This window comes from Salvia splendens, chromosome 15 (assembly GCF_004379255.2).
Source record: "Salvia splendens isolate huo1 chromosome 15, SspV2, whole genome shotgun sequence".
Taxonomy (NCBI): Eukaryota; Viridiplantae; Streptophyta; class Magnoliopsida; order Lamiales; family Lamiaceae; genus Salvia; species Salvia splendens.
In genome coordinates this window covers 555,812-693,993 of record NC_056046.1, presented here as the reverse complement: position 1 = coordinate 693,993, position 138,182 = coordinate 555,812, and the positions used below count along the sequence as shown (strand labels likewise).

General features: G+C 38.6%; 20 protein-coding genes and 2 pseudogenes across 27 annotated transcripts in view; 12 read left to right on the top strand and 10 right to left on the bottom strand.

Annotated features, from left to right (window-relative positions):
- The first annotated feature begins 3,246 nt into the window (after nt 1–3,246).
- On the top strand, nt 3,247–4,570 carry LOC121767879 (cytochrome P450 71D10-like). Its single transcript, XM_042164212.1, is given in 2 exon segments — nt 3,247–3,825; nt 3,828–4,570. Coding segments are annotated over 2 exon segments (1,158 nt in total). The 5' UTR covers nt 3,247–3,255; the 3' UTR covers nt 4,416–4,570.
- Nucleotides 4,571–11,585: 7,015 nt separating this feature from the next.
- LOC121768570 lies at nt 11,586–12,915 on the top strand (annotated as a pseudogene).
- A 1,596-nt stretch (nt 12,916–14,511) lies between these two features.
- LOC121766408 (telomerase reverse transcriptase-like) lies at nt 14,512–16,689 on the bottom strand. The gene is made up of 5 exons (XM_042162700.1): nt 16,313–16,689; nt 16,042–16,122; nt 15,114–15,179; nt 14,864–15,023; nt 14,512–14,743 (listed from the first exon to the last, which is right to left on the bottom strand). The coding sequence occupies exons 1-5, from the start codon at nt 16,577–16,579 to the stop codon at nt 14,712–14,714; spliced, it is 606 nt and encodes a 201-aa protein (XP_042018634.1). The 5' UTR covers nt 16,580–16,689; the 3' UTR covers nt 14,512–14,711.
- A 9,011-nt stretch (nt 16,690–25,700) lies between these two features.
- Nucleotides 25,701–29,387, bottom strand: LOC121768807 (tyrosine-sulfated glycopeptide receptor 1-like). Its single transcript, XM_042165363.1, has one exon. It carries the CDS (start codon nt 29,088–29,090, stop codon nt 25,944–25,946), a length of 3,147 nt encoding a protein of 1,048 aa, XP_042021297.1. The 5' UTR covers nt 29,091–29,387; the 3' UTR covers nt 25,701–25,943.
- Nucleotides 29,388–32,435: 3,048 nt separating this feature from the next.
- Nucleotides 32,436–36,148, bottom strand: LOC121768863 (vacuolar cation/proton exchanger 3-like). Of its 2 annotated transcripts, XM_042165452.1 has the most exons (12): nt 35,840–36,146; nt 35,061–35,358; nt 34,891–34,958; nt 34,759–34,787; nt 34,266–34,462; nt 33,951–34,163; nt 33,733–33,861; nt 33,544–33,660; nt 33,410–33,463; nt 33,201–33,317; nt 33,024–33,117; nt 32,436–32,808 (listed from the first exon to the last, which is right to left on the bottom strand). In XM_042165452.1, exons 2-12 carry the CDS (start codon nt 35,331–35,333, stop codon nt 32,798–32,800), a joined length of 1,302 nt encoding a protein of 433 aa, XP_042021386.1. In that variant the 5' UTR covers nt 35,334–35,358; nt 35,840–36,146; the 3' UTR covers nt 32,436–32,797. The 2 variants fall into 2 exon arrangements, 1 of the variants encoding a protein (XP_042021386.1); XR_006043434.1 differs by lacking the exon at nt 32,436–32,808 and having other exon boundaries at nt 33,417–33,463; nt 35,840–36,148.
- Nucleotides 36,149–40,128: 3,980 nt separating this feature from the next.
- On the bottom strand, nt 40,129–41,601 carry LOC121768864 (mitogen-activated protein kinase kinase 5-like). The gene has a single exon (XM_042165453.1). It carries the CDS (start codon nt 41,342–41,344, stop codon nt 40,316–40,318), a length of 1,029 nt encoding a protein of 342 aa, XP_042021387.1. The 5' UTR covers nt 41,345–41,601; the 3' UTR covers nt 40,129–40,315.
- Nucleotides 41,602–43,643: 2,042 nt separating this feature from the next.
- LOC121768569 (NDR1/HIN1-like protein 13) lies at nt 43,644–44,435 on the top strand. Its single transcript, XM_042165103.1, has one exon. It carries the CDS (start codon nt 43,644–43,646, stop codon nt 44,433–44,435), a length of 792 nt encoding a protein of 263 aa, XP_042021037.1.
- Nucleotides 44,436–48,370: 3,935 nt separating this feature from the next.
- On the top strand, nt 48,371–51,922 carry LOC121769264 (D-3-phosphoglycerate dehydrogenase 1, chloroplastic-like). The gene is made up of 5 exons (XM_042166013.1): nt 48,371–49,163; nt 50,109–50,485; nt 50,606–50,716; nt 50,823–50,918; nt 50,997–51,922. The coding sequence occupies exons 1-5, from the start codon at nt 48,527–48,529 to the stop codon at nt 51,666–51,668; spliced, it is 1,893 nt and encodes a 630-aa protein (XP_042021947.1). The 5' UTR covers nt 48,371–48,526; the 3' UTR covers nt 51,669–51,922.
- Nucleotides 51,923–52,646: 724 nt separating this feature from the next.
- On the top strand, nt 52,647–56,307 carry LOC121768977 (RNA-binding protein, mRNA-processing factor 2a-like). The gene is made up of 9 exons (XM_042165616.1): nt 52,647–53,009; nt 53,160–53,339; nt 53,421–53,496; nt 54,157–54,283; nt 54,421–54,535; nt 54,864–54,955; nt 55,059–55,128; nt 55,241–55,323; nt 55,440–56,307. The coding sequence occupies exons 1-9, from the start codon at nt 52,845–52,847 to the stop codon at nt 55,534–55,536; spliced, it is 1,005 nt and encodes a 334-aa protein (XP_042021550.1). The 5' UTR covers nt 52,647–52,844; the 3' UTR covers nt 55,537–56,307.
- Nucleotides 56,308–56,582: 275 nt separating this feature from the next.
- On the top strand, nt 56,583–61,050 carry LOC121767898 (receptor-like protein kinase). The gene is made up of 2 exons (XM_042164231.1): nt 56,583–60,499; nt 60,584–61,050. Exons 1-2 carry the CDS (start codon nt 57,532–57,534, stop codon nt 60,931–60,933), a joined length of 3,318 nt encoding a protein of 1,105 aa, XP_042020165.1. The 5' UTR covers nt 56,583–57,531; the 3' UTR covers nt 60,934–61,050.
- Nucleotides 61,051–62,911: 1,861 nt separating this feature from the next.
- LOC121767686 (glutamate receptor 2.7-like) lies at nt 62,912–67,951 on the top strand. The gene is made up of 5 exons (XM_042164014.1): nt 62,912–63,231; nt 64,198–65,513; nt 65,615–65,921; nt 66,286–66,680; nt 67,460–67,951. The coding sequence occupies exons 1-5, from the start codon at nt 62,958–62,960 to the stop codon at nt 67,901–67,903; spliced, it is 2,736 nt and encodes a 911-aa protein (XP_042019948.1). The 5' UTR covers nt 62,912–62,957; the 3' UTR covers nt 67,904–67,951.
- Nucleotides 67,952–69,258: 1,307 nt separating this feature from the next.
- LOC121767735 (glutamate receptor 2.7-like) lies at nt 69,259–73,466 on the top strand. The gene is made up of 5 exons (XM_042164063.1): nt 69,259–69,557; nt 69,786–71,056; nt 71,416–71,728; nt 72,067–72,461; nt 72,954–73,466. The coding sequence occupies exons 1-5, from the start codon at nt 69,299–69,301 to the stop codon at nt 73,374–73,376; spliced, it is 2,661 nt and encodes an 886-aa protein (XP_042019997.1). The 5' UTR covers nt 69,259–69,298; the 3' UTR covers nt 73,377–73,466.
- A 3,690-nt stretch (nt 73,467–77,156) lies between these two features.
- LOC121767886 (glutamate receptor 2.7-like) lies at nt 77,157–80,253 on the bottom strand. Its single transcript, XM_042164218.1, has 6 exons — nt 80,178–80,253; nt 79,942–80,081; nt 79,442–79,688; nt 77,983–79,309; nt 77,521–77,833; nt 77,157–77,430 (listed from the first exon to the last, which is right to left on the bottom strand). The coding sequence occupies exons 3-4, from the start codon at nt 79,497–79,499 to the stop codon at nt 77,997–77,999; spliced, it is 1,371 nt and encodes a 456-aa protein (XP_042020152.1). The 5' UTR covers nt 79,500–79,688; nt 79,942–80,081; nt 80,178–80,253; the 3' UTR covers nt 77,157–77,430; nt 77,521–77,833; nt 77,983–77,996.
- An 894-nt stretch (nt 80,254–81,147) lies between these two features.
- LOC121767541 (glutamate receptor 2.8-like) lies at nt 81,148–85,091 on the bottom strand. Its single transcript, XM_042163829.1, has 7 exons — nt 85,057–85,091; nt 84,808–84,911; nt 84,380–84,631; nt 82,732–84,056; nt 82,344–82,656; nt 81,862–82,271; nt 81,148–81,790 (listed from the first exon to the last, which is right to left on the bottom strand). The coding sequence occupies exons 3-7, from the start codon at nt 84,495–84,497 to the stop codon at nt 81,305–81,307; spliced, it is 2,652 nt and encodes an 883-aa protein (XP_042019763.1). The 5' UTR covers nt 84,498–84,631; nt 84,808–84,911; nt 85,057–85,091; the 3' UTR covers nt 81,148–81,304.
- Nucleotides 85,092–85,979: 888 nt separating this feature from the next.
- LOC121767655 (glutamate receptor 2.8-like) lies at nt 85,980–89,757 on the bottom strand. Of its 3 annotated transcripts, XM_042163985.1 has the most exons (7): nt 89,722–89,757; nt 89,557–89,635; nt 89,002–89,254; nt 87,545–88,869; nt 87,157–87,469; nt 86,675–87,084; nt 85,980–86,607 (listed from the first exon to the last, which is right to left on the bottom strand). In XM_042163985.1, exons 3-7 carry the CDS (start codon nt 89,228–89,230, stop codon nt 86,119–86,121), a joined length of 2,766 nt encoding a protein of 921 aa, XP_042019919.1. In that variant the 5' UTR covers nt 89,231–89,254; nt 89,557–89,635; nt 89,722–89,757; the 3' UTR covers nt 85,980–86,118. The 3 variants fall into 3 exon arrangements, with proteins under 3 accessions (XP_042019919.1, XP_042019920.1, XP_042019918.1); XM_042163986.1 differs by lacking the exon at nt 89,722–89,757 and having other exon boundaries at nt 89,557–89,679; XM_042163984.1 differs by lacking the exons at nt 89,557–89,635; nt 89,722–89,757 and having other exon boundaries at nt 89,002–89,330.
- A 1,201-nt stretch (nt 89,758–90,958) lies between these two features.
- LOC121767421 (glutamate receptor 2.8-like) lies at nt 90,959–94,827 on the bottom strand. Of its 2 annotated transcripts, none has more exons than XM_042163685.1 (7): nt 94,637–94,827; nt 94,432–94,481; nt 94,105–94,357; nt 92,520–93,844; nt 92,132–92,444; nt 91,650–92,059; nt 90,959–91,582 (listed from the first exon to the last, which is right to left on the bottom strand). In XM_042163685.1, the coding sequence occupies exons 1-7, from the start codon at nt 94,707–94,709 to the stop codon at nt 91,136–91,138; spliced, it is 2,871 nt and encodes a 956-aa protein (XP_042019619.1). In that variant the 5' UTR covers nt 94,710–94,827; the 3' UTR covers nt 90,959–91,135. The 2 variants fall into 2 exon arrangements, with proteins under 2 accessions (XP_042019619.1, XP_042019620.1); XM_042163686.1 differs by having other exon boundaries at nt 94,105–94,270.
- A 761-nt stretch (nt 94,828–95,588) lies between these two features.
- LOC121769297 (glutamate receptor 2.8-like) lies at nt 95,589–100,611 on the bottom strand. Of its 2 annotated transcripts, none has more exons than XM_042166056.1 (6): nt 100,070–100,611; nt 98,742–99,443; nt 97,309–98,621; nt 96,904–97,216; nt 96,409–96,818; nt 95,589–96,310 (listed from the first exon to the last, which is right to left on the bottom strand). In XM_042166056.1, the coding sequence occupies exons 2-6, from the start codon at nt 98,998–99,000 to the stop codon at nt 95,804–95,806; spliced, it is 2,802 nt and encodes a 933-aa protein (XP_042021990.1). In that variant the 5' UTR covers nt 99,001–99,443; nt 100,070–100,611; the 3' UTR covers nt 95,589–95,803. The 2 variants fall into 2 exon arrangements, with proteins under 2 accessions (XP_042021990.1, XP_042021991.1); XM_042166057.1 differs by having other exon boundaries at nt 100,090–100,611.
- A 2,057-nt stretch (nt 100,612–102,668) lies between these two features.
- Nucleotides 102,669–107,476, bottom strand: LOC121766341 (exocyst complex component EXO84B-like). The gene is made up of 7 exons (XM_042162606.1): nt 107,027–107,476; nt 106,109–106,206; nt 104,595–105,651; nt 103,838–104,344; nt 103,530–103,718; nt 103,311–103,447; nt 102,669–103,005 (listed from the first exon to the last, which is right to left on the bottom strand). Exons 1-7 carry the CDS (start codon nt 107,195–107,197, stop codon nt 102,843–102,845), a joined length of 2,322 nt encoding a protein of 773 aa, XP_042018540.1. The 5' UTR covers nt 107,198–107,476; the 3' UTR covers nt 102,669–102,842.
- Nucleotides 107,477–117,701: 10,225 nt separating this feature from the next.
- LOC121767360 lies at nt 117,702–124,040 on the top strand. Of its 2 annotated transcripts, XM_042163617.1 has the most exons (8): nt 117,702–118,145; nt 118,291–118,353; nt 118,545–118,681; nt 118,757–118,794; nt 118,947–118,992; nt 119,263–119,427; nt 119,583–119,771; nt 123,952–124,040. In XM_042163617.1, exons 1-7 carry the CDS (start codon nt 117,811–117,813, stop codon nt 119,738–119,740), a joined length of 942 nt encoding a protein of 313 aa, XP_042019551.1. In that variant the 5' UTR covers nt 117,702–117,810; the 3' UTR covers nt 119,741–119,771; nt 123,952–124,040. The 2 variants fall into 2 exon arrangements, with proteins under 2 accessions (XP_042019551.1, XP_042019550.1); XM_042163616.1 differs by lacking the exon at nt 123,952–124,040 and having other exon boundaries at nt 117,703–118,145; nt 119,583–119,853.
- A 1,157-nt stretch (nt 124,041–125,197) lies between these two features.
- LOC121768567 lies at nt 125,198–127,581 on the top strand (annotated as a pseudogene).
- A 6,615-nt stretch (nt 127,582–134,196) lies between these two features.
- Nucleotides 134,197–137,007, top strand: LOC121769157 (protein MANNAN SYNTHESIS-RELATED 2-like). Its single transcript, XM_042165868.1, has 6 exons — nt 134,197–134,492; nt 134,965–135,088; nt 135,160–135,230; nt 135,594–135,679; nt 135,795–136,371; nt 136,471–137,007. The coding sequence occupies exons 1-6, from the start codon at nt 134,391–134,393 to the stop codon at nt 136,747–136,749; spliced, it is 1,239 nt and encodes a 412-aa protein (XP_042021802.1). The 5' UTR covers nt 134,197–134,390; the 3' UTR covers nt 136,750–137,007.
- A 785-nt stretch (nt 137,008–137,792) lies between these two features.
- LOC121769437 (60S ribosomal protein L7-4-like) overlaps nt 137,793–138,182 on the top strand; it is a 2,075-nt gene continuing 1,685 nt past the window's right edge. Inside the window, exon 1 of one of the 2 annotated variants that reach the window (XM_042166238.1) lies at nt 137,793–137,909. The gene's annotated coding sequence lies outside the window, so the exon portion shown is untranslated. Of the gene's footprint in view, nt 137,934–138,182 lie in introns of both variants that reach the window. The other variant, XM_042166239.1, reaches the window with a different exon arrangement.

Genomic DNA, 138,182 nt, shown 5'->3' with positions numbered 1-138,182 from the left:
TGCGCGGGGGTCATAGTTGACCGATCGACCATATTGAGTTGGGCCAAAATCGCCCACAACGAGTTGGTAGGGGGTGGAGGTGGCGCATAGGGAACGGGAGCGGGAGCGGGTTCGGGAGCATCGCCAGATGGAGTCACGGCGCGACGACGATTGGCCGTCGCCTTCTTCCTTCCTTGCGGTCGGCGTTGGGAACCGCTCGGGCCGGCGTCGGGGCTACCCAAGTTAGCTCCAGCAAGTTGGCTAACCACGTCTTCGGAGCCGGCTTCGGATAGGGATACCGACCTTGACCGTTTGGAGGAGCCGCTAGAGGAGGATGTAACTTACGCCTCCCCTATACTTCGGATGCGACCGCGTCTCCTGCCAAACGTTGAGGTACTTGAACGGCTTGTAGTTCATGGATTGGTAGGTCGACAAGGCGGAACTGATGATGTCGACCTCGCTCCGGCCGCTCCCCGCCGACCGCTCTTTCTGCAGGTAATACCCCTGAAACTTTTGGATTTCTTCGTTGGCTCTGTAGATGGCGTTGTGCACCATACTCTCGTTGCGCTCGATTGTTCCCGCCGGCCGGTTTTTATTGTATCGGCGACAGATGCGCCACCAATAGTGATTGCCGGATTGGTTCGTGCCAACTTACTGATCTTCGGAGATTGACAAGAACGCCTTGAACAATTGCTCCATCTCCGCCGGAGTGTACGGTGTGCGGACACCGCGAGTAGGAGGAGTCGGAGTTTGGGAGGGGCCGGTCGACCTCGCTCTAAGCTCGGGTGTCCACCCGTATAGCCCTTTAGGGGTATCTTGATCGTCGATCGGGTAAGGCTGGTAGCCACCCGGGACGCCCGAACTTTGGGTTTGAGGAGGGGCCGAATATTCCGTTTCCGAACTAGGAAATGGTTTTGAACTGAACCAATCGGGATTCCAACCGTGGGAGCCCGGGGGTTGATCGCCGTGGCCGGACATTGTTATGTTGTATGAGTGGAAGAAAGATTGAGAATGGAGATGAGAGAATGTAGATGAGAATGGAAATGAAAGAATGTAGATGAGAATTGTGTAGTGTAGTGTGAATTTTTTGGTGTGAAAGTGGGGGTATTTATAGATGAAAATGTGTATTTTTGGGGGAAAAATGAAAAAAAAAATTGAAAGTGGGCAGAAAACGGATATAATTTTTTTGGGAAGTGGGAAAAAATATATTTTTTAATCATTTTTAATTAAAAATTGATTTTTTTAAAAAATATTCAAATGCAACGGCTATGTCGTTGCCCAATCAGCGTCTGCCACGTCACCTGCTCGCTGGCACGGCGCTGCTCGATGCATCGAGCAGCGCCGTGCCAGCGGCGCGAGCGGAGCGGCGGACAGCGTCTCCATGCCGCTAAAACGGACGGACGGACGCAGTCCTACTCACCATTGTGTATGCTCTTAAAAATCATAAACAATAAGCATGCAGTCTAACATAAGGTTTATAAAATATTACCACTCTCTGTTCAGATTTAAATATTATAGGATAAAATAAATAAAAATTACAGTCTGACTTCAACAATGTTAGTGTCAGATATAGGAATTGACTGTTTTTCTGCCCATATATGAAAAAATGATACTCCCTCCGTCCATGAAAAATAAGATACTTTGTGAATGACACATGTTTTAATGTAGAATTGGTAAAGTAAGAGAGAAGGGAAAAAAGTAAAAGAGAAGTAGTGCTAGTGGAATGTGTGGTCTATATTATTAGTAAGAGAGAAGGAAAAAAAAGTAAGAGATAAGTTGTTGAAAATTTTCCTTTTTTAAATGTGCTCTATTTTTTGTGGATAACCAAAAATGACAAATGTGCTCTATTTTTCGTGGCCGGAGGGAATAATAAAGTAGTGACTGAATTTTGAGTTGGCTAGCAGTATATTTGAAATTTTATATGAAAGAAGACCATTGAATTTGAAAAAAAAAAGTTAAGTTTGTTTTGGGCCAAATTATGAAATAAATTATAGTAGGTTTTTATATATTATGTGATTCTCCCATTGGGCTTTTGGAATTAGGAGTGGGCTTATATTTTTGAAGCCCAAGTTTTTCCTATATTTCAAGAGACAGGTTTTAAGACATTTTATCGAACATCTTCGGTCCAACCTCAACATTCACAATTGGATCGGTTATTATATCGAGCACCTTGACTTCTGACCATTCTTTCCCTTCGCATTTGATCACTCCTTTATGTCACTAATATTTATTTTTAAAAAAAGTTATATACATCTCACGTAATATTTATTTGAAAATATTGAAATTATAATGATCAAATTTAAAATAATTATAATGATCAATATTAATTTCCATCTCTGACTACATAAACACTTTGAATGATGATGCGTAGCTCTAGAGACGTTGAAGAAAGTGTGATTAATTTATATATAACTTTAAAATTATTTGTTCTTTACATTATTTTCTAAGTGTTGTACATTACATAATATTTTTCGGTTGCCAAATCAGATATGATATTTTCTAAATCTGAATTCATGGGATAATTGCAAAAAATGTCAAAATCATAATATTAATAATTTATAGGATTAATCATAATTTAACCACATAGTATAGATTTTTCATCAATTTACCTATTAACAAATTTCCACAACTAATAAAATAGCAAGTGTGGTCGTATCCGCTGCATCATTATATAGTGTTTTCTTGCCGTGATATATTGCGTGTCTAATTATATTACTATGATATAGACGAAACTCAAATAATTGCGTTGAATTATTGCTATTGTTCAAACCATGTGATACTTAAGTTGATATATAAAAAAGTGACAAAGTCAACAAAATAAAGGAAAAACAACTAACGTGACGGGACACGTCACACTATCACATATATTATAATATTGAAAATTTGAAACAATTTATGTAAATAATAATCATGAATTTCAATTTTCATTAAACATAAATTGTTATCTTTTTTATTATGTTCTACGTTGTTTTACTAAAATAAATATTTTTTCTTTTTATTTTCTTTTATATTCTTACTTTTCTATTCTATCAAAACAACATCATTTTATAACATCACCAAAAAACATTGCTTTATATACGAATGAGATAAATAAAAAAAAATTGAAACTCCTCAATTTCAAAGATTATAAAATTGATCAGAAATTGACCAACTTTTATGATTTTAAATGACTATTATCCCTTCATTTATCTATTACTAAGTTGACAACTGAAAGTTTATATAAGGAGATTCATAACAACATGAAACAACAACTTCACATAGCAAAAACAAGAAACTATGGAGTTTGACATCCCTTCAACACTCATACCTCTAATTCCCTTTCTCCTCTTCCTCTACATGTTTATCAAATCTCTCACAATCTCAAAATCAGCAAAGAGTTACTCACACATCCCCGGCCCCACACCCCTCCCTCTCATCGGCAACCTCCACCTCATGCTCCGCGCCTCCTCCGCCCCCCACCGCCTCTTCCGTTCCCTCGCCGCCAAACACGGCACCCTGACGCACCTCCAGCTCGGCGAGATCCACCTCCTCATCGTCTCGTCCACCGAATTCGCGAAGCAGGTGATGAAAACTCACGACACCGTCTTCGCGAACCGCCCCGTGATGCTGGCTCCGAAGGAGCTGACCTACGACGCCACCGGCGTCGTCTTCTCCCCCTACGGCGACTACTGGCGCCACCTGCGGAAGATCTGCACCGTCGAGGTCCTCAGCGCTCGGCGCGTGCGATCCTTCCGCAGCATAAGGGTGGAGGAAGTCACGATCATGTGCAAATGGATCGCTTCGCGCCAAGGCTCGACGGTTAATCTGACGGAGAGGCTCTACATGTCGTCGTACGATATTATTTCCTAGAATGGGCAATAGCAGAGCTGATAAGAAACCCTAGCAAACTTAACAAAGCCCAACTAGAAGTGAGAAAGGTTTTTGACAAAGAGGGATCATGTGTAGACGAAGACAAGTTGGATGAGCTGAAATACCTCAAATTAATTATCAAAGAGACTTTGAGGTTGCATCCACCGACCCCATTTTTATTCCCTAGAGTGAACTCCCAAAGATGTGAAATTAATGGGTACGAAATCCCAGCAAAGACGAGAGTGATAGTGAATGCATGGGCACTGGCAAGAGACCCCGAGTATTGGAACGATCCAGAGAAGTTTATACCCGAGAGATTTGAAGAAATCTCCGTTGATTTCAAGGGGAGCAATCTCGAATACATACCCTTTGGTGCGGGACGGAGAATGTGTCCCGGCATGTTGTTGGGGGAGACAAATATGGAACTTCCTCTTGCTATGCTTCTCTATCATTTTGATTGGGAAATTCCAAATGGGATGAAAGCTGAAGAATTGGATATGACAGAAGACCTCGGCTTTGTTCTTAATAGGAAACAACCTTTGCGTTTGATTCCCATTGCTAAGCGGCCTTTACGTGCACGTGCTTAACTGATTCAGGAATCTTCACTTTGAGTGATAGTATCAAAAAATAAAAATAAGCTGGAAAATATTTTTTTGCGATAGTGCGTCTTATTTTCCAAGAATTTGTAACGCAAGCATAATTTATTGTTTGAAATAAATGCTCCATTTTGTGCATGCTTCTAGTTAATCCTTTGCATTCGGCGGCTTGACTAATTAATTGACTAATGAATATGGGGATTATTTATTCTAAGTTATTAGGTCTTTCAAGCGATCTAATGCAGGTCGTCGCTACTGATTCTGAATCTCTATTACGTCACATATAATAATATAATAAAATAGATGTTGACAGCTGTATCAATCCTCTCATGAAAGTCAAACTAATAGAGAAAACTTAGATCCAAAAATAATATTGAAAACGTCGGGAAAAATAAATAAATTGTGCAGTAATTATCGACGCTGGAAGTCTTTTTAATTTAATAAAGCCTTGAATTTTTATGTACGAACACAAATTATTTAGCTTATATCGACATTTGACAAAGAGAAATGGAGGAAATTCTATGCTAATTATTTTTTCTCCTATTTTAAAATATTTTTGAGTCATCAAAAAATTAATATTAATAGTGTCAAATTAATATTTAGAGAAATTATAATAAAACAATTGAGTCCTATCAATATTTTATTTCTGCTGCTACTAAATAAGCCCGTCTCCAAGTGGGCTCATGGCATAAATTGGGCTTGTATCACAATGATATAGTTTAAATTTTATAGATATATGTATGAAACTAACGAAAAACCCTATAAATTTTTGGTTTATTGTTATGAATTCATTATAAGGAAACTTGTCTTATGTAGACTTAATACGATTATAAATTTGAGATATAATGAAGTCTCTCTTTTGGTATGTTAATGAAATTTTATTTAATCTCTAATATTACTTATATAAAAATATTCGGCAACTCATAGTGGTGACATGAAAGAACAAAAACATGATCGTGACATACAAAAATGTTTGGGAGTCCTGATGGCCCACGTGAAAGAACAAAATTCTTGCTATATGAATAACAAAGTGCAAAAGTATTCAATTTGCAAAATCGTAAAGTTTATATAGTAAGCTAAGAGCATTTATATTGTCTTAATTGCATGTTCATTTTAGTAAATGGTCTGTCCTATTTTTATTGCTGAAGAAAACCATATATAAAATCTATGTTTTAACTTAAAGAATTAACTCATCATTTGATAAGTTATACTTCCTTCGTCCCACTAGATGTAAAGAATTTCTTATGGCCTTGGTATTTAAAAAAATTATATTTATTAAATTAAGTGGAGGGAATAAATTATTATATATTTAAAATAAATACTCTTCTAGTCCCCAGTATAAGTGAGAAGAATACTCTTCTAGTCCCGTATAAGTGAGAAGTTTTTATTGTTACACAAATTTAGGTAGTAGTGTTTAGTGCTTTAAATTTTGAAGAGATAATAAATCAAATGAGTGATAAGAGTGACAAAATAGAATAGAGAAGTGAGTTAATTGTTGCTAAAAAAATGAAATGTATCACTTAGTAAGAACATCCAAAAAGGAATATGATTCGCTTAGATTGGAACACAGGAATAATCTATCACGTTCTTTTGCTCGGCTAATATGTCAATCTATAGTAATTCAACACGAGAAAAAATTCGTCCACTAAATCATGGAGTTCAACACTCTTCACCTTTCTCAAATGCCTACTCACCTAAGAATCCACACCCACTTCCTCCCTCTACTCCCACCTCCCCGGCCCCAAGCCCCTCCCCCTCATCGCAATGGATACTTCCTCTGTCGCTACACCCCGCTCCACGACCGGCTCTTGCTGAGGCTGCAGTTCCGTCGGGGTCGTCCCCTGCTCCGCGCTCTGCTGTTCCGCCGGAGTCGTCCCCTGCTCCATGCTCGGCTCATGCCGAGGCTGCGGCTCTGCTGGGATTGTATCAACCCCCCCTCCATAGCCACGTCCTTGTCCTCAAGGAGGATATTCGGAAACATCTGTCGGATCGTATCCAAAGGCTCCCACGTCGGCGATTCTGTCCCATCCGACCACCGAACTAACGCATGTTCCCTTGGCTGACCCGCGGTCCACAGCATCCTCCTCTCCAAGATCCGCACAGGGTACACCACTGGTCGCTCACCGAAGAACTCCGTCGGCAAATCCCCCACACTACTCGCCGAGTCGCTCTCCACAAAAGGCCGTAGGAGGCTAACGTGGAAGACATTATGGATCCTGCTGCCCTCCGGAAGCTGTAGTCGGTAGGCGACCTGCCCTATTCGCCCAATCACCTTAAACGGACCATAATACCGCCTCGCCAATTTCGCCGACAACGGGCGTGCGACGGAATGCTGTCGATAAGGCTGAAGTTTGAGCAACACCTTATCCCCTACCGCAAACTCCAGGTTGCGCTGATGCCTGTTCGCCGAGTCACGCATTCGCTGCTGTGCGCGGGCCAAGTTCGCACGAAGCTGCACCAACAACTGACTCCGCTGGCGTATCAAATCTGCTACTGCCGGTGGCGTCGCGGCCGATGGAGGCGCAAACACCAAGCTTGGCGGGTCCCTCCCATATAGCGCCTTAAAAGGCGACATGCCTAGACCCGCATGATAGAAGCAATTAAGGGCCAGCTCTGCCCACGGCAAGAAGTTCGTCCACTTCGACGGTCGGTCACCCGCGAAGGCGCACAAATATTGCTCGAGCCCCCTATTCCTCACCTCCGTCTGGCCATCCGATTGAGGATGGTATGCCGTTGAAAAGTTTAACTTAGTCCCACTTAGACGCATAATTTCCTCCCAAATCTTATTTAAGAATACCGAATCGCGATCTGAAACCAATGTCTTGGGAAAACCATGGTGTCGGACCACCGTATTCACAAACAAATGTGCAACCCGGAGAGCATCGAACCGCGTCGGTAAGGCTGCAAAGTGGGCGTACTTGGACAGACGATCCACGACGACCATGATGGCCGTGTATCCCCGCGATGGTGGAAGGCCCGTAATGAAATCCATCGATACATCCTCCCAAACCTGAGAAGGAATTGGTAGAGGTTGTAGCAAACCCGCCGGTTTTTGAGTAGAATATTTTGTGGTCTGGCATACCACACATGCTTCGACGAAACGGCGAATCTCTTTCTTCATATTTGGCCAGTAGAACTCGGCTGTCACTCTCCGCAGCGTTCGTTCAAAGCCCGGATGTCCCGCCGACTGAGAACAGTGATATTCAGTCAGTATCGGTGTGCGAGCGGATGATCGGGACCCCATAAATATGCGCCTCTTGTAATAGACTAACCCGTCTACGTACGATAGATGAGGCTGGGCATGGCCCTCCTTAATGTCCTTGGTCAATTCCTGCATTTCTGGAGACGAGGCCGTCTCGCGCCGCAATAGGTCGATCAGATGAGAAACTGGGCAGGCGGCTGCTGCCAGCAGAACTCCGTCCGTCTGCTCACCGTCGAAGTCCGCCCCCGCTGCATCGACCGGAGGCTCACCCTCGATCGTCTCTGCGCGGCGTGACAATGCGTCAGCCGCGCGGTTGGTCGACCCCTTTTTGTATTCGATCGTGAACTTGTACCCCATTAATTTCCTCACATAAAGCTGTTGATCTGGGGTCTGAACGATTTGTTGTAACAATTCTCTCAAGCTCTTTTGATCGCTTCTAATCACGAATTCCCGGCCCAAGAGATACTGTCGCCATTTTTGTACCGCCTCTACAATGGCATACAATTCCTTGTGGTACGTCGACGCCACCCGTCGTCGGGGTCCCAATTTCTTGCTAAAGTAGGCTATTGGATGGCCATCTTGCAACAATACTGCCCCGATGCCTAGATCCGACGCGACGGTCTCTATACAAAATTGGCGTTCGAAGTCGGGTAGACGTAGAACCGGGGCCGACGTCATCGCCGTCTTTAGGTCCCTAAAACTCTCCTCCGCCTCCGGAGACCATCGGAAGGAATCCTTCTTGAGTAGCTCGGTCAACGGAGCCGCAATCATCGCATACCCCGCAATAAAGCGACGGTAGTATCCTGTCAGCCCCAAAAATCCCCTAAGCTCCTTGACTGACTTGGGTGTAGGCCACGCCGTCATTGCGATAATCTTGCCCGGATCGGCCTTTAAAAGGCCTTCGCTGATCAGATGCCCTAGATATTCCACCGTGGTGCTGCAAAACGAGCACTTCGATAGCTTTACGAAGAAGTCGGTCTTCTTAAGCACGGTGAGTACCTCGGCCAAGTGCTGCATGTGCGCCTCCTCCGACGGGCTGTAGACTAAAATGTCATCGAAGAAGACGATAACAAACTTCCGGAGCATTGGTTGAAAAATCGCATTCATCGCTGCCTGAAACGTCGATGGTGCATTTGTGAGGCCGAACGGCATAACCAAAAACTCAAAGTGGCCATCATGGGTGCGGAAAGCCGTCTTGAAAATGTCCGCGTCATGCATTCTGATTTGGTGGTATCCCGAACGCAGATCCAGTTTAGTGAAAACTCGAAGCTTGCCCAGCTCGTCAAAGAGTTCATCTGCCGTTGGGATCGGAAAATGAAAACGGAAATCGATGCAAAAACGGAACGTCCCATCCTTCTTCCTGATAAGAAGTACTGGAGACGAGAACGGGCTGTTGCTTCGTTGAATGATGCCCTACTCCAGCATGTCCTTCACCTGCCGCTCAATCTCATTCTTCTGAAAGTAAGGATAGCGGTAAGGCCGTACGTTGATGGGACGCGTACCCGGCAACAGATGGACTCGGTGGTTGAAATGACGTTTGGGGGGCATCCCCGTCGGCAAGCTGAAAACCGTCCTGAATTTTGTCAATACCTCCACTATACCCGACGGTAGGCCCGGCGGAAAATCCTCGCTCGCTGCGGCCCCGCCTTGAACGGCTTCTGGGTCTAGTAATAACAGTTCGAAGACGTCGTGCCCCATACGCGGCGGCACTAACGAAGCCATCAGATGGAGATTAACGCGGCGGGGAGGGGGTAATATACCCTTCAGCACGACCTGGCGATTCCCCTGAGAGAAAGTAAGCTTCTTATCCGCGAAGTCTGCAGTGATTGGTCCCAAGGACTCGAGCCAGTCCATCCCCAATATCACGTCCGGTCCATGCACCGGCAAAATGTGTAGATCCACTAAGAATGTGGTTCCTTGTATGTCCAATTTTGTCTGCCTTGAGACGTGCGTGCAAAGCAGTGCCTCGCCATTCCCCACAATCACCCTACACGGCCGAATAGGGGCGATCGGTAGGTGCAACCCCTCCGCGATCTGTGGGTGGAGAAAATCCCGATCACTCCCCGTATCAATCAAAATACTCACTTCCCTGTCCTGGATGGTCCCCATCACATTCAAGGGGCGCGACCGTCGGCCGCCATTCATCGTGTGGACATGCGCTACCTCTGTATCCTCAAGGTCCTCAGTCGGGATGTTCTCTAGATCCTCGTCCTCCACAACGATCGGATCATCGGCATAACAGAGTAGTCGCTGCTTGCAAACGTGCCCCACGACCCACTTATCCGGGCAGAAGTAGCAGAGGCCCAGCTTCGCCAGTTCTGCTTTTTCAGCCTGGGACACCCGGATTTGAGGGGGACGTGCGTGGATGGGAGCTCGCCCCTGAGCCGCCTGTTGAGGCTGACCTAAGGGGGTCTGGGCCGAAGATTGGGCGGGGTTCGGGGCCGTCGGATTGCGACCATCCCGAGGTTGCCACGGGCGACGAGCAGTCATTTGTGGCGGCTGTCGATCGGGGTGCGAGTCCGCCAGTTCCAAGGTTAAGGCCATCGCTGCGGCTAGGGACGACGGGCGATGTAGACGCAACCTTTCCTGCATATCCGGCTTTAAACCGGCCACGAACAGCGTGAAGAGCTGTTTCTCCGGAACGCCCTGAATCCGGTTAAGGTACCTCTCAAACGTGTCATGATACTCGAGCACCGTTCCGGTCTGTGTCAACTTCGCAATTAGACCGAAGTAGTCTTGAAAGCTTTGTCTATCAAAACGATGGCGCACATCATCCAAGAACTCCTGCCACGTGACAAATTCATTGTTCGCGCAATAGTTAAAAACCCATTCCGACGCCGGTGGGTCGAACAACATTACGGCGTAGTGTAAGCGTTGTGCGTCCGGCATCATCAGATGGTTAAAATAAAACTGGACCCGGGACACCCAATTGGTAGCGTCCGAGCCATCGAATCGTGGTGCCGCCATCTTGACCCTCTCGGACCGGTCGAACGGTGATTCGCGCGATGTGAACCGTTGGGGGGGGTCCCAACAGGACGGCGGGCGATCAAACGCTTGATTGAACCCGGTATGTCGCGAACGGCCAGAGTCAACCCCCGCTGGTTCCCAGCCACCCGGCGCACGGCGCGGCCTGAGCCCACGGTCCCATGGTCTCTTGCCTCTTACGTCAAACTCCTCGTACTCCTCCCAATCGCCCTGGCGCGACGGGGGTTCTACCTCGCGTGCAGAAGGCGCCTCCAGATTTTCGAATCGCCAATCCGTTTCATCCCTCCACACATCCAATTTGTCGACTGATCCAACAGCCGGTCCAATTTATTGTTAACAGGGTCCCCATGCTGGACGTCTACCCCCTGTCTCGGCTCGACGTCCAAATCGTCAAACGGCTGTTGGGACCCTCCAGCCTCGCGACGGTTCACCGGTTGGCCACGGCGAGATGAACCCCACCCCGGTCGACCGTAGTTGTTGTATCTTCGCATAGAGTTCAACTGAAAGCACCAGATGTTAAGGCTCCTTTCCCTTAACTGCACACGACGAAGCCTATTGTCGTCCTCTCCCGTCCGGCGCCCTTCTCGTAGGGTCGGCGGAATCTTCCTGAAGCGGCTGTGCGCGAGTCCTCTCGTCGGGCAGCGCGTTTCTAGGGTTTCTTGATTGTTAAGCAACGGAAAGTAGGGCAAAAATATTCTTGTTATTCATGTGTTGTGACATAACAGCCCTATTTATAATCTATGGACCCTAGGTTTGGTTCGACCTAATCCTAATCATCGGGAAAGAACCAACAAGAAAACCCGACGGAGCTTATAATTACGCTCTACTCAATGCCAAAATAAATAATAAAATATGCCAAAAAATAAATACTAAAGTCGACTATTACCAAAAATAAAAGAACGAAAATATGGACAGAGACTATCGGGCCACGAAGTTGCCGAATCGGCTCGGGGGCTTCACGTTCCTCGCCGGCCTTGACTTCGCAATGGATACTTCCTCTGTCGCTACACCCCGCTCCACGACCGGCTCTTGCTGAGGCTGCAGTTCCGTCGGGGTCGTCCCCTGCTCCGCGCTCTGCTGTTCCGCCGGAGTCGTCCCCTGCTCCATGCTCGGCTCATGCCGAGGCTGCGGCTCTGCTGGGATTGTATCACCCCACCACCTATTCCGCCACCTCGCCGCCGAACACGACCCCCTCATGCACCTCCAGCTCGGCGAGCTCAACTTCCTCATCTTCTCCTCCGTCGACGCCGCGGCCCAAGTGGTCAAACCCACGACGTCACCTTCGCGAACCGGCCCCCCGGCCTGGTGCCGGAGACGCTCCTCTACAGCCTCTCCGACATCGTCTTCTCCCCCTATGGCGAGCACCGGCACCGGCTCAAGAGGATCTGCATGCAGGGCCTCCTGAGCGCTCGGCCAGTGCGGTCATTCCGCGGGATTAGAGAAGAGGAGAATTTGAATCTTTGCAGGGAAATTGCTTCCTGCGAAAGATCGCTGGTTAATCTGACGGAGGGGATTTACCTCGCGGCGTACGATGTGGTCGCGAGGGCTTCGGTGAAGGCAAAGACGGAGGAGTGGGAGATGATGATTGCGGTGGTGGTGAAGTCGCTAAGGCTGGGGTCGGGATTCATGTTGGCTGATCTGTTTCCTTCTGTGAAATTTCTGCCGTTGATTACTGGTGCTTGGTTTAAGATCAGGCGGATGCGGAGGAGACTGGACAGGGTGCTCGATGGCATCATCGAGCAGAATAGAGCGGAAGCGAGCGACGATGATGACGGCGACGGTGATGGTCATGGTGGTGCGAGGTTTGTGGATGTTCTTCTCAAGTTTGAAAAGGATGGGACTTTAACTACTGACCTCGTCAAAGCCTTGCTCGTGGTATGTCTTTTTTTATTACCAAAATGCCCTTCAAATCGTGTAATAATGATTTATTGATTTTGCATTTTATTATCCTATATATATTTGATGGACTTAAGAGTAGCCTATTTCTTTATTGCTCTTTTCATCCCGTAAAAATATGGATGTATGCATGTGTGTTGGTCGAGTATTAGAGTGATTATGCTTAAAGCAGGAAGTTTTGAGTTCGGATTAGTCGTGAACCAAAAAAACCGTCAAAATATTAATGAGTATGATTTTTATGATATTTAGCGTTATTTGTATTGTGTGTGAAGATATGGTCCAATATTAGTGTTAATATGTTAAGGGACGGATCAAAATGAAAAATTGAAAAACATAATGGAAACGATGTATGATCTGACTGCACTTTTTTCATTTCAGGACACATTAGCCACCACCTTGAAAAGTTAAGCAAATTGAAGGAGATCCCTTCAGAGATTGGAGAAATACCAACACGCAAATCAATTGAGTTGACGTATTGCAGTGAATCAGTGGTGTTATCAGCTAAACAAATATTAGAGGAGCAAGAGGATTTACATGTAAACGTTAGAGTTTCGGCGGAGGATAAAGCGCTGCGGAAGTTGGCAAGTTCAAATTTTAAAGTTACTTCGGATGATGATAGACCCTTAATCTATCGGACTAGAGCACCAACGATTTATAGCGAAACGAAGAACAAGATAACGATTTATAGGGAAACGAAGAACAAGATACAAAATAAACCCTAGTTGAGGTGCAAGGGGCGATTTCCGCCAGAACCGGGAAATGAGAATAAGTTTATACTTTATTTCTCAATGATTTGAAATACGATAGAATTCTATTATATAGAATTCTAAACTCTAACACATGTCTTGCTAATCAAGAAACATAATTAAAATACAAGATTACAAAAGATATTAGAAATAAATAAAGACAACTAACTAAAATAAAAGATACGCTAAAATATTGAAGATATCTTCGACGAGATTTGCTAGATCGAGAATCCTATCAGATGATGACATCTTGTAAGTTCTTTTCTGTTTGTTTTTCGTCTTTTCGTTTCTGTGACTGCAAGTTAGTGGAGAATGAGCAGCAGGTATTTGATGAAATGCTTGACTCCACTTTTAAAATAGAACTACATTTCAATTTCGCTACTTTGATCATGGTTAGGGTTTTTTTTAATCAAACGCCTATTTGCTGGTCAATTTAAAACGGGTTTCATGATTATGAATATTATCTAAAAGTATACTTTCTTTTTTTTGAAGGGAAATGATATTAAGGGCTCAAGAGCGACGACGCTCGCAACAGACCCAAACGGATGATAAACCGCCCGAGAGTGACAAGCCACCGATAGGCGGCCCACGCCATAGAGAATAATCAAAGGTCTTTTCGCCAAACCAAATCCCTGGGACGTTATCAAGATTGTCACGTTAGAATAGTCTGTTCTTAATTTATTATTACATGTAATATAAGCATAAATCTAAGTTCCTTTCCGTATTTTTTTTTGTTGATTTTTCCTCGTAATGCAAAAGAGAGTAAAGTAATTTTTTTACTAGTAATTTGTTGGTTTTTTGTCGTTTAAAAAGAAAAATGTGATGGTAGAAAAAATAATTTCTATTTTCAAGGAAGGAGGAAATATACTAGTAGTTGACTGTTTTGTGGTTATTTTGAAACGAGTTTTATGGTAAAGAATATTGTCTTAAAAGTCCATGTCTACTTATTTTTTTAAGGGCCACATTAACGAAGGGCTTATTTGTCGCTTTTGAAATTTTAATTCCTTAAAAATGGATGTGCACAATGTCCATAGACAATGGTCTGATTCGCAGTACCCATTATTGACCATTTCTCTTAATGGGCCAAAAAAAATATTTTGGCCCGCTTATTTTGGGCCTCAAAACAATTACTCTTAGTACCGATTATAGTAGTGTTTGGGCCTAACAGAATTCCAACTATGGGTCATTTTCAAAGTTCCATCTCACATGGATTTATCGGCCAAGAGTTTTACTACTACTATTAGTCTGTGAAACGTTGTTTGGAGGTTAATTTCTATGGATTTCTCGGTTAAGAATTTTACAAAAAAATTATTTTCTTGTCTTGAAGGGCTAAATCAATTTCATAGATAGCCACAAAAGAAGAGGCACATCAATTGACGCATCACAGAATCAATATTTGAGCTCAGATGACATGTTTCTCCAGCAACACATCAAACCGTGTGACATTTGATACATACATCATACAAGTCTTTCCACCCTTTGCCTCTTAACTTTGTGTCATGATCAAAGATAAAGAGGAAAAGAATCATCAAAATCTTGAAGCATTGCTAAAGTTAAGTGAGAAGAAGTCACAACTCAATAAACGAGTAAGAGAGTACAATAAACGTTACCTGGTGGATGATGCGGAGCTCTAGACTTAGGCATGCCTCTTGGGAAGTTGGAGAACAATTTGGCAATGGAACAACCACAAATCTGATGGTGCTTCTTCTGAGGAAGAGGAAGAAATATTGATGTATACTTCAGCAGATACACCAATAGAGTATCACCAACCTAATATTTGTCATTACCACACCAATCAATCAAGCCCAATGTGCAAATATACCTAGAAAATAGTAGTATCATATTATCTCATTCACTTACCCTACTAAAGAGGACAGCCCATTTTGCGGATGTCAGTTCATCAACCGTCGGACTAGACTGGCTCTCCTGCCACAGAAATTAGAACCCCATAATGAACAACTCAATAACTATCAAGTCTTCTAGTGCACAAGAATTTGCACCAAATTCTTGAGAAAGGTAAGCAATTGAGTCGTACGATTTGACAAGTGAAACCTCATAACATTAAGTAGCTTTAAATCACAAAACTGGTGGTGTGCTTTCAAATCCATATTCACCATTTTAATTTAAAAAAAAAAAGAGTGAGCTACACTCAAATTTTCAGAACTGTATTCAGCAATTAACCATCAATTTTTGCCCAAAACCGAGATAAACCTAGGGAAACCGTGGTAAAAAAAACCATTGATAAACCCCAGGAACGAGGCCTTCTTTGCCTTCCACCTAAGCTGCACAGAAAAGGCTCAGAAACAATCACTAAGAACAATCAAACTTCATATGGTCTTTCAGCAAAAGGAAAAAACAGTAAAAATCAGTGAAGATTGCCAAGAAATCTCCAGTTTTAAATCGAAACCGGAACCATAAATTTGCTTGTTGGGACCAGTTATAGTCCTGCTTCCCATAACCACCGGTTCCAAACCGAAACCACCCTTTCTTTAACCTACATCATCTCCACCTAAAAGTGTCACAAATTTGGGCTATCTTACATTATTCAACATTTATTTTGATCCATTTTATTTACAAAATAACGAGATCTAAATATAATTATTTATGAGATAGCAATGTTTGAGAAAATATTAGACAGTAATCATAATTAATGTGCTAAATTGATGCATAAATCCAGAAGAAAATTTTCACCACTAAATTCCAAGAGCAGAAAGTGAAAATCTCTGTCATCGTCACCATCAGCAACCACTATTTATTTGAGCACAAATTAGCTTAAGAAAACACTTACTTTATCATAACTGAAGGATATGAGATTTGAAGAGGCTTGACGAGATTCACTCATAATTATTTCGATCGTTCTTCTCACAAGCTGAAACCATACATACGAGTCCAGCTCTTAATAATGAAATCTACAGTATTGAATCTACAAAGCAATCATCAACACATATGCTGTCTAATACTACCTCCGATTTCCACTGACTTTCTCACAAAATAAAAAATTCCCGCCGAAATCAGTCGAAATTAAATTTTCCCGCCAAAAAAAAGAATAGGCGTCGTACCTGGAGAAGCGACCAGCGGCAGCGATGGTCGAAGGGGGGAGGGGGAGGGGCATCGTCGGAGACAACCACGAAGGTTTCCGATAGGAATTTGCGGTATTCCAGATCATCCGTAGATCTGACGAGGAACGAAGTGGCTTCGTCGCCGCCGCCGCCGCCGGTCGCCGGAGGAGGACTCAGAGCCAGTATAGTGTCGCCGAGAGTCCGCGCACGGTCGCCGAACAATCTCCACAGAACCTCCGGAGCTCCTTTTCTCTTCCTCTTCGCCATTGATGCTGATGCCGGAGGTGGATTTGTGAATTCTGCTGTGGGAATTTTCGAATTCGAGCTTGGGAAATGGGAAGGGGGAAAGCCGAAACGTTTCTGGTTTGGTGAAAACTGAAAAGGTTCTTCTTTGGAACAAATGATTAGTTTTTATTCATTTTTATCTTCACTTTTTTTATTTTTTAGATATTGACCACTAAAATTATAAATTTTAATTAAATTTACTAATATTTTCATGAATTTTTAGAATGATCTAATATAAAAATATATATATTTCATATGTTAATTTTCACGCTAGGGTCAATAGTCATATTTGAATGGCTTACCTAGATTTTTACGATACTTTATATAATTAAATTAACGTGATTTTCTAGATGATTTTTCATGTACTTGCCTCGAATTTAAAATTAATATAATTATCACAAAATGTTCTACAGTTACCCATAAAAATTAAATTTTTAGCAAAAAAAAAAAAATTGGGTCGGGATGAAAAATAAAACTCAAAATGCGTGTGTTATTAAAAATACTGCATAATAAACCACGATTAAAAGCCCAATTAAGCTAATCAAGGCCACATATTCGGGGTAGGTTTTGGGCTTTGAAAAAAATTTTGTGCGTAGAAGCCCACTTATGAAGTATATAGATTCGGACTAGAGGTTTAATATTGAGCTAAGTCCATCGTTCAGACTACAAATTAAATTTGAAGTGATCTGATAAATGAATTATTTTTTAGGCATTAGATCCAATAAACTCCTAAAATAACGTTACTACGTATATATTGAAATGAAGTACAAGGTAAAATGTTTGGATTTTGAGCCCTTTTAAGGCCCTCTTTGGCAGAAGTGATATGGCGGGATAAAATAACTCACTATCCTTTCGGGCCATGTTTAGTTGCTAGGATTCTATCTGGAAAAATAATTTGATTCCTTAAATTTTAAATTCTTGTATTTGTTTCAGTTTTTAATCAAACTAGTAAAGTAATCAGAATCCCAAAACAAGGAAAGTTAGTACAACTTTTCAGGATTCAGAATCCTAACTTTTCTTAGGTATTCTTTTTCCCAATTTTAGGATTCTTACATATTTAATGTATTATTATTATTATTAGTTACAATGTTTTAAAAATAATTTAAATTATAAATCATACTTAATTTCAATATAATAAATAACTATAATAAAAATTATTATAGTTACAACTATATTATTATAATATTTATACATAATTGTTATTATCATAATAATATTTCATAATTTATTAAATAATTAAAATATAATTATAGAATATAAATTATGTAATAATAAATAATTATTATATTAATAATTAATAATTAATCAATAAAATCTTAGTAAATTTTAAATTATAAAATTTATTTAATTATAATCATTTATAACTATAGTACTCCATGTAGCTATAATTACAATTATATTATTATATATTATGATAAATAATCCATATTTAAACTATCCATTGTAATAATAAATATAATAATATAATTATTATCATTTATAATTAATAATTTATTAAAAATTTTATATTATTCTTCTTTTTATAAATAAAAAATGATACCTATATTTTTAGTTTGGTTTTTAAATTAAATAATAAAAAATTATATTATTATTCTTTTTTATAATTAAAAAATGATAACTATATTTTTAGTTTGGTTTTTATAAATAAAATCTTGATATTTTCCAGCATAGGAAAATAAAGTTACTAGGAATCATATTCCTAGGATTTATTTTCTCAGGAATCATTTTCCTTGCCAACTTTACTTTCCTGTCAACCAAAACCTTGGGGAATTCCAAGTCATTCCGAAATAATTGACATATTCGATGTTTTCGACTTGGTCAGTGTCATTTGTTGGAATTGCATCACATATTCTATCACTTATATTGGAATAGAATATGTGATTGCAAAAGTGAAATTTGTGATCTATAAGCTCAGTTCATATCAGTTTGAATGCAATGCATTATTACAGCATATTTGGACCCTGAAAATTCGTTTTATTTTTATTTAGAAAAAAAAAATCAAGTTTGTAAAGTCAACTAATTGGAGAAAAGAGAAGCACCCTAAATGGAGTATTTATTTAAGGACAAGATTAAGGTGGTTGCTTTGTTCCAACACAAACTACTCAACTCTCAAGATTTAAGATTTAAGGTACATTGCATCACAACCAAAAAAAAAAAAGAATTCTTGAATCCATTTTGCAGTGCAAGGGAAGGAATGTTCCTCCAAATTAAAGTGTATTATGGATTATTAATGTAACATTTAATTGTTGTCATGTATGAGATTTATATCATTTATCTTCTGTAATCTCATCATGATGAATTCATAACTATCAAACTTTAATTACCACCTACATTACACATAATTTCCTCCTAGGCGTATGTACCTATGAGTTGCTTCATGCTATACTTCTTCAAAGATTTCAAAATTAAAGCTTGAATCCAATAATCTAAAATAAACATTTTGTGGTCATTTCATACCTTTGAACATACTTGTTAGTTCACCTATTTTAAAATAATTGGTATTTTAGTAGTAGCACATAGCTAGTGAGTATAGATAATACAAGAATAAAAAATGAGAACAAAACTTAAAACAAGACAACTCCTCACAATTTCAAGGAGCGCACACACAATAATCTCAAAGGTATGAATTAAAAACTAACAGTTTGAAATAAAAAATGTGATTAGGAATAGCATAACTACAGCTGTACTGTCTTAAGATTCTGGTCTCACTTGCATGCATAAAACATAGACACAAAAAAATTATATAAACAGCAGATTCTTCAGTTTGAAGAGATATTGTTAAGAACAATGGAATCTATAGAGATTTAGGTTGCCTTAAGACGAAAATCAGTTGAGATTGGTCAAAAATAAAATAAAATCAAGAATAACACATACTGTAAAATCTTACAGCCCACATTCACATGCAAAAATATCACCTCAAGAGATTGCATAAATCAGAATTACAATCTTTTCTTAGTTACATTCAGATTTTGCATCTGTATCTGTACACTCAAAATTAAATTTCTTTGATTTTTGCTAAGATTTAGATTCTTGAAGTTGAGTTGAGGTTGTTGAAGATCTTATGGTTAGATTCTTACATGTTCTACACATGTTTATAAAAAGGCCTCTATCTCCCACTCTTTCTTTGAAAAAATTAAAAATAAAATAAAATAAATTCTACTAAAATTTAAATCGTGGGTTGCAATTTTAAAAATAAATATTTTAAAACGTTGCAACTACAAACTAAAAGATGGCAATGTAATTAACACTTTAAAAGTCAGTGAAATTGCAAATTTGAGTAAAAATTACTTATTTTCCAGAATTCATGACATTAATTTTATAAGTAAAGTTATAGATTTAGAATAGAACATAAACTATTGTATATGTGCTCTATATCAGCTTGGAATAAAAATAGCAGAAAGGAATTCAATGTGATTTATTTTTCTTTGGGGAAATGTTAAGTAGTAAACCAATGAAGCTCTTGATGTTTATTCATTTATGTACCCAAATAGTGAAAATTAAATATTTATATGTGTGGAAATTATCCAGCCAGCCAATTGTATATGCCTAACAGATAACATAAATACAATGCTCGGTGACTGGGAAAATTTATTGAAATTCAATCGTAACATGTATATGTATATATTTATTGATTTAATTTAATTTAATAATTGAAGCACATTAATACTATAGTAATTTATTAGTTATCTATTTGGTCGAGATCTTCGGAGTTTGCCACAAAATATTTGGACCAAACGTTCTTTGAAAACTTGTAAAAACTCCGGGGTTTTTAGAAAACAAATCAAGAAAAAATAATTAGGCCATACAGCACAAGAATCTCAAACATGGCATTAAAATCTCTTCGTCTATTTTAATCTTGAAAATCGATTAGTTTTGATTTTTTGAATATATAATTTTTGAAAAGCAATGTTACACGTTCGACTTAGACAAAACTAGCTATCTTGCAACTCTATAATTGGCTAGTAAATTTTATTTGATGAGACGAATTTAAATCAATAAATCGTGATATATAATCTAATTTAAGAAGCATGCAAAATTCGAGCATCCACAATGGGGCGCCTTATCTTCCGCCACATTAACATTTTATCATCCTACCCTCCCACCTGCAGTGGGATGTCTTATAGTTCGCCCTATAGTCCTCCCTATAGCATTTTATTTATTTGAATAATAAACACTAAAAAATTTGAATAAAAAACTTCATTTCATTGAAAGTTCATACAGTACAGTACGAAATAAAAAAAATTATAAATTCAACAGCCGTGGCGGTTCCAAATTTCTTCAACCATGTCGGACATGAGCCGAGCATGGTCTTGGTAGTTGCGCATTGAGGCATGTCTAGCTAGAACCTCATTGTAGCCCGCCGGTAATCCTCGAACATGGGGCGGGGTCGCCCTGCTGGAGCTAGATCCAGCTTCATCATCGCCCCAATCGGTGACTCTTCCACCTTCGTGTTCGACTATCATGTTGTGCAAGATGATGCACGCATACATGACATCGGCGATGACGTACTTCTACCAGAACCTGGCCGGACCCTTCACTATAGCCCACCGCGCTTGGAGCACACGAAATGCCCACTCCACATCCTTCCGCGCAGCCTTCTGCTTTTGCGGGAATAAAACTCTCATCTCACCGATTGGGCAGGTGATCGTTTTCAAAAATACAGGCCACCTCGGGTATATGCCATCGGCCAAGTAGTACCCCATATGATGTTGGCGTCCGTTTGCAGTGAACTCGATGGTCGGGCCATTGCCATTGCATTGCTCGGTGAAGAGATATGAGAAGTTCAGTACGTTGATGTCGTTATTCGACCCCGCCACACCGATGTAAGCATGCCAGATCCAGAGCCGATGGTCAGCGATGGCTTCGAGGATCATCGTCGGGTGGTTGCCCTTGTATCCACTAGTAAATTGGCCTCTCTATGCCGTCGGGCAATTCTTCCACTCCCTGTGTATACAATCTATGCTCCCTAGCATTCCAGGAAAGTCGTGCACCGTCTCGTGCATCTTCATCAGGGTCTGGCAATCGTCAGTAGTCGGCCTTCGCAAATATGTATCGTTGTAAGTCTCCACAACTCCCCTACAAAATTTCTTCAGGCACTCGCGGCCAGTTGTCTCCCCGACGTGAAGGTACACGTCGAACATGTCAGCCGTGGTGTCGTAGGCCAACTGCCAAAGCGCAATCGTGCGCTTCTGCAACGGCGTAAGTCCGGGTCTGCCGAAGCCATCTTCCTGATACTAGAGGTAAGGATCACGTGCCTCCAACGTGTGGGCAATGCAGAGAAAAAGATCTCGCCTCATCCTAAACCGGCGGTGAAAAATCATCGGGCCCCACCGTGGTTCCTCCACAAAATAGTCTGCGAACAGAAGTTGGTGAGCTATGTCGTGCTCGCGGAGGACAAACGTCCGACGGCGAATCGGCCTCTAGATCTGCTCCGCTTGGGCCTGCTCCGCCGCTTGCTCCGCCGTTTCACGCTCGCGCTCCATTTCGGCCAAGCATTCCGCCGCAGCCTCATGAACACAATCGAACAAGGCCCGAGTAATGCCCTCCGAGGTACTCGAATCGTCGCTGGGTCTCATTTTTTTAGTGAGAGAAAGATTGGTGTGGGGAAAAGATAATCGATGAGAGATGGGAGAGAAAAGTGTGGAAAAATGGAGTGAAAAGTTATGTATATATAGATAAAGGAAATTTTAAAAAATTTTAAAAAATTCAAAAGCGTGGTGAATCGTCTGCGGTATCGTTCGCGTCGCCTGCAATGAAGCTGACTTATCGCGGACGATGTATAGGACATTGTCCGCATGGCTATCGTCCGCCAACTATGGATGTTGTCATAAAATCAAGCTCAAATCTTGAAATATTGGAAATTAAAGCTATCAAAATCTGTGCCACCATAAGCCAATTAAATTTGTCTGCTGCCCCATACAATATATTCCCACAATCACGCTTTCTTGCCTTGTCTTCTTTTGAACACTTCTCTATTTTCAATACCACTTTTCTAACCCCAACGCACCTCATTAATCCAACCATCCCTTCAATCCCAATTTCACCTCAAAACCACTTTTTTCTTCATACTACAAAACAAAAGGTTCAAGATTCAACTTTAATAATTTCTATTTCCTTCAATTTCAATAATTTCTATTGGAAATAGAGAATCTTAATTTAAAAGAAGAGGAATATTATCTTAGCAAATAATTAAGTGCTACTTTCTTCGTTCCATAATAGTGTAGATATTTTTTTCAGCACATAAATTAAGAAAAATTGTGATAAGTGAGTTAAATAAATGAAGAATAAAATAGGAAAAGAAAAATGGTAGAGAGATGAAGAGAGAATAAATTAAGACAGGGTAAATAAGTGAGAATAAATGTGTTGACTTTTACTAAAAAGACAAATGACTCAATTATTATGAAATGTACCAAAATGATAAAATGACTCCATTATTATGGAACGGAGAGAGTAGTGTACTAATACTTACATATTACTCATAATTACATGAATTTGTGCAAAAACTTCTATCAACTAACCAAATCATCCAAAATTCACATTCAACAACAAAATTCATAAAATATATAGCCACAACAAAATTCACCCCTCCCTAGAAAAATAAAAACAAATCAAATTTATTAATCTAAGTTATCCCAAATTCCCATGCAGATCCATCAAATTTCGAACTTGTCCACGTACACCCTACCCTCCAACAACAAGTCAACTTAATACTCATAAATATCACTACCCTTTTGCCATTTTTCCTCAAGGGTCCAGCTTCACACATCTTGTGAGCTTTTTTCTCCCCCAAAATCTTGCAATTTTTCAGGTTGATCCCTAAATCAAAATCCCAAAAGAAACTAAAAAATTGAAGAAATGGCTGAATTTCAATTCAAGAGAATTTCCCCTTCAAAGAGATCATCATCATCATCATCATCAAAGAGCAACAATGGCTTCACAAGAAAGTGTGCTTCTTTAGTGAAGCAACAAAGGGCAAGAATTTACATTCTCCGCCGCTGCGCCACCATGCTTCTCTGTTGGTACATTCAAGGAGATGAATAAACCCAAAAAATAAAGAAAACCTCTCTCTCTCTCTCTCTATATATATCTCTCTTTCTCCCAAAATATGTTCAAATCCTCACCACATGTCATCATTATCTGGGCCGGTTCAGTATCTCACCACATGTCATATATATATTGTGTTGGCCTGGGCCGGGTCCAACCGGTCAGCCCTAGAACCCGATTTTAGCCTATGGGCATGTGGCTAATTGAGGGTATAGTGGTTGGAGCACTCATCTCTCCGTTATTCTCATCTCTTGCTTCCTTTGTCGTATGTGTGGCTCACCACATGTCATATATATATTGTGTTGGCCTGGGCCGGGTCCAACCGGTCAGCCCTAGAACCCGATTTTAGCCTATGGACATGTGGCTAATTGAGGGTATAGTGGTCGGAGCACTCCTCGATCTGTCCGTTATTCTCGTCTCTTGCTTCCTTTGTCGAATGTGTGGCTCATTACCAAGACGAAGACCAAATTGTTACTTTTTTGGTTTATTTTCCACCATCTTTTCAAATTTTCTCTCCTTAGGAAGATCCCATAATTTTTTTTACCTAAGTGGTGAAATTCCATTTAGGTTTTTTTGGGAAAAAAGGAGAGAAAAATAGCACCTTTTCACAACAAATTTGGGCTTCTTGGAGGGCTAATGATGCGCACATTGAAGGGAATCTTAGATGAATGAAGGAGGAATTTGAAGTGGCAAAATGGAGAATGCAATATTGATGTTGATATTATGCTTATGAAATAAAGTGGAAGGCTTTACTAGTTACTTATTTAATATAAATCAATAAATCTATGTTTTTTTTACTGAATATAGTTGGCAAGCTAGTTACGATGTATTTGATGGGGATGTTCACAAATAAAATGTCAATTTGTTAGTTCTATTAATATATTGTTGTACTAATTTTATTTGTTTTGGATATATTTTAGCTTCATTTATGATCTCATTTAATTGGGCCTTACGTAGCTTAGAAAATATGTACATGCAAATCTATATTTCATTTAGCTGGGCCTATCGTGGGCCCAGGAAGAAGAATCGTGTAACTAATCCATTATGAAAAAACAAACTTATTTTCCAAATAAAACGCTGGAACACCTATAACGCTTTTAATATCTTCATCATCAACCGTCACTTTTGTTCTTGCCATTGCCTCAAGCTGAAATTGATCGGTATTTTCCCTCGATATTTTTGGAAGCAATCGATTTAGTCTTAGCACGGAGATTTAAGGTTATTGCTTCACTCTCCTCTTCTGTTTCCGTGATTTTCGCTGCTATTCTTAATTTTGTCATCAACTCCATCTGCTTGTGAAAATGCCTAAAACGAGAAACTGGAGCTATAAGTTCCCTATTCTATTTGGATACTGATTCACCTCCTAAGTTCATAGAAATGGGAACCAAGTTTTCCCTTCTTATGTAAAAAGAAATCATAGGGTGTTTGCATTGTAATAGAAAAAGTTTAAAAATTTGCTTTTTCAATGTCCATACTTTTTGTTCTTCAATATCAGAATCAGTTACTGGGGTTGTCACTAAACAAGGTGTAAAGCAGCTTAGGTGCATTAATTTTGCTCTATATTTGTTCATTGATTATGAGTTCTTCACTAAAACTGGTGTGAGCAATAAAGTTGAATGTAGATTAGCTCAATTTGGCCATGGAATTTGTCAAGAGGTTATAGTTAGATGCCCTTTGGATTTACGAATACTCTGGTAGAAATGTTGTGGGAGTTTGAACTTTGAAGGGATTGAATATGTTCGATGTTTTTCACATTTTGTTCTCATTATTGAAATAGCATTGAAAAAGAGACTAGTGTGACCTATGGAGTCTTTATCACAAAACATAGTAGACCATTAGCAAGTGTATGTGGCCATTATCCTTAGTGGGATTTGATTTGGTCGAATTGATTTGATTCTGGTCGACTTAAAAGGTAAATGTCGATAGTTCTAGATCTAAAACAATGATTTTACTGAGCAAAGTGTAGTGATTTTTCCTTGATGACCACAAAGACTTATTCCATTCTTCATAAGTAAGCATGTGACTTCTTTTTCGGGCTAAAGCTTAATCAAAAATCTTGTTTCAGAAGAGAATTCTTACTTTCATTTGTTCATGTAAAAGAAACTACATTATCTCTACCTATCAATCTGTTCAATACATTACTTTCTTTGGATGCAAAATTTATCTATGTACAATATCAAAAATGTGACATTACTTCAAAATCTGCTTCTGAATGGAGAAAATTTCCTATGAACAAGATTGGTTGTATATGATGTTGGCATTCATAACAGTCTCACGGGTCTGTATTTACAAGTTCGTCACCTTACGTTGTCTGTCTGTTGGATCCTACAACTTTCAGCCAATCAACGACTTCTTGTATAGTCGGCCTCTTGAAAGGATTCTGGTTGACACACATACAAGCAACATCAAGAACTTGCAGCATCTCTTCCTCGAAGCCTTTCCCTCTCAAGAGAGGGTCAAAGATTTCCTCTTGCCTTCCCTCGCTCCTCATTTGATGCACCCATACGACTAATTCTCTCGACATCTTTGGCTTGAACATCTCAACAGGTCTCTTTCCTGTTAACAGCTCGAGCATCACGACTCCAAAGCTATAGACATCGCCTCTGAAAGTGGCTATCCACGACTGGCTGTATTCGGGTGGAATATAGCCAAGGGTGCCAACGAGCTCCGTTGTGACATGAGTGCGGTAGGGAAGAATCAATCTTGCTAGCCCGAAATCAGCTACATGTGCCACGAAGTCCTGATCGAGGAGGATGTTGCTGGATTTGAGGTCACGGTGCACGATGTGTGGCTCGCATATTTGGTGCATGTAAGCCACCCCACAGCTTGTGCCTTGGACAATCTTGAGACGGATTGGCCAGCTAAGCTGAGATGCTCCATCGGGCTTCTCATGCAGCCAGTTGTCAAGGCTTCCATTCTCCATGTAAGAGTATATCAACAGCCTAAACCCGTCGTGCACACAGTAACCTTGCAGAGTAACTAAGTTCTTGTGTTGGGCTGTGGATAAGGCTTCCACCTCTGCTTTGAATTCCTTGTCCATCAACCCCATGTCTCCTGAGAGCTTCTTGATTGCAAGCTTCGTGCCGTTGGCCACAGTTGCTTTATACACCAACCCAAAACCCCCGCAACCAATGATGTTCGACTGGTTGAAGTTGTCCGTGGCTTTCAGTATATCCAGTATCGTGAGATCCTCCACTTTGTTCTTGTTGTTCCTGAACAGTATGACAAGGCTGGTGTCCCTCACTACCTCGGGGAAAACCCCCGAGGAGTTGAATGACATCGTGTCGAGATCCTTCTCCTCACCATTGCCCTTTGAATGATACCTCCTCTTTGGAAAGATGCAGTATAGAAGCAGAATCATGGTGAAAATACTTGAAGAGATCACAAGTGTGAGTATTATGGTTTTCTTCCTATTCCCTCTTCTTTCCCCTGAGGGAACCGTGCTGTGCGACTCGTTGTTGGTGCAGGGCCGCTGTAGGACGAGCCCACACAACCTCGGATTCCCATCAAAGCTTGTGTTTGGGAACGTGTCAAACTGCCCCCCTGTAGGTATAGCCCCTTCAAGATCATTGTGTGCAACGCTGAAAAACGACAGGAAATGGAGATTCTGCAGCGATGGTGGGATTTCACCAGAGAGGAGATTCCCAGACAGGTCCAGCTTCTCCAAGTTAGTCAAACTAGATATCGTATCAGGAATGTTTCCGGAGAAATTGTTGTAGCTAAGATCAAGGGCTATGATGAACTTCAACTGGCCAATCTCGACCGGGATGGTGCCAGTTATGTTGTTATAATCTAGATACAACGCAGTTGGAAGGTTTGATAGCTGACTATATTGCAGGTTGGAGACGTTATCAGGCCTCACAAACACAGGCAGCTCTAAGCTCGTGGTGTCGACTTGATCAGGGTTCTGCTTAAACGCTAGCCGCTGCATTTGAGTAAGCTCCATGGGGAAGTATCCTGTTAACAGATTATGCGACAAATCTAAGTAGAAAAGGTTTGGGAATGTCCCAAACCAGCTTGGAATAGGGCCTGTGAAGTTATTGAAAGACAGGTCGAGAACCTCGAGTTTAACCAGAGCTCTGAGCCACAAGGGGACCGGGCCGGTGAACCTGCACCCGCCCAGTGCCAGGATTTGGAGTTCCTGAAACATCGCGGGGGCGATCAGGCTTTCGTCCCCTGGCATTGCCTCGTCGTAGAAGTTCATTGAGAGGGTCAATGTGCTCAAATTCTTACACCCTGCGAGAACCGTCATTGCAGTTGTCATGTTTGTTAAGCTGTTGTTGGAGAGAGAAAGGAACGACAGCGATGGCAGAGACGCTATCTCTGGCAGTATCTCTCCAGTGAGTTTGTTGGCGGCGAGGCGGATTGCAGTGAGCATCTTGCAAGAGAAAAGGGTTGCTGGTAAGGTGCCAGTGAAGTGGTTGTCGCCGAGATCAACTGTTTGGAGTTGGGTGAAATTTGAGAAGTCGAAAGACGAGAGCTCGCCTTCGAGGAGATTCACCCTCAAATTCAAGGTTGTGAGGGATGTGCAGTTTGCAAGAGAGGGTGGGATTGTGCCAGTGAGCATATTTATGTGGAGCTGCAGCTCTTCCAATTCGGACAGTTTCCCGATGTCATGAGGGATCTCTCCAGTGAAGCCGTTGCCGTACAAGGCGAGGACTTTAAGATGGCGAAGATCGATTATCCTCTCATCAATTGGCCCAGACAACTGGTTGCCAGGTAAGTACAATTCTTGCAATGCCATCAAATCATAGATATCCTCAGGGACCTCTCCTGATAGGAGATTGAATCCTACCCTCAAGCTAAGCAGATTCTTGCAATCCCCGAATCCCGGCCCAATCGGGCCAGTCAGGTCGTTGTTGGTGAAGTCGAGACGCGTGATCAAGGGGGCGTAGCTGCAGACGAAAGCCGGGATTGCCCCGGAGAAGCTGTTGTTGCTGATGTCGAAGTGATCCAAGGCCAGAGCAGGCTGAAAGAACGATGTCTGGATTGTTCCACGGAAATGATTGCTCGACAGATTAAATGTTTTGATTGGAGCCGGGAGTTTGTCAGGGAGGCCGAGCTCTCCGGTGAGGCGGTTCCAGCTCAGATCAACGACGCGTAGGCGATCCAACGAGGCGAAGAATCCGAACGGGATGGGGCCGGATAGCCAGTTATGTGAGAGGCTGAGGTCAGTCAGGCTGGTGAGATTGGTTATGCTAGGTGAGATTGTTCCGGAAAGGTGGCGCGACCGGAGCAGGAGATTGATCACACGGCCGGAGGCGTCGCAGCCGACGCCCTCCCAGCCGCAGCAGTCGTATGACAGGGACCAGTTGAGTGGAGGAGAGGCTGTGATGGTGAGATTGAAGGAGGCGAGGGCGGCTCGATCAGCGGGGCTGCAGGCGGCGTGGGAGGTCTCAGGGAAGGCGGCGAGGAGGAGGAGTGGCAGCAGTGCAAAAAAGAGATACATACTAGTCTGCCATTGGAGTTGGAAGAGATAGAGATAGAGATGAGAGAGAGAGAGAGAGAGAGAGAGAAGAGAGGGGGTGATGTTGACATGGACCAATATTAAAAAGTTGGAGTTTGAATTAACAAAAAGCGTTTACTTTTGGGACGGCTGGATGGAGTGGACTTTCTTTATAGTTTTTTTTTGTATCTATAAATTATAGTGTGTGTGAATGATAAGTACATGAATTTTATAGCAAACTGGATTTGGCATAATCTTGAATAGGAAATGCGTGTATTGTCCGCGGTTGAGGTCAAAAGTCACATTCCTCGGATGCTCTATCCACTTATAATATACTTGTAAGGCATATCTCAAACTTTAATGATTTCGATAATGAAATATAATTCTAGATTTGAATTAATTCAATCATAACATTTATACTATAAGTGGGGATAAAATCACCAACCTCCATCCATGCTTTCTTCCTTTGATGTAGAGGTTGAAATCCACCAATTAATGTTGGTCCTTTCTTTGACGGGATCCTCCAATTGATTTTATCTCCTCTTTGATCTCTAACCTTTATTGATTCTTTTAATGGATAAAGAATCAATAACTTTAATTTTAATGTATATATAAATATATACTTGAATGCCGTGAGTGTATATATATATAATTGTCGTAAGGAAATTATCATGCAATTTACTTTACTGCATGTATTTTATGAATCTCGCATGTTGAAATCTCATATATAATTCCCACGCTGTGCTGTAATATAAGTATGTAAATTGTCTATTTTTATGCTCTACCATATTCATGTTTATATAGAATTAACGCGACTCTTTGCAATATAACCAACTATTAACTACCTTTTCTTATAAACCTTTTTACGGCACTTACTAATATGTATAAATATATTTAACACTCACAGCACATTCAAATTATTACATATGCACAAGCACATATATAACTACATATATATCCATATACATTTTGAATCCTTTCGTATACATATATATGTATATATTTTAATTAGAGGTAAAAGAGGAGGGTTCTCAATACACCCGATTCTAATTCTTTACTCGAAACCGATCCATCACGGAGTCGTCTTTAATATTAGAATCTATTAAGAATACATAAGTCACATAAGAATACAAATATTCTTACAATACTCCCTTCGTTCTGGTTCTAAGTGATTGATTTCTATTTGACCGTTATTTTAAGAACATGATATTAATAAATAGTTAAAGTGGAATAAAAAAAGAATAATGTAAAAGAGAACTTCATCTACATTATTCTCTCTCTTATCTCTTCACTTAAACTATTTATAAATATTTTCCTCAAACACATACAAAAAACAGTTAATCACTTGAGATGAGATGGATGGAGTATTAGTTGAAGACACATAGGATTGAATAAACGGAACTCAGTGGTTGGATATACTGAAGAAGATTGTCATCATTGTTGTCGACAACAACATCAATGAATGAAGATTGGAAGTGAACTGGGGTCGGGCGGAGCCACCGTACCGTGGATTGGTGGCAACTCCAAAGGCCAAATTTAATCAATATTATTAACATAATAAATTTAACGGTATAATTTTGGAGAGTCTTGTATTAGTGTATGTGCTATCTTTTAACCCATATAATCAATCAAGAGTCGCCATTCTTAAACAAATATTTTTTTTACTTTGGTGGATAAAAATTATGCATCTGCCACTTGCAATGTTGCGATACATGGATATATTTTAGTGGGTGTGACTTTTGCACCTTTTATTAATTTTTTACATAGAAGAAAAATTATCATCACGTATATCTCATTGATCTTTGTCAAATTATACATTATTGTTTTAAAGAAAAGTCGATGGGTCTCAATATCAAATTGTGAAGTAGCAGTATATAATTATCTGGGGATTAGATTATTTTGTTATTATAACTAGTTTGAAGTATACAAGTCCAAATTGATATGGATTTGCAAATATTTAAATTTATGAGCTTAAAACGAATTGATAAAGCGAAAGGTTACATGAATTAACAGTGATTTACATAGTTATTTGAATTCAAAATCATCTCATTTAATATAGTGGAATGTTGACCAAGAGTTATAGGTGAAACTTCATTCATAAAGTCTTGATCAAATTTATAAGTGTTATAGTAAATCATTGTCTAGTTAAATTTGCCTATTGTCACGCTCGTTTATGTCAACTTAATTTACTAGAATCCATCAATTTTGTATCGAATTTCACATACTACTAATATTTTTTAGTAGGTCGGAAAATTATTTGTCAGGTCATGTGGGTACAGACAACACCAAATAAAATATTTTTCAAAACCAACTTGGCATTAAAAAATTAACAGTCAAAAATTATAAATCAGATTATAGTCCAAAGAAGAGTTGGTACTGTTGCATCTTTGCCTTATAAAATTGTTAATAGTTGTACTTTTTTATTTGAATTATTTAATACTAATATTCATAACTTGTCCATATGTTGTCATCAAATCCTTTTTAAATGGCTAATAAATAAATATAGAAACCATATAATTATACATAGAGAGAATTTATATATAGCTCGTTATTTGTGAGTATAGTTGACATTTAGTCAAAAAAATTAATATAGTAGAGTATTATTTTTATTTGAATACCTTGGAATTTGCTATCAAGACAATCAGATTTACATGTACTTACAAAATCAAAATTCACATAAACATCAAAATATGGTTCAAGATTTTTTAGCTTCAACAAAAATTGTATCCTATCAAAAGCACAATAATATAATATTGCCACAATACAAACATATACTTGTGTGTGTGTGTGACAAACCCAATCCACTTTGGATGTTGGCTAGCCATTAGAGAGAGCATTATCATAGTATATAAGTGCCTTTCCTTTCACTAAGAAAAAGATGAATAGTGAAATGGTCTGCCAATGATATTGCACAAAATCCATTTATTTATTTTTTTTTCAAATTTATATCTCCATTTTCAACAATGGAATCACTACTGGGAGGATTGCAACAATGGATTCCAGTATACTATCTTTAAAAACTAAAAGTAAAAAGAAATTGATACCATCCACAGATTATTTAAAAAAATTATCTTTGTTTCCTCTAGACAAATGTCATCACTCATCAATAGTAATCCAGTTATGCCCCTTTTGGGAGAATATTTTAGGAACATTTTGGGTTCCAAATATTATCATTTTCAGAAATTATTATTGAACTCATAGATTAATTAGGCCTAATGATTTTGAAATAAAACCAACAATAAATCAACACAACAGTTGATTTTGTACACAAATTTCTTGTCTCTGAACCTGGGCTTTTTAGACACAACCCATTTGCTGTAACTTATAACCCACCAAAAAGGAACGAAATTTTCAATTTAACCATAATGAAGATTCATTTTTGAGACGATCCAATTCAAGAACATGCTCCAATTTCTTTGCATTCAATCTAAATCACTAAGATTACAACCTGTATTGCTACAACGGGCCAAAAAATTAGTCGAACGAGCTCGATTTTCGCACGAGCAAAATGATGAAACTATCAAAGTACCAACATATGACTGCAGGGGCAAAACTGGCTACCTTGCTGCAGGATTACTCCTTCACGTGCGGACGCCATCCCTCGCCAACGAACAAAAAATTACACAAGGATCAGCTGCTGCTGCTGCGTGTGTTCTTACAATGGGCTCGGAATCTTCTCAATCATCACGAGCTTCACCACCCACTCCAACTCAATTATCCTCTGCACACAATGAAAATAACGAGGTTTGATAAGTTTGCTGAATACGTTGATCCTCTCGGTTTCTGCAATAGCATTCGTGATGATAGAAATGATTGAAAAAAGATGCAATCTTGCACCAGGACCACATCCTTCTTTCGGACAAGGAATAAAACGTATTTAGGTCCCGTTCATAGGCATAGCGAGAAACTCATATAAAAGTTAATCGGACTACTAACCCTTTGTTGGATCGATGTGCACAAAGAAACTGGCGGCAACGATGATATAGCACAAAATAAGCATCAAACCTTTGAAATAGTTTGATTGACCTTCCTGCATCGACACAACCACCAATAATAAAGATCGTATCAAACCCTTGTTTTTCTTTCCTGCTGGAGCGTAGTAGCGAGACAAACCTGAAGCATAAACGCCACCACTAACACCGTGATGAATAGTGTAGCAGTCTCAAAGAGTTGAAAGTTCAAATCCATAGGCGCTCCCATAATCCAACCGACAATTACACAAAACGGAATCTGCACACACCAGAAATCCAAAAATCATAAGTTTGTTTAACAGATTTAGGCATCTCAACCCGAATCTGGCAAAAACAGTGAAAGAGGCTTACTACAAACATTGATATCTGAGTAGATGATCCAATCGCAACTCCAATAGTTATGTCCTGGAAACAGAACAGTCAACGGACGAAATGTACTAAAAAAATGTGACGAAATCAGAGTGCTGTGATATTCCAACGCTTACAAGCTTGTCCTTCATCGCAAACATGATTGCACTAGCATGTTCTGCAGCATTTCCGACGATTGGTAGCAGAATAACACTAATAAATGAGAGGGGCATGTTCATTGAATCGGATGCTCCCTGAAAAAATATCAATGCTGTGTCATCACATTTGTTTACTTTCCCAAATTAGAAAGTGTTGTGCATTGTTACCTGTATTTCGTCGACAAGATATCCAGATAGAAGGGATATCCACAGAGTCAACATAGCAAGCCACCCGATTGCTTCCCATGGGTTGATCTCAGGGACTTCATCTTCATCAGCTTCTTCGTTATCCCTAACCTGCATAAACACCGAGTAAATTATCAATTGAAATGTGCATACCTTGCAAATGCATGTAGATTACTTGAATGTGCATCAACGTTGCGAACCTCATCAATAGAACTATACAGATTATGCTGACTCTTGAGCTGAAAGAAAAGATAGCTCGCATAAGCAATCAGCATAACAATGCTCGTGACTCGTGAAAGGGCCATCTCGGACTTGCCCTTGTGCACTTCTGTATGGGTGAATTGCAGAACAGCCGGGAACAATATGCACATAACCGCCATTAACAGCAGCCCTGAATTCACAAGTGCAGTGGCCTGAAAATCTTGACACGCGTTAGTTTTTTACTTGGGCTGAAATGCATCGTTTTGTTGTCAAACTGAAAATTGAAACAAATGTCCATCCTATTCGACTACCACCTTATTGAAAACTTGGACTCTTTGATGATGAACGAGCCCACCACAGAAGAAGGCACAACCAAGAACCAGAAGCATATTAGACAGGATGGAACCCAGTAAAGATTGCTGCACAACCCTTATCATCCCGTTTTTCAACGCGTAAATTGAAATTATCATCTCAGTAGCATTGCCAAATGTAGCATTTAGAAGGCCGCCGACTGCAGAATAAACGATACAAAGCATATGAAGTTGGATATTATACTGTCTACATAACGTCACATACTCTGTTCGTCTCTAGAAGTATACTTGCTCAATCAAGACACCGAACCCGTTCATCAATTCTCCGAGATAATAAATGGGGATTGGGGAACCATTCGTTTAGAGGTAACTCGTTATTTAGATATGAAAACTACATTCACTTGTGATCTACCCCTAAGGCACATTTGAAATTTTTACGACATGAAATTTGCAGCAATTACTAATAAATAAAATGGGAACGGAAAAGGGATCGTACCTGTTGGACCTGTATAACACGCAAGTTGTCTGCCAAGAGAAATATATAACAACACATCATTTTTTCATTCACGAATCAAAAAAACTAGGACCAACGACGAATTTGAATTCCATAAGTGGAGCAGTTACTTACTCGGTAACATAACCAAGGCGCTCTGCCAAAGGAACAATGCCGATTAAGCTGAAAAAGAAGACCAATCCCTACAATACATAAACAGTAATACATCAAAAACTCCAAATATAACTCTACAAGGGATTTTCAGCACTGTTCCATTTGCATACAGATAATTACAGTTTACTTACGTGCATTTTTGTAAAATAGTGTAAAAGTATTGCTAACGGCCCAAATGGCAGCAATACATTGATCTTCGCCTTGATCAAAACAATGTATATACTTCTGAGGATGCTCACTCGATTCACCTTTCGTATAACCCAAGAAGCAGAGAATTGCGGGTGTGCTAATATATGACGGGAAGGTTCAAAACTCATCGAATGCATTTTATTAGTCGACTCCGACACACTAAATGGGATCTCTTCATCCGAATCAAGGTCTATCTTTTCTTCAACTGATCCCATCTCCAAAAACACTCAGCTGCAGAAACTGGTAAAACAAACAATAGATTTCAAACAAACATCAATTTGATTTGAGTAAAACCATTTGCAGATAACAATGAAACAGAAATTAGGGGGAAAACAAGCATTTGAGTAGACATCAGTCACTTAATAAGAGATTCACACCATTTTTAGAGAAAATGACAGAAATTAGGGCTCAAACAAGCAATGTGATTTGAAGAAATGAAGAATGCTCATTGTATGAATTACTACAACAAACAATATTAATCCAGACAATAAATCAACATTTAAAATTGCCAAAAACTGCATCAAGTCAGACCTAGTCAACAGAAAGAAGAACAGATCAAAGAAAAACACAAAGCACCAAAATTAACTAGAGAGCTACAAACAGATAAACACCTAAAAATAGGCACATTTACACACAGATCAATCAAGATCCTCTAAAGCAGCCCACTTGAAAATCCAAAGTCAAAACAAGACAAACAGGTGTTAAAGATCGAAGCTTTCACCTTTATTACTAAGTAGATTTCTGCTTTTTCTACTGATGCAAGTGGATTTGAACTCAGAAACTGCCTCAACTGAAGCCCAATTTTTTTAAAAATTAAAGAAGGGCTCTACAGCCTTACACATGAATTATATATATATGACAAAAGCAATCAATTTTGAAAATCTTCAGTAGGAAATTAGGCAGATATGTGAGATACTCATATTCCTTATTTCCAGAGTTGAAGGAGATATAGAGAGAGGGTATTCATGGGGGCCGGCAGGAAGTTTCCAAGAAAGAGCACCTTAGTGTGCAATTTTCATTAGGATTTGATTTCGATCTAAATTTATGATATTTAAATAGTTTTTTCAGTTTAATAAGCGTATGATTCACAATCATTGAGAATTCAATGCTTTCAAGGTTGAGTCTTTTGTTTGATTTTTTCCCTTTTTTTCTTGCAAGGGGATTCCTTTCATTGTCTTTTTTTTTACTTTTTTATATATAATTGATGAAGATGTACGGTAAGAATTGTAAGACTATCTCCATCCGTAGCATTCATATTTTAATTTATAGTTAATTAAGATATATTAAATAATGTCTAACAATTATAATAAAAAAAATATGTGATTCAAATTTAAAACAGAAAATATTAGATATTCAAATAATTAAAGCACAATATAAAAAATGAAGTAGTTCACGTCATTTTATGGAAGAGTGGCTCACATGATTTTTTTGGAAGAATAATTCACATGATATTTAAAAAGATATATAGAGATAAATGTAATAATCATTGAAAAAAAAATTAATAATTAATAAAACAATCAAAATTTAATGTAGTGCAAAATTTTTGAGATTGAATGTGATGTAGAATTATATTGTTATTGTGCAAATTTATTACAACATACATGTACTCCAATAATCAAGTAATAAAAATAAATCAATAATAAAAAGTGAAAAAATAAAAATAAAAAAGAAATCAATATTCAGCCAATAATATGAAGACATGTGACATGTGCCCCTCACTTTTTCTAGCGGCGGCAGGCTGCTCTAGAGAGATGAGGGGCGATTACCTGAAATTATTTTACATTTACTTTTATTTATACTTATTTTGTCCTTTTATGTGTGACATTGTCTAGAATGTCACCGTTGGAGGTAGTCTAAAAATAGTTATTTAAAAAAAAAATAAAAGTGCAATATTTTATATGGGGAATATGTGAATTAAAATTTTATTAATGAGATTAGGGAAAACACAAGATGCAAACAAGGTGTCGAGCCTCTTTAAAAATATTTATTAATGATAAAAACTCTTTATTTTATAGGGAAATTATAGGATTATACATTATAGGCATATCATCTCTATATATAGTCTATTCAAATACGAATAAAATTTGACATTAAATTGAAAATTCAATGAATCAAATTTGGTCGAGATTAATCAACTCATATGTAATTTGTAATCGTTTTAAAGTTAATTTGTTCAGTTAAGGAAAAGAGAGAACAGATCATTTTTTATTCATTATAACAGTCACCTATGATGATATAATATCGAAGTGATCTTATTTGCATTTTGTAATAACCCACTCTCCCACATTACGAACTAAGCGAGAATCGAAACTATTTTTAGAAAATAAATAGGCATATCCTTATTTTAATTCTTATTTTTTTATTTTTCTTAACTGTAATTAATTAACCAAAAATTATCATGACTAACATATGTCATGACTAAATATGCTATAAAATTATAATATATATATAGGGTGTGATAAACTATAAACTCTTTATAATACAAACTATACAAATTTTAATCCTACTCACTTAATACAATTAATCAACGGTTAATATAAGAGATTTTTCTAATGTCAATATTTCCTACAAATTTGTACACTCCGTTGACATCGAACAATCAGAATTTGTACATCCCCGTTGACATAATTTGTACACCCTGTTGTCATCAGCCCCCGTTGACATAATTTGTACACTCTGTTGACATCAGCCCCCCCCCCATTAACAGAATTTGTACACTCCGTTGACATCAGCCCCCCGTTGACATCAATTTGTATAGTTTATATTATAGAGAGTTTGTATTTGATCACACCTCTATATATATATATATTCCAAACGAATTATGAATTGATCTAATATTTTACATTTGGTTTTTGGTTATATAGATTTAGTTAAATTTTTATCACAACTCAACGTGGATATATGGTTATTGGTATGATAGTGGAAGATTGTAGATTTGTAGTGGACCATAAATCTGACCTGCCAACGATGCAACAACTAGAGAGAAAACCTAACTAAATGACAATAATCAAATTATATGAATATACTAATGTTGTAAACTATTGGTGTGAAGATGAGATCGGATGTCACATAATCTTGTGTTTAAAATTTCAGCACTAATTGATGAAGAGGTTTGTGATGATTGACGTATTAAAACTAGGTGGTTTTGTATCCACCTACTCCATTCATATTTAAGATATAGGAAATGGCAGATTTAGTGGTTTCATATGTGTCGACCAATCCTATTGCCAGAGATTCTATTAAATTCAGTTGTTGAAGCTGCCGTCGATCTCATTGTATGGCAGCTTCGCCCAAGATCTATGGGTTGGGTTCACTACCATTATCCATTCATCAGCAACAACTGCCCACTGCCTCTACTTTTTGACGCGAGCAACGACCTTTTTCACTGTGTCTGGCCCGATGAATATTACGGAGTACTATTTCTTAAAACTTAGGTTGTAAAGTGCAACGGTCGTCCTGCGTTGATATAGTGGATCAGCCTATCGTGCAACGGTCGAACTGCGCCAATATAGGTTGTACATATAAAAAATAATGCAAGCCCTCAAAACTGGGCCAAGTTGGTTGTGCTTGTCAGCTCTTAAAGATTTGGAGAACACACAAATTTAAGCACATTTCACTAATACTTATTGGAAGAGTATCAATTTTAGAAACAACAAATTTGAGCCTATAAAATTCCATAAAATTTTCACTTTCTCAGCCTCTAACACAAGGGCCTGAAAAAATAAATTGGGTGTTATAATATGTAGCCAGCCCATTTAGATTCCAATTATTAAAGCCCATTTAGTAACTCATATGGGCCATCAAATTTTATTGTAACTAAAAAGGAAAACAGTTACTATTAATTTTGGCACAACAAAAATGTATTCTCAAAATTTAAAATTCGTACTTTTATTATTAAGAAGGAGAACAATGAACATCGAAGAAAAAACAAAACCAAACATAGCCTCAATTTTTGGAACAACGATTGATGCAATTACAAATTCTAATAATTGGATTTAGATCAAAATTCAAACCCTCATATGATCTAATGGCTTTACACAAGTTTTAGGTTTCTTTTTTTATGATAAGGAAAAAATATTAGTTAAAAAATGTAAGACCATTTCCACTATTGATGCAAATACATTTCAACAAGTCAAATTCAAGAAGACAGGTAAGATTTATAAATTACTTCAGTCATCTTCTGCAGCCTTGTTTGGAAAACCAGTTTCCTAGTAATTGTTGCTCAAACACACACTTCAAGACTTGTGTTGACTCTCTTCTCTTTGAATCAGCCCCCCCCAAAAAAAAACAAACTTTCAACTGCTAATACTAATTACTAACATATTAGAGACCAAGAAGTGTCAAATGCTCAAAGCCCACAAAATAAAAATACAATTTTGCATTTTGGTAACATCAACAAACTGAGAAAAATAGGCAAAAAAGAGAAAAACAGCCACAGTAATAGCAAATCTTTGATGTCTAATGTATGATAGTTTCTAGATAAGGTAACATGGGAAGACAGAAGACAGCCACAGATGAAACTGAGAAAAAAAAAAGAAGCAAAAAGCCATATGATCACATATCTGCATAAAAACATGTACTACTACTATTTTTGTACTTCGTTATTGATTTACTATGTCATTGCAAGAAAGCAACAAATCTTGCCCAAACCAAGAAAATTTGCCACCAAATTTCATCACAAACTTTTCCTTAAAACAATATGGAGTATATGCTTTTTTCAGACAGCAGATAAGGATTCCAAGACAAGCAAAAAGAATATATGAACTCTTTTGCTGTTTTGCATAGTATCTTATCCAATTCAAAGAGATGTCAATAAACTCAATTAGCAATGAAAAACCAATCCATAAACAAGAAAAAATTTACTACAAATGCAAAAGTAGGTTCTTTCCTCAGATGCATAAGTTACTTTCTTCTCAAATGATTATCATAATATCATCCAATTAACCCCAAAACGAAGAAAGTCAGCTCCTTTTCACATAAATTAAAAATGAAAAAAAATGTTGGAAGTGATTTAATGATTTTTTATGACAGATTTCTTTCATCTTTGCCTTGTTGTACATTCCATCATTTAATTCTACAAAACTACCATTTTTAAGCTAAACAAAGCTGGAATTAATTCATTCAACCCCATAAAAAATTTAACCTTTTCTGGTTTTTAAAAAAACAAATAAAAAACTAATAATAAAACCTCCTCCAATCAAGCCGGTGAGTAATGCTGGCGCGGCGGCGGCATCAGCTGGTGCGCCGCCGCCTGGTGATGTACCACCCCGGCGCCGGCGCTGGGGGAGGCGTGCTGCGCGATGAACGGATGCTTGAGCAGCTGCGCCGCCGAGAGGCGCTTGGCCGGATCCCTCTGCAGGCAGCAGGAGATGAAATCCCTAAATTCGCGGCTGGCGGAGGGCGGCGCCTCCGGCGGCTGCGACATACAGATCGCGCACATCAGGCTCGCCCAATCCCCCTGCCTCCCGACGGCGAAGGGGAATTTCCCCAAATAGAATTCCAAAATGCTAACCCCCAAACTCCAGATGTCGCCGGCGTAGCCGTCGTACTGGCCGTGGTTCAAATCGGTGTTGATCCGCTCGGGGCTCATGTAGGCGATCGTGCCGACGGAGGAATTGCAGGGATCCATCGTCTGCGCGAGGATTCGAGAGACGCCGAAATCGGCGATTTTGACGAGGCGCCGCGAATTGATTAGGAGATTCGAGGGTTTGATGTCGCGGTGGACGATTTTGCGGCGGTGGAGGTAGGCCAATCCGGCGAGGACGTGGCGGGAGAGGTCGGAGAGTGGTTTTTCGGAGGGGATGTGGGTGGATTCGAGGGAGCCGTGGTCCATGAATTCGAGGAGGACTTGGATCTCGCCGCCGTGGTCGAAGAGGTTGTGGCATTTGACGACGTTGGGGTGGTCGACGTCGCGGAGGATCTGGATTTCGCGGCGCATCTGGTTGCGGACGGAGTCCTCGTGGTTGCCGTAGATGACTTTGAGGGCGTAGACGGCGCCCGAGGGGCGGTGGAGGACTTTGTAGACGGTGCCGCCGGCGCCGCTGCCGATGCGGCTGAGGCGGTCGAGGTCGGAGTAGTTGAGGGAGGAGGGGGCGGATGGAGGGGGGAGGGGGAGGGGGACGGCGAGGGAGGTGTCGCGGTGGGGGAGGGGGAGGGAGAGGTCGGAGCGGCGGCGACGGCTGGATTTGGCGGCGTCGGAGGGGGGAGGGGTTTGGAGAGGCTTCATGATTGGTGGGAAATGGGAATATGGGAAAGACGGAGTTTTTATTTGTTTGTTCGTTTGTTCCTTTTTTTTTGCTTTCTTTTGGATTGAATCAATGGGGGGAGAAGGGGGAAATCATGAGTTTTAGGGAATTACACAAGAGAGAGATAAATGTTGAGGGATTGGTGAGAATGAGATGGATGAATCTCCATGGAAATTAAGAGAGGGAAGGTGAAGGTTCTTGGAAGAGGGAAAATAGAGGAAGAGGGTGGGGGTGGGGTTTGGAGAAAGAGATGTAATTTGGAAAGGGAAATGTGGGAGAAAACTTTTGAGAGGGATTTTTGTTTGTATAAGTAATTCATTTGTTTGGTAATACAAATAGAAGGCTCGTTTCATCGGTTTCATTTGTTTGTCGATAAAAGTTACTTTAACTATAGTTATTAAATCTTCCATAGTGCTTCCTCTTGTCCCTATTAGTCTCATTGTTGACGGGTACAAGTTTTAATAAATTATTTGATGTTGTTAAGAAAATTGAAAGGAAAAAAGTTAATGAAATGTACGATCTACTTTTAAATAAATTTTATAATAATTATGAGCTGAATGGTTAGGAAAATATGAGGTTCACTTATCAAATATAGTCAAAATAAAATGTGACAAATATTGGGTATAGAACATAAATGACAAAATGAGACAATTAATTAATGGGGACAAGAGTGAGTACATTTTATTAATTCATTTAATTCATATCTTATTTCGTGAGTTTGATTTTTTTTATAAAAGTTACTTTAACTATAGATAGTAAGTCTTATTACATTTTATTAACTCATTTTATTCATATCTCGTTTCTTCATCTTGTTTTTTTTTGTCAATAAAAGTTACTTTAACCATAGATATTAAGTACTAACTCTTAATACTTTTATTCACTCATTTTATTCATAGTTATTAAGAAATTAATATATAAAAATATAATTTTGTTCAATGAAACACTTTTTAAATGAATATTTTTCAAATTTGATTGAGATGAGGGATTAATGGAGATGTTATGTCATGCAATTATGCGAAAGGGCTATAGTATGGATGGATCTATTGATTTTAATATCAATGTATGGATTGCCTTTTTATTTTGTTACATGAATAGTTGCATAGTTTGTGAATTGTGAGTTGGTTTGAGTATGTACCAAACTAATGTTGTCGGGTACATTAGGAATAAACGCACAACTGAACTAATTATGAATATAATAAAATAAGCATATAAAATATAGATAATAAATTTGATTCTATGCGTATTTATGTATAGACAATGTTAAATTATACTACTCCTACTAAATTTTACTATTATACATTTTTCAACGGCAAATTATCATGACAAAACAACTTATATAAAAGCAATAGTATAAAAATTCTTAATCTTAGTTACAATAAAAAAAAACATATCATACTCATGATAGAAAACTTCAAACCCGAACACAAACCTGACCAACTACCCTCAAATCCGAACATAACACGAACTACCTTGGGTCAACACGACACGATAAATAATTTAAGTATTAACAAATTCATACTTCAAAAATCAAAATTCACATTTCACTCACACACTGCGTACCCTCACACGATACGAAATTTTCTTGTTCTTAAATGGTCAACCCAATAAGGACACGAAACCCAAAAACTTTGACCCAAACCCATTAATATCATATGAATTTGTGTTGCGTTATCATATCATGCCAAAAATTATCCGCCCTACGCTTTACCTTTCTTTCTTAAAAGGTTTCATTCATTTCATGGTGATATTTTTTAAAAATGAAAACATAATGTAAAATCTCTACCTTATTCTCCTCTATTATATTTTTATTTTACTTTATTCACTGTTCACATATCCCTAAAATGCATAAAATTTGTTACCAAAAAAAAAAATATTTTAACTTGAGTGGGAAGAATGGAATACTTATAATATTATACTGTAAGATATTAGAGAATGTTTAAATCTATATTTTTCTTAGAATAAATTATATTAATACTTCCTTTTTTAGTTAGTCGTGTATTTTTCCTTGTTAAGAAGACGAAGATCTTCATTCCTCCGAAATCAAATTTACCTAAACTATCACCAAAATCGAATCCATCACTAAAAATTATGAAAATTTCTTGTTATATACAGCCAAAAGATACCATCCATATCAAAATCTTGGTTTGATATATTCAGAATGAAAGAAATAAATAATTTTAATTAGCGCAATAGTGTGTATATATATATAGACATCTTTACTGCATTCCCCATTCCCAATTTCCGATTTCTTCCATCTCTTTTGCCGCTAATATTTGAAGAATGGCCGCCGCCGCAGACTCTCCGCCTCCGCCACCGCCTTCAACCGCCGCAACCTCACACGCTAAATCCGACCAGATTAACAAGCCGCCGCCCACAAATCCGGCTCCTCCACTCGCAACTTACGTCTTCCGGCTACCGAGAGAGCATATCTTCCGCCATCCGCCGCCGGAGAATGCCGCAAAATACGAGAAGCTCCGTCGCGATGAAGAACGCCGGAGCCGCCGCCGCAGATGCTGCCTCCTCCTCTTCCTCCTGATCATCGCCGCCGCCGTCTCCGCCGCAGCGATCTACCTCGTCCTCCTATCCCTATCGCCGAGCTACACAGTGACCAAAATCGCTGTACGTGGATTGAATCTAACTTCCGCGGCGCCGATCTCGCCGGAATTTGACGTCACCGTCAGAGCCGAGAACCCTAACCACAAAATCGGAATCTACTATTTGAAGGAGAGCTCCGTGAAAGTCTACTGCGACGGAGAGATGCTCGGCTACGGCGTTTTGCCCGATTTCTACCAGCCGAGGAAGAACGTGACGGTGGTGAGGGCGACGGCGGGGAGTTTCGCCGTCCTTCTCGGCGGCGCCGTTAAAACGGAGTTAAGCAATGCACAGAGCTGCGGGAGAGTGCCGTTAGTGTTGACGGTAGAAGCGCCCGTTAAGTTTAAAGTTGGGTTCGTTAAGACGCGGGAAATCACAGCCAAGGCGAAGTGCGACGTCGTTTTGGACAAGTTGAGTGATAAAGCACAAATTCTTTCTAAGCATTGTCATACAGCTCTAGAGTCTAGACTATTGGGTTAGATAGAAGCAATTCAAATTCATATTTTGTTAGCTGTGCCTCGGTTTTAAATTTTTGTTTATTTATTAATAAAAAAATACAAAATTGATAAAATTTCATCCATAAATTAGGAATTACTATCACTTATTTCCTTCTCTTCTATGCAGATGCATCGAAATAAATTTACTATGTTAAAGAATTAGAGGTGTTTGATGAAGGATGAGAGAGATGTTATGCGTTTTGGATTTAGGGTTTAGAGAGATGTTATTGATTGCTAATTTGCTATTTTATTTTGTTACATGAATAAATGAATAGTTTGTGAGTTGTTTTGAGTATGTAACAAGGTACATTAGGAAATAAACGCACAACTAATTATGAATATCATAAAATAAGCATATAAATTATAGATATCCAATATGATTCTATGCGTAGTTACGTATGGCAATGTTAAATTATACTCCCCCGTCCCGCACTACTCGCACCTTTCCTTTTGGGCACGGAGATTAAGGAATGAGTGACCGCACTACTCGCACATTTCCTTTTGGGCACGGAGATTAAGGAATGAGTGATAGACAAAGTCAACAATTACGACTGTAGGTATAAATTGTTACTAAAAATGGAAAGAGTACAAATAATTTGGGACGTTCAGAAAGGAAATAAGTGCAAGTAGTGTGGGACGGAGGGAGTACTACTTAAATTTATTATACAATTTTCAACGGCAATTAACAATGAGAAAACATCTTATATATAAGCAATATAAAAATTCTTAATCCTAGTTACAATAATAATAAAAGATATCATACTCATGATAGAAAATATATTTAGCTTAAAATACATCAACCTACATACTCAATTGCTTGTCCTATTTATATATGTATATATATATACACGTCGTCAATATCATATACCTTATATTTTTAATAAAAATATGCTAGATATGTATTAGCAGCCAGATAATAACTGAGTTATTATAATTGATGATGATTATTTTATCCCAGACACGTGATTTTGAGCTTTTGACGTGAAAAATTGACACCATAAAAAAAATGAAAATGACTTACCAAAGTCAATACACATATTCTGGAGTAGACCCTTAACCTTGACATTGAAACAATGGTAGTATTAAAATTTAAAGATCACTCATCTCTTTCAAAAAAAGTATACCCTAGCTAAAGGCCTAACCCAAATAAGTCGAGTACTTTCTACAATTGTTATCTAACTTTTCGTTAAAGAAATGATCAAAACCAAAACAAAGGGCAAATACATAAGTCCAGTTGACTTACAAGTTGAAGATGAAGACTTCCAAACAAAGTCATACTTACAAAAAAGGGTTGCAATTTCAACTAATTATTTACAAATTTCTATATAGCCGTACATTTCACCCAAACGCTTGCATCTCATATCATTCATTTCAATCTTCTTAAAAGCTGGAGATGGGAAAAAAAGTCAAAAAAATAACTCAATTACATAGAAAATCAAGGAGATAGAGTTGACAATTAGTCTTCTTGATTTTCTTAAGTCAACCCCCCCTTCTAGTAACATAAACAATGTGTGGCAATTTTGTGACTAACTGAATCAGAGTTAAAATGAGAGGTCAAAGCAAGTTATTAATTCCACAATCAAACTAGAGTTGTAGTTCAACAATCTTTGTCACGAATAAGATTGAATGTGTTTACTTCATAGTTTTGTAAAAAAAGTTAGAAATATGACACCAAACAAAAATTCCAATAGTTTGATTGTATTGAAAATTTTGTCATGTGTCATAATTGTAATTCTTTTTAGTGGTCGGGTCATTTTTGCAACTCGGCCTAAATTAAGGTCGAACCATAATCCAACAACATTAAACAAAATTTAACTATCTTTATATGCGTAGAAAACTATTATGGGCTAAGGCCCAGAATGGTGAATTTGGGCTTTTTTCTAGATGGGCTTTCTTTTCCCATCATTGAACAATGCAAGATTTATTTTTAATGGATTTTGTGTTATTTCCTAATTCCTAATCTGTGCTTCAATGAAGATCATTGCATTCTTATCACTCACATAAAATTTTGGCCCTGTTCGGCCCGAACCTGGCCACAGCCTGGCCCGAATTTAACTTGAACATAAAAAATGACCCATTTTATAAAAATTACACTGGTTATGAATAAAAAGTGATGCTTGTAATAAATAAAAATAACTATTCTGTAATGATTGATGTTATGGATAAAAATTATTGTTACTATAAATAAAAGATACTAATGTTAAAAGGGATTCTTCTTATATGTAATTGTCATAGAATTAATGAACAGATGTTATGGGCCTAAACAAATGGCCTCGGGTTAGATGGGCTGAACGGGTCGGACCGTGCTTTTCGTGTCCACGCACACAACCTATGATGATTAAATGTATATTAATCAATTTATTTATTATATTAATTTACAGTGTAATTTTGATAAAAATCTTTGCCCCATTTGCCTCCATTGATGAGTTATACACACTGATTGATATTTTAAAGAATCATATTTTGACAACAGAATTTGTACAAAAATTTTCCAGAATTAAAGTGGACCCCCAGCAATTATTTTGGGAGAAATATGGGTAGATAAATCATTTAATAAGTGGAAAGTTGTGGAAGAATATTCACAGATTTTATTCTGGTGGCGTGCGTGTATGTATATTGAGTATTATAATTACTCTTTTGGTCTGATTTATTATTTATAGACTCATTTTTAATTAATACCATGTGTTTAGGAAGAAAAATGAGTGGAAAAAAAATAAGGGAATGTGGAATTGGATTTCATTTTTATATGGAGTAATAGGAGTATTATGTTTATGGATTAATGAAGTGTAAGGTATTTATTTACTAAAACTTTTAAAAAAATGACTTTTAAATTATGGATATCCAAAAATAACAAATGAACTATTATATCATGAATAAGAGTAATATTTTTTTTATCAAGTTTAATGTTAGCTAAACTATTCAATGCTTATATGTTTTCATCTAACAAGATGTTATTTGTAATGAGTAGTTTTATTGGTTGATAACTTGGTCACATTTTATTAATAAAATGACTTGTATTGGTACTAATATTAAGAGATATACCAATATACTATAATTGATTGAACAAATGTATTCGATCTAATGCATACTATCTTATACTTCTATTATTATTAATAAGGAAAAAGGGTGGACAAAATTGAATAGAAAAGTGGTCAAGCACGATGGGTAAAGGTTCGTTATCATTGTTTCACATTCCTGATTCCACTAATGAAAATGTTTTTTTAATTATTCTTTTGAGACAATGTAACTAGTAACCTTTTCCCCATTCCTTTTTATAAATTTACTGGGAAGAATCCAATTTTAATATTCATAGTTGTTAATCGTCAAATGACTTCAATTTCCTAACAAAATGGTTAACCATCACAAATAAACGCAGAGAGTAAATTTTAAAATTAGAGTTGTAATCTCTTCCTATTGATTAAATTTAAGGTACCAATATATAAATGCAGATATAATTTCTTGAGGCAACCAATCCAAAATGTCGATTATAATATCTTCCAACCACATGCCAAGATTATACTCAAAATTTATACTCCTACCTGCTTAATCATGTTAATTAGTGTGCAATTAAAATTGTCATAATCACCCACCAAACCATTGGCTAAGGGTCAAAATTGTCACCTCCTATTTATTAGGAGAAAGGGATCCATCATCCAAGTGTCTAAGCTTATTGGATTTGAAGTAGTAGAAGTATAAATTCACTTGATCACTATGCAATTTTCACTAGCCATGTTTTTGAGAGCTTGTAATAAAAATAAACATGCCCTCTGGTATTTTTTTATTTATAGATATTTAATGCACTCAATTTTTATTGCCTTTAAATTTATTAAATCATAATCACATCTAATTAAAAAATTTAGTGCATTAAATATGTATAAATAACATACAGATCATACTTAGATCTAGATCTGAAAAATTCACCACCAAAAACTTTTTTTGCTATACATAATCACAAATTTTCCACTTCTCCGCAAAAATCTCTCAACCAAAGTCTCCACTTCTCCAACAACTTTTGACGCACCGAATCTCACACTCTACACACACTCCCTAGTGAGAGAAAAACACACACGCACAATGGCTGCCACATCCATTTCCTCGGCGACAAACAAGCTGACAGACCAATCGCCGCCTCTTCCGCTCCACACCACAGCCGCACGCTCCTCCGCCACGCGCCTCTCATTCACCAATTCATCAATCTCCCTCCAGAAGCTCGCGATCTCCGCCTCCTCGACGAATCAGAGCTCGCGCGGCTCCGCCGTCAGCGCTCTGAAGACAGCGCGCGAATCCGAGCAGGCTTCGAAGCCGCGGAATTCAGATCCGGCGGAGAAATCGCCGAAGCCGACGGTTCTGGTCTCCGAGAAGCTCGGAGAGGCCGGTCTCGACTTGCTGAGGAGCTACGGGAATGTGGAGTGCCTGTACAGCCTGTCGCCGGAGGATCTCTGCGCGAAGATCGGGGAGTTCGACGCGCTGATCGTGCGGAGCGGCACGAAGGTGACGCGCCAGGTGTTCGAGGCGGCGAAGGGGAAGCTGAAGGTCGTCGGACGCGCCGGGGTCGGGATTGATAATGTGGATTTGCAGGCGGCGACGGAGTTCGGGTGTTTGGTGGTGAATGCGCCGACGGCGAACACGATCGCGGCGGCGGAGCATGGGATCGCTCTGCTTGCTGGCATGGCTAGGAATGTTGCTCAGGCTGACGCTTCCATGAAGGCTGGTATGATCGATTTTACCTTTTTTTTGGCGGTGGATCCATAATTTTGTGCTGAATTTCCTGTTTGTCCTCTTCCTTTCCTGAAAAAATTAGGTGTGTTAAATTGTTTTTTCCACGCAGTAAAAACCTAATTGGAAAATAATTTAATGAATTGATGATTGATGCAGATCTGAAAGATATGTTAGAATAATTAACACATACCAAAATTCAGAATAATTTTACTCATATGCACGTTGAAAATTAAAATAAAATTTCCTCGAATCAGATTCTGCAGAATGATCGGTTAACAAAGCTGATTAACATTTCTGGACATTTGAATTAATTGCAGATGAATAAAATTCGATTAGCATTGAACAATTTTATTCCATAGTAAATCTGTGAATGAGGAGAATATTTATGTGAAATTTACAGTCAGTTCAGTGGTGTAGATTTTGAGGAGAATATATTTTTTGAATTTCTCTCCATTCATATTTCATATGACAAACTTCAATACTTATAGATATAGGGCTCATTAGCTATGGATGAAATACTAATAGTACAATGATTTATGTGGAAACTACAGAGTCAGTGCAGTAATGTAGATTTGGAGGAGAATAGTTTAAAGACTTCTCCCCTTTCATATGCAAAACTTCATATACGTAGATATAGTGCTCGTTTGCTATGGTTGACAACTTATATTAGGCTGGCATAGAAAACGAACTTAGAAACAACGAGTTACTTTAAAATCACAGTTAAGTTTGTCCGTGCTATGTTCCTGTTCTTGAAGCAAATGAAGGATCATAGTATATTAACAGAATATTTATAATATATCAAATGGTTCTTTTTTCTGCATATAAATTCTTCAATTACGTAAATTTGGCTATGTTCCCTTGAAGCTTAAATAAGATATTGAATACCTATTTCTTGGCTTCAAGATCTCACTTTTGTGTACTGTGATTCTGTTTACAGGGGAATGGCAACGTACAAAGTATGTTGGTGTCTCGCTGGTTGGGAAGACATTGGCTATCATGGGATTTGGAAAAGTTGGCTCTGAGGTAGCAAGACGCGCAAAGGGCCTCGGGATGCATGTTATTGCTCACGACCCATACGCCCCGGCTGATAGAGCACGCGCCCTTGGTGTGGAGTTGGTGTCGTTTGATCAAGCCATATCCACTGCAGACTTCGTTTCTCTCCACATGCCTCTTACTCCTACTACTAACAAGATATTCAACGATGCAACATTTGCAAAGATGAAGAAGGGAGTGCGGATTATAAACGTTGCCCGTGGTGGTGTCATCGACGAAGATGCTCTAGTGAGAGCCCTTGATGAAGGAATAGTTGCACAGGTTGAATGCTTTATTCACTCTGTTGATAATGTTATTTATGCCTTTTCCCTCTGCAGTCATATTTGGGTTTCTTATCTCAATGGGGGCGCTAAGTGGTTTTTCCCATCCTTGTTTCTGCAGGCCGCCCTCGATGTCTTCACGAAGGAGCCCCCATCTAAAGATAGCAAGCTAGTGCAACACGAGAATGTTACAGTTACACCACATCTTGGTGCTAGCACAAAGGAAGCACAGGTATGAATGTTGCTAAACTACATTAGCGTATTGTGCTGTTGATCATTATCCTTTTTCCAGAGAATGTATTTTGTTGCTTAACATTTTCCCTTTACTCGCGTATCAGGAAGGAGTTGCAGTCGAAATAGCAGAGGCCGTTGTTGGTGCACTGAGAGGCGAGCTTTCTGCAACTGCAGTAAATGCTCCAATGGTTCCCCCAGAGGTAAAAGTTCATCATCTACTTTGCATTCCTAGCATATTCACATCAATGAAGGCTAAAACTCGATTTTTTCACCATTAGGTCATGTCTGAGCTGGCTCCGTACGTTACTCTGGCTGAGAAGCTCGGTAGACTAGCTGTCCAGTTAGCAGCTGGAGGAAGCGGAATCCAATCCGTGAAGGTGGTTTATGGATCATCCCGCGACTCTGACAACTTGGACACAAGACTTCTCCGCGCAATGATAGTAAAGGGCATCATCGAGCCTATCTCAGACGCCCACATCAACCTCGTCAACGCAGACTTCATAGCCAAGCAGAAAGGTCTAAGAATCAGCGAGGAAAAGCTAGCAGTCGACTCCTCTCCTGATAGCCCTATTGACTCGGTCCAGGTCCAGATAAGCAACGTGGGGTCAAAATTAGAGAGTGCATTGCTGGAGAACGGGAACATAAGCATCGAGGGGAGAGTGAAGGACGGCATGCCTCACCTCACACGCGTGGGAGCATTCAGCGTGGATGTCAGCCTCGAGGGGAACCTGATCCTCTGCCGTCAAGTTGACCAGCCTGGCATGATCGGGACAGTTGGGAACATACTCGGAGAGAGCAACGTGAACGTGAGCTTCATGAGCGTCAGCCGGACCGTGAAGAGGGTGAAGGCCATCATGGCCATCGGGGTAGACGAGGCGCCCGACAAGGAGACGCTCAAGAAGATCGGTGAGGTGCCTGCTATCGAAGAGTTTGTCTTTCTTGATCTCTGACATCTACATCTAGACAGCCTCTATATCTCTACAGTTGTGTTTCATTGCTGCTGCTGTTGTGATTTTTCTTTTGAGAAACTATGTTGTGATTTTAGATTAGCATTGGTATGGTTGAAAATCATTCCTGTTGGTTGTTGTACTAGAAAAAGGGAATTGTTGGGAACATTTTGTTATGCTCCCATTTATAAAATTTGTATCAGTATCAGGTTAGAATGAGTATCTTTTGTGGGCAACAATTTTTTTTTTGTCGTTGAGTCATGCTTTGATTTTTCTTTTGGATCTAAGCTTTTGCCACTTGAATCAGACCTCGTTGGCACGTGTCCGAAACTTTGATTTGTATCTAATAACATAATCAAGTTTTACCGTCCCAAAAAGTCTATTGGATATTCTCATTTATAAAAATTGTCTCAGTATTTTTTTTGGAATTAATCGGTATCTAAGCTTTGCCACTTGAATTAGACCTCATTGACGCATGTGCGAAACTTGGATTCGTATCTATTTACATAGTTATCAAGTTCTAATGTCACAAAAAGACTATTCGATACTTTGGTAAAAAAATCCATTAGAAAGCTCACGCACTCGGCTATAAAATTTCATCTGTCTGATGAAGCCAGTGGCGGATCTGGGGGCAGGAGGGGGACAGCCCCTCCCTGGCAATCCGCTACCACGAATCCGGACGTAAATTTTGCATAATTGTCCCTTTCCGATAGCTTCTGATATTGCCCCAACCTCCTCTGTTAGCTTTCGAAGCCACCTCTTGAAAGAAGGAATTCGCCTCCTCCATTATAGGATCCAGGATCCGTCACTGAATGAAACTGAATTATTTAATGTAACCCAATTGAATGAAGTTTGATTAATATTGGTACATTTTACCGTCATTAGCAATGCCCAATCATATATTAAAGCTATTGATAATTTTATTTTTATAAACATATAAAGATATTAATTTATTTATTGAGTAGCTCGGATTAATTTAGCAATGTTTGGTCGCCACCTATTTTAGGCAAAAATAAAATTTCCCTTTTCCAGTCGAGAACCCTTCTTCCCTAATTCAATCATTTTGCCCTAAATATTCAACCTTGCTAATATTTGCAACTCCAAATCTTCACATTTGTGTGAATCTCAGCAAGAATCCGTGAGCAAGAAACGAATTACTCACTCAATCGATCTGCCGAAATGGCGGGCACCGGAATCCACCCCTACCACCAGCAATGGCCGCCAATTCCCGCCCCTCCTCCGTCCGCCGCCGCACCGCCGCCACCTCCTCCCCACCCCCACCCGCACCCGCACCAGCCGGCGCTTCCTATGGACAACTCCGCCTCCCGCCCTTCTAACGACGAGGTAAACGCGCCAAATTTTATCTTTACACAGATTTATTCATTTTCTTTTAATTAGTAATTAGCAGTTAGCAATCGCCATGATTGGATTGAAGTAATAATGTGAAAGAATCTTCCTCTCTCTCTCTCTCTCTCAATTTTGAGCTTCTCTCAGGTGCGTACGATATTTATTTCGGGTTTACCGGAGGATGTGAAGGAGAGGGAGCTGCAGAATTTGCTGCGGTGGCTGCCGGGGTACGAGGCGTCACAGGTGAACTTCAAAGGCGAGCATCCGATGGGCTTCGCGCTGTTCGCCACTGGCCAGCACGCTATTGCTGCCAAGGATGCACTTCAGGTGATTGCGATGCTTTAAAAAAAATCTCAGCTCGTGTGTTTTCTTGATTTGGCAGTTAATTTGAATGATTTGGGGATTTAGGATATGGTGTTTGATGCGGAGTCGAAGTCTCTCTTGCACACTGAGATGGCAAAGAAGAATCTATTTGTGAAGAGGGGTGAGCTTTTTTTTATTGCATTTACTCATCAAAAAGCTCAGAGTGACTTTCTTGAAAATGATACACCTGCACTAATTTTTTGATGGTCTCCACAACGATTAAGTTGTGCTGTTTAAATGTGTGTGTTTTTTGGTAACATCCAACTGAATACAATATCACTCTGCTTCTGAATACAAATTTGTTAGGAATCAATAGTTTTCTCTCTTTACCCTCACTATTTTCGTTAGGTTCTCATTTCACAATGCGAGATCACCTCATTTGAACGCAACTAGCGGGGTTTGTTGAACACCATGAGGGAAATGTTATTGTTACAAAACACTATTTACATTGTTGGTGAGATGATTCCTGTTATGCATATAATCCTTGGGGTGTGCTTGAAATCTACTACCATTTCGTAGGCTAGTATATCATGGTGTTTCTGTTATCCTGTGTATATGGTTGGCTGGAAGATTTACATGTAACGAACTCTTTTCGGAATAGGAGTCAGCAGTGGTGGAGATGAAGATAATATCAGTTGCTTAGAATCCTTTTACTTAAACAAATTGCAATACTGAATTTGGAAGTTAGTTTTGAGTGGGGTTAACCGTTTATGTATGCAGACTAGTTGTGTGTTATCCTCTTCTAAATTCTAATCAATCTATTCTTTCTTGTGGTATACAGGGATAGTTGCTGATTCCAGTGCTTATGACCAGAGTAAACGCATGCGAATAGGTGGTGATTATACACACACTGCTTATTCAACATCTCCTTTTCATCCTCCCCCACCAGCTGTTTGGGGACCACATGGGTATGTTTGGCATCCTTGCAGAGGGGCTTATGTTTAATTGTACAGCTAACCGTTATCATAGAAACCCATTGCAAACTGTTTATCGAAAGGACTTCTACTTTAGTAACTTACTAAAATCAGATCACAATTGGTCTCAGGTATATGTCCCCAGCTCCACCCCATTACGATCCATATGCAGGTTATGCTGTTCCTCCCGTGCCAATGCCTGCTCCAGCTCCTGTACCTGCACCTAGCAGTTATGTACCTGTCCAGGTGAAAAAATTATTCCATTCCTTCCTTCATGCTCTTCTATTTATTTGTATGAAATTCTTGTTGGTTTTATGTTGTATAGGGAAAGGTTTCTTTTAGAGTTAAGATAAATAACTATTCATTTTAACATTCTCACTTTGCAGCATGACTGTCGTGCCTTTGGTATTTTTAATGCTATCCTTCTAAACTATCTTGTCAGGCAGGAATTTAGATAATGAATTCTGTAAGCAATTAAATGTTTACCTACAGATTGCTGATTATTCACTGTGATACCTACTATTTCTTTCCCAAATACATGGGTTCATTGACGGCCTACATTACTTTCTTGCAGAATAACAAAGACAACCCTCCTTGTAATACCCTTTTCATCGGCAATCTGGGTGAGAATATCAATGAAGATGAGCTCCGGGGCCTCTTTAGTGTGTACGTCATGAATATGTTTCCGTTTTGGATGAATACACATATGATTGATCTTTCTATATGGTTATTCAGATTTATCTCATTACTGTTTTTCTTTTCCTTACAGCCAACCTGGTTATAAGCAGATGAAAGTATTGCGACAGGAAAGGCATACTGTGTGCTTCATCGAATTTGAAGTAAGATCTCCTTCTTTAATTGTTTTGATAGCTCGTGTACTCATTTGTTTGTCAAATCAACCTCTATTTTCTGCTTTTACGGCATTTATAGTATTGCGCTGTCATTATACAGGATGTAAACAGTGCGACCAACGTGCACCACACCTTGCAGGGTGCTGTTATACCCAGTTCCGGTGCTGTTGGAATGCGTATTCAATATCCTTTAGTTTTCGTGTTTTTTCATAACTTGGCAGCATATAATATAAGTAGATGTATTCCATCTACATCCATCTATTGTATACATTGATGTTTTTCCCTTGACCTTGAGATACATATTCGAAAAACCCGTTTGGGAGAAGGAAGGACTCAGTCTACCAAACTCCTCCCCAAAATGTGAATGGAATTCCTCCTGCAATCAACTACCAGTAGCTTGAAGGGGGATGTATCTCATTCCATAAGCCCCGACAACTGCAAGCACTGTTTGATAAGGATGCATCATGCAGCTGTTGCACTCATCCCATTCATCATCTCATCAACATCAGCATCCCTTCACTTATATACATATCTATATATATGTGAATGCACTCTGTGGAAAACATTTTGTCGATCCATTTAGAATCTAGATACACAGGACATGCATTCAAGGCTGTGCTATCTCCTAGTTTTATATGTTGATCTGTTGTGATCTGTTATTGCATGGTTTTGTAGTGGCGTAAAATCTACTTGCTTTTGTCTGAAATTTGATGCATTTTGAATCCACTGAAGCAATGTGGTGTATGTCCAGATCAATTCTTGACACCAACTACATCACGACATGATCATTATTTTTCATCATTCGAAATCCCAGAAACCTCACACTTAGTGATAGCTCCATTCAACTTAGTAAAACCATCACATTCCTCATCAGGCATCCATCATTCTGGAATTTGAACCTCTTGCACCCATGAACCTTGGCATCCATGATCCACCGGCATAGCATTGCCGTCTGTTGGAAAATCTAATGGTGTTATGCAGGTTGACGAAGATGCCCGAGCTCATATTCTGCAGAACAGAACTTGATGAGCTGCACCAAAGGTAGTATTGCTTTTAGGTAGTTTCTTGCCCTTTTGTCTCTGCATATTTCGCCCAACCCTTTGACTGATATGTTATGGTGTCTTTGTTTAAGTGTGAAAATCAAGAATCCTTTATTTTATGCTAAAATGTTTGTGTTTTATGTTACTCTATTTAATTAGAGTTCTCAAATTTGTATTTTTGATACTCTACATACATATGCAGTATAAATGCAACAAAGTGTGGAGTTTTTAGGTTACAATCACAAAAACATAACGAGTTATATTTTCTTACAATATAGTCTACTGTGGGCTGTGGCTTTCATTGTCCAATACAATAGAATAAAACAAACGCAACCGCTTCCTTGAAAATTTTGTTACTCTTTCCTCTAGAAAATTGTAAGTAAATATCTTTAGTTCTTTACACTAATTTACATCTCTTTTAAATACTCATGTGAACCCCAAAAAATTTACCATAAAAAATACTACTCCCTCCGTCCCCCGAATATTGTCCCACTTTGACTCGGCATGAGTTATGAGACTTATTTTGTGGGATGAACAGAAATGAAAAAATATGACAAACTTTTATGGACGGAGGGAGTACTACTAAATGACATTACTGAAAATGATAAAAAAATAGTCCACATTTTGTAATTCTATTTTTTACAACGAGAAAGTTTACGTCACGCTAGTTTTTTCCAAAATTGATTTTTCGATGTAGTATCTATAAATCATACCCAAAAAGTAAGTCTTCTTAAATTTGTTATGAATCTCACTAAAAGTGGTTAATGTTAATGTGAAGGAAAATGACTAAATTTTGTGAAAGTTGGAAAACCAAAAAAAGAATTTTTTGAGACGAGGGATTATATGAATTAAAACTAATTTAAATTTTTTCCTACACAAACTTTATAATATATAAAAATAATGAGTCAAATTCGGTCCAATCGGAGTCAAGAAGCGAGTCGGCTTATTCAGTTAAATTTCAATAGAATGTCTCTAAATTGTTTTTACGTGCAACTGTTAAAGATGTGAGAACGCGTTGACAAACACAGGTACCATTAATTTAATCACAGCTGCAATAACTATCACAGTCTGTTTCCTTTCGCGGCAGTATTTATCTTTTCAAACTTTTGTGTCAGCATTCACACACAACATGAAATCCATATCGGTTTCAGCAAGTGTATGTTTCATTTTCTTTTTTTTCTCAGCATTTCTTGAACCAAAGATTGAATTTTGAGAGGAAATTAGCGCACCCCTTTTCTCCAGATTTCAAGGTTTTCATGTGGGATTTTCATTTCTAGTTCAAGATCGAAATTTTAGCGAATTACGAGCTCCCTTTCTTCAATTCTTGAGAGTTGGTAGCTGCTGTTTCAAAATGGGAAGTTTATGGAGCTATTTTTTCCTGATTTTCTTGGCGTCTGCTGCAACATTCGGAGTGAATGCTGTGAATCTAGAAGGTACAACTCTGCTATCACTTGTTAGGCATTGGAAAGTTGTACCTTTACCCATCAAGTCCAGCTGGAATGCTTCACATTCCACTCCCTGTTCTTGGCTTGGTGTGATTTGCAATCCTAGCAACATTGTTGTTGAGGTGAACATATCTAGTTTGTCGATTTCAGGCGAATTAGGGCCGGAAATCGGCTATTTGAACCATTTGGAGTCGATTGATTTGAGCTTTAACAGTTTTTCTGGTACAATTCCATCATTGCTGGGCAACTGTAGTTATCTTGAGTCTTTAGACCTGTCTAACAACTTCTTTCATGGAGAAATTCCGGAAAATCTAGGAAATTTGAGGAGATTAAGGGATTTGAGCTTGTGGTCGAACAATCTTGGTGGCAAGATTCCTGAATCTTTGTTTAGGATTCCTTCGTTGAGATTGCTTTACCTCAATAACAACAAGCTTACTGGTTCAATTCCTAGGGATTTAGGAAATCTAAGCTTAATTGGGATGTTGTCTTTGAACAATAATATGTTGTCTGGGACTATCCCTTCGTCTATAGGCAACTGCAGCGAGTTGCGAGAGCTCTACTTGAACGATAACTTGTTTGAAGGCGCGTTGCCCGATAGCTTGAACAGTTTAGATCATTTGCAATTTTTGTTTGTGGAGAATAACAATCTTGTGGGGAGGATTCCTAGTTTTGGCTCTTGTAAGGAGTTGGAGAATCTAGTTTTGTCGAGCAACCGGTTTAGTGGAGGGATTCCGACAGGGTTAGGGAACTGCAGTATCTTAACTAGTCTTGCTGCTGTTGGCTGTGGTTTGAGTGGTCCTATCCCTTCTTCTCTAGGTAGATTGACTAATCTTAGTCTCCTTTATTTGTCTGAAAATCGACTGTCTGGTTCGATCCCGCCTGAGTTGGGGAATTGTGAGGCATTAACTGATTTGCAGCTGTATGGAAACAAGCTCAGTGGTGCTATTCCGAGTGAACTAGGTATGCTTGATCAGCTGCAGATAATCATGCTTTTTACGAACAATTTGAGTGGAGAGATTCCAAGCAGCATTTGGAGGATTCAGAGCCTTCAGCAGCTTATAGTTTATGAGAATAATCTCGTTGGTGAGATACCGAATGAGATCACAGAGCTTAAGGAGCTGAGTTATCTTTCCTTGTTCGACAATCAGTTCTCAGGTGTCCTGCCTCAAGGGTTAGGCATCAATGGCAGCCTAACTCAAGTAGACCTCTCGAGAAACAAGTTCATCGGCCCTATACCACCAAATCTTTGCTTCGGGAAGAAGCTGAGAAGGCTCATCTTGGGCCAGAATCACTTCAATGGAAGCATTTCTTCTGATGTTGGGAGGTGTACCTCGCTCACGAGGCTAATTCTCAAGGAAAATAGTCTCGAAGGTAGAATCCCAGACTTTTTGAAGCATTCTGGTCTTGAATACATGGATATTAGTAACAACAGGATTAGTGGGTCGATTCCCTCGAGTTTAGGTGATCTTGCTAATGTTAGTTTTATTGATTTGTCTCACAATAAGCTCGTTGGTGGTATACCTCTTGAGTTGGGGAGTCTTGTGAACCTTGAATATTTAAGTCTCTCTCACAATCGTCTCGATGGCATGATGCCGTCACAGATGTCGGGCTGTCACAAGCTGTCGGAGCTTGATCTGAGAAACAATCTGTTAAATGGGACAATTCCTTCCAGCTTGAGAAGCTTGAGTGAGTTATCCGTATTGGATCTTAGTGAAAACCGTTTTGGAGGGGGGGTTGTGACCACCTTATTTCAGCTAGGGAAGCTTTCGTCTTTGCAGCTCGGTGCAAACCAATTAGGTGGGGCTATTCCTCCTTCCATAGGGCTGGAAGTCGAAGCACAGAGCCTGAGATCGTTGAATCTCAGCAGGAACGGGTTGATAGGCCGTCTCCCCGTGGAATTCGGGAAGCTGAAAATGCTGGAGCAATTGGATATCAGCTGCAATAATCTCTCAGGCAGCCTGGAAATTGTTGGTGAACTCCGTTCTTTGACGGATATCAATGTCTCGTATAACTTGTTTGCTGGTCCGATTCAGCCTGCAGTGATGAAGTTCCTGATTTCTTCGCCCTCGTCCTTCGTTGGCAATCAAGGTTTGTGCATTGAGTGCGGAGGGAGCTGTGAGGGAAGTAACAGTAGCAGTAACGCCTTCAAAATGTGTCATTCTCAATCAAGGAAAAGAGGCCTCAGTCGTGTTGGCCTTGCAATGGTCGTCTCTGGATCATCCCTTTTCGCTGTTATCCTCGTTCTTGGAGTTTCTTACGCATTTTTAAGGAACAAGGGCCATGAGGGGAACCTTTTAGGCGATGCAGAGGAAGGCGCCTCGTCTCTACTCAGACAAGTTATGGAAGCTACTGAGAATCTACACGAGAAATACATTGTCGGGAGGGGAGCACACGGGACAGTGTACAGGGTGGCATTGAGTCCAACGAAGGCGTATGCTTTGAAGAAGCTATCTTTTGCTGGATCAAAGGGAGGGAACGCGAGCATGGTGCGTGAAATTAAGACCATTGGCAGTGTGAGACACCGCAACCTAGTTAGGCTCGAAGACTTTTGGCTGAGGAAGGATTACGGTCTGATTTTGTACCCTTACATGGAGAACGGCAGCCTGCACGATGTTCTGCACAAGTCTCACCCTCGGCTGCCCCTAAAATGGGAGGTTCGTTGCAGGATAGCTCTCGGAGCTGCTCAAGGCCTAATGTACCTTCACTTCGACTGCGATCCTCCCATCATACACCGCGACATCAAGCCAATGAACATCTTGCTCGACTCGGATATGGAGCCCCACATCTCCGATTTTGGGATCGCCAAGCTCTTGGACGAGTCGGTTTCCTCGACACAAGTTGCAGTCCAGGGCACCATTGGCTACATTGCTCCAGGTTGGTATGATGATATAAATGCATTCTTGATCATATTTTTTTTGGGGCTGAGATTGTAAAATACGTGCGTTTTTTTGTCGGCAGAGAGAGTGTTCTCGACCAGGAGTAGTAGGGAGTCGGATGTGTACGCGTATGGCGTGGTGCTGCTGGAGCTAGTGACGAGGAGGAGGGTGCTGGATGAGTCGTTTGGAGAGGGAGTGGACGTTGTGAGGTGGGCGAGGGGCGTGTGGGACGAGGGTGAAGGCCTCGGGGAGATCGTGGATCGGGATGTTGTGGACGAGCTGTTGGATTCGAGCCTAAGGGAGCAAGTGGAAGGGGTGGTGTTGTTGGCTTTGAGGTGCACTGATGAGGAGGCTGGGAAAAGGCCTTCTATGAGAGAGGTTGTGAAGCAATTGGTGGTGGTGGAGAGTAGGTGTAGAAACAAGCATAGATAGATGAATAGCTAATTGTTTAAGAATACTCTGAATTATGTGTATATTTATGCCTTGGTAACTGTAAAATAGCTAATTGGAAGTTGTTTAAATTGTGTAATCACTTAATTTTGTTTAAAATTGTGTAATCGCTTACTCCTTACGTCCGCAAAATATTGTTCAAGTTTGACTAGAAACTGATTTTAAGAAATGTGAAGAAAAGTCAGTGAAAAAAGTTAGTGCAATACTGGTCCCATATTTATATATTAGTTTTATAATAGAACGTGGGAGTAATAAGTTAGTGGAAACTAGAAAGTGGGTCCATTTACCAAAAATGAAAAAAAAAGTGGCCAACAATTCACGTGCAGACTGAAATGACAAAACTGTACAATATTTAACGGACGGAGAGAGTATTTGGTTACATAGAAAAGAATCTTGATTTGTTACCAAATGATTATATATTGTATTTGTATTCTTCCAGCTATATGTTGGCAAATAATTTTGATTAATCTAATTTGTTAAGAGAGTTTTGGAGTTTATTTTTTTTATCACTTCTTTAATTCTTTCTCTTGGACTGAAAAAAGGAAATTTTGTATATAATTTTTAGTGTAACTATCCGATGAAGTGTTTTTTCGAGGCATCTCGTGATTCATTGATAGCATTTTTGATTCAGCATAAAAAAAAAATATGAATAGTAATAAAAATTTATAACAAAAAAAAATGATATGATTGTCCTACGATTAAAAAAAATTCCCATATATAAAAATTTATTGATAGCATTTTTGATTAAGCATAAATTAATTAAGAAATCAAATATCTAAATTTGACTTTTTCCACAATGAAGATGGAAGTGAAAATGAACACATGACCAATGATTTTTAAGTCGAGCAAAATTTTAGGCCCCACTTATCCACATGAATTAACATTATTTTTAAGTAGAATTTCCATCAACTTCTTTTGCAAGAAAATGGAGATATTTTAATATATAGGAGGACAAGTAAAATTAACTGAATGGGGAGATATTTTAATATATAGGACAAGTAACATTACCTGAATGGGATCAGATTCTTATTCTAGAATAACTATACAAATTTTAATATATTCGTCAATATGTTTGACAATCCTATATATGGAAACAATTCTACATAGAAATTTATATTGACTTAGTAAAACTCAATTTCTAGTACTCCAAAATATTTGGAAATGTTATTAATTATTCTAATTATCAGAATAACTCCAATATTGGGTAATTACCTAAATATTAAATCTATTGATGTTATAAAAATGCGTGCTCTTATAGATATATCTATCCTTAATAATTGTAGTAATTTTTTTTTGTATTTTTCCTTATAATCTCTCTCTCTCTCTCTCTCTCTCTCTCTCTATATATATATATATATATAGTAGTTATTTATATATTTTAATTGGTATAAATGGGAGAATAATCTTGTATTTAAAGAAATAAAATTGTGACAGAAATTACCTATGCACAATATAACCAATAATGAACTTTTTTAGGTACTTGTGTAAATTATGAAATGGCAACTACTAATTGATAGTGAAGTTTATTAAATTATTATCAATGTAGAAGCTTAGCAACTTACATGCAAATAAATCTTATTGAGCTGTCACAAACATCAAGAAATTTACATATTAGTACAAAGAATTTTGCATACTTGACTTCCCTAGCCATGAAATTTGATCTTTTCAAACATAAGAAAATAACAATAATTCAACAAACTTTCATGGTATAACTATACAATATACACATTGACATCTTACCTAGTCATAAATTTGATTCCTTCAAATTAAAGCAAAAGGACTTAAATTTGCATAGTCCGTTAACTTCATAGTCTTGAGTTTGGATTCTTTTGTAGATTTGAAAATGATCTTGGACATACTTACAAAAGTGTAAAATATCCTAGAAATTTACAAGTTGATATAGAGTTGCTATTTATATCTTCCAATACTTGAATTTCTCATGCCAAATGTCACACGCCAATCCTCTTCCAAAGAGTTATACACTTCATATACTAAAATTCCTAGCAATGCATTCTTCTTTTACACAAAATATGAAACTATTGTTTTTGCATTTTCTCATCTTCCAAAGTTTTTATTTCACCCAGTCGAGTAATGTCAACTCGACTGCTGTAAAAGCTGATGTCGGGGTCATACTTGATCTCGACACTACTCTCGGAAAAATACTAAAATCATGCATTACTATGGCCATTGAAGATTTCTACTCCAACAGAAGCTACAACACAATGATAGAGCCTCATTTTAGGGATTCAAAAACTGATGTTGTTGCTGCAACATCTGCAGGTAAGTCCTAATAATTATTGTCAGTTCTTATAGTAGAAGTTTTAAATTTGTTAAATAGTTTACTTTGACCGATTTTTTTATAAATTCAATAAAGCATATACACGTTGGATTTTGTCATACAAATTTCTTTCAAATAATGTCGATTGCAATATATTAATTACTCCTAGAAAGTTGGTTGCAATATTTTAATTACTTAAGTACAAATTTAATATATTGCTTTAGTTATTGTATGTAGCACATGCTTATTCTATATTATGAGAGGATATACCATGGTAGACTAGAAGACCTTAGGATCTGTTTGTTAGGAGAGATTATACCATGAGAAAATAATTTGATTTATGTCTTTTAAATTCTTGTGTGTTTGTTTGATTTTTTGTACGTATAACAAGAAAATTAATAAATAATTTCAAAAATAAGAAACTAGTGCATGCAAGATTATTATTTCCTCACTTTTCTTAGAATATTTTTTATCGTAAGAATTCTTACATATATAATTTTTTTAATATATTATTCAAATACAAACTATAATACTAATGATAACTAATATCACTATGTTCTCAATTAACAAAGCAAAACTCAATTCATTTTTTAAAATTATAAATCATACTGTACTTCATATTGTACTAGTATCTTATTATTATTATTATTATTATTATTATTATTATTATTATTATTATTATTATTATTATTATTATTATTATTATTATTATTATTATTATTATTATTATTATTATTATTATTATTATTATTATTATTATTAAGTATTATAAATCACTAGGAGTACATATAGAGTTATTTTAACACTAGGCTATGGTACAATTGGTATAGATTTAGTTATAAAGATTTAATTCCAAAAAAGACCATTCACTTTGTTTTGAGTATATGATGTCTTAGTGATGAAATGATTCAAGTTCAAATTAAGCTTACAATAAAGTGACAAATTTTCAACTACTTTTCTTGTTGCAGCAATAGATCTGCTGAAGAACACTCAAGTAATGGCGATTTTCGGACCACAAACCTCCTCTGAAGCCGACTTCGTCATCGACATTGCCAACAAAGTGAAAGTCCCAATAATCTCACCAGCAACAAGCCCATCTCTCTCCCCTCAAGAATCGCCATACTTCATCAGATCATCATGGCGCTCTTCTTCCCAAGCCAAAGCAGTTGCTGCAATCGTCAAGAATTTCGGTTGGAGAGAAGTCGTGTTAGTCCACGAAGACACCACTCATAAGATCGGATCATTACCATTCTTCACTCAGTATTTGTCGGAAAGCGGCGCTTTTGTCACAAACATCACTGCAATCTCCCCTTCTGCCGACAAGGATATGATTCTTGGAAAATTGGATGAGTTGAAGGAGATGCAGACGCGAGTTTTCGTCGTCCACATGTCGCATCGAGACATGTCGTGTTTATTCAAATTGGCGCGGGGAGCTGGAATGATGGAGGAGGGGTATGTTTGGATTGTGTCCGGTTTGATCACCGGCTTGTTGGATTGGGAGAGTGTTGAGGCGATGCAGGGCGTGGTTGGGGTGAGGGCGTATTTTCCGAGGTCTAGTGAGGTTAGGGGTTTCGAGGAGAGATGGAGGAGGAGGTTTTACGAGGAGAATCTGGAGTTTGAAAGAGCAGAACTGAATGTATTTGGTTTGTGGGCTTATGATAGTATGGTTGCTTTAGCGGAAGCAGTAGAAGGTGTAGATGTGACATATCCACTTTTTGAAAGAGGAATGGGAAATGCGAGTGATTTGGAAGAAATTGGGATTTCCAATAATGGGCCTAAGCTAGCTCCTTTGATGAGGGACTATAGGTCAAAAGGGCTGAGTGGCGATTTCATGACTGAAAACGGGGAGTTGCAACCGTCAGTGTTTGAGCTTGTGAATGTGATAGGCAATGGAGCGAATCCGGTCGGATTCTGGAGGGAGGATCATGGGATCTCGAAGAGACTGGGAGGAGACGATGTTGGTGGTGATCCTAGGAGGAGGCTTGGAGCTGTGGTGTGGCCGGGGCAAACGAGCGAGGTGCCTCGGGGATGGGATGCGAATGGGAGGGGGAAGAAGCTGAGAGTGGGAGTTCCTTCCAAGGGAAGAACTAGTGGGCTTATTCGTGTTGAAGTAGATGAAAAGACAAAAAAGGTTACACATAGTGGCTTTTGCATTGATGTGTTCGAAGAAGTCATGGGATCGTTGCCCTACCATGTCGAATACGAATATCTTGTCTTCCCCAACGTCGATGGAAATCACACCGGATTCAACTACGATGGCCTTATCGAACAAGTATTCCTCGAGGTAAATCTCAGAAGCCGCCTATTAATTATTTCGAATGTGATCAGGGTAACTGGTTTGCAATTTATGTTTTTTCTAACCAAAATTAGTGTTGCAATGGACAGAATTTTGATGTAGTGGTAGCAGGCATAACCATGTCAGCAAACAGATCAAACTATGTTGATTTCACCATTCCTTACATAGAATCCGGAGCTTCAGCCGTTGTCCCAATCGTGGACGACGACACTGCTTGGATTTTCATGAGACCTCTGACAATGGGCCTTTGGCTCACCATTGGAGCTTATTTTATCTTCACTGGCTTCGTCGTCTGGGCGCTTGAGCATCGTGTAAACGAAGAGTTTCGAGGCCCTCCCCTGCAGCAAGTCGGAATGATCTTCTGGTTCTCTTTCTCGACATTCTTTTTTGCACATAGTAAGTCCTCCTCCTTTCCACAAAATGGTTAACCCGAATTGCTAGAATAGTCGAATTATTAATTAGCCCTGCCTAAATGCCGGATCCATTTTCGTTCCTAGCCAACTTATTATACGCCATGTATTCTCGGACTAAGTTAAGTTAGGCCAAACTGCCCACCTTGACAACTCTTGTCTAAAAAAAAAAATATTTCTCCATTTATGATTTTATATTAACTACCTCACGTAATAATAATTATAAGTGGGACATTCTTTCGTCCCAATAGTCCAATCACTTTTTACAAAAATATGTGCATGACCATTGAGATTTTTTCTATAATAGACAGAGGGAGTATAACTATATTTGTCACAATTTCTCATGACAGAGGAGAAAGTGAAGAGCAATTTGTCGAGATTCGTGATGATTGTGTGGCTGTTCGCGGTGCTCGTTCTGACGTCGAGCTACACGGCTAGCCTTACGTCGATGCTGACGGTGCAACAACTTGATCTGGCCGACATCCGGGATCTGACAAGGAAAGGGGAATACATTGGCTATAAAGAAGGCTCTTTCATGAGATCAGTTTTGGAAAGTACTAAATCAGACAAGCTCAAAATCTACACCTCGTTCGAAGAATACGACGAAGGCCTAACATTGGGGAGTGACAAAGGAGGAGTGGGCGCAATTGTTGATAATCTGCCTTCTATTAAGCTATTTCTCAAGCAATACTGCCACAAATACACCATGATCAACTCAACCTACAAGAAATCGGGGATTGGATTCGTAAGTCGCGTTTTGAATTAATAGTTTTTTTTGGGCTTTAAGCTATTTTTTTTTTTTGGAATAGTAGTGTTTCTTTGTGTTAGGCTTGGCCCAACCCTTAAATCTCCCATAAGCCCAATGGTTTTAACAATCCACTACTTTCATGAACTTATTTTATGGGCTCATAGTGTTTTTTTGGGTTAATATTGTTTTTTCTAAAACCATTATTTAGCACATTATTTAATACTCCCTCCGTTCCACAAAAGATGTCACACTTGTGGGACGACATGAAATTCTAGGAGATTTTATTTTGTGTGTTAAATGGAAAGAGAAAATATAATTTTTATATTAATGTGAAAGAGAACTTTTTTCAAAAATAAAAAGGTGACATCTTTTATGGGACGGAGGGAGTATTGTTTCGTATTAAAAATGTGTCAAACTTTGTAATTTTAATAAAATGTCTACAAATTTATTATTTATTTTAAATAAAAGATGATCTGTTAGTGTTTTTTATAAATGTCCCAACGATATAAAAGTCTTTGATTATTTTTTTTTACTTAAGAGAAAATGACGATCTCACGTCTTTCGAGATGAGTGATGAATTAGCTTTCTGTCACGTATAAAATAATTTCTAGAATATGCTGAAAGTTGGATATTTTTAAATAGAAATAAAAGATGGAGATATTTTTGAATAGAAAACCAAAGTTTTTGGGATATTTTTTAAAACGATAAGCTACACGAAAACACAATTAAACTTAATTTTTTCGGTACTAACGCGGACCGCGACAACGATTTTGCAGGCATTTCAAAAGGGTTCGCCACTAGCCCCGGATGTTTCAAGAGAAATCTTGCAAATGAAAGAGAATGGGAAAATGGATGAAATTTCCGACAGGTGGTTCGGACAAGAGAACTGCGGCTGCCGGAATGGAACTACCATCGCCGGAAATCGCCTCGATCTCGACCATTTCAAGGGCCTCTTTCTGATTTCTGGGCTATCTTCACTAACAGCCCTGGCCATATCCTTGTTCATCTTCATCTACAAGAATTGGAGTGTTCTAACAACTCGTGGCCCGATCAAGCGAAAGCTGTCTGATCTTGCCGGAGCTTTTGATCGAGAGAGAGAGGATAAATCGTCGAAGGAATCAAGAACTAGTTTTGAAGAAAGGGTTGTTGAAGAAGGAAGGATTTCCGAAGGTGTAGAATTGACATCAATAGAATTAGTGGCAGTTAATAACACAAGCTAATTATAGTTTTAATTGTTACTTAATCAGCAAATTATACTATATGAGGAGCTAACGCAATATAATTCACTTGGATAAATTCATATATAAATATGGTAGAAGCAAAGGGATCAAATTAGTTCCATTCTTTTTTATTCATATGTTGAACACATAAAATTATTGAATCAACTATATAAATTATACCTAAACGTTAAATTTATATCACAATACAAATCGAATAGCCCAAACTAATTCGATATATAGATATGTTCATGTTAAAATAGGTTTGGCCCATTGGGCTTAAGGACCCAAATCTCCAACAAAAAATAAGTCTATTGAGTTGAATGATTATTATTTATTACGGGCAATGTCCCGCATCAGTTATCTAAATATTATATAAGATTTATAAACTAAATGAAAATTTTATTTCCTGCATTTTGGAATGAATTTTCGCATTGGATTGCAACGGTGGATTTTGTTAGAATAGGCCCATTATGAAGCCCAGCCCAAGTGAGCTAGACAGGCTCACAGGCATATCAATAGATTGATATATGGAATAAGAGATGTTGATTAACATTAACAGTTTAACACTACATGATTTAGAATAGTTGTTGATTTTAAAATATCAACGATTTTGAAAAATAAACAAGATAAATCAAAATAAATGCAATTTCTAGCCACTTAAACATAGAGTGTATACAAATCAACCCTCTATTTTGAACCTATATATGACTAAATTTTTTAGTTGATTATTCAACTTTTATAAGTGGTGCTAATTAAGATTCTTTCAAAATCTTATCCCAAACTACAAGGAATATGAATATCATACAGAAATTTCTCAAAGGCTATGATTGATTGATAATCCCGATCAATGGCCACGAACTTCTTATCTTGAAATTTCTCAGCTGATGCCGCAAACAAAGGTTTATTTATATCTGAGTGTTGGAGCAGCATCTGCAACGACCAGAAGCTGTTTGACAAAAGTCCAAGCCTAGGCCTGGCTTTTGTTGCTGAATATCTGGAAGGCCCAGCTTAAGTTGAATCTGCAAACAAAAGAACAGTGGCATTCTCCAAAAATAAATGATAAAAGTATAAAACACGAATCAATCAAGATGAAAGACATTGACCTTTTGTCAATAACCGATAAGAATATTTTAGTGATTGTATGGATTCGAGCATACCACTAGATGTTCGATTCAATGTCGCTAAGAATTGGTCAAATCACATTTTTGATTGATAAGTCCTCATTTTTGAATTGTCTTCTCAGGATTAGTAATACGCGTATATTAGGAATTTTGTTGCTCAAGACATTCTATATATATATATTTCGAATTAGCTTCTGCAGATATTTTGAAGATATATTTTTAGAATTAGCTTTCTGCAGATATCTTTGATCTCTCTCCATATTAATGCTTCTCAATGAAGAATCCACACTTTCTTTGGTTTCATACGATTTTGTTTATGTCCTTTTACATTAGCCAATCGACCGGCTTCAATTCAACCGCTGCAAAAGCTGATATAGGAGTGATTCTTGATCTTGACACTCCTCTTGGAAAGGTATGTAGGACTTGCATCTCAATGGCAGTCGAAGATTTCTACGCCAACCGCGATCACACCACCACGACCGTGCCTCATTTTCGGGATTCAAAGAGTGATGTTATCGCTGCAGCTTATGCAGGTACATGACTCATAAATTAATCCAACTTAATTCGATATTTGGTTTGCATAATCGAACTTACGCAACGGTGATTTGTAGGTAATTTTCTTGTAAATAATGAAACTTTTGTCGAATCATATCATACCATCTTTAAAATCTGTCTAGTATGCATTTGACGAAATTTTAGAAATATGCAAAACCAAAATTTAACGAAAGTTAGAGATTTACTAGCAAAATTTTTTCTTGCAGCTATAGATCTAATGAAGAACACTCAAGTGATGGCGATCTTGGGGCCACAAAACTCGAATCAAGCCGACTTCGTGATAAATATGGGCGACAGAGCAAAGATTCCAATCATTTCACCAGCAATGAGTCCATCTCTTTCGCCTCAAGATTCACCCTTCTTCATAAGATCAGCATGGCCTTCCTTTTCCCAATCCAAAGCAATCGCAGCAATCATAGAAAAACATAATTGGTGGAAAGTCGTTTTCGTCTACGAGGATTCGGGTTTTGGGAGGGGCTTAGTCCCTTTCTTGGACGAGGATATGCTCGAGAGCAACGCTCATGTCTCGTACCAAACTGCTATTTCACCGACAGCCACTGATGATCAAATCGCTCGTGAGCTAGACAAGTTGATGAAGATGCAGACGAGGGTGTTTGTGGTTGATATGCTTCCAGATCTCGCTTCCCGGTTCTTCAAGTTGGCGAAAGAAGCCGGGATGATGGGCGAGGGATATGCTTGGATTGTTTCTGATCCGCTTGCCAGTCTATTGGATTTGATGGATTCGAAGACTGTGGAGGCGATGCAGGGCGTACTAGGTGTGAAGGCCCGTGTTCAAGAATCCGAAGAAGTTGCAAACTTTACGAAGAGATATAACAATAGGTTTCGCTATGATAATCCGGATATGGATGTTGTAAAGCTTAATGTTTTTGGCCTCTGGGCTTATGACAGCATGACATCTATAGCGGATTCAATCGAACGAGCTGGAGTGACATCTCCGCGATTCAATAGATCAGTCGATGGAGAAAATTCCACTGATTTGGAGGCGATAGGAACATCAAGCACGGGATCTTTACTCAATGGTTTAATGAAAAACCACGCATCGAAAGGGTTGAGTGGCGATTTCAACGTAAGTAACGGGCAACTGCAGCCGTCTGCGTTTGAGGTAGTGAATGTACATGGGGAAAGTGGAGTCACTGTCGGGTTCTGGTCTGAGCGATGCGGGCTTTTGAAGCCGGGAGATAGCGAAGATGGTTGCGTAAGGAACACGGAAAACCTTGACCTCATTGTATGGCCGGGGAAGACGGGTGATGCGCCTAGAGGGTGGGAGTTTCCGACAAGTGGGAAGGCGCTGAAGGTTGGGATTCCGGCAAAAGGAGGATTCCTTGAATTCGTTGAATTCGCGAAAAATGTTTTCGAGGAGGTGTGGAATAAGACGCCCTATGCTGCGCCAATCGAATATATACGGAGTGATGATGGTGAAGAATATGATGGTTTTGTCAAGAAGTTAGATCTTAAGGTAAGAAGAAAAAGCCACTTTTAGCCATTTTGTTTTGATATAATGTTATAAATTTGTTTATTTATTTCATGCACGAACCTAGTTGAGAATCTGAATGTTGTTATTAGCCTGTAATACACACTGCGTTGAGAACCTAGTTATATTGCTAACTTTTTAAGTTGCTAACTCTGATAACTCATCATCAACGCAGTGTATTCAAAATGTCAACACGGTGACATTCACATATTGACATTTTGAATACACTGCGTTGATGAGTTAGCAGAGTTAGCAACTTAAGAAAGTTAGCAATCGATCACACCTCATTATAAATATGTATTAGAATCTTTAATAACTGAACTCACTTTACTCAAAACAAACAGGTGATTGATGTGGTGGTGGGAGATGTGACTATCACGGAGGAAAGATCGGAGTGGGCAGATTTCACAATTCCTTACACGGAATCCGGGATTGCGATGGTTGTCCGAACTGAGCCTGATGACAAAAAGAATGCTTGGATATTCATGAAGCCTTTAACGGGTGGCCTCTGGATAACAATTGGAGCATTCTTCGTCTTCACCGGGGTTGTTGTATGGATTCTTGAGCATCGGATAAATGAAGAATTCCAAGGCCCCCGTCACAAGCAAATCGGGATGATTTTCTGGTTCTCGTTCTCAACACTTGTTTTTGCACACAGTAAGTCCCCATATTCCTAGAGTGTGAGTTTGGTGGTATGAAATTAGGGTTTTGGATTTGAAATTGTTACCTTCAATTCCTAATCTATTACTACTATTTAGTACACACCACTTAAAAATACACACACAACACAAGCTACACGCTCTGCATGCATACGCGACACATAACATCGCACACACAATATACACACTGCACATTGAGACATAGTTGCACAAAATACATACACTCACATACACAACTTTTTGGATTTAGAATATTTACAACTGAATTAGAACATTATAACATCAAACTCAAGTTCAAAATTGTGAAGCCTGAACTAGTTCAATTTATTTTGACAGAGGAGAAAGTGAGTAGCAACTTGACAAGATTCGTGTTGATTGTCTGGGTGTTCGTGGTGCTGGTTTTGACGTCAAGTTACACTGCAAACTTGACGTCCATGCTAACGGTGGAGCAACTGAATCCTGAAATCAACGCTGGAGATTGTGTTGGTTACCAGAAGGGCTCCTTTGTTGGCGGTTTCTTGATAGACGACATGAATTTTGACAAGTCCAATCTTAGAAGCTACAGCACGTTGGAAGAATTCGATGATGCCCTCTCCAAAGGCTGCAGCAATGGAGGAGTTGATGCAATCTATGATGAAATGCCTTACATTAATCTCCTTCTTTCCAAATCGAAAAACTCCCACAAGTATAAAATGATCGGTCCGACCTATCCTAATTCCGGCTTTGGATTTGTAAGTTCATCCGTCTTATCATTTCCTTCTCTTGCTATCAAAATGTCCAGATTAGAAGAGCTAAGATTATCTCAACCTGTGGCGGATTTATGAAGGGCTAACTTTCCCTTATAGCTTTGAGATATAATTTTTAACTTACTCTATAAAAATAATTTTTTATTTCATATTTTTACTAAAAAAGATTCGTCTCAAAATTATGTTATGTATCCGCCTCTTATTTTATTAGAAAAATAAAATATTTTCTAATAAAATATTTTCCTTTTTTAGATAGGATTAGTCGGAAATGTCATGACCGCCCCTGAATATTTTCCGTTTTTTAGAAGAAGATTTCAAACGACGTAGTTTAAACTAGTAATTTTATCCCTTATAATAAGTAAAACAAAACTCTTTTTTCCATCTCATTTAGGCTATAAACTATTTTCACCCATTGGATTTGCCCCGATAATTATGTTCTGGATAAGCCACTGATCTGATCACAATGCAACTTTGCAGGCATTTACAAGGGGTTCGCCACTAGTTTCGGATGTTTCAAGAGGGATCGTTAAGCTGACAGCAAGCAAGGAAATATCGAGAATCTCGGAGAAATGGGTTGGGGAAGCTAGTAATGGAACTCGGAACACATCTAACAATAGCCTCGATGTAGCTAGCTTTGAGGGGCTCTTCCTCATTGCAGGGCTGTCTTCAACACTAGCTTTGCTTATATTCTCCTTCAATTTCTTACATGAGAATCGGCTTTTGCTGACATCGACTGATTCGACTATGGAAAAGCTTCGTGGACTTGCTAGAGCGTTTGTGATGGGAAAAGACAAGCCGTTGTCGCCAAAGGCATCGACGTCAAGACAAGTCCGCGGAGGTGGTGGAGGAGGAGGATCAAGCGCAGCTATGGGCAGCTTCAGTTGGAAGAAGCTCGGCTAGAAAGGAGTTCGGTAAGCTCGGCTTACCGAGCTGGAACTAGCCTGGAACTAGCCGAGAAGAAGAAGGCAGAAGTCGGTAAGCTCAGCGATAAGGAAGCTCGGTAAGGAAGCTCGGTAAGGAAGCTCGGCGTTGAGCTGGAATGAGCCGAGAAGGAAGAGTTCGGTTGTAAGCCGAGAAGGAGTTCGGTCTTGAGCCGAGGAAGGAGTTCGGTCTTGAACCGAGAAGGAAGAAGCAACCTAGCCGAACTAGCCGTTGGAGCAGCAGTTAGTTAGCTGAGATGTAGCGGTTATTCTTCTTGCTTTCTTGATTCTTCTTGTAGTTAGTTAGTAGCAGTTGCTACTTGATTATAGAGCTTTAAATAGCTCACCGTGTATGTAGTTTAGAGTAGAGTTTAATCAATAAAGAGTTTTCCAGTTTTCTCTCCAAGATTATCATCTTCAATACTCAAAGTGTGAGTGTGTGTGTTTTCTGCATTGTGTGATCTCATACAACAGTGAGTGTGTGTGTGATCTTATTGAGTGTGTGAAAGCCTTGTGTGTGCGAATCCTAACAAGTGGCGCCGTCTGTGGGAAAGGGATATTGAAACTGATTTGCAGAGGATCAAACGGTTTCAGAGATGGCAGCAAGGCTTGATGCAGAAAAGTTCACAGGCAAGAATGATTATGGCCTGTGGAAGATGAAGATGAAGGCGGTTTTAATTCAACAAGGCTTGGCGGCAGTTCTTGCAAAACCAGAGGAGAAAGGAAAGGCTCCAGTGCTTGATGAAAAAGCTCAGGCAAAGATGGAGGAAATGCAGCTCAAGGCACATTCTGCAGTGATTCTGTGCCTTGGAGATAAGGTCTTGAGGGAAGTTCAAGAAGCCAAGACTGCGGTGGAGATCTTGGACAAGTTAGATGAAGTTTACTTGGCCAAATCCTTGGCTAACCGGCTGTATCTCAAGAAGAGGCTGTATGCCTATAGTTTTTCTGGAGATAGGTCCATCATTGAGCAGCTAGAGGAGTTCAACAAGATCATTGATGACCTGGGATCTGTTGATGTCAAGATCTCAGATGAGGATAAGGTCATTCTCACCTTGAATGCCTTGCCTAGCTCGTATGACCAGCTAAGTGATGCAATTATCTATGGAAGAGATAAACCTATCACCTATGCAGAAGTCTATTCAGCCTTGATGGCCAAAGAACTCCAGAAGACAGCCAACAGAGGCTCTGCAAGCTCCAATGTTCAAGCTGCAGGGGCCTTGAATGTGAAGAAGTTCAAGAAGCAGAACTTCAAGAAGAAGTTTGAGGGCCCTAAACCCTCAAGTTCTGATGCTCAGAAGGAAACCAGAGCTTGCTATTGGTGCAAGAAACCTGGACATTTGAAGAAAGATTGTCATGCATGGAAGAGAAAGATGGCCTCTGAGGGACACAATCAATCTGATTGTGTGGAGAGTGCTGATCCCCCGGCTCAACTCATGAATATCAGTGATAGTGGGGTCAGTCATAGGTGGATAATGGACTCGGGGTGCAGCTTCCATATGTGCCCCAATAGAAGCTGGTTTCATGATCTTCAAGAAGCATCGGGTACGGTTGTTCTTGGTAATAACCACATTTGTCAGATCAAAGGAATAGGGAAGGTAAAGCTAAGCCTACAAGATGGCTCTATAAAGATCCTAACTGGGGTGAGGTATATTCCAGAAGTAAAGAGGAACCTCATCTCATTGGGAATGCTGGAACAGAAAGGGTTCACCATATTGATGAGTCAAGGAAAATTGTTTGTGAAATCTGGAGATGCAGTGATGATGGAGGCTGACAGAGAGCATATTCTCTATTATCTGAAGGCTAAGGCTGTTGATGGAGAAAGCAATGCAGTGTCAGATGATTCCATAATGCTATGGCACAAGAGATTGGGCCACCCAGCCGAAGGAAGCTTGAAAGAACTCATCAAGAAGGGTCTGATCTCTGGAGATTTCAACAAAATGGACCCCTGTGAGCAATGTATACTTGGAAAGGCTAAGAAGGCACCCTATCCTACAGGTATTCACTCTTCTACAGCCCCTTTAGACTACATACATAGTGATCTTTGGGGGCCTTCACCGGTGTGTTCAATTGGTGGAGGAAAGTATTATCTAGCTATCATTGATGACTATACAAGAAAGTTGTGGGTATATATTCTTAAAGAAAAATCTGAAACACTCACAAAGTTCAAAATATGGTGTAAGGAGGTTGAGCTAGAGAAGGGTAGAAGTGTTAAATGCTTAAGGACAGACAATGGCCTAGAGTTCTTGTCTGCTGAGTTTGATCTGTTTTGTAAAGAGAAGGGTATGAAGAGGCACCAGACTGTTCCTGGTAATCCTCAGCAAAATGGTGTTGTGGAAAGGATGAATAGGACAATCCTAGAGAGGGTGAGGTGCCTACTTCTTGGGTCTGGTTTGAGCAGCAGATTCTGGGGTGAGGCTGTGTATACAGCAGCCTATCTCATCAATAAATGCCCATCTACTGCCCTGAAATCTGAAACTCCTGATTACATGTGGTATGGAGCTCATAGTGACTACTCAAAATACAAGGTGTTTGGGTGTGTGGCCTATGCTCATGCTAGGCAAAGTAAGCTTGAAGCTAGGGCTCTGAAATGTATCTTGCTGGGGTATCAGAGGGGTGTTAAGGGGTATAGGCTCTGGTGTATTGAACCCGGTAAGCAGAAGGTCTTGGTGAGTAGGGATGTGGTGTTCTTGGAGGATCAGATGCCATACCTGAAAGATAAGCTGGACTCCAGTGAAGATGAGGGTGATTTCTTCAAGGTGGAGCCTGTGGGGGTTGGCCTAGGAGCAGGTGGAGTTATTGACTCAGGGAGTGAGTCTGATTCAGATAAAGAAGAGGCTCCAACTCAGGGCAACCAGGCTGGTGAGTCTATATCAGACTCTATCAGAGACTATCAGCTTGCAAGGGACAGAGTTAGAAGAGAAACAAGGCCACCAACAAAGTTCTCTGATGTTGTGTATTATGCTCTGTGTGCAGCTGAAGGTATTGATGGTGCAGATCCACTCACATATAAAGAAGCTATGCAGAGTAAAGATAGAGAAAGATGGATTGAAGCCATGAATGAGGAAATAGAGTCTTTACTCAAGAACAAAACATGGATTTTGGTGGACAAATCCAAGCTGAATACAGTTGAAAAGGGGAGAGTGAAGGTGATTAAGATTAACACCTTGCACAATCCGGCTGACATGCTAACAAAGTCTCTAGGTAGAGACAAGTTTGATCATTGCAAGAAATTGATCAATGTTTGTGCAAGAACTGAGATGAGCCCTCAGGTGGAGAATTGTAATAATGGAGTGCTCATTTCAGTTGGAAGAAGCTCGGCTAGAAAGGAGTTCGGTAAGCTCGGCTTACCGAGCTGGAACTAGCCTGGAACTAGCCGAGAAGAAGAAGGCAGAAGTCGGTAAGCTCAGCGATAAGGAAGCTCGGTAAGGAAGCTCGGTAAGGAAGCTCGGCGTTGAGCTGGAATGAGCCGAGAAGGAAGAGTTCGGTTGTAAGCCGAGAAGGAGTTCGGTCTTGAGCCGTGGAAGGAGTTCGGTCTTGAACCGAGAAGGAAGAAGCAACCTAGCCGAACTAGCCGTTGGAGCAGCAGTTAGTTAGCTGAGATGTAGCGGTTATTCTTCTTGCTTTCTTGATTCTTCTTGTAGTTAGTTAGTAGCAGTTGCTACTTGATTATAGAGCTTTAAATAGCTCACCGTGTATGTAGTTTAGAGTAGAGTTTAATCAATAAAGAGTTTTCCAGTTTTCTCTCCAAGATTATCATCTTCAATACTCAAAGTGTGAGTGTGTGTGTTTTCTGCATTGTGTGATCTCATACAACAGTGAGTGTGTGTGTGATCTTATTGAGTGTGTGAAAGCCTTGTGTGTGCGAATCCTAACACCATTCATTATCAGGTCATCAATGTCGTTGATTTTAGGCTGCAGTTGGTCTACGGTTAGCATGGACGTCAAGTTTGCAGTGTAGCTTGACGTCAAAACCAGCACCACGAACACCCATACAATCACCACAAATCTTGTCAAGTTGCTCCTCACTTTCTCCCCTGTCGTAATAAGATGAACTAGTTGAGCTTCATAAATAAGAAAATATCAGGTCTTTTAAGGACTATATGTATCAAGAACTCTTGGCTTACTTTGTGCGAAAACAAGCGTTGAGAATGAGAACCAGAATATCATCCCAACTTGCTGGTTAGGTGGACCCCGGAATGCTTTATTTACGTGATGCTCAAGAACCCAAATGACAAATCCAGTGTAGACAAAGAACGCGCTAATGGTTAGCCAGAGGCCGGTTGTTAGAGGTTTCATAAATATCCAAGCATTCATCCTCCCGTTAGGCTTGATAGGAACAACAATGCCAACTCCCGATTCTGTGTAAGGGAACGTTAAATCTAAGTACTTGGATCTGCTAGCTGTGACCGTTATGTCTGCCACGAAGACATCAAGATCCTGTTGTCATAATTGAAAACAGTTTTAATAGGTTCAATACAAAGTTCCTGTTATCGTCATAGACAAGAGCGCTTATATGTTTAGTCTTCAAGCAACAAGGGCTAAAAGTACCAAAGAAGTGTATAAAACAAAGTGGTTTATGCTTTTACCTTTTCGGCTAATTTTAGAATAAGTTCATCATAACCTTCATCTTCTTCTGCTTCAAATGAAACATATTCGATTGGGACATTATATGGAATTTTTTCCCAAACCTTCTCAAAAACATCAATGGAAAAACCTTTTGTTCAACAGCACCTGTTTCTTCATTGTTTTTAACTTCAATTAATTCATTGGAACCGGCTTTGGCTGGAACTCCAACTCTAAACTTTTCCCCACTCACAGGAATTTCCCACCCTTTAGGCACTTTACTTTCTTTCCCTGGACATACAATGGGGTCGAGATTTTCTGTTTTGGATGAGCAATTATCTTGATGACCAGCTGGCTTAAGCTCCCTTGAGATACCACATTGTTCACTCCAGAATCCAACTGAGGTTTCTTTCCCGCCATTCACATTAACTATCCTAAATGCAGATGGCTGCAGTTGGCCGTTATTTATGTTAAAAGCACCACTCAGCCCTCTTGACGTGTGGTTTCTGATCCAACCAACAAGTGATGGTCCGGCCAATGATGTTCCTATTGCTCCCAAATCTGTCAAATTTGCTCCATCAACCGATCTATTGAACTGCGGGGATGTCACACCAGCTCGTTCGATTGCCTCTGCCAAAACTGTGATGCTGTCATAAGACCACAGACCAAAAATATTGAGTTCTGTTCTGTCCATCTCTGGATTCGCCATATGAAACCTCTTTCTCCATCTCTTTTCAAAGTTATTAAGCTGACCGGATTTTGGAACGTAAGCCTTCACACCTATTACACCTTGCATCGTCTCCATAGTCTGTGGATCCATAGAATCCAAGAGACTCGTTAGCACGTCAGCTATTAGCCAAGCATACCCCTTGCCCATCATCCCTGCCTCTTTCGCCATCTTGAAGAAACGGGATGCAAGGCCTGGCAGCATATGAACCACGGACACCCTCGTCCTCATCTTCATCAGCTTGCCGAGCTCCTGTCGGATTTGATCCTCCTTGGCATCAGAAGAAATAACACTTTGCTGTGAGATCACAGCATTGCTCTTTAGCAGATCCACAGTCAAATACGGCACTAATCCGCTTCCATAGGTTGAATCCTCGTACGCAAAAATAACCTCCCTCCATCCGAATTTCTTCACAATTGCTGCAATTGGTTTGACCTGAGAAGAGGAAGACCATGCTGATCTGATGAAGTACGATGAGTTTTTCAGGGATACAGACGGGCTCGTTGCTGTAGATATTATTGGAACTTCCACCTTGTCACCAATATCTATCACAAAATCTGCTTGAATGGATCTTTGTGGCCCGATTATCGCCATCACTTGAGTATTCTTTAACAAATCTATAGCTGCAAATCAAATCCATACCAGAAATAAGAAGCTTTCCCAAAGACTTGAATCTAAGCTTTATACAAGTGAGAACAATCTAATAAGTTTAATCTTATTTGAGATTTGAAGAATCTGAGTAAGAGTAAGTATACCTGCAGAAGCTGCAGTAACAACATCACTCCTCGAATCTCTGAAATGAGGCTCGATCATGGTGTTGTAATCGCGGTTGGAGTAGAAATCTTCGATTGCCTTAGAGGACTAGCATATCTTTCCCACAGTTCCGTCGAGATCAAGAATGATTCCCACATTAGCCTTTGCAGCAGTTGCATTGAAACCACTCAAAGGGTCAATGCAAAGGCACATAAACAAAAGCAAATGCAACCAAAGCAAGTGTGGATTCTGCATTGCAAAAGCATCAAGACTGAGACAACTCAAGTATATGTGAAGAAAGCTAATTATGAAAGAGCAGTATGTTGGTGCAAGTGCTGCAGCAAAAGCATATATATAGAAACTACTTAGCAAACAAATTTCCAATAATGCGAGTTCAAGAATCAAACTGTAGTGGCAAAGATAAAATATACATAAAACGGAGAAATAAATCCACATAAAACGCGTTTTTACTAAGTTTACGATAACATATACAGAGATATACCTATAAAACGTGGACTTTCGCAATCCTTGTAAGTCATGCTTCCATATCTACTTTTACCAATCCTTTGCGGAATCCAATCAAACATGTGGTGGGCAAACTTAATTCCTCGCATTTTTTATATTAAAATCTTGAAGGTATTCCTGCAAGAAGTTAACATAATGTGTGTGAGTAAATCCATTTCGAGTATGCTGGAGCTTATGCATAATATTAAACTAAAATTTTCAAGGGAAATTTACTTCGTTTTATTCCTCATTCCTAGTTGATAATTTGACTATTCCTTCGTTTTATTCTTGGTTCCAAACTCTATTTTATTAGTGTTGAAAACAAATGGAGTAGTATTCAAATCCTGCCCATATTTATGGGTAATTATACTATAATGCGGAAAAAAGACAAATTCAATTAGGTTTACCGCATTATATTTCTATTTTATTTTTTCACGATCTAAATTATAAATGAACAATTATATGTTGCAGTCAACTCTCAAATAAAATATTTTTTCTTTTTTACATCCATTTTCCTGATACGAAATTTATATCTTTAGAAAGATCATTTAGTTTGTTAACAAATAAATAAACAAACAATAATAGCTACAGAAATATAATAATTCCAACTAAAGAGTTAATTACAAATTTTATGTGATAGATAAGTGAATTTGAGTTTTGATTTTAGCTGCAATTATTAACAATACATTAAATCGAAGTTAAGTGAAAAAAATAGATAAATCCGTAGATGCACGATATCTAGTACTCTGTACTCCTATCATCGTCTATGGTCAATAGTCTTTTTTTTTCGTCTATAGTAGTTTTTTCTATACTCTTATCAACTTTCAACAATAATTAAAAAAAAATTATTTTCTATTTATCAATTTTATACTTTTAAAACTTGTATCTTCCACTGCCATAACGTAACATTCACTAAGGCTGTGTTTGGTATTCTGACAGGTTAGATGACCTGTAGTTAGTTAATTATACATATTGCACTATTCCCTCATGTCAAATTTATCTGCAGCAAATCGAGATGTTAAAAATTGGGGTGGAACAGTGGTTTTTGGACGGAACGGAGCTCTATCTGAGTCCGTTATGGGTTTCCTAATTTTGGACGGAACGGAGCTCTATCCAAGTTAGCAAAATTTAAATTTTGTAAACAAAAAGAAAAGCATTTCTCATGAGTCATGAGCAATACATGATGGGTTACAATGGCCTTTATTCTCCTATATGGATACAACATACAAGATCTCCTTTTTCCAAAATTATGTGTTATTTATCTTAAACAATAACCATAAACTTTATACTTGCATTCCTATAAAATGTGACTACAATTAAACTAGAAATACATATACTCACGAATTAGTCTCTTGTGGAGGTTAATCAACAAATATTTCTACTGTTGAGAATCCTTCATCTTGTGAAAACATCCCTTCTTGATATTTTTCACATGGAATGCTCATGGCTGGACTTGCTGCTGCTGAAACTCCGACTTCACGATCAGGACTCCGCGTTTCCTTGGATGACAACGACTCATCCTTCTCCCTCGAAAAAATTCTAGCAAGCCCGAGAAGCTTTTCCTTCACTGAAGCAGTAGATTCTAGTAGATACCGATTCTCATACAAGAAACGGGACAAGAATATAGCCAGAGCGAGCGTTGATGACACTCCAGCAATGACGAAGAGCCCCTTAAAACTGTCAAGATTGAGCCTCTGAGATGATCTCAGAGCTCCATTAGCATTGGGGCAATCCTTTTCATCTCCTAGCCATTTCTTTGTGATCCTCACCATTAAATCCTTATCCTCTTTCAGCCTCAGGATCTCGGGAGAAACATCAAAAACCAGTGGCGAACCCTTTGGAAATGCCTGTAGATATTCAATGAGCGAGGTCACGAATATTGAATGAAGGGGTGAATGGTGGAAGAAATGGGACTTACGAAACCAAAGCCAGAAGTTGGATACATTGGACCGATCATGGTATACTTGTTGCAGTGCTTGGAGAGGAGAAGCCTGATGTAAGGGAGTTCGTCAATAATCGCGTCTACTCCTCCATTTCTGCTGCCTTTGGAGAGAGCTTCGTGGAATTGATCCACGGTGATGTAGCCTCTCAGGCTCGCGGATTCAACAATGCCGTTGTCTATCAAAAAATCCCTAACAAAGGAGCCCATTTGATATCCAACAAACTCTCCATTCTTTACCAGATCATTCAGATGGTTGGTTTTAGGCTGCAATTGATCTACTGTAAGCATGGACGTCAAGTTTGCAGTGTAACTTGACGTTAAAACCAGCACAACGAACACCCACACGATCACCACAAATCTTGTCAAGTTGCTCTTCACTTTCTCCCCTGTCATAATATGAACAACTAGTTGAGTTTCATAAAGAAGAGAGCGAGATGCATCTAGAATTCTCGACTTACGTTGTGCAAAAACAAGCGTTGAGAATGAGAACCAGAATATCATCCCAACTTGCTGCTCAGGGGGACCCCGGAAGGCTTTATTTACGCGATGCTCAAGAACCCAAACAACAAAACCAGTGTAGACAAAGAACCCTCCAACGGTTAGCCAGAGGCCGGTTGTTAGAGGTTTCATAAATATCCAAGCATTCTTCCTCCCGTTAGGCTTGATAGGAACAACAATGCCAACTCCCGATTCTGAGTAAGGGAATGTAAAATCTATGTACTTGAATCTGCTAGCTGTGACCGTTATGTCTGCCACGAAGACATCAAGATCCTGTTGTCATAATAGAAAACAGTTTAAATAGGTTCAATACAAAAGTATATAAAACAAAGTGGCTTATGCTTTTACCATTTCGTCAAATTTCTGTACAAGTTCACCATAACCTCCATATTCTCCACCCAGTGGAACATATTCGATTGGGACATTATATGGAATATTTTCCCATACCTTCTCAAAAACATCGATGCAAAAACCCGTTGCTTGAATAACGCCTGTTTCTTCATTCTTTTCAACTTCAAGGAATTCATTAAACCCAATTTTTGCTGGAATTCCAACTCTAAACTTTTTGCCATTCACAGAAATTTCCCACCCTTTAGGCACTTTATTTTCTCTCCCCGGCCATACAATGGGGTCAAGATTTTCCTTTTCGGCTGAGCAATTAACTCGATAATCATATGCCTTAAGCTCCCTTGAGATACCACATTGTTGACTCCAAAATCCAACTGAGATTTCTTTCCCGCCATTCACATTAACTATCCTAAATGCAGACGGCTGCAGTTGGCCGTTACTTATGTTAAAATCACCACTCAGCCCTCTGGACATGTGGTTTCTGATCCAACCAACAAGTGGTGGTCCAGCCAATGATGTTCCTATTGCTCCCAAATCTGTCAAATTTGCTCCATCAACCGATCTATTGAACTGCGGGGATGCCACGCCAGCTCGTTCGATTGCCTCTGCCAAAACTGTGATGCTGTCATAAGACCATAGACCAAAAATATTGAGTTCTGTTCTGTCCATCTCGGGATTCTCCATAAGAAACCTCTTTCTCCATCTCTTTTCAAAGTTAATAAGCTGAACGGATTTTGGAACGTAGGCCTTCACACCTATTACACCTTGCATCGCTTCCATAGTCTGTGGATCCATAGAATCCAAGAGACTCGTTAGCACGTCAGCTATTATCCAAGCATAACCTTTCCCCATCATTCCTGCTTCTTTAGCCACCTTGAAGAAACGAGATGCAAGGCCTGGCAGCATATGAACAACGAACACCCCCGTCCTCATCTTAATCAACTTTCCGAGCTCCTGTCGGATTTGATCCTCTGTGGCATCAGAAGAAATAACACTTTGCTGTGAGACCACAGCATTGCTCTTTAGCAGATCCACAGTCAAATACGGCACTAACCCGCTTCCATAGGTTGAATCCTCGTACACAAAAACAATCTCCCTCCATCCGAATTTCTTCACAATTGCTGCAATTGCTTTGACCTGAGAAGAGGAACACCATGCTGATCTGATGAAGTATGATGAGTCTTTGAGCGATACAGACGGGCTCGTTGCTGTAGATATTATTGGAACTTCCACCTTGTCACCAATATCTATCACAAAATCTGCTTGAATGGATCTTTGTGGCCCGATTATCGCCATCACTTGAGTATTCTTCAACAAATCTATAGCTGCAAATTGTACAAACTAGAATTTAGTAGCTTGCCAAAATACATGAATCTATCTATGCTTTATACAAGTGAACCTAATCTAATACTCCATCCGTCACATTCAAAGTGACACATTTTTCATTTCAGGATTCTCACTCAAGGTGATACACTTCTTGATAAATTTCTGAATAATGGAAACATAACTCTATCTACTTTATTCTCTTTAACACACTAAACAACACTGCATAAAATCCCGTGATAAAAAAGAAATGTTTTACTATGAATAGGACAGAGGTAGTATTTTCTTATTTGACAGTTCAAGAATCTGAAGAAAAGAAGTGTACCTGCAGAAGCTGCAGTAACAACATCACTCCTCGAGTCTCTGAAATGAGGCTCGATCATGGTTTTGTAATCGCGGTTGGAGTAGAAATCTTCGATTGCCATAGAGATGCAAGTTTGCATATCTTCCCCACAGTTCCGTCGAAATCAAGAATGATTCCCACATTAGCCTTTGCAGCAGTTGCATTGAAACCACTCAAGGGGTCAATGCAAAGGCAAATAAACAAAAGCATATGCAACCAAAACAATTGAGGAGTCTGCATTGCAAAAGAATCAAGTAAATAAAGCTAACTATGAAAACAATGTGCTTGTGAAAGTGCAGCAGCAGTATCTTATATATATAGCAAACAAATTTCCAAGCATGAGAATTCAAGAATCCAACTGCATTGGCAGAGATAAAATATACTCCACATAGCATATTTTAAAATGTCACCTTGTGTCATCCTCAACGACTTTTACCAGCTCTTTTCCGAATACAGTCAAACATGTGGTGGGCACACTTAATTCGACGCATATTTGATCTTTGAATCGAGAATCCTGCAAGAAGTTAAACTTGGTTTAGCAATTGCAATTCAGTATATTTTACTCTCTGTTCTCTCAAATTGAAAGTGTGGATGAAAGTCAAATGATATAACTCAGTAATTTGATATTGACTAAACATTTAAGGGAATATTTATCATACAAGTCGGCCAAAAGTCCCGGCGGCGCAAGTTATTTAGTGTAATCAAAGACCACAATATATGGCATTGCTGATCATGACAGCTCTGACCAATTCAGTTAGTCAAATTCAAATTATGTAAAATCAAAATTTTATGGTTTGTCCATCATGACAATTTATTCCGTAGGTCCTAGCAGCCATAATCAATAATAATAATAATAATAATAATAATAATCTTAGTAGCACGGTATTTAAATCTATATTCATTTATCAAAAAAATTGAATACTATTATCTCACTCAAAGTTTAAAATAAAGCATTTTAAATTTGTCACAATATTTAATTAAAATTATTTATAAAGTAAGTGACAAAATAAAGTAAAAAGTACAAAATATAAACGAGACTATATATGTCTTCATTAATCATTATGTACAATGCTAAAATAAAAAATACCGTATATCACATAAATAATACCTGAAAATGAAAAAAATAGAATAAAATTTGGCAGATTGGGCCTATAGCCCAATTTCTCAGGCCCTTATTTTTACAACCCAATAGTTTAAACAAATAATTGAAAATAGGGGCTTGGGCTAGTAGATAGTTCATATTCCAAAGCCCACAAAGTTTATTCAAAAAAATCAACATGCTACAAGAATTATCATATTCCTTTAAATTATTTTATTCCAACAACTACAAGAATATTTCAAAGAGTTCGGATTTCAAGAATATTACTCTTCAATTTATCAACTTTCAACAAATAATGGTTCAATTCTTTTTTTTATTTTTTAACTTTATCAAAATTTTATTGTATCATCCAATGTTTGGCTGATGGCTAACGGCACTGACCAATTCTAGAAAATATGCTTTTCAATTTCCACGAAGTTAGCTAAATTTAAATTTTATCAACAAAAAAGAAAAAAATTTCTCATGAGCAATACATGATGGATTGCAATGGCCTTTATTCCCCTATATGGATACAACATATAAGATCTCTTTTATCCTAAAATAAGTGTTATTTATATACAATGTGACTACAATTAAAGAAGAAAAAACATATAGTCAAGAATTAGTCTCCTGTGGAGGTTATTTAACAGAGATTTCTACTGTTGAGATTCAAGAATCCTTCATCTTGTGAAAACATCCCTTCTTGATATTTTTCACATGGAATGCTCATGGCTGGACTTGCTGCTGCTGAAACTCCGACTTCACGATCAGGACTCCGCGTTTCCTTGGATGACAACGACTCATCCTTCTCCCTCGAAAAAATTCTAGCGAGCCCGAGAAGCTTTTCCTTCGTTGAAGCAGTAGATTCTAGTAGATACCGATTCTCATACAAGAAACGGGACAAGAATATAGCCAGAGAGAGCGTTGATGACACTCCGGCAATGACGAAGAGCCCCTTAAAACTGTCAAGATTGAGCCTCTGAGATTTGCTCAGAGCTCCATTAGCATTGGGGCAATCCTTTTCATCTCCTAGCCATTTCTCTGTGATCCTCACCATTAAATCCGTATCCTCTTTCAGCCTCAGGATCTCACGTGAAACATCAAAAACCAGTGGCGAGCCCTTCGGAAATGCCTGCAGATTTTCAATGAGGTCACAAATCTTGAATGAAGGGGTGAATGGTGGAAGAAATGGGACTTACGAAACCAAAGGCAGAAGTTGGATAGATTGGACCGATCATGGTATACTTGTCGCAGTGCTTGGAAAGGAGAAGCCTAATGTAAGGGAGTTCATCAATAATCGCGCCTACTCCTCCATTTCTGCTGCCTTTGGAGAGAGCTTCGTGGAATTGATCCACATTGCTGTAGCTTTTCAGGCTCGCGGATTCAACAATGCCGTTGTTTGTCAAGAATTCACTAACGAAGGAGCCTATTTGGTGGCCGACAAACTCTCCATTCTTTATCAGATCATTCACATTGCTGATTTTAGGCTGCAGTTGATCTACTGTTAGCATGGATGTCAGGTTTGCAGTGTAACTTGACGTCAAAACCAGCACCACGAACACCCACACGATCACCACAAATCTTGTCAAGTTGCTCCTTACTTTCTCCCCTGTTAGAATATGAGCAACTAGTTGAGCTTCATAAAGAAGAAAATGAGATGTACACAGAATTCTCGACTTACTTTGAGCAAAAACAAACGTTGAGAATGAGAACCAGAATATCATCCCAACTTGCTGGTTAGGTGGACCGCGAAATGCTTTATTTACGCGATGCTCAAGAACCCAAATGACAAAACCAGTGTAGACAAAGAACGCTCCAACGGTTAGCCAAAGGCCGGTTGTTAGAGGTTTCATAAATATCCAAGCATTCTTCCTCCCGTTAGGCTTGATAGGAACAACAATGCCAACTCCCGATTCTGAGTAAGGGAACGTAAAATCTATGTACTTGGATCTGCTAGCTGTGACCGTTATGTCTGCCACGAATGCATCAAGATCCTGTTGTCATCATTGAAAAGAGTATTAGTAGGTTCAAGACAAAAGTATATGAAACAAAGTGGCTGATGCTTTTACCTTTTCGTCTAACTTCTGCATAATTTCATCATTACTCCTATATTCTCTACCCAATGCAACATATTCGATAGGGACACTATACGGAATATTTTCCCACACCTTCTCAAAAACATCAATGCAAAAACCCGTTGCTTGAACAACTCCTGTTTCTTCATTATTTTCAACTTTAAGGAATTCATTGAAACCATTTTTTGCTGTAACTCCAACTCTAAACTTTTCACCATTCACAGGAAATTCCCACCCTTTAGGCACTATATTTTCTTTCCCGGGCCATACAATGGGGTCAAGATTTTCCTTTCCGGTCAAACAATCATCTCGATGATCATAAGGCTTAAGCTCCCTTGAGATACCACATTGTTCACTCCAAAATCCAATTGAGATTTCTTTCCCGCCATTCACATTAACTATCCAAAATGCAGACGGCTGCAGTTGGCCGTTACTTATGTTGAAAACACCACTCAGCCCTCTGGACGTGTGGTTTCTGATCCAACCAACAAGTGGTGGCCCAGCCAATGATGTTCCTATTGCTCCCAAATCTGTCAAATTTGCTCCATCAACCGATCTATTGAACTGCGGGGATGTCACACCAGCTCGTTCAATTGCCTCTGCCAAAACTGCGATGCTGTCATAAGACCACAGACCAAAAATATTGAGTTCTGTTCTGTCCATCTCTGGATTCTCCATATGAAACCTCTTTCTCCATCTCTTTTCAAAGTTAATAAGCTCAACAGATTTTGGAACGTAAGCCTTCACACCAATTACACCTTGCATTGCCTCCATAGTCTGTGGATTCATAGAATCCAAGAGACTCGTTAGCACGTCAGCTATTAGCCAAGCATACCCCTTTCCCATCATCCCTGCTTCTTTCGCCACCTTGAAGAAACGGGATGCAAGGCCTGGCAGCATATGAACCACGAACACCCTCGTCCTCATCTTCATCAGCTTGCCGAGCTCCTGTCGGATTTGATTCTCCGTGGCATCAGAAGAAATAACGCTTTGCTGTGAGATCACAGCATTGCTCTTTAGCAGATCCACAGTCAAATACGGCACTAATCCGCTTCCATAGGTTGAATCCTCGTACACAAAAACAACCTCCCTCCATCCGAATTTCTTCACAATTGCTGCAATTGGTTTGACCTGAGAAGAGGAAGACCACGCTGATCTGATGAAGTACGATGTGTTTTTCAGGGATACAGACGGGCTCGTTGCTGTAGATATTATTGGAACTTCCACCTTGTCACCAATATCTATCACAAAATCTGCTTGAATGGATCTTTGTGGCCCGATTATCGCCATCACTTGAGTATTCTTTAACAAATCTATAGCTGCAAATCAAATCCATACCAGAAATAAGAAGCTTTCCCAAAGACTTGAATCTAAGCTTTATACAAGTGAGAACAATCTAATAAGTTTAATCTTATTTGAGATTTGAAGAATCTGAGTAAGAGTAAGTATACCTGCAGAAGCTGCAGTAACAACATCACTCCTCGAATCTCTGAAATGAGGCTCGATCATGGTGTTGTAATCGCGGTTGGAGTAGAAATCTTCGATTGCCATAGAGATGCAAGTCTTGCATATCTTCCCCATAGTTCCGTCGAGATCAAGAATGATTCCTACATTAGCCTTTGCAGCAGTTGCATTGAAGCCACTCAAAGGGTCAATGCAAAGGCACATAAACAAAAGCATATGCAACCAAAACAAGTGTGGATTCTGCATTGCAAAAGCAACTGAGACAAGTGAGTATTTGTTAAGAAAGCTAATTATGAAAAAGCAGTGTGTTTGTGATTGTGAAAGTGCTGCAGCAAAAGCATATATATAGAAACTACTTAGCAAACAAATTTCCTATCATGGGAGTTCAAGAATCAAATTGTAGAGTAGTGGCAAAGATAAAATATACATATAACGGAGAAATAAATCCACATAAAACGCTTTTACTAACATATACAGAGATATACGTATAAAATGTGGACTTTTGCAATCCTTTTAGGTCATGATTCCATATCGACTTTTACCAATCCTTTGCGGAATCCTATCAAACATGTGGTGGACTAAATTCCTCGCATTTTTGATGCTCAAACCTTGAAGGTATTCCTGCAAAAAATTAAAATTCTGTGTGAGATTGAATCCATTTCCAGTATTTGTATAAGATTAAACTAAAATTTGCTAGTGAAATTTACCTCGTGATATTCATCATTCCTGGTTTTTAATTTGACTATTTATTTTTGAATTAAGTAAATACAAGTGCTTCCAAAGTCTGTTTATTAAGAAAAAAAAATGAAACGCCGCCGTAATAAATTAATTGTATTGTTCAAATTTCCAAGTTTACTCCCTCCGTCAACCTTGAATGTCACAAATTGACTTAGGCATTAGTTTTTAAAAAATGTATTTTAAAAAAATTGTACTAATAAAAAGCTGAGTTGAAAATATTATTGAAATATGGATTCTTTTTTATATTAATTTTATAAAAAATTAAGTATAATAAATTAGTGGAATGTGAAATCTATTAACAAAAATAAGTGTGGTAAATATTAATGGACATACCAAAAAAGAAATTAATGACAAGTAACGACGGAGACCGAAAGTATATTGTTAAAAAAATATTAAATCCGAAAGTATAATGTTAAAAAAATATTAAATTCAATTAGGTGTACCGCATTATATTTATATTTTATTTTTTCATGATTTTGGAAACTTACATGTAATACTACTACAATTCTTTATTAGCAAATTATAAATGACAATATATGTGTTACAGTCAACTCTCAAATAAAATAAGTTTTCCCAATCTAATCCATTTTTCTTGGTACGATGTTTATTTTTCATATAAATATATGCAGTTTTATTATATATAAAATGGTAGCGAGGTGTTGAGGCATGCATATATCTTCAGAAATACTCTGTATCATTTAGTTTGTTAACAAATAATAACAGCTGCAGAAATACTATAACAATTCAAATTACAAATTTTATCTGAAAGATAAGAGAATTTGAGTTTTAATTTTAGCTGCAAATTCAAAATACATTAAATCGAAATTCAATACTAAAAAAAATAGATAAATCCACCTCGTAGATGGACGATATCTACTACTATCTCCGTCTATAGTCAATAGTCTTTTTTTTTGTATATAAAATAGCTTTTTTTATTACTCTTCAATTTATCAATTTTTACCAAACTATGGTTCAATTCTTTTTTAATGTTTTTTTTATCAATTTTATTTTATTAAAACTTGTATCATCCCATGTTTGGCTGATGGCTGACGGCACTGACCAATTCTAGAAAATATGCTTTTCAATTTCCACGAAGTTAGCTAAATTTAAATTTTATCAACAAAAAGAAAAACATTTCTCATGAGCAATACATGATGGATTGCAATGGCCTTTATTCCCCAATATGTGATAGTCCAACGTATAAGATCTCTTTTATCCTAAAATAAGTGTTATTTATTTTAAATAATAACCATAAACTATATACTCCTTGTATTCCTATACAATGTGACTACAATTAAACTAGAAAAAACATATAGTCATGAATTAGTCTCCTGTGGAGCTTAATTAACAGAGATTCTGCTGTTGAGATTTGAGAATCCTTCATCATGAAAATATCCCTTGTTGATCCTGTTCACATGGAATGCTCATGGCTGGACTTGCTGCTACTGAAACTCCGACTTCACAATCACAATTCTGCGTTTCCTTGGATGACAACGACTCATCCTTCTCCCTCGAAAAAATTCTAGCGAGCCTGAGAAGCTTTTCCTTCGTTGAAGCAGTAGATTCTAGTAGATACCGATTCTCATACAAGAAACGGGACAAGAATATAGCCAGAGCGAGCGTTGATGACACTCCAGCAATGACGAAGAGCCCCTTAAAACTGTCAAGATTGAGCCTCTGAGATGATCTCAGAGCTCCATTAGCATTGGGGCAATCCTTTTCATCTCCTAGCCATTTCTTTGTGATCCTCACCATTAAATCCTTATCCTCTTTCAGCCTCAGGATCTCGTGTGAAACATCAAAAACCAGTGGCGAACCCTTCGGAAATGCCTGCAGATTTTCAATGAGGTCACAAATCTTGAATGAAGGGGTCAATGGTGGAAGAAATGGGACTTACGAAACCAAAGCCAGAAATTGGATACATTGGACCGATCATGGTATACTTGTCGCAGTGCTTGGAAAGGAGAAGCCTAATGTAAGGGAGTTCATCAATAATCGCGCCTACTCCTCCATTTCTGCTGCCTTTGGAGAGAGCTTCGTGGAATTGATCCACATTGCTGTAGCTTTTCAGGCTCGCGGATTCAACAATGCCGTTGTTTGTCAAGAATTCACTAACGAAGGAGCCTATTTGGTGGCCGACAAACTCTCCATTCTTTATCAGATCATTCACACTGTTGATTTCAGGCTGCAGTTGATCTACTGTTAGCATGGATGTCAGGTTTGCAGTGTAACTTGACGTCAAAACCAGCACCACGAACACCCACACGATCACCACAAATCTTGTCAAGTTGCTCCTTACTTTCTCCCCTGTTAGAATATGAGCAACTAGTTGAGCTTCATAAAGAAGAAAATGAGATGTGCACAGAATTCTCGACTTACTTTGTGCAAAAACAAGCGTTGAGAATGAGAACCAGAATATCATCCCAACTTGCTGGTTAGGTGGACCGCGAAATGCTTTATTTATGCGATGCTCAAGAACCCAAATGACAAAACCAGTGTAGACAAAGAACGCTCCAACGGTTAGCCAAAGGCCGGTTGTTAGAGGTTTCATAAATATCCAAGCATTCTTCCTCCCATTAGGCTTGATTGGAACAATGATGGCAATTCCAGATTCTGAGTAAGGGAACGTGAAATCTGCATACTGGGATCTGTTGGCTGTGACCGTTACATCTCCCACAAACGCATTAAGATCCTGTTGACATCATTGAAAAGAGTATTAATAGGTTCAATACAAAAGTATATGAAACAAAGTGGCTGATGCTTTTACCTTTTCGTCTAACTTCTGCATAATTTCATCATAACTCCTATATTCTCTACCCAATGGAACATATTCGATAGGGACACTATACGGAATATTTTCCCATACCTTCTCAAAAACATCAATGCAAAAACCCGTTGCTTGAACAACACCTGTTTTTTCATTCTTTTCAACTTTAAGGAATTCATTGAAACCAATTTTTTCTGGAACTCCAACTCTAAACTTTTCACCATTCACTAGAAGTTCCCACCCTTTAGGCACTATATTTTCTTTCCCGGGCCATACAATGGGGTCAAGATTTTCCTTTCCGTTCGAACAATCATCTCGATTATCATAAGGCTTAAGCTCCCTTGAGATACCACATTGTTCACTCCAAAATCCAATTGAGATTTCTTTCCCGCCATTCACATTAACTATCCTAAATGCAGACGGCTGCAGTTGGCCGTTACTTATGTTAAAAACACCACTCAGCCCTCTGGACGTGTGGTTTCTGATCCAACCAACAAGCGGTGGTCCAGCCAATGATGTTCCTATTGCTCCCAAATCTGTCAAATTTGCTCCATCAACCGATCTATTGAACTGCGGGGATGTAACACCAGCTCGTTCAATTGCCTCTGCCAAAACTGTGATGCTGTCATAAGACCACAGACCAAAAATATTGAGTTCTGTTCTGTCCATCTCGGGATTCTCCATATGAAACCTCTTTCTCCATCTCTTTTCAAATTTAATAAGCTGACCAGATTTTGGAACGAAAGCCTTCACACCTATTACACCTTGCATCGCGTCCATAGTTTGTGGATCCATAGAATCCAAGAGGCTCGTTAGCACGTCAACTATTAGCCAAGCACACCCCTTGCCCATCATCCCTGCTTCTTTCGCCACCTTGAAGAAACGGGATGCAAGGCCTGGCAGCATATGAACCACGAATACCCTCGTCCTCATCTTCATCAACTTGCCGAGCTCCTGTCGGATTCCGTCCTCCGTGGCATCAGAGGAAATAACACTTTGCTGTGAGACCACAGCATTGCTCTTTAGCAGATCCACAGTCAAATATGGCACTAATCCGCTTCCATAGGTTGAATCCTCGTACACAAATACAATCTCCCTCCAACCGAATTTCTTCACTATTGCTGCAATTGGTTTGACCTGAGAAGCGGAACACCATGCTGATCTGATGAAGTATGATGAGTCTTTGAGCGATACAGACGGGCTCGTTGCTGTAGATATTATTGGAACTTCCACCTTGTCACCAATATCTATCACGAAATCTGCTTGAATGGATCTTTGTGGCCCGATTATCGCCATCACTTGATTATTCTTCAACAAATCTATAGCTGCAAATTGAATCCAAACCAGAACTTAGGAGCTTGCCAAGAGACTTGAATCTATGCTTCACACAAGTGAACAAAATCCAACACTCTCTCTATCTCATTCAAAGTGACACATTTTCTATTTCGGGATGTCTCATTTAAAGTGACACATTAGAGAAACATCACTCTATGTACTTTATTCTCTCGAACACACTAAAAAACGCTGCATAAAATCCCTCGAAGAAAAAGAAATGCTTCTCTTTGAATTGGAAAAGTAAGTATACCTGCAGAAGCTGCAGTGACAACATCACTCCTCGAGTCTCTGAAATGGGGCTCGATCATGGTGTTGTAATCGCGGTTGGAGTAGAAATCTTCGATTGCCATAGAGATGCAAGTCTTGCATATCTTCCCCACAGTTCCGTCGAAATCAAGAATGATTCCCACATTAGCCTTTGCAGCAGTTGCATTGAAACCACTCAAAGGGTCAATGCAAAGACACATAAACAAAAGCATATGCAACCAAAACAATTGAGGAGTCTGCATTGCAAAAGAATCAAGTAAATGCAGCTAACTATGAAAACAATGTGCTTGTGAAAGTGCAGCAGCAATACCTTATATATATAGCAAACAAATTTCCAAGCATGAGAATTCAAGAATCCAACTGCATTGACAGAGATAAAATATACACAAAACGGATTAAAAAAATTCACATAAAACGCATATTACTAAGATTATGATAAATTATACAAAGAAGTAGTAATTTAAAATGTCGACTTGTGTCATCCTCGTAAGTGAAGATTCAACAATGACTTTTACCAACTCTTTTCGGAATACAGTCAAACATGGGGTGGGCAAAGTTAACTCGCCCCATGTTTGATTCTTGAACCATGAATCATGCAAGAAATCAACTTTCTGTGAGGATTAATCCAATTTCCCGCATTAGGTGAAGAAACTGCAATTCTGTGACAGATTAAACCAATTTTTTTGTTGGTGTAGACGAAGTTCGGTCTATGGTCCAACTTTGTTAACAAATTCAGTTTATTTTACTCTGTCTTTAGAATTGCAAATGTGGATGACAGCCTGGTGATATAATTCATGCATTTCATATATTTGACTAAATATTTAAAATATTATTTATAAATTACTCCCTCGATCAAACGGTAAGTAGTGAGAAATTTTCCAACTTAGTTAACTTAGTTTATTTTACTCTCTCTGTGGAATTGCAAATGTGGATGAAAATCAGGAGATATATTTCAGTCATTTGATATATACTGGACTAAAGTAGTAGTACTATTTATTATTCTTTTCGTTGCACGATGAGTGAAACACTTTTTTCATAAATTTTAAAAAATGATGGTAATAAATATTTTTCTATTACTTTGTTCTCTCTAATTTAATTATTATTGGAGTATTATTTTCTAAAACTCGTGTGAATAAAAATATCCCATGAGAAGAAGAGAGTAATAGTTTAAATAATGGGCCCAAGTTTTAAAGTAAAATTGAAGATTTTATTAGGAGTAAAAAATTAGAAAGATAGGTCCGCGGATAACGTATAAGTTAATTACTACTCTGACCAATTCAGTTAGTCAAATTAAGGTTGCCTATCATTTCAAAAGTTAAGAAATTGTATTAAATAAATTACAAAAAAATAAAATAAAATAACAGAGAAAATAAACATGTTTCAAAAAATAAAAATAAAAATAAAAATAAAAATAAAAATAAAATAGAGGGGCTTGGACAAGATAGTCCAAACTCCTAAGCCCACAAATTTATCTACAAGAAATATCATTCTACTATTATTTTAAATTATTTTATTCCAACGCATACAAGAATATTGCATGTGGCAAAGAGTTCGGATGCTCTAATTATACATCATGTGAGAACTCTTTTGTCTAAAAGAAATGCCACTTAATTAAAACAAAAAAAATAACCTAAAACTAAGTTCAACCTAAATGAATCTATATGTATATACAATATACATTATCATGAATTAGTCTCTTGTGGAGGTTGATTAACAGAGATTTCTACTGTTGAGAATCCTTCATCTTGTGAAAACATCCCTTGATCTTGATCACATGGAATGCTCATGGCTGGACTTGCTGCTGCTGAAACTCCGACTCCACGATCAGGACTTTGCGTTTCCTTGGATGAGGACGACACATCTTTCTCCCTCGTAAAAATTCTAGCAAGCCCAAGCAGCTTCTCCTTCCTCGAAGCAGTAGATGCTAAAACATACTGATTCTCATACAAGAAACGGGATATGAATATAGCCAGAGCTAGCGTTGATGACACCCCAGCAATGACGAAGAGCCCCTGAAAACTGTCAATATTGAGGCTCTGTGATTTGCTCAGAGCTCCATCGGCATTGGGGCATTCTTTTGCATCTCCAAGCCATTTCTTTGTAATCCTCACCATTAATTCTCTATCCTCTTTAAGGTTCAGGATCTTGTGTGAAACATCGTAAACTAGTGGCGAACCCTTTGGAAACGCCTGCAGATTTTCAATGAGATTTATTCATAACTTGTTATGTCAATAATCTTGAATAATTAGAAGCAAGATGGATAGATGGTGGAAGAAATGGGACTTACGAAAGCAAGGCCAGAAGTTGGATATATTGGACCAATCATGGTATACTTGTCGCAATGCTTGGAAAGGAGAAGCCGAATATAAGGGAGTTCATCTATGATCGCGCTTATTCCACCCATTGCGCTGCCGTTGGAGAGAGCATCGTGGAATTGATCCAAAGTGCTGTAGTTTTTCAGTCTTCCGGATACAAGAATATGGTTCTTTGTCAAGAATTCATGAACAAATGAGCCCGTTTGGTAGCCAACATACTCTCCATTCTTTATCAGGTCATCAATATCGTTGATTTTAGGTTGCAGTTGATCTACTGTTAGCATGGACGTCAAGTTTGCAGTATAACTTGATGTCAAAACCAGCACCACGAACACCCATACGATCACCACAAATCTTGTCAAGTTGCTCCTCACTTTCTCCCCTGTTTATTATTATGAACTAGTTGAGCATCATAAAGAAGAGAATGAGTCTTTAAGGACTATATGTATCGAGAATTCTTGACTTACTGTGTGCAAAAACAAGCGTTGAGAATGAGAACCAGAATATCATGCCAACTTGCTGCTTAGGTGGACCGCGGAATGCTTTATTCACGCGATGCTCAAGAACCCAAATGACAAATCCAGTGTAGACAAAGAACGCACCAATGGTTATCCAGAGGCCGGTTGTTAGAGGTTTCATAAATATCCAAGCATTCTTCCTCTCGTAAGGCTTGATTGGAACAACGATTCCAACTCCAGATTCTGTGTAAGGAAATGTGAAATCTGCGGATAGGGATCTGTTGGCTGTCACCGTAATATCTCCCACCACTGCATCAAATTCCTGTTGTCGTCATTGACAGGAGTTTTAATTAGCTTAATCAGTAATTAACAAGCGCAAAAGTACAAAAGTAACAAAATGGCATATGCTTTTACCCCCTCCACTAATTTTTGAACAAGTTCATCATAACCTCCACCTTCTGTATTGATGGAAATATATCTGACTGGGCCATGATTCCATACATTCTCAAAAACATCAATGGATAAACCTGTTGGTTGAACATCACCTGTTTCTTCATTCGTCTCAACTTTAACGAATTCATTGAAACCCTTTTTTTCTGGCACTCCAACCTTCAACTCTTGCCCATTCAGAGGAATTTCCCACCCTTTAGGCACTATACTTTCTTTTCCTGGCCATACAATGGGGTCAAGATTTTCCTTTTCGTTCGAGCAATCATCTTGATGATCATCTGGCATAAACTCCCTTGAGATTCCACATTGCTCACTCCAGAAACCAACTGGGATTTCTTTTCTGCCATTCACATTAACTATCTCAAATGCAGACGGCTGTAGTTGGCCGTTACTTATGTTAAAATCACCACTCAGCCCTTTGGACGTGTGGTTTCTGATCCAACCAATAAGTGATGGTCCAGACAATGATGTTCCCATTGCTTCCAAATCCGTTAAATTTCCTCCAGCAATAGATCTATTGAATTGCGGGGATGTCACACCAGCTCGTTCAATTGCCTCTGCCAAAACTGTGATGCTGTCATAAGCCCACAGCCCAATAACATTGAGTTCTGTTCTGTCCATCTCTGGATTCTCCTTACGAAACCTCTTTCTCCATCTCTTTTCAAAGTCTCTAAGCTTAACAGATTCTGGAACGTAAGCCTTCACACCTAGTACACCTTGCATGGCCTCCATTGTCTGTGGATCCATAGAATCCAAGAGACTCGTTAGCACGTCAGCAATTAACCAAACATACCCCTTTCCCATCATCCCTGCTTCTCTCGCCACCTTGAAGAAACGGGATGCAAGGTCTGGCACCATATGAACCACATACACCCTCGCCCTAATCTTCGTCAACTTATAGAGCTCCTGTCGGATTCGATCCTCTGTGGCATCAGAGGAAATAACAGTCTGGTGTGAGACCAAAGCATTGCTCTTAAGAAGATCCACAGTTATATACGGCACTAATCCGCTTCCGTAGTTGGTATCCTCGTACACAAAAACAATCTCCTTCCAACCGAATTTCTTCACAATTGCTGCAATTGCTTCGACTTGAGAAGAGGAACACCAAGCTGATCTTATGAAGTATGACGATTCTTTAGGCGATATAGACGGGCTCGTTGCGGGAGATATTATTGGAACTTTCACCTTGTCACCAATATCTATCACAAAGTCTGCTTGAACAGATCTTTGTGGCCCGATTATCGCCATCACTTGATTATTCTTTAACAAATCTATAGCTGCAAATTGAATCCGAACCAGAGTTTAATAACTTCCTAAATACTTGGATCTAAGCTTTATACAAGTGAACATAATCTAATTATTTGACAGTTAAAGAATCCAAGTAAGTGTAATTCTACCTGCAGAAGCTGCAGCAACAACATCACTCCTCGAGTCTCTGAAATGAGGCTCGATCATGGTGCTGTAATTGCGGTTGGAGTAGAAATCTTCGATTGCCATAGAGATGCAAGTTTTGCAAATCTTTCCAACATCAGTGTCAAGATCAAGAACCACTCCAACATTAGCCTTTACAGCAGTTTCATTGAAACCGGTCAAAGGGTCAACACAAAAGCACATAAACAAAAGCATATGCAAGCAAAAGAAGTAAGGATTCTGCATTGCAAAAGCATCAAGACTGAGACAGCTCAGACAAGTCAAGTATATATGTAAAGAAAGCCAATTTATGGAAAGGGTGTTCGTATAAGCTGCTGCAAAAGCTTATATATATAAAATCAATTTTCCAAACAAGGAAATTCCAGAATCGAATTGCAGTGACAAAGATGTTGGAGCAGTGAAATTAACTCACAGACAACGCGTATTACTGAGTCTAAGATAGACAAAAGTATACTACGACAAAGATACATATAAAAAGTTGACTTGTATTCTGCAACGACTTTTACCAATTCGTTGCGGACCCAGTCAAACAGATGGTGGGCATATTTAAATCCATGCAATTTAAGGCTGCAGTTTCTTTCAGTATTGCCTTGAGCACAAGAAACTCTTCGAAAGGAAACAATTCCTTAATTCGACGCGTGTTTGGTCTTTGAATCGCGAAGAAATTCCTGCAAAGATTTAACATTTTGTGAGGGATTAATCAGAGCTTATTAAGCTGCAAAAAATTGAATATAAGGAAGGAGAAAACTGAGTGAAAAGCGGCCCATTAGAAGGAGCGGAACAAAAATCCAATAAAGGCGGCCCATTAGAAGGAGCCCAAACAAGTCTATATCAACAATCGCAACTGAATTCTCTCTCACACTGTAAGGTGAGAGAGGCAGAGAATGAAAGTGTAAAAAAAAGAGGAAGAAATGCCGGCTAGTAGACAAATGTGGAATCAATTAATTGACTAATACTCCCTCCGTCCCGAACTACTCGCACATTTTCTTTTCGGCACGGAGATTAAGGAATGAGTGTATAGCAAAGTCAACAATTGCGGCTGTAGGTGATAATTTTTACTAAAAATGAAAAGAGTGCAAATAACTTGGGACGCCCAGAAAGGAAATAAGTGCAAGTAGTCCGGGACGGAGACATCTTCTACTGCACCAATAGAATTTAAACATGTGGACACTCTGTTTAAACCCCAAAAAAAAGGCGAGATTAAAACTGAAACATCGTGTTTAAACTTTAAACTTTAAACTATAACTAACGCATGTGGTTTCAACTTTCAACCTTTTTGCAAGAAGTAACTAACCCATGTGAGAAGATTTCTACCGTTTCCACTTTCCACAATTATTGCTTCAGTCAACTCAAGTCCATATTCCATCACCATTTCTTCAACTTCGATCTACATTTTCTGCAACCTGAAAAAAAATACTTTCTTACCAAAAAAAAAGAAGGAAATTTATCAATGGCGGCTTATGCTGCTCTGGTTTCTCTTATGCAGATTTTCGATCAGATCGAGAATCATCCTACTCCTCCAATTTCATTGGACAAAAAGCAAGTTGAAACTCTCACTGAAACGGTGATAGGAATTAATATGAGATTAATTCCTATTGAATATATTATATGAAAAGAGAGGAATTAATACGAGATTAATTCCTATTGAATATATTATATGAAAAGAGAGCATAAAGGGAGGAAAATAGCATAGATAGGCGGTTTCTCCAAGAGGGAGAACCAAAGGATAGAACTAGATTAATAATTTAATTCTTCATTCTGCTTGATAATAATAAAATCGAAGAGGAGGGACAATCGAGTAATTTAAGCAAAGATGAAATAGGATTAAAACTCCACAAATGTTTATCATATAAAAGGTAGTATCTTATTGTGTTGGATGATATGTGGAGCATTGAGACATGGGGAGGAGATACAATGCTATTTTCCTGAATATGGTAATGGTAGTTGAATAATGGTGACAACTGACAACTAGGCTATCAAATTTGGGATCTCAATTATGGCCTTGAAATGAAATTTATGGATGAGGTAAGTAGCTGGAATATGTTTTGCATAATTTTGTTTGGGGGTAGAGAGTTGCAGAGGACTCCCATTATCAATTGTTGTGGTATTTTGGAAACGAACAAATGAATGTTGGAAATCTGTTAGGAGAAGCTTAAATTCACTGGTGAATTCGGAGAATGACAAGCAATGCTTGAATATACTGAAATTGAGCTACAACCATTTGCCAGTTTATCTTAGCCTTGCTTTCTGTATATGGGAATGTTTAGGAGGAGAGTGAAATTCAGGTCTCGAAAGTCATCAAGCTATGGGTTTCCCAAGGATTTCCAAAACCAGTAAGTGGTAAGAGTTTGGAAACAATAGCAAAAGAGTACTTAAGTGAACTAGTTGATAGAAATCTATTTCTTGTTCACAAGTTTGGGAAAACTGGAAACATGGAAGTACTTGAAAATCCATGATTTGTTGAGAGAAGCTCAACATAGAACTCAAGGCACGAATGTCGAAGAACGTGTATGTGTTCCGCGATGCACTTCAATGGAGAAAGTCCTTCATGCCATGAAATGGACATACGATGAAGAATTGCAAAATTTGGGCCGAAATGGATGTACCCACTGGGAAAGTTGTTGGAAAATCTTTGCTTGAGAGAAGCTGAAAATGAGACATTTAATGACGTAGTAGGGCAACATTGTCGTCAAGGCATGTGTAGCCAACGCCATGTATTTACTACGGGAAGCACTTCAAAGAAGAAATACTTTGATGCCATGGAATGGACGTTGAGAGCAAGTGGTGATAATTTCTATCGAAGAGATAAGGATTCCCATAGAAATATGTTTAGGTTGGATAATTTGAGGCTTCTTGTTGTTTATTCTCAAGGCCAGGTGCACAACCAACTTCCTTCTTTTGGAGCCTACAGACATTAATTGTCCATCACCATGATAACGGGAATGTTCGTGCACCATGCCTCAACTTAGGCACGTCCATTAATAGAGGAGCATTGTGCCTCCCAAATCCTCCGAGTGACAGCATTGTCATCATGGAGAATCTACAAACGCTCAAAGGAGTAACGAATTTCAAGTGTGATGAAATGATGGCTCGTAGAGTCCCCAATATCAAGAAACTGGGACTCAGAATTGAGTCTCTTGATAACATCGACCGTCTGCAAAAGCTGGAATCTCTTAGCTGCACAGTGAATGTGTTTCTTCTGGAGAAGGGTTATTTTTTCTTCACTGAGATTAGCTTTCCACATTCTCTTAAGAAGCTAACTCTTGACATGTATGATGGTGAAATGGAAGAGATATTGGAAAAGCTAAGTACATTACTTACCCCTTCTTCAGATGGCTCGAGTTGTTCGGGGGGAAGGTTTGGAACACACAAATGGGAAACAGTTGAAGGCCAGTTCCAGAGTCTCAAAATTTTGTCACTTGCTTGTTCCGGTTTGGAATGTTGGACGATGGAAAGCTCTCACTTCCCAATGGATTATTGCAGTGCATCAGCGGTGAAGAGTGCAAAGACAATGATAGAGGAATTACAAGGAGAAGAACAACTATCCTTTAAACTTTCAATTATGCTCTTGGTGCCAAACAAAGAGCTGGAAAGCTTGGCAAATCCCAACTTTCAAGTTACTCTACTCAGAAACTGACTCTTCAGATCCCTTTTTAATTTGATTGTGTTTTCCATGTCGTTGCATGAAGATTCTTAATTGTGTTGTACTTGTATGAATGTAAAATCTCATTATTTTAGTGAATTTCCTTAACCACAATCTTATTATTTTAATTAGGGTTAATTATTGTAAAAAGTACTTAAATATTGCCGTCCATATTTTCAATAGTCGATTGCAAGTAAACCAACCATCGGTTCCAACTAGTTGCTAATTTTGGAGTGGTGGCATTACAAAATTAAGGCACAAAAGAAAGAGGTTGTACATATAACACAAAAGAATTATGCAAATTTAAGTCTATACTTATCAACATATATATACACACTCAAAATGCTTCCCTGCTGAGAAAAATAAAGAATAGTTCTAGCCTTCCATGTGCAGTCTAATGTACAGATTGTGTAACAATTTTGGCTCAGGAACTTCCATGAGATCTCATGGATGAGATAGATTGAGCTGAAACTGAAGCAGTTGGACTGTTGAGGTCGCGCTCCCTGTTGGCGTTCTTCGGTTGACCACTCAGCTTCTCTATCGTATCTTGACAGACTTCGTTGAACCACTCATCTTCCGGAAGTACACTGTAAACAGCAAAACCAGTCATGCTTATGCAAGCCAGGCCATAGACGACAACATTAGACTCGAGTTTTTCTACTCCTCTGTCCCACCATAGTTGATGACTCTATTCCTTTTTCGATCATCTCATTGTCGTTGAGTCATTTTTCTTTATGACAATAATCAGCACATTTAATCTTTTTTGCTTTATATTTTCTCCTACTTTACTCTCTCTCCAATTATCATATGTTCATTAACTTAATTCACAAAATAAATAATGACAAGAAGCTCAATCGAATATGAACATGAGAAAACAGTTATGGAAAATTACCTATACGGATCCATGCCAGTTGACGAAAATGCAGTAATTGCTTTATTTATAATATCATTCACCACACGATGCAAGTTCCTGGACAAGTAGCGGCCTTGCGAGGCAAAACACATGACGAATTTCATATCCAGATAGAACTGCAAGAATTAAGAGAGTAAATACACAGACAATGGCATGGAAAAAGGAAGCAATCACAGAGCTGATATCAGATCTCCCAACCTGCTGCAGACTGAGATCACCCAATGGCCTAGGTCCTTCCTCAATGTCTTCCCAAAACGTTTGATCTTCTGAAAGCCATAAAATGACAGTTTCCGTGAGCCTCATTAATAACAATGTGGCAAATCTCTCCCGGCCTACGAACATATCTGCTGCTATACTAGCCATCCTATTCAACTTTGCGTATAGATCCTGGAAGCATAGAGTAAAGAATTCAATATATGAATGTGCAGCTCTATATTAACACCTTTATGCAAACAGTTTATCGAGATAGGGAAGCCAACTGATCAACTTGAACATGTAAAGTATACCTGAAATAATGGAGTAGGGATCCACTCAATTTCGTCTGGGTTCCCATTCATATTTATGTATGTCCCTGCAGTCAGATAGCTGTCACCTTCTTCCGTGAAAATAAGTTCTAGAGCATGTTGGCGGCAGAAACTATCTTTCAATCTGTCCACACAAGCCACAAGGCGCCTCCTCCATTCCCTTTGCTCGGGACTACGGTTTTGGCGGTCCATGGGCCTTCTACGAGCATCATTAGCCTGAGTTAGTGGGGCAAGCTTCATTGCTGCACGAGGCAATAGCTCCTCGGCGAGTAAGGATGCATTGGCAAGCAATGCTATTTGTTGTGCTTCGGTTTCAGCCATTTGAACAATTTTATTTCCTGAACCCTCAAAATCTGCCTCTTCATCCATTGAAGCAGGTAAGGCTTTTATAAGCGTACTTACATACGAATTGAACACCTGGAACAAGCCATCCAGTGTTCTACTTCCTAACTGCATGCTTAATAGGGGACCTACATCTTCAAAGAAATCCTACACAAAACACCATAACTAAAATCAAGGTTTGCACCATCACAGAAGAATATCTTGAAGAAGAGAACTATTGAAGATAGTTTGTTGGCAAATGTATTGAGTGCACAAGAAATAATACATCAAGTTGCCAACACACCCTTTCAAGAGAGTTTGGAAACCAGAAAAGAAAACGAAAATGGAACAATGGTTGTGAATAAGCAAGCCATCCTAGAACATGGACTGACAGATGACAAAATCTAATAAAATTTACCTGGACCATTGTATTGAAACGGTGAGCACTACTTGAAAGTTTGTGCTGAAGTGCTAATGCACTACCAGAAACGGCTGCATTGGTTCTTCCGGATAAACGCACAGAGCTAGGAGGATATGTGAGCTCCCAATCATCAGCAGCTGCTAAAGCAGCTGTACTCTCTTCAATTCGCTTCAAATTAGCATCCAGAGCTTGCTCAACGCTGGGTCTGAAAAGCTTTATAAGAACAGGGCAAAGAGCAAGACCACGAGCTTCCAATAAGGAACAGTGGCCTAATGCTATTTGAACACATTCTGCAGCAGATCTCAATCCTCCAGCAGCCGCGGACGAAGCTAGTGCATGTCTTTTGACAAGAAGTGCATAAGCTTCTGTCTGTTTTGTGGCCCACATGACAAGTTCAGATCTATAAGCCGTCTCCTTGCCAAAAATAGCCATGGAATCACTTGCTGCTTGAGCAATGGCAGAGAATACAAGCTGTGAAAGAGCTGCTGTATATGCTCCACCGTATGATGTGTTTGATGGGCGGAGACTTTGCATGTTGTATTGATACCTCTGATAATGAGCATTAAGGAGCAAACTATGAGCACGTGGACCATCACCAAGCTTTTTTAAAGCAGAGATTGATGCACGAAGCTCTGAACCACGCGTGGAAGGTTGGCAGGCAGCTTCAGCAAGCTGATCAGCTAACCTTTGTCTACGTTCATTTATAGAAGTCTGAAGTGACTGAAGCATGACGGGAGACAGAGTCTTCTTTTCTTTTACTTCTGCTACAATCCGCTCACCTTCATCAAGGTTGGCTAAAGCTTCATTAATCCTTCTTTCAGCTAACAATACATCAAGGAAATCGGGAAACTCTGTTGACCATTTCTCTAACTCAGAAGGCTCTCCTACTCCGTCGTTGGACAAACCAGTTGTCACTGAACCATCCGGAACAGAGTCAGACGAAGAGTCAATATGAACTCCCTCAGCTAGATTATGAATCAGTGTTGCCTGAGTGGACAGCAAGTTTCTCATTGATGACAGTTCGCCCTCTAAGTCTGATATCTCTTTGGAAGTACTACAGTTTTTATAAAAAGACACTATTAGATTACAATGTTGAATATCCATTCAGCAGAAGGCACTCAATAGTAAGACATGCTGGATGCACGCTATGATTATAGAAAAGTGTCCTGATCAAGAGGAATACAGGAAAGAACCACAGGAGTCCTCTATTTTTCACGTCATCAATGAGGAGGTTAGCAGCCATTTGGTTGATATGAGCATGCTGCATGCAGCAGCTCTTGACCACTTGCTGGACAACATTTTGATTTTGTTTTAAGAAAGTTCCGATACCTAAATAATATCTATCTAATTAGCTTTTAGCTATCCAAATAAAGAGGTAGTTCCGCATCTTAGGCCTTTCAATGGCTTTATTCCAGTTGAAGTCTAAGGATCATACTTCTATACAAAAATAAGAACAAAGGCAGAGCGGAGACATTGTTACAACAACCCTGACATAACCACAAAGAACTCACCGAATAAAAGCTGTATAGTTCGCATAAACACTTCGGCGCATTTCTTCAGCCGAAGCTCTTTTCAGATCAACAAGATATGAGCACAATTGTCTAATTTCCTGCAAAAAAAAAATGCTCAAACTGTTATTTTCAACACAACCGCACATTTCCTAATGAAGCCTGAAAGAAAAAATCAAAATCTGAGCATCAAGTTGATCACGGTGGGTTTGTTACTTTAGGCTACTTCACATGAAAATGGACTGTGATGGTCAGTCAGGTGTGAAGGCAGTTAGTATGAGACATAAATCAATATAAAATAAAACTGGTATAGGTCCTATAGGAAGCATTATGTATTGGAGGTGATTAAAGCTTTATTCCTATCAGATTTTCTCTTTAACTGAAATCAGATTCTCTTATTTGCCCACAACAATTGCTCATTTTACTTTACCTATTTTTAGTAAGAGCAAACAGCTCAAAATTTGGAACCTCAATACCTTACAAACACCACACGAATTTCACATTCGGGGATAGAGGAAAATATATTGAAACAATCATTCCTATTTTCTGGTATGTTTGCGAAATTTCACATTCTTTCTCTACATCAAAACAAAAGCAACAATAAAAAAATGTCAAGTATATTATGTTTCCCATAGAACCAATAAAATAAGCTATTAATACCAAATTTTGAGATCATAATAACATGAAGTAAAATATGAAACTAATCCTTCGACTGCAATGCTACTTAACAAGAGAAGAAACACCTAAAAATATGAAAATGTCTTCCTTAATCATTAACCAATGATTTTCAAACGATCGCTATCATATACTCCTAGTATTTACTTTCACGCATATTTTCCCAAACAAATTAAAATCCAAAACAGGAGTTTTCCGTTTCCCCAATCAGTCCATCAATAAAAACAACAAAAAATCCCCACAAACCTTTTCGCTAAGCGAATGGCACTTGGACTGCACAAAACCATCGGCATCGAAGTTATCAGACTTGAAAACTTTCAGATTTTCCTCAAATTTCACCCCTCCGTCTTTGACATTTCCCTTCACTGACGCTCCAGTGTGTGCCGCTCTTGACCGAGTCGATTTCGCCGAAGCCATTGCTAAACAGACTAACTTAAAAAACGAATTAACCGAGCCTAAACTAAACCAATCGGCTGAAATAAGCTGAGCAAAAGAGGATTCGACGCAATTCGGCGGCTCCGATCCGGCAGCTGCTGCTCCGATCCGAAACTGGTGAGAAATCAAGAGATGGATACTGTATAGAAGAGATTAGGGATTGAATTCGCCATTGAAATTGGGAGGTTTAGTGGAGTTGGTTTTGGTTGGCGGAATGTTTTGGTGGCGACCCAAAGCGAGTTTGTTCGTTTGTTGGGCTGTCGAAGAAACAGCTCTTACTTTTCTTTGAATTAAAAAATACACATAAAAAATATTTTGTTAATCTGTTAATCACTATTGATTGATTCAATTTTTATGATTAATATTTCCACAGATTTTCAAACTCATACTATTGATTGATACAAATTTTATGATTAATTTTTCCACAGATTTTCAAACTCATACTATTGATTGATACAAATTTTATGATTAATTTTTCCACAGATTTTCAAACTCACAAATGCAATTATTATAGTTTATCCTCGTCATATTTTCCTCATTATTCAAAAAAATGATGAATCTATCATATTCTTTTTAAGTAAATATTGATTCTATCTCATCATGTCTTGCACAATTTTGTATCAAATATATTCTTAATTTTGTCAAACCCATCTTCAAAATCATCTTTTTGGAGTTAGTTTAAAGGAAACTTCGCCATCATATGTGAACTAACTTAAAAGTTTGGTCATCTTCACCTATACCACACTCTACCTTAGTAGTTTTGACGGTACAAAGATACATTTTTGTGCACTCTTTAAAGCAAACTTTAATGAAGAAAAAAATGTGTGACAACATAATTGACAATCAAGACAAAATGAAAGAAAACAAACTTAATGAATAAAGCCAACCAATCTGTCCAACAATAATTGCAACAAACTTTTCAAGCCTACTTTCCACCAGAAGGAAGAAAAGAAAATGCACCAATGTTTAGTGAATTCAATCAAATAAATACCAAATGATTGGCAATAGCATAGCAAAAATCTTAAGTCAGCATTCACATTATTATCAGTTCATTTGGATCAAACTCAGATCACAAGAACAGGTGAAGTTGCCAGGGAATTACAATGCCAGAATAGTTTGTGTATCAAGAAAAACGAATAAGAAAAGGGATCTTTAGCTTGAAGGGGCATTGAAGATAAAGAGGGAACTTCTTATGCCGGTCTCCAGCCTCATTCAGGAGTGTCGGTGCGGATGGCTGAAAAGCAACGAAAAAGCTCCAGTTAGAATATAGCACATTTTTCTGATTACTGATTGAAAAAACTAGTACTATAAATCAGCAGCCAACAAGATAGCATATCACACATACAACTCCATGCACTAGAGTTTCCAGTATCAAACTTGCAAGGAAGATTTGATATACAAAATATAGCTTAAACACCCAAGAAAGATAAACAAATCTCTCGCATTTAGTTATGGAGACCATAGTCATTTGCACTGTGTCCACGCTAATCTGCTACAAGCTCTAACGTCTAACATATTGGCTATAGCATAATGAAAATGGGAAAAATTCTCTTTATTTGGCGTTACATCTGATCGTTGTATTAATCTAATATATCCAGCAATTGTTACAAATTCACAGTGACCAGCAGATAATTGCACTTTATATCCACTGTAGCTCAATGAATCAGCCATGAAACACGATAAATAATCTACATAGTACATATTTGTTTCAAGCCATGCCTTATGAATTCTTTTCCTGATAGGCTTAAAAGGAAACTGACATACACTACAGCAATAAGTAAGTAAACACCTAAAGGCCTCAACAGAAATTGAGGAGATCAATTACATTGAACAAGGAACCAGTGTTGTTTCTCAACACAAACAGAGCTTAAAAGGGGCTAATGTTCAAGAAAACGGTATATTCTTCTAGTTTAAATTGGGGTTAATGGCTCAGGTTTTAATGCGACTCTACGAATTAGCAGTAATAGACAAGTAAGAAAAAATCAAGACATGCTAAATGAACATTAAACAGTGTTATCTTAGAAACAAATATTCGAGAACAATGAAGCTTCAAACCCGCCAACAAAAACCGAAGGAGAAACAAAGGATAGAAAAACATTTAATTCAACAATTTCATATCACAAAAACAATATCAAAGATGGAGTCACTTCCTAATAAAATTTTGCACACACCATTTTTTATGATACCTATAAAATATTATCTAGAACACTTCTCAACAACAGGGCATTACACATCCCCAACCAATTATCCCAACTTTGTTAAGGTACATTACGGATTCAAGCCCACTCCAGCAAAACATAAACTCCAATCCAATCAGAAATCAAAAACCTAAATATCCAAATCCAAAAATCACGCATCACACAGCTGTAAATCAATCACAGCCAACCTCAGCCCTAATAAAGCCACACAACAGCTGAAACGAATCAATCAACAAAAAAACCAAAGACCTAATTGATCGAATAAAACAAAACAAATCACAAAATTCATCTACTATTTTGAAAGTAAAAGAAGAAAAATTAAAATTACTTGGCTTCTCAGGCTTGCCGTCGACCCATTTCGAAACGTTGAAATGGACCTTCTCGCGGGATATAGCTTCGGATCTGTAAGGCTCCTTCAAACACTGCCTAACGAGACTGGCGCAGAGATTGGAGTAGGTTACGTAGGTCATTCCGGCAGCTCTCCAAAACGGTTGCGCAGCGCTGGACGACATTTCTTCTCTCTCCTTTTCACCTTCTCTCTCCTTTTCACCTTCTCTCTCAGTACCTCTCTCTCACCTTAAAGTGCGTGTTCGTGTGTGTGATTTGGCCGCGATCCACTTATGTATGCTCGTTTGGGCTTTCCCGCTAATGGGCCGCCTTTTCACTCGTTTTGGGTAATTGGACCCATTTCTCTTCTTTTCAATTTTTTTTTTTAATTTAGGGTGAGAAATGAACTTGTCTCACCGTTTCAATGTCGTTGGGACGGGAAAATTATATTGGTAGGATGCCTCCGAAGAAACTTACGGTTGGTACTTTTATGGCAACCATTTGAGTGTCATTGATGGAATTGGTAATGGTACCTTTTGAATGTTCTTAAATATTTATGAAGATGTTACCTTTATAGATCAAATTTGAATTTTGAATGTTTTTCAATTACACCAGGAGATATTATCTTTCAATGGAAACAAATGCCATATGTTTGGATTTCATCGAAGAAATAAAGAAATCTTAATATGTAGCTTACTCGTCCCTAAATTTTCTAAGGAGCCCAACTTACTTGCTCGCTAACCATACAAATAATCAATGACGGATTCAATAAATGGATGTGAAGTATAAACAACTATATATAAACCGACGACGGATTGAAGGACCGAACTCAATATAATTTTTCGGTACTCGTGGACTGATGATGGCTGCCCCCCTCCCATATTATTTTTGCATTCAAATTAATCACTCTACTTTTATACATATATTAATATTTATATTGTAGGGATCAGACTAGGGTCGGATTCACTATTTACCAAGACCTCTTTGTTCTTCATTAGGGAGCTCAGTCAAACTCCAACCATGCGACTGATATTACAATCAAAGTTACAAATAATCTTGAATACCGAATAGACCTATCTATTACACAAGATTACAGTTCACTCCCAGCTTCAGCTTCTTCAACCCTGCACACTTGACAAACGAATTAGTACTACAAGAAACAGATCCTTTCGGATCTGGAGCAGTTACACGTAAGAACACAAGATGCAATGAAAGAAAACACAGAAGAAAAGCTGCTTCGGCTCAGACACTCGCCGATAGCACAAATCTATTCTCAAGAACACAGATCCAAAGGAGCACAGCAGAATCAACCGATGATTAACCTCACCCTCCAGATTCCAGCTCAACCAGACTCCTACATCCCAGATCTACACCGTCCGAGAACACCTCACACCGAAACCCTCAAAGACAGAAACCCTATTTCTCAACCAACACCGGCAACCGAAGTAGTTGCCCTCACTGTTACTGTAGCAAGGTCTACAGCCCTTTCAACCGAGAGAAATCTCACAGAAACCGCCGGAGAATCGTCGGAGAAGAGAGCAGAAAAGAGAGAGAGACAGAGAGAGTTTTCGGAGAGCTTCGAGTGAGAGAGAGAGTGAATCTCAAAAGAATGAATGAAGTGAATGGACTCACCTCTCACATAACAAGCACACACCACAATCCAACGGCTGAAAGCCTTGATCCGGGTGAGAGTACACGTGGCTGCATCTGGAGAGTGAGAATTAGTTTTGGGCCAAGCCCAACACAGCATCGTCTGGGCCAAAGATAAAACCAGCCCAAATGAAGGTCCACCAATTTATTCAACATACTCCACCTTGGACTTCATTCTGAGAAACCAACTTGTGCTATAAGCTAAAGTGAAATAATCATCACAGCCTGCAAGGTAATTCCCCCTTAGCTTTAAAGAACAAAAAAGTTCACTTGCACTCAGGGGAACCACCACACTGCCTCCAGACACCAAAGGGATAGACCCATTAGTCTAGGAGGACTTCCAGCCTCAAGTCATATACCAGCTGTACCAAAGCAAGTAAAATGACTGAGGACTTTACCCCGGGACATGCAATCTAACCTAAATCAAAATGCAAAAATTTGATGCAGAAAACAAGTTTTTCAGCAGGCAAAGGTTTTGTACCCATATCAGCAGGATTCTTATCTGTATGGACCTTATGCAAGAAAACTTCACCTTTTTCTACTATGTCCCTAATGTAATGGAACCTTACATCAATGTGCTTAGTTCTATCATGAAAAACAGGGTTTTTACATAACTGAATTGCAGATTGAGAATCAGAAAACACAGAAGGAGATAACTTCAGAAATTTCAGTTCAGAGAGAACTCCCTTTAGCCAAACTGCTTCTTTCATTGCTTCTGTGATAGCAATGTACTCTGACTCTGTAGTGGATAGAGCCACTATTTGCTGCAATTGGGATTTCCAACTGATACAAGACCTACAAGCAGTGAACACATAGGAGGTAGTTGACTTCCTCTTATCCCTGTCATTTGCATAGTTAGAATCCACAAACCCAGTTAAGGAAACACCATCTTCACACTTAGAGTAACACAAACCATATTTTGCAGTATTTTTAAGATATCTCAGAAGCCATTTCACAGCTTCCCAGTGCACAGAGCCAGGATTAGACATGTATCTACTGAGGCATGACACAGCATAAGCAATGTCAGGTCTGGTGCTTACCATCAAGTACATCACTGACCCAATAGCATTTGCATAGGGAATCTTTTTCATAGCATCAATATCAGACTTGGTTTGAGGACACTGATCTTTACTCAACACAAAATGAGAAGCCAAAGGAACAGAGACAGGCTTTGAATCATACATATTAAATTTTTTAAGAATTTTGTACACATAAGGTTCTTGATGCAACACAAGGGTAGAAGACTTCCTATCTCTTACAATATTTATCCCTAAGATCTTCTGAGCATCACCCAAATCCTTCATGTCAAAATTCTCACTCAAAGCAGACTGAACTGACTTTATGGTTTTCAAGCAAGGTCCCATTATGAGCATATCATCCACATATAGCAGCAAGAACACAGGCACAGGAGAATCAAGGTCTTTAACATACAAGCATGCATCAAAAGTACTTCTTACAAAACCCAATTTATGCATGCAACTGTTAAACTTAATATTCCATTGCCTAGGAGATTGTTTCAACCCATAAAGAGCCTTTTTCAGTAAACACACATGATTGGGAAACTTGGGATCAACAAAGCCTTCAGGCTGTTTCATATAGATAGGTTTATCTAAATCACCATGCAAGAAAGCAGTTTTTACATCCATCTGTTTCAATTCCCAATTAAAGTGAGCACACAAAGCAAGCATCAATCTAACAGTAGTGAACTTAACCACAGGAGCAAAAATTTCAGTATAATCTACCCCCTCTTGTTGAGTAAACCCTTTTGCAACCAATCTTGCCTTGTACCTAAGGCCCTCCACCTCATTTTTGAGTTTATATAACCACCTGCAATCAACCACAGATGCACCAGGGGGCAAGGGAACAAGTATCCAGGTAAGGTTTATCTTTAGGGAGTGCATTTCCTCTAACATTGCTTTATGCCATTCATTCCAGTACTTTGACTTAGTGGCATGCTTATAGGACTGGGGTTCATCCCCATCAGATTCAAAAACATTAAAAGCCAGGTTAATAAGAGCAACCATGCCAACAAATCTATTTGGTTTAGACACATTCAATCTTCTAGTTCTATCTCTGGCTAACACATAATTGCTCAAATCAGTATTATCAATTGCATTTTGAACACCAGTTGGACTATGCAAAATATTCTGAGCAGGAGAGTTTTGCCTAATAGGACTATCATGCATCTCATTGTCATTAACATTCAGGGGCAAATTATCAATCAAATCTCCCTCATGAGGTGTCTCAACAGGTGTAAATACTGGATAGGTATGCCAGAAAGACTGCTCCACCTCACTTGGAGTATCATTTTGATTCTCCACATCAGTGAGTGGTACTGTGGGCTCTTCCTCCATAAGAGGTTCACTGTCCACAGGGAGTGGAGCAGGGTCAGTGGTCAGACCTAAGCAAGGGAAATCAGTCTCATTAAAGACTACATCCCTGCTTATAATGACCTTAAAACCTGGTTCATCCCTTAGCCAGACTCTATAACCCTTAACACCCTCAGGATATCCAAGAAAAACACCTTTCCTAGATCTAGGCTCAAGTTTATCAGACTTAGTATGTACAAAAGCAGTACAGCCAAATACCCTCAGGTGAGAAAGAGACAAATCTTTTCCAGAAAACACATGCTCAGGACACTGACCATTTAAGGGTACAGAAGGAGATCTATTTATCAGATAAGCAGCAGTAATTAAAGCTTCACCCCAGAACTTCTTTGACAAACCAGATTTGGCAAGCAAACATCTCACCTTTTCAAGCAAAGTTCTATTCATCCTTTCAGCCACTCCATTTTGTTGGGGTGTATAAGGAACAGTTTTATGTCTTTTAATACCATAAGCAGCACACAAGTTATCAATCTGGTTATTGCAAAACTCAAGACCATTATCAGTTCTGATAGCTTTTATCTTCTTACCTGTCTGAGTTTCAATCAACATTTTCCAGGTTTTAAATCTCTCAAAGACATCAGACTTATGTTTCATGAGAAAACACCAAACCTTCCTAGAGAAGTCATCAATGATAGATAGGAAATAGACAGAACCAGAGTGAGAAGATACAGAGGCAGGACCCCACACATCCATGTGCAAATATTCAAGCACACATTTGCTCACATTAACAGGCACAGGAGAATGAAAAGAAACCCTGTGCTGTTTACCCAGCACACAGGTATCACAGAAGGGCATACTGCCTTGCACATCAGAGTCAGATAAAATAGCATGCTTCTTTAAAATATTTAAACCTTTTTCACTCATGTGTCCTAGTCTATCATGCCATAGCATAGTTTTATCACTTTTAACCACATTGGCAGAGGCACTAGCACATGAAAGAGGTTCTGCAGTACAAACATATAAACCACATTTCTTTTTGGCCTTAAAAAGACACATAGATCCTCTGCAAATTTTCATGCATCCATCCCCCCATTTTCCCCCCATACCAGCAGCTTCTAAAGCAGTACAAGACATCAAATTGTAGCACAGATCTGGAACATACCTCACATTTTTCAAGCAGAGCACAAAACCATCATTAAACTTTAAACACACAGTACCAATACCATGGATTTCACATTTTTTATCATCAGCCATAGACACATAGGTATTAATAACAGGTTTCAGCTCAGAAAACACCTCCTTAAAAGGACTAACATGATAAGTACATCCAGAATCACACAGCCAATCATTTGAATTAAAAGGACACATAGGGGAAGCATTAATATACATCAGATCATGAACCATGAACACACATTCATTATTTGCATCATATTTTGCCACATTGACAATACTTTCAAGCTGAGTGTCATTATTTTGGATTTTCTTCTTCTTAGGCTTAGTGCACTCCTTTTTGTAGTGCCCCACTTCCCCACAATTAAAACACTTTCTGAAAGATTTAGGATCCCTGCTATTGGACCTAGATCTATTCTTTTTCTTTGAATTAGAGTTGGAACCTGATCCATTATTGGTGTCTTTACCCCCTCTAGACTGAGATCTACCTCTGACACTCAGAGCTCTATTAAAAGCACTCTTATCAGCTGCCCTTTCCCTTAACTCAAGTTCTTTAGATTTTAAGGAGCTAACAATCAATTCCAAAGGGGCAGTATCCCTGCCATACTTAATGGCTGCCTTAACATCACTATAGGAATCAGGTATGGCATTCATTAGAGCTATACTTGTGTATTCATCTATGGTTTTATCACCAGATCTTTTTATATCTTGCACAAGCTTCTGGAATCTATCAATGTTATCATCAATGTCTTTAGTTAAATCAAGCTTAAATTTGAACAATTTTTCAAGCAGATACATTCTAGAAGACATAGAGGTCTCTGTATACAGAGAATCAAGATTTTTCCACATTTCAGAGGCAGATTCAATATGATCAACTTTCCTAATCACAGAATCAGACAGATTTAACACAATGGTGGCTCTAGCCAACTCATTCATCTCATCAATTTTGTCCTGAGCAGTTGCCTCAGGCAAAGAACCATCAACAACTTTAAAAACCTTTTGTTGAATCAAAACACATTTCATTTTCTGTTTCCAGATCACAAAGTCATTTTTACCATTGAAAGGGATCAAACCAACAGGCTGAGTCATTTTTGCAAAGATTTTTACAAGAGCACAGGAAGCAAGGCAAACACAGAGAGCTTTACACACCTTTAAGCACACAGACATATAGCAAGCACTTAGAACACACTTTCTCACAGAGAACCAGACTCAATTCCCTGACTGTCACGAGCACACTGGCAAAGGCTATCCCAGTTCGCAATCACTCGCTCTTGGAGGGCGCAGGGGTTCACTTTGGCAGTATCAGTACTTAGTGGCCAAGTGAAGTGAGATCAGATTAGGGATCAGACTACACAGAGCACCACACAACAACAGCAGAAGCGAAAACAAAAAAAACACAAGAAATCAAGTAAAACCTAAGTTCTTGCCAAGAACCAACTACCAGCAACAAAAAACCCAAGCCTATGTTGGCACTATAACAGAAAACCGTAAAACAAGAAGGTCACAGCCAATTTACCAGAGTGAATCCCCACTCGAAGGAGGATTCCACTTGCCCACCGCCTTACGCGACTTGGCGTGCCGACCTAGTCCCCCCGTGGCCCTGATACCACTGTAGGGATCAGACTAGGGTCGGATTCACTATTTACCAAGACCTCTTTGTTCTTCATTAGGGAGCTCAGTCAAACTCCAACCATGCGACTGATATTACAATCAAAGTTACAAATAATCTTGAATACCGAATAGACCTATCTATTACACAAGATTACAGTTCACTCCCAGCTTCAGCTTCTTCAACCCTGCACACTTGACAAACGAATTAGTACTACAAGAAACAGATCCTTTCGGATCTGGAGCAGTTACACGTAAGAACACAAGATGCAATGAAAGAAAACACAGAAGAAAAGCTGCTTCGGCTCAGACACTCGCCGATAGCACAAATCTATTCTCAAGAACACAGATCCAAAGGAGCACAGCAGAATCAACCGATGATTAACCTCACCCTCCAGATTCCAGCTCAACCAGACTCCTACATCCCAGATCTACACCGTCCGAGAACACCTCACACCGAAACCCTCAAAGACAGAAACCCTATTTCTCAACCAACACCGGCAACCGAAGTGTTGCCCTCACTGTTACTGTAGCAAGGTCTACAGCCCTTTCAACCGAGAGAAATCTCACAGAAACCGCCGGAGAATCGTCGGAGAAGAGAGCAGAAAAGAGAGAGAGACAGAGAGAGTTTTCGGAGAGCTTCGAGTGAGAGAGAGAGTGAATCTCAAAAGAATGAATGAAGTGAATGGACTCACCTCTCACATAACAAGCACACACCACAATCCAACGGCTGAAAGCCTTGATCCGGGTGAGAGTACACGTGGCTGCATCTGGAGAGTGAGAATTAGTTTTGGGCCAAGCCCAACACAGCATCGTCTGGGCCAAAGATAAAACCAGCCCAAATGAAGGTCCACCAATTTATTCAACATATATCACTCACTTTAAGGGATTTTTTTTAAAGAAAATATTGGCAAATTGTCATAGTCTTCATAAATGTAAAAGTCCACTTCATTTCTAGTTTCTATCTTACGTTCATTATATAATTATAATTTTTTCGATTACTTCTAATTGGCCACTGTGTTTTTCATAAATGGGCTCAGAAAGCCCACTCAAAGTCATACAGTAATTTTTTATTTTTATAAGGTTTCGTTTGATTATTGAAGATTAAATTTATTCTAAATTGTCAAATACAATAAGATTTCGTAAAATTAATTTTGTATATGACATTATTAAAAAAAACAGTATTGAACTTTTAGAATATGATATGAGGTGGAGTATATAAATTAATCATTTCAAAAAGTGTAATAATTTTAAATTTCAGGTGGACGAAATATGAACTCAGTTTTGGATTGATCGAAGCTTCCTTAAACCGATAATGGCAGCAATGACAACACTCACCACCTACCACGGTGGAGTGATTGGGCGGCGCTGCCCATATCAATTCCGCCCCCATGCCTTTCCACTGCAACCTAATGACCGTGAGCCTAAGTGGAAGCAGATAAGTACGTCAACGGAGGTGGCAAAAACATGCAGAGTAACTGCTCGAACAATTGCCAAAGCGAAGTCAGAATGGAATGCGGAGCTGTATGCAGTCCCCGGAGTTGAAGGGAGCTATTACTTAAACGAGCTAGATGTAGTGGCGTTTCTTGATCCACCGAAGGGGCTCATTCCTCTCGACCCTTCTTCATACAATCCCGCTTCTTATCTTTGGTTGGTGCTGTTAACTTTTTCAGAGTTAGGTTTTCTTTATTATTCATGTCTTTCTGTTTTGGAAAGAAGGAAAAATCATATCTTGTGTTAAATAGAACTGTTGAGTGTTGATTCATAAATTTGTTAAATGGAATTGTTGATTCAGGAAAAAAATTGATGACATACCGGAGGAAAGGAGACATCACTTGATCTCTCTGTTAAATCCCAGGTTTGAGTTTGTTTTATTGAATTGGAGTTAGTTTTTATATTGAAAATTCATGTGGAAAAATCTGTTTTTCCTGTTTGATTACCAAAATTAGTCCCTATTGTATTTCCGTGTTTGATTTTGCAGAGTTTGCTTCATCTGTATGTTGATTAAGATGCATTACTCTTTTGACCATTGCTCTGAATTTGTTGTAGACTTATATCAAGAGCTTGGGAGGTGGCTGGAACGCGATACGATGATGCCAAGTTAGCAAAGAGAAGTGCTTCCAGCTTGCTGTCTGATGGAGCCACTGCAGGTTCTCTCGAGCTGTGGAATATCCGAACAAGTGGAGGTGAAATCCCAGAAACTTATGTGTATTTGGATTTGGCATTATTGTATGACGTCTAAAACTGTGCTCGATGTACAGAACCGCTTCAAGTGGCTTGGATGGGATTGTCCCAGAAGGTTAGGTGCTGGTTTTAGGTTATTTTTCGATCTATATGTGTTGTGGCTTCTGAAAACTCTTGATTTCACTATCACTTTAAGTTTCTATTACTGTTCTGATTTGGCTTGTGCTGAATCTTGAGATCTATAATTCTATATGGTTTTCGTTGTAGGCAATTTTTTGCTGCATGGATGGGAAAGTATATGGACGTCTTATTGGTAAGTCAATTTACTAAAGAACATAGATCAGCTACACATGTAGCTTTATGTATCTGAGTTATATTTCACTTTAATAGCATTGGCCTTTGTGAACTCTGTTGCTTTTCTATCCCTTTGTAGAGCTATACTTCAATGTTTTGGCAATGCAAGGATATATTTCATGTGTTGATGTCTGGTTCGTTGCCTATTAATTCGTGTTTTGGCACTGCAAGAAAATATTTAGTGTGTTGATGTCTGGCTCGTTGCTGATTGTTTCGTGTTATGATACAGGAGAAAACCTGCTATCAGGAATCGTAAAGTCCGTATGCCCTTTGTACTTCAGCATTAGAGAAACCAATGAAGTGATGTCAACGGAGCAGCCTTGTGATTTAGCATATGAATTTGGAGATGGAATGCTGAATCTTCCCGAATATCCGCAAGAATATCCAAAACCAGGTTTCGTGACTCGCTGATTGAGATTTCAGATTCTTAGCTGCATTTGCTCAAGCAATATATACTGCAAGCGTAGATGATAGATTTAATGAAGAATTTACATGCTTAGTCTCTTATGTATTGTGAGTGCTGATTGTCCATCAACTTCTCCCTTCCAGCAAAACATCCATGGCCGTTTAATGATCAAGTCGTGATATACATACGCCACGTGGGTCCGGGAGTTATGGTAGGGCAAGCATGGCAAGAAGGTAGATCTTTGCAACAAGTTCCCAAGAAGCTATGCAGTGAGATCTTGATGGTTAAAGATTTCTTTTAACTGATATTCTTGTTAGAAATTGAGGTCAACTTTTGATGTGTAATTTTCGAGCTTTTATATTAATGGATTATTAACACACAAGTTTAATAAAATAGCTCTAATATTACAATCTATCTGCAAGAGTACAGAGTCTACTGTAGTACTTCGAGTGTCGAACCACAGGGAGGCGTACGATTATTTAACAAGGTTTGACAAGGTTAATAAACTAAATTTACAAACTAAGGAAGACTTTTCAAATAGGAAAAAGATGTCACTCCAAGTTGCTCAATAGGCTTGTATTGTTCTACACCTATATTAAAAGCACATATTTGGGATTAACTAATCAACCTAATCGCGTGCACTGAACATGTCTACGACGTATAGTTCACAGTCAGCTGAACACTTGTTCCATGAACCAACTTTCAACGACATTTAATTCCTGCAGATGCGCGGGAACGAACGTCGTCTACTATAATCACTTACCTAATCCACTATCAATTTATCCCCTGAACAGTTCTAAATCGATAGCATACCAACAAACGATCAATCCTAAGCTATGTTAAAGAGACAATAGCAAAGGAATTAACATCACTACATCATTAGCCAAAAACATAGTGAATAAAATTAAGCACATTGTAGGACACAAACATATGATTTCAATGGTGTGAAAACATTCATACAAAGCCTATATTACAACTTGGAGCAACATAGAGAGCTTAGCCTATACACATGGTGAATTTTGCAATTAAAACCGTATGATTCAAGCTCTCGTTGAGTGGAGTTGGGATTTGGAGTCGGATCGTCGGAATGTTGGTCGGAATTTCTTCCTCCTTTTCTTCCTCCTCTCTTTCTCCCTTTTTCTCCTCCAGCCGTCAACTTTCTCCCAATTCCAAAAAACGTCCCCTCAACTCCCTCTCTCCTCTCCTTTTTATTTTCCTTCCTCTGCCACGTTTTTTTCTACCTTTTTGCAGCCTTTTCTCTTTCTCTCACTTTTTTCATGAAACTGCCTCATTTTCCATATGAAACGCCCGAGAAACTGCTACCCGGCCGGGTAGAATTTTACAATTGCAAAATCACCCGGCCGGGTGGCCAATTTCTTGTACTTGCTGGAATTTTCGCACAACTTTTTCACCATCTGAGTTTCATTCCTTCTTTCACCATTCATTCATCTTCCTACACCACAAAACATACTTTTGCAAGCATCAAACTATATAAATCATGTAAAGTTAGGAGAATAAAAATGTACAATTTGATTCACATCAAATACCCCCAAACTTATTTGCTTGCTCGTCCTCGAGCAAGATCACAATAAACACAAAACTTTAAAGCTCAGCTCACAAAAGTTTTCATAATAATGAATCACATAGAGACACGAATGACAAAATCTAAACCCCAACATTTCCAATCAAGATTTCCCACTGTCATGAACCATCACTCATCAACCTAGAACTTCAAGTCATGGTGCATTTCAAAGTAAGTCCAAACATGTCATACAACTCAAACCGTCATCATTGACTCGTCAAGCATTACTTACCACATAGACTCGCGGATTTCAAATCAAACTTCATTAACTCTACCAAGTTATTTACAAAACATCCACAAGCATCAACAATAAGGTCCAAGGTCTTAATTCCAGGTTGTAATGGGGCTAAGGATGAGGTAGGATAAATATGGATAGTGAGCTCAAAAGCTACACATTTGAGTGCCAAATTCTTCCCTCCTACAACTTCATTCCAAAGATCAAACAACAAAATATTACAACCAAATTCTCACTCCCCCAAACTTGAGATCATTTAAGACAAGATTACATCTTACAAAAAATAGAAGCTCTTACTTTATTTCACAATTTTTTTTTTCTTTTGACAAGACCTCGACTTTTTACAAATTTGGAGGTCGTCTTTTTCTTTTTTTTAGAACTTCATTCTTTTTACCTTTACATTACATCAAGTCTAAAAAAGTCTACACTTTTACAATTCACCACCCAACACTCAACACTCAACCACAAAGCTCAAACTAGTATTTAGCACCCAAATAGTAGCACGGTCTAATAATGAGGCTAAAATAAGGCTTATTTAAGTAGCTAAGTGATTGGCTAAGTGTTTACACAAATGATAGGGAATTAAGCTCAAAGTGGCTTCTAGGGGATCATGTGTAGGACTAGGCATGCGATCATTTGGCCATAGAGTTCATCCTAGTGCCTTATCATCCCATATCATTGACACAAATGAATACAAGCGGTTCACTCGATAAAGCAAATCAATCCAAGATAATTTCCACAAGTCATGCGATTTTCATACTCTCCTCAACTCAAGAAATCGGATGTAATCACAACATGCTCTTTCAAATAAATCCCGCACAAATTCCATTCATCCTAGGCTTCAAAGATCAAGAAAAATCAAGCAAGAATTCCCAACCAGAAAGCCGAAGATAAAGCATGCATCCGTCAAATACATAGATTCACAACACTTTAGCATACAATACACCCAAGAAACATGCATAAGAATCATTGAAACTCAAACAACCCCCCCCCAAACTTGAATGCTTCATTGCCCTCAATGCATGCAAAGAAGAACATAAAAAGTAAAGGGATAGAAAACTCCCCCAAACTTGACATGATGTCCATAGTGCATTCGGGTGGGAGGGTGGGTGTATATTCCTTTGTGGGTGTGCTTCCTCCTAAGCTCCAGTATAAGTCCTATCTCCATGTTGCTCCTACACAAACAAAAGATTAAAACAGCAAAAAAGAAAAATACTCAATTCATAAAAAATACATCGAATGAAAGAATTGAGCAAACAAAACCCTCGATTTATTAAGAGAAAAAAAAAAACTAAAAACTCATTGGGTTGCCTCCCAACTAGCGCATTTGTTTAAAGTCGTTGGCTCGACTTAGTCTTCTAGCTACAACTCTGAAACAAAAAAATAAAATGTTAGAAAACTATACAAAAATAAAAAACAAAAAGGATCCTAAATTAAATAACCAGTTGCCTCCCCGGCAACGGCGCCAAAACTTGATGTGTAATTTTCGAGCTTTTATATTAATGGATTATTAACACACAAGTTTAATAAAATAGCTCTAATATTACAATCTATCTGCAAGAGTACAGAGTCGACTGTAGTACTTCGAGTGTCGAACCACAGGGAGGCGTACGATTATTTAACAAGGTTTGACAAGGTTAATAAACTAAATTTACAAACTAAGGAAGACTTTTCAAATAGGAAAAAGATGTCACTCCAAGTTGCTCAATAGGCTTGTATTGTTCTACACCTATATTAAAAGCACATATTTGGGATTAACTAATCAACCTAATCGCGTGCACTGAACATGTCTACGACGTATAGTTCACAGTCAGCTGAACACTTGTTCCATGAACCAACTTTCAACGACATTTAATTCCTGCAGATGCGCGGGAACGAACGTCGTCTACTATAATCACTTACCTAATCCACTATCAATTTATCCCCTGAACAGTTCTAAATCGATAGCATACCAACAAACGATCAATCCTAAGCTATGTTAAAGAGACAATAGCAAAGGAATTAACATCACTACATCATTAGCCAAAAACATAGTGAATAAAATTAAGCACATTGTAGGACACAAACATATGATTTCAATGGTGTGAAAACATTCATACAAAGCCTATATTACAACTTGGAGCAACATAGAGAGCTTAGCCTATACACATGGTGAATTTTGCAATTAAAACCGTATGATTCAAGCTCTCGTTGAGTGGAGTTGGGATTTGGAGTCGGATCGTCGGAATGTTGGTCGGAATTTCTTCCTCCTTTTCTTCCTCCTCTCTTTCTCCCTTTTTCTCCTCCAGCCGTCAACTTTCTCCCAATTCCAAAAAACGTCCCCTCAACTCCCTCTCTCCTCTCCTTTTTATTTTCCTTCCTCTGCCACGTTTTTTTCTACCTTTTTGCAGCCTTTTCTCTTTCTCTCACTTTTTTCATGAAACTGCCTCATTTTCCATATGAAACGCCCGAGAAACTGCTACCCGGCCGGGTAGAATTTTACAATTGCAAAATCACCCGGCCGGGTGGCCAATTTCTTGTACTTGTTGGAATTTTCGCACAACTTTTTCACCATCTGAGTTTCATTCCTTCTTTCACCATTCATTCATCTTCCTACACCACAAAACATACTTTTGCAAGCATCAAACTATATAAATCATGTAAAGTTAGTGGAATAAAAATGTACAATTTGATTCACATCAACTTTGTTGCGAAACATATTGAAAATCACTAAGATTTATGCTAAGAATTTTGTAGTAATCGTTTAGCCAAGATGAAATTGTTTATTTTAATGGGACTTGCCAGAAACGATTTTGAAAAATTCAGAAAAATATATACTAGTAAAAAATGAAATAAGTGTAGCCGTTAATCCATTTGTGAATATATATAGTGAGCTTGATTATTTTTAGGAAAATCTAAAGGTAACTAATAATACTAGTTATTTATTCTTCTGATCGGATTGACATCTTTATATATTTTGAGTTAAATAGTTCGATGACTTCATCCGATCCGTCCCGGTTTTAATTCGACTAAATCATTAAAAAACTTAGTGATTCTTTCAATTTAAAAGTGGGATATAGGCCCCTAATATAATGAAACTTTAAAAAAATTGAGTTTTTTCCACAAACTTTTAGTTTTGCAAATAATATCACGAACTTTAATTTTCTCCCAACGAAAAAAATCTGCTATATTAATGGATTGAAGAAAAATATTGGAGGGTATACTTCAACAAAAACTATCACAACTTGAAACTCTTGAAATTGTTGTCGAAAAATTAAGAAAAAAATCAGTATCATGATATTACTTGCCATGATTTTTTCACCGATGGAAAATAACAAAACTCGGGTAAAATTCGTGATATTATTTGCCAAATTTAAAATAAAAACTCGACTTTGTAAAAGTTTTATGCCAATATCCCTAAAAAAAGTATATTTTTCCGAACAAAATAGTTACTTCTATTATAACTGAATCTCCCCGAGTTCGCGCCATTACTTCTCCTGTGCCTGTATAAACATATACTCCTATTGACCGTTGATGAATTAGGGGTTAGGGTTTTTCAGGATTTTGATTTCAGTTTAAAATCTCGTCAGAAACCAAATCAGTTGAATGGAGAGAGATGTCACGGCCGCATATCGCCTCCGACGAGGATACAGTCCATCGTTTTAGCCCTAGCTCCTTTAAATTGCAAAGGTTTGTTTGTTGAAGCACAGTTTCATAGGGAACTTGCTTGCTTTCTTAACTTGCCCAACATTTTCGCAGTTTACCAGTACCGAGAGCTGGGCAAGTTCTGGGCCTCGTGGGAAATAATGGCATTGGAAAAACTACTTCACTTAATCTTTTGTCTGGGAAAAGGAAACCTAATTTGGGACGATTTAATGCAACTTTCTTTACCTATTCACTTACCCTTCAATTTCAATTTTTCTTTGGAGTGAGTTTGTTCCTTCACATTTTCTCTATAATTTTTGCAGAATCCTCCCGATTGGAATGAAATTTTGCATCATTTTAAAGGAACTGAGCTGCATAATTACTTCACCCATGTTATTGAAGATAATTTGAAGGTATTAGCTTCATAGTTTTGGCTTCTTAATTCTTACTCATTCTTGCAGTTATGGCTTTGATATGCAATTGCTGCAAAAGAACTGTTAAAAGATCATATTGTTGAGTGTTTTCTGATTGTTGCAGGTTTTTAGATCATGACAACTGCTACAGTTGAGTTACTTGAGTTTAACATCATATTCAAGTTTAATATCTCTAAATTCTTTGTGTTGGGTCTTAAAAGATTTGGTCTAGAGATCTTACGCTTGTATATAAAATTATCACCTACTATTTTATCGTTACCTTATCCTGAATATTAAGTTTTTAATCTTCTTTTATTGACATAATAATGATGATGGAATTTTTTTTCCTTAGAAGTTAGCAGAAGCATTAGTAGCTTGACTATTTTTGTCATCTATCCTACTCTATTTTTTTTGTCAACAACTGTTATTTTCCATGGCTTTATTTCTGTCTAGTTTAATAATCTGTCACATCTCTTTGAGATGCATTTATTCTCAGGCAACCATCAAGAGCCAGTACATCTATTGCATGACTGATGTTCTTCAAGGCAACGTTGGGCAACTTCTTTCTCGGAGAGATGACAGAGACATGAAACAAGAACTTGCTGCTGACCTTGACTTGATTAAAATTATGGACCGTAATTTGGGGTATTTATCAGGTGGAGAGCTTCAGAGGTTTTCAATAGCTTTTGCCGCTACACATAATGTGGATATGTATTTGTTTGATGAGCCATCAACTTCTCTTGATGTTAAACAAAGATTAAAAGCTGCCCAAATCGTCAGATCCTTGGTTCGACTGAATAAATCAGTGGTGTTCATTTTCTCTGTTAACTATCCAAGTATGAAAATTTTACATGGTTATGACTTGTCATTTTTGTTTCCAGCTATGTGATTGTGGTAGAGCATGACCTTAGCGTGCTTGATTATTTGTCGGACTTCATATGCTTCCTTTATGGTAAACCTGGTATATACGGGGCAGTTACTCTTCCATTCTCTGTCAGAGAAGGAATTAACATTTTCCTGGCTGGATTTGTGCCAACTGAAAATCTTAGGTTAAGAGATGAATCTCTTACGTTAAAGGTAAGTCCTATTTGTAGTATTTAGGCAACTGAGATGCTGATTTCCATAAAGTGTACTTCCCCTTGAAGGTTGCAGAGACTCCACACGAAAGTGAGGAGGAAATCGAAACACGTGCAAGATACAAATATCCAACCATGACGCTGGCTCATGGAAGAACATTTAGGCTCAAGGTTGTGGAGGGTGAATTCACCGATTCACAAATTATTGTGCTGCTCGGTGAAAATGGGACAGGAAAGACAACCTTCCTAGAGATGCCGGTACATTTGTTGTATAGTTTGTTTACTTTTAAAAAAACACATGTTAATTTATGTTGAGTCAACAATGTTGTCCTTCCAAATATTAGGCTGGCCTTTTGGAGCCTAGTTCAGTAAGAGAATGTGATGTGGAAATTCCTAAGTTCAATGTCTCTTACAAGCCACAGAGATTCGCTACTACGAATGAGTACACCGTTAGAAGTATGTTCCTTACAAAAATTTGTCATTCATGCATGGATCCTCAGTTTGTATCCGACGTGATGGAGCCTCTATCGATTGAAAAATTGATGGATAAAAAGCTTGCAAATCTTTCTTGGGGAGAATTACATAAAGTTGCCCTCACTTATTGTCTTGGAAAGGTGAGGTCCCTAGTGAAATTATGCTATGTGTATCTTTTACTGTTTTGTTTGTCATTTACACCTTTTGGTGTGGCTGCAGCCGGCTGATATATATTTGATAGATGAACTAAGTACGTATCTCAACTCAGAGCAACGTATTGTTGCTTCAAAAGTCATAAAGAAATTCATACTTCGTGCAAAGAAGACTGCGTTCGTTGTGGAGCATGATTTCACGATGGCAACATACCTTGCTGATAGGGTGATTGTGTGCGAGGGAAAGACATCGATTGATTGTGTTGCCGATTCGCCTCAATCAGTATTGACCGAAATGAACCAATTCTTATCTGTAAGTTACATCACATCTATTTTCAACAAAATTCTTTGATAATGGTTAACCAATAACCCATTTTTTTTCAATATGTAGCATCTGGATGTCACACACAAACACGAGTCGATCGACGGGAGCAGAAGTCCTCTGGATCTTACTATTATATGGATGACTAACTTGCAGAATGGTGCTGCCCTTTGGGTGTGCATGTTTGAATAGGTGTTTTGAGTAATATAATGGACTAAGAGTTTAGAAATGTAATCTAATTTTTTCAATTTATATTTGTTAAAGTTTGTGCCAAAACTAACAGAGGAAGTAGTAGGTTTTAATAATTAATAAAAAATAGAAAGAAAATAAATACATAAATGAATATTTAAAATTATTTTATAAATGATTATTGAAAATAAAAATAATTGATTTTTCCAAAGAAATAGCCTTGAGGCCGCTGCGTGCAGCCTGCCTTTGTGGCGAGTGGGGGTTGGAAAGACGGGTGGTCACGTCCTTTGATCGGTGCAATTAAGCAGCGGAGATAACTTTTTGATATTCATCTGGTCTATTGTTAACACAAATGTGTAAGAACTGACTGTAGCTTGTTAAATGAAGCTAGGAAGACTGTTTTCATTCTAACTTCCTAACCAAACTCAAGAATTCTGATAAACCTTAAATTTCATCAAAAACATCCTCAATCTAATTGATGATGTATACCCAAGTTGGTTTGTGTAGGAAGTCCAAGCTACCCGCGACCTGCAAACCATCAAACGAAAGATGAGAAGGTAAACAAAACGAGAATATAGGCACAATTAGCAAGAAAGATTGATAAAACAGCTTATTACCTCCATCGGTAATTAGACATCACCAAACCGAACCGGCCCGGCTGAACCGGCCCGGAACCGTCACCGGCGGTTCCGAACCGGAACCGGAACCGTCGGCGGCGGTTCCGAACCGTGACCGGAACCGGCGGTTCCGACGGTTCAGGTTCATGAAATTTGCGAACCGTAACCGGCGGTTCCGAACCGCCGGTTTTCACCGGAACCGGCGGTTCCGAACCGGCGGTTCTCCGGTTCCGACACCTTTTCAGGCTACCACCGGCCTAGACGTAGCCTTTTCAGAAACCGGGTCAGAAACCGCCGGTTTTTGTCAGAAAACCGTTGACGAAACCGGCGGTTTCTGACCAAAAACCGGCGGTTCAACGAGTAAACCGGCGGTTCCGGCGGTAAACCGGCGGTTCCGCCGGATTTCAAAAATTTGAAATTTTTTCTTTTTTTTTTTCTTTTTTTAATCACATTTTTCCCCTATAAATACCCCCTCATCTTCATTTTCTACTTACCCCATTCTTGTGTTGATAAGAATTTCTCTCTCAATCTCAATTTCTCTATTCTCCATCCTCTTTCTCTCAAGTTGTTTACGTTATTTGCGCTCATAATTTACTCACGTTGTTCTTGTTTACGTTAATATCACATAAACACTACTCTCTATTCTCTACTTCCAATTTCCATAATATCATGTCTTCATCTCGTCGTGGTGGTGATCGGGGCAAGGGAATTGCCCAAGATCAAAGTGACTCTCGTCGTCGTCGTGCCCCTTCTAGAGCACAAGTTGCGGAGGAGGTGGGAAGGCGAGCCGCTCTTCGATTACAAGTAAGTTCTAAACTTCTAAATTAAATGTTTTACTATGTTAATATGTTATAATAAGTTTTAATATGTTAGTAGTTTTTTAATATGTTTTATTATGTTATATGATATAAGTTTTAATATGTTAGTAAGTTTTAATATGTTTTAATATGTTATATGATAAGTCTTTAATTTGAGAGCACCATTTGGTATACTTGCTCGGAAAAAGATTATGTGCGGACTACCGCCTTTTCTTATATCCTTGTGCAAGATGGCCTATTGTGGAATGCCTCAGCGTGGTCCTTCCTTTGATTTATATGTTATAAGTTTTAATATGTTTTAGTAAGTTTTAATATGTTAATATGTTTTAATATGTTTTAATATGTTTTAATATGTTTTAGTAAGTTTTATATGTTTTAATATGTTTTAGTAAGTTTTAATATGTTTTAATATGTTATATGATATGTTTTAATGTGTATAATTCTCGTAGGAGGAAGAAGATCGAAATGCGGCCTTGTTACTTGCCACCCTCGGCGACGAAGAGCCACATTCGGATTCGCATTTCGAATACGATGTGAATCTATCATCGGACGAAGGCGACGATGGATCGCATCAATTCCCACCTTCTAGCGCCGGCCAAGTTGGCGAAAATGACGAGGAGGCCGAAGCTCCTCCTCCTTCCGGGAGACAAAAGAAGAAGATGCCTCCAAAGTTGAAATCCAACATCTTCACCAAACATTACAAGAAGGTCCCGGTGGTAATTTCTAATCCTGATGATTCGACCACTACCGTGGAGACAGGCGAGTTCAAAGCTTATTGCAACTATTGCGATAAAGTCTATCCATTTGTAATCGGTGGGGGATATGGTACTCTCACACGCCATTTGAAGGCAAAACACCCCGTGGAATTTGGGCATTCTAGATCCCAAACCCAAATCAACTTCCCCGCCGGCTCATCGTCTCAAACAGGTACGCCACTATTTAAATACGATCCCAAAAATACTACCGATACCATGGTAAGATGGGCGGCAATGAAACATTTGCCGTTCAATTTTTTTAATGACAGAAAATATGAAATGACTATGCAACAAGCTTTTAAAGTTGCTGCAAAAAGAATTCCCCCCTCTACTGCTCAAAGATCTAACAACCGGCAGTATTTTGAAAAAAAAATGGAAATTGCAAAGAGTCTATCCACCTTGGGGCACAAAGTTAATATTTGCTCCGATGTGTGGACGGATTCTTTCCAACGAAATTCTTACATGGGTATTTCTTGTCATTTTATAGACAATAGTTGGTCTTTAAATAAACGTTTGATTGGTTTTAGACAATTTCCTTCCCCACACACCGCACAAGCAATTGCTTCTTTAATTATTCAAGTTTTGAATGAGTATGAGTTATGCAACAAGATATTTTCGGTTGGTTTTGATAACGCAACCGCCAACACCGCAAGTATATCCGATTTAATTGCGGCTTGCTCCCCGGTGATAAGTGGTAAGTATTTTCATCAACGATGTATTTGTCATATTTTAAACTTATGTGTACAAGATGCTTTGTCTTTATGGCAAAGACATATTCAACCTATTACTACAGCTGTATCCTTGATCCACTGGAAGCCTCAAATTGGCAAGGCGTGGAAGAAGTATTGCCACTCGAAGAAAATAAGGTACACAAAGTTTACTTTAGACGTTTCTACTAGATGGAACTCTACATATGACATGTTGCAATCTACAATGGAGCATATAGACTATTTAGTTGATTTTTATAGAACTTACCCTATTGATGATTTATATCTAACATCTTCTTGTTGGGAACAAAGCCTGAGTTTATTTAAATTATTCAAAAATTTTCGAAGTGCAACTATGGAGTTATCGGGTGTGTATTATTGCACATCCGTTCGTGTTTTAGAACATTGCATGATCATATCACTTGGTTTTAAAACTGCAATGAAAAATTCCGCAAACAATCTTGAGCTTATGTGTGTTTTATATTACATGGTTGAAAAATGGCTCAAGTATTTCAATGAGATCCCAACAGTTTTTTTGCTTGCCAAAGTTTTGGATCCAAAGTGGAAACTAGTTGGTACTTTCAAAATTTTAGAATTTTATTACAACAGTTTAACTTCTATTGATCTTGAACCACTCCGAGCTTTGCAAACTGACGACGACGACAACTACATAAACCTTGCCCAAACATTCCAAATAAACCTCCCCCACCTCCCAAGCCTCCAAAGAAATTTTGAGTTCGACTTGCGGTCTCTCTTTCACGATTACGAAGTCAAGTACAACACTACCCACCAAGTTCGACCTAGACCCCCCCGTCAAACACAGAACTTTGGCTTCTTCCAAGTTGATGACCCCGACACCCAATCCCAATTGGCGGACCTATACGCCTTCAGCAGCGGAGGAAGGACGGCACATTCGGTAAGTGAGTTAGATTTATATTTAGACTCACACTTTTCATTCAATGAGGAAGAAGGAGGTCCCGTTCCCCAACAAATCGACGTCCTAGATTGGTGGTCTTCACACGAGAAAGATTTTCCCATCCTTGCATCAATGGCCAAGGAGATCTTTTCGGTTCCGGCTTCCACTGTCGCCGTCGAGTCCGCCTTTAGTGTTGGAGGCAACGTCTTGGACGACCGAAGAAGTAGGCTCACCGGACAAAACATGGAAGCCACCATGTTACTTGATGATTGGTGCTCCGCCGAAATTAGAGACCAAGAACCGGATTGGGACAAACTAGTAGTACAACCCAACCAAGACTACTTCCCCGACGAAGAAGAGTAGGCGCCAATACTTCCGATCAAGCCAAATAGGTAAGCAAGGTAAGAGAACTACGTGGACTTTGATTCCAAAATGCAATTGAGCATTGAGGATACGTAGGCATCTCAACTTATATTTCAACTTAAATTTTAAATTTAAGTTTAAATTTAAGTTGAGCTCAAGTCCTTTTCCTTTATTTCTTTTTTCTCCCCTTTATTTCGAATATGTAATTTTGTAAATTGTAATGAAGACTTTAAGTCTTTTGTAATTTATAATTTTGAAGTTGTAATTTCTAATTTTTATGTTGTAATTTGTAAATTTTAACTTGTAATTTGTAATTTTAAAGTTGTAATTTGTAATTTTGAAGTTGTAATTTGTATCAATAAAATTACATTTGTACATCGCTTCATTCTAATGTTATTTACGCAAGTTTTTTTACATTTTAAACTTGAATTACAATTTACAAAATGCAAAAAAAAAAAAAATCAAAACGAACCGCCGAACCGGCCGAACCGGCCCGGAACCGGCCAATCACCGGCGGTTCCACGGTTCACTTGAACCGGCGGTTCCACGGTTCACGAACCGGAACCGCCACACCTTGGCCGGGCCGGTTCAGGTTCATCAATTTATTGAACCGGAACCGGCGGTTCCGAACCGTGAACCGCCGGTTCCGGAACCGTGGTGACGTCTATCGGTAATGCACATGGAGATGAAGAGAATAAGGGAAATGAGGATTCCTAATTAGTTTTATCAAAGTCTATTTAATTGGTTTATAAATAATGGAAAATGAAACATCATGAAAAGTATAGAGTCATTGATACGATCCTAACTCTCTTCTATTATAATTATTTTGTTTAGATATCATAGGGATTTAACATATCTTCTTTTATTATTTTGTTTAGATATTATAGGGATTTAACATATCTTTTTTGTATCCACACATATTATAAATATGTGTGGAGTCTTCCATAATATTCATTCAATGAATACAATATTATTTTGGCCAAGTCCACGTGTGATTCTTTGAATCCCTAATTCCTTACGCTACCAGCTGCCCGACGGAATCTCTCCGCGCACAGCCGGAAACGTATATCTGATCTGTAGCCGTTGCTCGACGGGTTGGAACCCGCGCACAGCCGCCCAGATTCGTCCTCCGCCGACCCTCACTGGCGCCAGATTTATCTCTTCATAGTTGTTCTCTGTTCTACAACTGGTTAGGGATTTAAGTCCTTAACAGTCATGCGTCTAGTTCATGACTCTATATTGTAAAAGATACGGCGTCCCAAGTTATTTGCACTCTTTCCATTTTTAGTAAAAATTATCACCTACAGCCGCAATTGTTGACTTTGCTATACACTCATTCCTTAATCTCCGTGCCGAAAAGGAAATGTGCGAGTAGTCCGGGACGGAGGGAGTATTATTTTGGCTTCCAATTGCCTAATCTCTTGAATTCTTTAGCTTTTGGTGTTCTCCAGAAGTGGTGAGTTGTTCTTAACCTTTATCCTTTTTACATTCTTCCGAGTGGTGTCGTCTTTAGCTCAATTTGGTGTTGAGGGTGGTGGTTATTATCTGTGTATTTCGCCTTTCAATGAAATAGCAAATTGCAAAGGCAAAAGGCTTCAGATTTGAATATATGACTCTATAACATGATCTTTTAAATTTTTTATTTATTTATCTATTTAAGAACAACTCTCTTATTCAAAATGGTATGCACAATAATTTTATAATTATTACAGATGATCGTTTGATCTTTTATTTATATTAATATAATAGATTAATAATTATTAATATATACATTGAACTATTTTAATATTTTTAAAATTAAGTAAATTTTCAGGGAATAATCCTTCCACACAAATAATAAAAATATTCTTTTCCCGATAGTTGTTATTGGGTATAAAATTGAATTAAGTAGTTTCAACGAGTTTAAAATATTAAATCATAAAAGGCCCTTTTATAAATCCTTTGGGCCGTTATTAAGTTTTGGACCAAATAAGCCCAAGATAAATTTATAGTAGGAGTATATTAATTATCAAGCATAAGGTATAACTTGATTTAAATTCATAGTAGTTATTAAATTATTATGTAAATGCTATTTTTAATTTTTCTCATTCTTTAATCTGTTATAATTGAGTACCTACTAACATTGAAGATTAGGTTGATTAGGTAGCTGATGATAACGTGAAAAGGTAAATTAGTTGACCAGCCACCCAAATTTGAGCTGAAATCCAAGTATTTATATAAAAATACTATAAACAGATTAAAATTTCAATATCAAATTGAAAATATTGTGTGAATTTTCAAAATTCTTTCAATCAAAACTCTTTTAATGAACATTATATATTAATATTCCGATTTATTTTTTGTAGAAAAAAAGGAAAGTATCCGACAAAAAAAGAGATACTAATGCTGAGATTAAGGAGGCCAATCGTTTTCGGAGAACTGTCGGTGGTCTCTCTCAGTGGAAAAAAATACACACACTGGAGGTGCCACTGCGCGTATAAATCTATATATACAGCCTACACCATGATTAATCAATCACGACGTGGTGATTATTCAAATAAATAAGGGTTTATCGTATTGATATAATTATAGATAGAAACATAAACAGAGGCAGAAGAAGACGATTAAACTACCGTTAAGCGCCAAAAAGGATAAAGACACACTGCTGCTCTACTCACTTTCATATCTACTGGTAGAGAGAGAGAGAGAGAGGCTGAGATCTGAAAGCAATGGGTGTGGATCCGAGGCAGGTGCTGGCGGGGGTGCTGACGGTGACTATGTTTGTAATGCTCGGCGACATGATCAAGCGCGACCATTTCGACACGGTTCAGGTGTGATTTTGATTGTCAATTGTGATCATAGTTGAGTTACTGTTTGATTTGATTGCTTGATCTATCGTTGCAATGGCGTGAGCTAGCTAGTTATGTGATGTGTGTGTTGATTGGGTTGAGGTGTTTTGATGATTAGATATTCGTGATTTGGAATTTATTGCAGATTTCTGTGGTGAATTGAGTAGTTAGGTGTGGATTGGATTGAGGTGTTTTGTATGTTGATTTGATTTGTGATGTATATTTGGAATGATGCATTAGATTTTTCGATTTTTGTCTCGATTTAGGGAGATACAGATCATCATTGACTTTGATTTTGCTATGTGGTGATGCACTTGAGAAGTGTACTATCAAATAGCGGTTGAAAATTGGAATTGTGGAAACGATGCTTTTGCTTTTATAGTTTTTGTTTTGCATTTTGATGAAAATGTATGTCCTTTTTTCTGTTCATGTGCTGATATTCCTCTTTGCACAGCCAGCTGTTCATGATACGAGCAAGGCTGTGGAGCATACGATTGCTAGCGTTGCAAAAGGGGCGGATGGGCCTTGGAAGGAGGATGGTGTGACGTTGAAGCCGTGTTGGAAGAAGGAGGTTTTTGGTAAGCTCATTAGATTTCTGAAAGATTTGGAACTTTTTGTGAATGTGTCTTACTTGATGTTTTGGTAACAGAGGAGGCTGATGAATCACTAGGGTATGTCACCTTCTCGCTCACTAACGGCCCAGAATACCATGTTTCTCAGGTAGCTTCGTATACTTAGCCGGAGACCTTGATGTCTGTAGTTACATAATCAAATTCCCATATTTTTTCGTACTTTCCAACCCACTCAATAAATGCATCAGTTATTGGCATTCATGTTGAGGAGTCAGCTTCTATATTTGAAAAGGTATACCATTAACTAAACCATTGCTTAAACTGGTAGCATATAACTATGATAGGTTGATGTGCTGTAGTTATCCTGGATATAGATTTATCAGGATTAATTTGGCACCCATATTAAATGCTTCATGATTTGCAAGTATTGGGGATTCTGCTGCTTCTCTGACAAAAAGCTTCATTTCTTCTTTTCTATTGCTTGCTCATTTCTGGTTATAATCTTCATCAGATTGCTGATGCTGTAGTTATTGCAAGACAACTACGAGCGACACTTGTGATCCCGGATATTAGAGGAAGTGAACCCGGTGATAGAAGGTAAGATGATGAAGCACAAATAGTTTCATTGTAAACTGTTGCATGCTTGGAAGATGTCAAAAAGTACTCCATATACTAGCTGAAATATGAATATTGACTTAGTACAGTGTTTCAGGAACTTCGGTGATGTCTATGATGTTGATAAATTCGTTACAAGCCTCGATGGAGTGGTCAAAGGTGTCAAATCTCAGCCTAAGATATCAGCTCGTAATCTTGCAGTAGTGAAGGTCCCTAATCGCGTTACTGAAGAATACATTGCTGAGAATATCGAAACAGTTTTCAAAACCAAGGGAAACATAAGGCTCGTAACCTACTTCCCATCAGTTAACATGAAAAAAGATAAAGAGAGGACCGACACGGACTCTGTTACGTGTTTAGCCATGTTTGGGACGCTGGAGCCTCAGACAGAAGTCCGTGAAGTTGTTGACTCCATGATTGACCGCCTCAAGACCCTCAGTAAGAAGTCAAACGGACAGTTCGTGGCGATTGACTTGAGGGTCGATATACTTGAGAAAAAGGGTTGTCACAAGAATGGTGGCTCTGGATCCAAAAGTTGCTACAGTCCACAAGATATAGCTTTCTTTTTGAGGAAGCTGGGCTTTGAGAAGGATACCACGGTGTACGTGACCCAAACGAAATGGCATAGCAGCCTCGATGCTCTGAAGGACTTCTTCCCAAAAACTTATACAAAGGTATGAATTTCATCTTAAAGAAGCTCATTTGATTCTTGATCTAGATACAAATTTTGATGGTACATTACTTTTCTTTCCTTTCTCTTTAAACTGATGTAGGAGTCCATAATGCCCATGGAGAACAAAGAAAAGTTCCTGAACTCGGACACTACTGAATTCGAGAAGGTGATAGACTACTACATTTGCTCGGAGAGTGATGTTTTCGTTCCGGCAATATCCGGGCTCTTTTATGCCAATGTTGCCGGAAAGAGAATAGCTTCCGGCAAGACTCAGATACTTGTGCCTGCGGATATTCCTACCCCGACGGCAGCTCCGGAAGAATTCATATCATCTTACGTGACGAAAAAGAACCACTTTGCGTACTCATGTTTTTGCTAAGTGTTCAAGCTTTGGGCAATTTTCCCATATACCATGTTGGGGAAAAGGTTTGTTTTGCAAAATGTATTTCAGTTGTTTCTAAGTGAGGCGCTTTGTTGTGATGTAAGAGATAAAAGAGACACTTAAAATGATTTATTGATACACTGTATATTTAAATGTATCTAATATCACATCCATGTTGGATATATTCATTTACAATTCATTAATTTTGTACTCCATATTAAATTTATTGGATCTCAGTTAAAGTTGAGTGCTTAATCAGTTATTTCGATTCTAATCGAATTGAAAATGTCTTATTAACAAACTACATGTACACTTCGACTATGGAACTAGAATCACACTATTGTGGCGATCAACATTAATCATTTGACACACTCATTCTGTCCCTAAATATGAAATATTTTTCTTTTTAAACTATCCCACTTAAAGTATATTTTTCTTTTTAATTTATAAAACAAATACTTTATATCGATGGAAATATTATAATAGTTAAATATGTAACCATAAAATAAAAGTATTATTATGATTATAGTGCTCCACTTAATATATATTTTTTAAAAATAAAAATAATATCATTACTTAATTTATAAAACAACATTACATAAGATCTTATTAAACAAATGCTTGAGGTGTGATCCGTTGCTAATTTTTCTTAAGTTGTTAACTTGTTAACTTATCAATGCAATGTATTAAAAATATCAAATATTTTAATACATTACGTTGACATTGGTATTTAAATGTCAACACAAATATGTATTGACATTTTAATGTGATCGTGTTGACATTTTTAATACATTATGTTAATGAGTTAGCAATTTAAGAAAAATTAGCATTTTAACGCATCCCACTAATACTGTATATAATTATATCGAAGGGAATATTATAATCGTTAAATATGTAACCATTTAAGCACCCTCAATTCTAGTGATCCTTTGCTCGATGTAAATATGAAAACTTAGGGATTCATTTATGAAAGCCCAAACTAAGCCCAAATAATTTTGTGAATAGGCCCAACAAAAGCTAAACAGTTGGACATGCTAACCCTAGTTTTAATATAGCTGAAGTGCTGGAATCAGTCTCTCTCTTCCCCACCCCCTTACCCACCCCACGCCACGCCACGCCACGCCACGCCACGCCACCGGGCTTCATCGAACGCCACCGTAAGCTCATTTCAATCTCTTCACGTAATTCTCAGTCTGTTTTAATTTATAGCGTGTGTATATGAATAATTGATTGAGCTGAACAGATAGATTTATGTTTCTCCGTTTGTACATTTTGTGAAGGTTGTGATTCACTCTGATTTTAATGCGGGTATTCGTCTCCATATAATTTGTTTTAGTGAAGTAGAAATTTATATGTAGCTTTATGTTGATGATTTCTGGTTTTGTTTTGATCATAGATTTTATAAGGCTGTATTTTTTATTTGCTGAAAT

Excerpts from the sequence above, each read along its gene's own strand:
- LOC121768977 (XM_042165616.1), top strand. The coding sequence starts at position 52,845 with ATGGCGGGCACCGGAATCCACCCCTACCACCAGCAATGGCCGCCAATT. Across the intron at positions 54,536-54,863 it reads GCAGTTATGTACCTGTCCAG|AATAACAAAGACAACCCTCC; the intron begins GTGAAAAAATTA and ends ACTTTCTTGCAG. Across the intron at positions 55,324-55,439 it reads GCTGTTGGAATGCGTATTCA|ATATTCGAAAAACCCGTTTG; the intron begins ATATCCTTTAGT and ends ACCTTGAGATAC.
- LOC121769157 (XM_042165868.1), top strand. The coding sequence starts at position 134,391 with ATGGGTGTGGATCCGAGGCAGGTGCTGGCGGGGGTGCTGACGGTGACT. Across the intron at positions 135,231-135,593 it reads CAGAATACCATGTTTCTCAG|ATTGCTGATGCTGTAGTTAT; the intron begins GTAGCTTCGTAT and ends AATCTTCATCAG. Across the intron at positions 135,680-135,794 it reads AGTGAACCCGGTGATAGAAG|GAACTTCGGTGATGTCTATG; the intron begins GTAAGATGATGA and ends ACAGTGTTTCAG.
- LOC121768863 (XM_042165452.1), bottom strand. The coding sequence starts at position 35,333 with ATGGGATCAGTTGAAGAAAAGATAGACCTTGATTCGGATGAAGAGATC. Across the intron at positions 33,661-33,732 it reads ATCTTGTCGACGAAATACAG|GGAGCATCCGATTCAATGAA; the intron begins GTAACAATGCAC and ends ATATTTTTTCAG. Across the intron at positions 33,318-33,409 it reads CTCAGATATCAATGTTTGTA|ATTCCGTTTTGTGTAATTGT; the intron begins GTAAGCCTCTTT and ends TGGTGTGTGCAG.
- LOC121768569 (XM_042165103.1), top strand. The coding sequence starts at position 43,644 with ATGGCCGCCGCCGCAGACTCTCCGCCTCCGCCACCGCCTTCAACCGCC.
- LOC121766341 (XM_042162606.1), bottom strand. The coding sequence starts at position 107,197 with ATGGCTTCGGCGAAATCGACTCGGTCAAGAGCGGCACACACTGGAGCG. Across the intron at positions 105,652-106,108 it reads AACTATACAGCTTTTATTCG|TACTTCCAAAGAGATATCAG; the intron begins GTGAGTTCTTTG and ends TAAAAACTGTAG. Across the intron at positions 103,719-103,837 it reads TCCCTACTCCATTATTTCAG|GATCTATACGCAAAGTTGAA; the intron begins GTATACTTTACA and ends CTATGCTTCCAG.
- LOC121768864 (XM_042165453.1), bottom strand. The coding sequence starts at position 41,344 with ATGAAGCCTCTCCAAACCCCTCCCCCCTCCGACGCCGCCAAATCCAGC.
- LOC121767360 (XM_042163617.1), top strand. The coding sequence starts at position 117,811 with ATGGCAGCAATGACAACACTCACCACCTACCACGGTGGAGTGATTGGG. Across the intron at positions 118,795-118,946 it reads GGATGGGATTGTCCCAGAAG|GCAATTTTTTGCTGCATGGA; the intron begins GTTAGGTGCTGG and ends TTTTCGTTGTAG. Across the intron at positions 118,993-119,262 it reads AGTATATGGACGTCTTATTG|GAGAAAACCTGCTATCAGGA; the intron begins GTAAGTCAATTT and ends GTTATGATACAG.
- LOC121769297 (XM_042166056.1), bottom strand. The coding sequence starts at position 99,000 with ATGCAGAATCCTTACTTCTTTTGCTTGCATATGCTTTTGTTTATGTGC. Across the intron at positions 98,622-98,741 it reads TGTTGCTGCAGCTTCTGCAG|CTATAGATTTGTTAAAGAAT; the intron begins GTAGAATTACAC and ends TTCAATTTGCAG. Across the intron at positions 96,819-96,903 it reads AACGCTTGTTTTTGCACACA|GGGAGAAAGTGAGGAGCAAC; the intron begins GTAAGTCAAGAA and ends AATAATAAACAG.
- LOC121767541 (XM_042163829.1), bottom strand. The coding sequence starts at position 84,497 with ATGCAAACTTGCATCTCTATGGCAATCGAAGATTTCTACTCCAACCGC. Across the intron at positions 82,657-82,731 it reads TACAGAAATTTGACGAAATG|GATCTTGATGTCTTCGTGGC; the intron begins GTAAAAGCATAA and ends TTATGACAACAG. Across the intron at positions 82,272-82,343 it reads AACGCTTGTTTTTGCACAAC|GGGAGAAAGTGAAGAGCAAC; the intron begins GTAAGTCGAGAA and ends ATATTATGACAG.
- LOC121767655 (XM_042163984.1), bottom strand. The coding sequence starts at position 89,260 with ATGCAGAATCCACACTTGTTTTGGTTGCATATGCTTTTGTTTATGTGC. Across the intron at positions 88,870-89,001 it reads TGTTACTGCAGCTTCTGCAG|CTATAGATTTGTTAAAGAAT; the intron begins GTATACTTACTC and ends TTTGATTTGCAG. Across the intron at positions 86,608-86,674 it reads CAACTTCTGCCTTTGGTTTC|GCATTTCCGAAGGGCTCGCC; the intron begins GTAAGTCCCATT and ends GAAAATCTGCAG.
- LOC121766408 (XM_042162700.1), bottom strand. The coding sequence starts at position 16,579 with ATGGCGAAGAGGAAGAGAAAAGGAGCTCCGGAGGTTCTGTGGAGATTG. Across the intron at positions 16,123-16,312 it reads GCCGCTGGTCGCTTCTCCAG|CTTGTGAGAAGAACGATCGA; the intron begins GTACGACGCCTA and ends GTATGGTTTCAG. Across the intron at positions 15,024-15,113 it reads GGGCTGTCCTCTTTAGTAGG|GTTGGTGATACTCTATTGGT; the intron begins GTAAGTGAATGA and ends GACAAATATTAG.
- LOC121767421 (XM_042163685.1), bottom strand. The coding sequence starts at position 94,709 with ATGGTTCAAGAATCAAACATGGGGCGAGTTAACTTTGCCCACCCCATG. Across the intron at positions 94,358-94,431 it reads TTGTTTGCTATATATATAAG|ACTCCTCAATTGTTTTGGTT; the intron begins GTATTGCTGCTG and ends TTTGCAATGCAG. Across the intron at positions 92,445-92,519 it reads TGCAGAAGTTAGACGAAAAG|GATCTTAATGCGTTTGTGGG; the intron begins GTAAAAGCATCA and ends TGATGTCAACAG.
- LOC121769264 (XM_042166013.1), top strand. The coding sequence starts at position 48,527 with ATGGCTGCCACATCCATTTCCTCGGCGACAAACAAGCTGACAGACCAA. Across the intron at positions 50,717-50,822 it reads CTAGCACAAAGGAAGCACAG|GAAGGAGTTGCAGTCGAAAT; the intron begins GTATGAATGTTG and ends CTCGCGTATCAG. Across the intron at positions 50,919-50,996 it reads CTCCAATGGTTCCCCCAGAG|GTCATGTCTGAGCTGGCTCC; the intron begins GTAAAAGTTCAT and ends TTTCACCATTAG.
- LOC121767886 (XM_042164218.1), bottom strand. The coding sequence starts at position 79,499 with ATGATCGAGCCTCATTTCAGAGATTCGAGGAGTGATGTTGTTACTGCA. Across the intron at positions 79,310-79,441 it reads TGTTACTGCAGCTTCTGCAG|CTATAGATTTGTTAAAGAAT; the intron begins GTATACTTACTC and ends TTTGATTTGCAG.
- LOC121767898 (XM_042164231.1), top strand. The coding sequence starts at position 57,532 with ATGGGAAGTTTATGGAGCTATTTTTTCCTGATTTTCTTGGCGTCTGCT. Across the intron at positions 60,500-60,583 it reads CATTGGCTACATTGCTCCAG|AGAGAGTGTTCTCGACCAGG; the intron begins GTTGGTATGATG and ends TTTTGTCGGCAG.
- LOC121768807 (XM_042165363.1), bottom strand. The coding sequence starts at position 29,090 with ATGTATCTCTTTTTTGCACTGCTGCCACTCCTCCTCCTCGCCGCCTTC.
- LOC121767735 (XM_042164063.1), top strand. The coding sequence starts at position 69,299 with ATGAAGAATCCACACTTTCTTTGGTTTCATACGATTTTGTTTATGTCC. Across the intron at positions 71,057-71,415 it reads TCAAGAAGTTAGATCTTAAG|GTGATTGATGTGGTGGTGGG; the intron begins GTAAGAAGAAAA and ends CAAAACAAACAG. Across the intron at positions 72,462-72,953 it reads CTAATTCCGGCTTTGGATTT|GCATTTACAAGGGGTTCGCC; the intron begins GTAAGTTCATCC and ends GCAACTTTGCAG.
- LOC121767686 (XM_042164014.1), top strand. The coding sequence starts at position 62,958 with ATGCATTCTTCTTTTACACAAAATATGAAACTATTGTTTTTGCATTTT. Across the intron at positions 65,514-65,614 it reads TCGAACAAGTATTCCTCGAG|AATTTTGATGTAGTGGTAGC; the intron begins GTAAATCTCAGA and ends TGCAATGGACAG. Across the intron at positions 66,681-67,459 it reads AGAAATCGGGGATTGGATTC|GCATTTCAAAAGGGTTCGCC; the intron begins GTAAGTCGCGTT and ends ACGATTTTGCAG.